Source organism: Oreochromis niloticus, linkage group LG22, assembly GCF_001858045.2.
Source record: "Oreochromis niloticus isolate F11D_XX linkage group LG22, O_niloticus_UMD_NMBU, whole genome shotgun sequence".
Classification (NCBI taxonomy): Eukaryota; Metazoa; Chordata; class Actinopteri; order Cichliformes; family Cichlidae; genus Oreochromis; species Oreochromis niloticus.
Genome location: NC_031985.2, coordinates 12343854 through 12469513, shown reverse-complemented (window position 1 = coordinate 12469513; position 125660 = coordinate 12343854). Strand labels below are relative to the sequence as shown.

Here is a 125660-nt window from a genome sequence, read left to right as displayed (position 1 = left end):
TCAGTTTTTTTCAGTTACTTGGGTTTAGTTTGTTATTGTGCACATCAGAAAGAGCACTTCTCATTCTTTGCTAGCATTTGAAAACGTTTTAGGATATTTATACAAAAACTAAGACAGGTGTCTACAAATTGAAAAAATATTGTCTGCAAATGTCTCTGCGAGCAAAATAACTAAAATTTATATTAATTAAATTGTTTCATTTTCCAAACTGTGCTGGCATTATTCCATTACGTGACTCATCGCATGCAGAACAGTCCATCTGATAGTTCAGATCTGATGAAAACACAGCTGTAAGTCATGAATGTAAGTACTGCAAAACATTTTAGAACAACTGAGGTACAACCATTTGTGAAGATGGTAGAAGCTGCTCATATAAATATTTTGCAAGGGAAAAAGTGGAGGAAGAGAGGAAAAGGAGTCCACCATCAGGCTGGGGTCTTTCTGTGTGGATTTGCATGTTCTCCCTGTGTTTGCATGGGTTCCCTCCGGGTACTCCGGCTTCCTCCCACAGTCCAAAGACATGCAGTTAGTGGGGATAGGTTAATTGGAAACTCTAAATTGCCCCTAGGTGTGAATGTGATTGCGAATGTCTGTGTCTCCTACGACAGGCTGTCCAGGTGTGCCCTGCCTCTCGCCCTAAGACAGCTGGGACAGGCTCCTGCCCCCCCACGACCCTGAAAAGGATAAGCAGCAGAGAATGAATGGATGGATGGATATAGGGAGATGCTAATGGCACAGCCAGAAGCTTCTGGATATGATCCACCAGCTAGCTGGGGTCTTTCTGTGTCCTCCCTGTGCCTGCGTGGGTTGTCTCTGGTTAGGCTTCGTCCTACACTCCAGACACATGTATGTTAGGTTAAATAGGTGCGACTTGTGAGCGTGAATGTCTGTGACAGACCGGCAATCTGTCCACGGTGTACCTTGCCTCTCGCCCTGTGACAGCTGGGATGAGATGTAGAAGAGCAAAGAGTATGGATACAGCATATTGTCTCTTTGTCCACAAATTGAAGCGACAGAAAACCCAGCAACGTCTTTTTATTATGATACAGTACTGCATGTAGTAGACCCATTGTTTGTTTTTCCACAGTGCTTGTTTTTGGTACAGATTGTCCACATAGATTTTTAGCATTTTACCCATTAACTGTAGTTTCCAGTCATGTGTTGGATGTCCCCTCATTCAGAAAGGTCCCAGCCAGATGCTGGATTTGAACAAAGGACCTTCTTGCTGTGTGGATAACCAGCTGCCCACTCTTAAACTCAACATTTAGGTATCCTGTGAAGAATCTATAGTCTGGTACAGTAAAGCAGGGACTGAAAACATGAAGGGAAAGAATGAGACACACAGTTTAAAGTCATTTTAACAAAGTATCCAAAGATTTTGACCACGCTGTGAGAGATTTGTCATTAGATCGCTCTCTTCCACAGCATGTCTTTTGTCCTGTCCTTCTTCTCTCACCCCAACCAGTCGCAGCAGATGTCCGCCCCTCCCTGAGCCTGGTTCTCCTGGAGGTTTCTTCCTGTTAAAAGGAAGTTTTTCCTTCCCACTGTCGCCAAAGTGCTTGCATGAATGTGGGTGTGAATGAGGCATGTTGAATTAGAGCAGAAAAGCACTATGTAAGAACCCGTCCATTTACTGTTTTGGTGGCAATGACTTACTAATTGTCACTAAAAAGAAGTTTCCTGGCAAATAAATGAAAGGTTTGGAGTATGCTAGAACCTTTTGCAGGTATATTTAACTGAATTTAATTAAAATTAAGTGATTGGTATTAATTTTACTCAGTGAATTGACAATACTTCTGTCTGTTGGGGTTTAGAATCAGTCGTATAGCGTACAAACCAAGCATGCATTTTCTGTTTTCAGTCCCTGCAACACTTTGATAGTCAAATATAGTTTACATGCACTCAGTAAACTTTATGTAAAACCCACAGACATGAGAGTTCACACGTGGACTGCAACTTCAACATCCCCGAGCCGTTTTTTGTTTTAGCTGCTGAAACCGCTGCAAGCTCAGATTTAATAGTGTGAGTGCAGAAACACGACAGTGAAGCTGTTACACTGTCGGAGTGGAAGTTAATAATCTAATGTTTCGTCTCTCGTATACAACAAATTGTCTCATGTCATAAAAAAATGACTCCATAACTTAATTTGAAGCCCTCCAGGATGAGACGTTTTCGCAAAACACTTCTTGACCTAACTCGATTTTAGCCAACCCGTAAGTGGAATACAAAACACTTACACAGCAGAAAGTTCAGACGCATGGAGCATTTGTCAAATTAGTACATTTTTTCACATTTTTGCAGCTTTTTTTATTTGCTGGAGGGAGAGCCCTGCCATTATGCCATTATGCTATCTTGTTACTAAGCGGCTAAGTGGCTTCTGTAGCCATATTCCCTCCGACTGGGCTTATTATAAAATTCCACAGCACCCTGTTTGAATTAAGAAACAGCAACGAGCAGAGATAAAGTTACTGTTAATGATATTCCCTGACTTGCTTAATGGGGGAGAAGACTTTAAAGTGCCTTAAGGAAGACGAGACTATTTTTCATTCCAGGGGTCCAACGTTTAATTATTTATCCATACGTTAAAAAATGCATTATTAACTGCTGAAATTACAGAATCTGCATCCTTGCCAGAAAGGCACTCCAGCTTTTCAGATATTGTTTTTTTGGGTGATGCTGGGGATTGCTGGTTCAGTCCCAAGACCAGCAGGAATAATCATTAATAAAGCCACAAACTCCAAAATGCACCCAGCGGAGCAGCTCGTCAGACTTTAGCTGTACCGAGAATCAGTCACTGTATAACTGCCGGACATTGTTTCTAGGAAATTTATATATTTTTTAAAAACAGTCATTTCAGTTCAGTTCAATCAGTTTTATGTATATAGCACCAACAGTCACCTCAATGTGCTTTATATTGTAAGGTAAAGACAGTACTTACAGTATTGGAAAGAAACCCCAAAAATCGCATGACCCTCTATGAACAAGCACTTGGCGATAGTGGGAAGGAAGAACTCCCTTTATAACAGGAAGAACCAGGCTCAAGGAGAGGCAGCCAATCACCAATACGGGTTGGTTGAGAGGCAGGAAAAAAAGAGTGGAAGGAGTCATACAGAGAAAATCTCATCATTAACACTTTAAAGATGATCTGTTATCTCCATATCAGCGCTGTTTTTCTATCTTTGGGCTCTTGGGCTCGATTAGTACACTGGGCCTTAGTGTAGGCTCTCAGACAACTTTCCTTTGATTGGCTGCCCCGTACAAAGAGAAGGTTTAAACAGCATGGCTGCTCATTTACAAAGTCACTGCTCGTTGACATCACTCAGACTCAAGAGTAGAAAAAAAACTGTGCAAAACTGACTTTTTAGATCTGTCTGAGCTTAAAGATTTGACTCACATACGCTCACCTTGTTATGCAAAACTTTAGCCATTGTTTGACATGAGTGTCCAACATTTTAAATTTATGTATGACAGACAATAAGGGAAAGCTCACACATCAGGTGGTATCACACCTCCATACACACACTGTTTTGCTGTTAAATGATGCACTGACATCAGGTGGCATTTCATCTGCGTTCAACCTTCAAACACCAGTTCAAATATTCAGCTGGAATTTCAGCGAAACTCTGAGTTTTCAGATGTCAAGATGTGAGATACACCAGCTGGTGTTTTAACTGTTGTTCACTCCTTAAATACCAACAGTGGTCACGCTGAGTTTGTGCTATTCAAACAGTTTCAGCTCCACCTTAAATTTGAGTTTCTGTCATTATTTGCTGATCAGCTTAAATTTCACGTGATTTATTTCCATCTCTGGCTTCAGCCAACATTTCATCTCTTTCCTCTTCCTCTTCTGTGAATGCCAATTCAGTTTTATTTACATAGTGCCAGTTCATGACAACAGTTCCCATAAGGTCATTTAAAATATAAGGTAAAGATCATACAATAGGCACAAATGCTCCATGCATTCTTCAACTATTTTCATTACTTATATACAAACTGTGAGTGCCAGAACCTGCAGTGTTTAAACTTCACATTGTAATTAATTATATTATTTAAAACCGCTACTAGAGATACTCAAACCCATTTAGAGTTTCATCATCAGCTAGCATTTAAAATGCTTTAACTCTATTTGGGACCTTAAAGAAACAATATCGACTTTATATGCTAGTTTTTGGTGGGAGCAAGTGCAGCATTTCTTCATGTATTTATTGGAGATTCTACGAACAAATTATTACCACCTATATGCACAACTCATTTAATCAAAGGTGCACAACATTTCAGTCAAGCTGAGGTCTGAACTTTGACTCGATCATTGCAACATATTGATTCTTTTCTTTTTCTGCCATTCTGTTGATTTGCTGTTGTGCTTGAGATTATTGACCTGCTGCATGACCAGTTTCAGCTGAGCTTCAGTTCTTGGATAGGTGGTCTCACATTTGAGTTTAAAATACTTTGATGCAAACATTTTCCAAACGTAAGCAGGGTTGCCAGGTTTGTTTTGTTTTTTTAGAGCAAGCCTTTCAAATAAGCCATGCTTGTTCAGTCTTTTTCCAATTGTGTTGTCATGAACTTTAACATTTAACATGCTAACTGCCCCCCTTAGTGTCTGAGATGTAGCTCTCTGGGGTTTTTTTTTTGCAATTTCTCTGAGTGACTTTGGACTGAATTTGCCGGGACATCCGGGAAGATTGGCAGATGTTTTCCACGTGTAAATAATCTTCCTCACTGCAGAATGATGGATGTCAGACTGTTTGGAAATGGCCTTATAATCCTTCCCAGATTGATGGGCAGCAACAAGTACTTCTGTATGATCATTGCTAATGTTATTCCTCCTTGGCACCTGAATGCTCCAGCAAACTGCCAAAACGTCTGCTTTTATAGAGGCGCTCGCACTTGCTGATGATCAGTTAAGTGCATTTGATTAGCAGCACCTGGCTGCTACTTGCCCTCTTAATTCTTATGGAAGCAGTAAGGTCGTACTTAAGTTTTCACTTAGACTTTCTGTGATAATCATAATGAATACAGTATCTACTTTTAATACTTTTTGTACTGCTCCATTTTTTTTTTTCATGTACCGTAAAAATAAAAACTTGTTTCTTGTGATGAGAGCACAGAAATGCGTTGAGGTTGTTGCACTAACTGAAGATTTTGCAGACCACAATCATCCGAGTGCAAACTTCCTCTTGAGCCAATAAGCTTCTTCTCCTTCCCTCCTCGGTTTGTACCACAGTAACAAACTAGTCTGTTGGTAACCACACTCCCCTGCAGTTACACTATCGCCATTCTTCACTTATGTAAATGACCTTCGGACACGGCGTCCCTGCAACCATGACCAGCAGTTAAGAGACAGTAACCTGCTGTGTGCCTCAGGGAGCTGTTGCTCAATCCATGTTGTCCCTGAGCCTCATGCCAGCTCTGGGACCGTTAGAGAGAGAGAGAGAGAATGAACCTCCCGGCCTTCTGCTGCAAACGCTCCCTCAGCTCTGAAAACTCCTCCCTCGCATGTAACTAAGCAACAGGCCTTCAAAACAGGAAACAGAGCAGGGGATTCCGTCACGGCGGTCGAGAAAAAAGGAGAACATTGACGGGAGACAGGAAGTCTGACTGTAAGAAAGAGCAGGCATGGTGGTGGGGTGTGGTGAGGGGTCACCACTCCTCTGACAGGGTGAATGTTTAACCTCCCCCGAGACAAAATAACAAAGTTTTTATGGTCCAAAAACTCCAAAAATGTTTCTTTTTTTACTCCCTTATAGCTCAAGCGGGTGATAATGAGTACAGGGTTCACTCAGTACCAATGATTCAACCAGGTGGGGAGACATCTGGCTTCCAATGCTTCATTCTTAAGCAGTTATAAAGCAGAATTGTTCATAGAGTGTTTTCGTGGTGATATAATACTTTTACACGCTCACATTTTTGTTTGATCTCAGCTCTGAATACCTTTCTTTTCATTGCTCTCGTGTCTTTTCAGGCCACTGTAAAGCTGCGCCAGTACCAGATTACTTCATGTCCCTTGAAACCAGTTTTCTGGTCACAGTCTGAACTCAACTCTTGGTCACAGGGACTATTTTTAATGTTTTATTATTCTACATCAAGAAACACTTTATAAAATAGCAGTTATGAGAGCACATATGGTGACAGGGGTGTGTGAGGAAGCTCAAAAACACAAAGACCTACAGTATTAATTTTTCACTTTCCTTCCAAATTATTTTTCCAAAACAAACAGGTGATTGAGCAGTGGGAAAGCTGGTATTTTGGGCCAGTTGTTTCTCGGTTTATGTATAACTTACAATGCCGCCCAATGTTCCATCATGTTTTTGTTCAGACCCAAATAAAGCCGGGCTCTGGATTTTGAGGGTTAGAACTGTGGAAAGAAAATCCAGTCGAGGTCTTTTCCACCTCGCTGTGTCCAAACCACGTCATACCAGGCAGAGCGCTCGCAAAAATTTGGCAGCGGCCGCACACTGGATGGCAGACGACAAAAATCTGTGGGTTTGTGATAGGAAGACCACCCCCAACCCCCTGATCGGATTTACCCCTCCCTCTTAGACCCTTAAAATGATATACCACATGAAACTCTGGGAAAAGCAGCTCGGCAGCGCTCCCAGCAGGGAACACAGTGAGACGTGGGGTCAAACATGTATTTAAAGGTTTCCTGGACACAAACATGATTTACAGCCTGATTAAATTAGCAATGTGATTGTGTCACTCATTAGCCGAGAGATTGCACCATAAAGAAAATGTTCAGCGCGCTGCTTTGTGTTTGTGTTTGTGCTGTCCAAACGAAGTCACGCTGCTGGCTCACAGCGAAGGTCACACAACCGTGCAGTGCGAAGGCCTCCCTTTAACTGCACTTTAAATCCAGGGATTCAAACCTGCTGCAGTCATGTTGTGATTTCACATGTACGCCACCTTAAGACTTTTAACTGGCTGGATGCTCTTTGGCAAACAACTCAAGTGTGCCACAGGGACTGTTCCCTTGTTACAAGATGTTCATTTGGGATTAAAGAGGCAGTTTGAGCCAGCTGCTTGCTGCCAATCTTTATTGCCCAACAAGTGCCCTGTGTTTTACTGCTCTCAACCCTCAATATGCTACTGTATTGCAAAGTCAATCTTTACATTATATAGCAGCTTAACTGCAGCTGAATATCTGTTTTTAACCCACCTACTGTGTTTTCCTTCCTTCTTATGTTGCTGCAGTCAGTGTCAGTGCATTGTGACACAGCTAATGAGTGTGGTTAATGAAACACCCGTAGACCTTAGATAAATGATGGACACAGACACGATGACATGACCCACTGGTTTCTGACCTCCTGGATTGTAAGATTTTGGCTGTTGGCATGATGTTTTTGTTAGTTTGTTTCTAGCCTGAAGTAACCATGTTTGGTTGTGTGGGTGGATGGTTGATGGGTGGATCCTGAGTTATGCATCCATCGACAGTTTGTTAGTGCAGCAGAGCACACATCAAGACATATCATTGATCAGATAATTACATTTAAAAAAGCTACTAAAGGTAAAGTCAGCAGGTCTAAATTGGTGATTTGAATTCTCTAAGTAGATAATAGGGCAATCCACAAATAGTGTTAATAGGTGTAGTTAGTTTTATGGGTGATTTACAAAAGTTGTGCTGTTTTCTAAACGCAGTTTAGAGCTCAAGTTCATTTCAACATCAAGCGTAAAAAATAAGACGTGCTTTTTTTCCAGCGTTAAATATCGATGTAATTAACAGCAGATTGCGTGTTGGAAGCATTGGTGCATCAACTCCCAGAAATACATATGCAACAGGTTCAGTCGCTCTGAGTTTCCTCCTCTTACATATAATCTTATTGCTGCGCTCTCTTTGTAAACACCAAAAGTGCTCTTTTTCTGGGGTGGCTGTAGCTCAGGTGGCAGAGCAGGTCAGCCACTAATCAGAAGGTCGGTGGTTCGATCCCAGGCTGCATCCTGGCTGCATGCCAAATATCCTTGGGCAAGATACTAACCCCATGTTTGCCTACTGGTGGTGGTCAGAGGGCCCGGTGGCGCCTGTGTCCGGCAGCCTCGCCTCTGTCAGTGCGCCCCAGGGCAGCTGTGGCTACTATGTAGCTTGCTATCGCCAGTGTGTGAATGTGTGTGTGACTGGGTGAATGACTGAATGTAGTGTAAAGCGCTTTGGGGTCCTATGGACTAGAAAAGCGCCATACAAATGCAGGCCATTTACTTTTTACGCCAAAACCCAGTTTGGTCTGCGTTAGCAAATCTGGCCATATGTTGACACCACGGTTATTATAGTTAAAAACTAAATGTGAAAAGAAAAAGTAAAAATAAAAACTAGACTTTTGAAGAAAAATAAAAACTAATTGAAATTAGGAATTATCCTTAATTTTAGAGTTTGTTAGTTTGGTAAAAATATTTTCATCAAAAATTGCTTCATGAGACTTTGATAGATGCATTTATTTAAACCAGTAAGACCTGTACTGATTTTCACAACTGGAATCACAACAACAGTAATAATAACATGAATAATAATAATAATAATAATAATGTGGTTAGATTCCTAATAATTTCACAACAGGTTTTTAACATGGGAGTCTATTGGGACTGACCCTGCTGGAGCTAGCCTCAAGTGGCCATTTGAGGAACTGCACTCATAGGCCCCTCTATGTTGGTTCCATTAATTTTTTTAGCCTGGGGGTTGCTGCTTGGTTCTGCTTTACCAGTAAGGCCTTCACCATTACACTAAACTAACTCATAGTAAAGAAAAAATGTTGGATGAGTATGTCTGCATATCACAGCAATAATCTAAGCATTGCCAATGGCTGCAGAAATGCATGAATCCATACTTAAAAGTAATGTAAGACTTGAGATTTTGACAGTCACAAGGAGCACATCAGCAGATACCCACCTTAAATATAAAATTTTGTCCAAATGCCAGAAAGGAAGCTCTACCTTAAATCAGAGAACTTGAAAAGGGCTTCAGAGGAACAAATGCCTTGTCATAATAAAAAAAAAAACAACTTGCGAGCAGAGATTTTATTTAGAATCAGTTCTTTTTTTACAAATGTTTCAAATCCCAAGATCTGATGTGGACTTTGATGGTGTCTTAACATATTTGAAGCTTAATTCGGAGCCATCCCATAGAGCTAAAACAGCTCTATGGGTCCATCCGGTCAACATATGTTGTGTCACTTTGCATCAATAGTGACAAGTAGCTTTGCTGCTACAAAGCAGTTCTTCTGTTTGCCATGCTCTGCCTACGTTATCAGGGCAGGATGTTACCGTTGTTTCTCATTATCTGCTGTATTCTTTTTTCAGTTGTGGCTTTGGACCCATCCGGTCTTTAGTGGCCTGTTACTAAGGCTGGTCCACAAACCAACAACACGCATCGCTGGAAAAACTACGAGCCCCAGCACCTCACTGACGTAGAAGAGTCCACGAGTCAATCAGCAGCAGAGCTATTTATTAACTGCGGAGTGGTGGAAGTGTTTACTGCAGCACATGTTTCAGTTACACATAGTTGTGGAGTGGCAACCCGGCCCCCCTTTTTTGCCCCAGTTAGCCCCCCCCCAGCCCCACGAGAGCTTTCCATGAGGTCAAAGAAACGAGTGGGGCTCTTTAAATGACTGGAGAGCCACCGAGCCACGTCCCCGTGATGAAACAGACGGCTAGGGTTTCACAAGTGCCGTCACTCCCGCAGATATTCTGGTGAGGAGAGAAAGCTTGGCCAAAATGAGATCCCAGTGGGTGAGGAGGGAATATTGCTTTGGATGTGGGGGCATGCATGCCATGATGTTGCATAATGGAGATAAATGTGGATTAAGAGTTGATTTCTAAAACTGTCTCTCTAACAGCCAGTCGCACAAAGTCCCACAAAGTGCAGGGAAGGAGTCGTGCTGTGAGGAAAATTGTGCATGATGTAGTTTGCACCTTGACACAGATAAAGTAATGAGTGCAGAACACGCACACAGAAGTAGTGGAGTTTGCACCTTCTGCATTTAATTTAGGAAATGAGCTGCTAAATATATTAATTGGCCTATTTTTATTCTAAATATTTCTCTCTGGTGAAATTGAGGCTTTTTACTCCCACTGGTGTTAGTCAGCTCAGTTAGTCCAGACCAACATATCTAAACAGTTGTCAAATAGATTTCTATCGAATGCTCATGTTTCTCACAGGATGAAACCTGTTGACTCTGCTGATCCTCTGACATTTCCCGCAGTACTGTCATGCGATTACCATATCAGAGTTTTTCCTGGCTTAGAGCAGGCCTTTAGACAGGCGGCTGTGTACGCATGTTAGTACAAACAGTCCATGTACAGTAAAGGTAGCAAGTTTGTGTTACCTTGTCTGACAGGAAACTATGCTTTAGTTCTCAACATCGGATAAATAAACTCATTTTAGCAAAAACTAGGGGGGAGTCTTTTTTTTATTTCAGTGGTGGGATTTTCCTTTAGAACAGGCTAAAACCTCCTTTGTGGTTTTGAGTGAAATGTCATGACTACTGTCATGAAATCTGAGTGGTAAATATTCAGACAATGCTTTGGTGAAATCTCTATTCTTTTTAAAAGAGATTTCCACTCTGAGGAGATTCTGCAGGATGGCAATATTTAAATTTTTCATCTTTGCAGTCAGAAAAAGCAAAAAGCAAATATCAAACGAAGTTATCTGATACCAGAGTTGCTACTGGGATCAGTTACAATATCTAACTGTGTATTTAAAATGCTTTGTCTCCCAAATTTTGAAACCAATTGCCTTATTTATGTTAATGCAATATATTTGTGAACAAACTTTTAAAAATGGTGGAAAGTAGCTTGGTTGAGCTGCAGTTTTGCTCTTGCACACAGGACTAAAGGGTAGAATCAGTCTGATAGAACAATGTCTTGAATGCAAAAAGCATTCTACAAAAGTCCCCTTTTCTAGATACCAACATATTAGATGTGTTACTCGTCGTCGCGGTGAGAAATCTTTCAGCAAAGCACACTCCAGGATTACCTGAGAGATGGGTAAAGTGTTCCTGGAAAGATAATACTTCATACACTCGAGTTAAAATGAAAAGATAAGAGTGACCTTTAAATAAAGGTGCACCATAACACGTCCAAACTGAGAGTGGCCTTAGCCTGACACCACCAGTATCACACCAAACAGGGCCTGCTGATATGATTCTGTAAAGTAGCTTCCCACCTCCAGGGATGGACAGACCGTTAGAGAGCCTCATGTGACTGTTGTCATCACAGAAACCTCGGGCCTGCTGCCAGCTGCTGCAAGGTCCAGACCTTCCAAAGATAGCAACAACCCAGCCTGCGAGTGCTGAGGATAGGGAAGCCGAATAAGTCTACCGACCACGGAGCGGCCTGTGGAAAACTCTATGAAGATTCTCAGTTCAGCGTGTCAAATGACTGGGTATAGCACTTGATTTTTATATAGTGCTCCTATGCAAGTCCTATGCAAACACATAATTATATGTGTTTGTGCCCTGCAGACCTGCATTCTGTCAGGGAGGGGGAAATGGAAAAACAATTATTTGCCTTTGCAATAACTTCAAAAACCCACGAGAGGCCTAAACAAGATCTCAAGGAATTCTCATGCTTTATATGTTGGTCATGAAACAGCACGAGGTGGTCACTATATGTTCTTGCATGTACCAGCTCACCTGTTCTGCTGCTTCTGCAGCTGCATCTGAAATTTCACAAGCAGGCAGCCTTTAACTTAACATCCTACGCTAACCAGATGATGAATGGCTCTTTCAGGGTGAAAATGGCAGCAGTTTAATGTAAAATGCTCGTGAGGATTAGACTGCACATAAATCTTGATTTAGGAGATTCCATGTGCGGTGTCTTACAGCAGCGCGCTGATCACTCCTTTGAAAGTGACGCCAAGGGGAACAGATTCAGCAGATAAAGTGGGTGGAAACTGCAGATTAACGCTGTTCATGCTCATTTAATCAGTAATAGATGATGAGGGCACAGTTTGAGTTGCACGTTTTCTTTTAAGATCTGTTACCTTAACAGTTCATAGCGTGTTGTGCTGTGCTGTGTCATTCCAACTCACGTTATTCCACTGTTTATATTCAACAGGATGTTCGCCCTGGCTCATATTGTGCAGGATTAGCTTTTGCATTGGATGTTTTATTCCAATCCCTCGGAGCTCGGCAGTTTGGCGTGGCTTGTTTTACTCTCTCGGATCTTTCGAGGTTCTCTGCCAGCTTCTCTAATTGGCCTCTTTTGCCTCTGGAAACCCCCAGTGAGAGAGAGGATCTCCGCTGGACCCGTGCGGTGGTCGGACGCTCAGATGCGTCAGAGCGAAGGAAGGGCGGCGCGTCGGTGCTGAGGTGATCCCCAGCTTTAAAAGCGCACAAGTTCTCTGTGCGCCGAAGCAGTGCGTCACGGAGACCCAGCAGAGGCAGGATCCCCCAACAAAGAGTCAGATATCTCAGCACAGCGACGAAGATAGCCTTTCTTAGCGCAAACGTCTGCATCCCAGTCATGACCTTATTCCACGTGTTTTAACATTTCGTCGCTTATTTTTCTTCCCCACACTTTGAATGCATTTTCCCCCCTCCTGTATCTGAAAGAATAGAGAACCATCGTTTTTCCCTTCCACCGAAATAATTTGTGATTTCTGATCGTGGTGAAACAGCGAGAGAGGATCCTGAGCAACAGCTGGGGGAATTTATCCGCTCCACTATATGGATAAGGAATCGTATCCGCCTGCAGCTGTACTCAGAGTTTGATCTCAGAAGTTGCTCTGCTCAAAGGGGAAAATGAAATCTGCTGAAGAGGGTGAGTTTGACTTTTTGTCTAGGCTTCCCTATCAGAGTGTTTAGTTTATTTTTTATTTATTTATTTTAATCACAGCGAGGTGCGGCTATTAACGTGGCATATTTTTTTTTAGCTTCTTGTCAGTGCCTGACACTTTACACCCGCATGCGATACATTAAACTGGGATGTGTTGCTGAACAGTGGGTCTTATCTACACTATCTCAGTATATTGTAGTTAATTACAGTATTAAAGCAGCGGTGTAGCTATTTAGTGAGTGCCCCTCCCTGCTGATTTGGACGAGGTGGGCGTGGTTCTGTTGCTGTGAATCTCTCATGACTAAAAAGTGCGCCCAATAATGTTAGTCGTTGAGGACTGACAGGGCATTGTGGGTAACAGTGTGCGAGTGCTTCAGAGGACAGTATTGAGTAGAGTCGTTTGATGGTGCGGCTCACCCCCCCTCAAGGCAAACTGTCAGGATGTCAGCTAATTTTAGAAAACAGACACTTCAGTGCTACTGTATCACTCACCACAAGCAGGATTTTAAATGCAGGCATAATTTTCTTTTATTACAAGGAGTCATATGGTGCTGCATTGATGTCATAGTCTTTATGGCGGGGCCCCTAATTCTCTCTAATTTACAGCAGACAGGAGCTGCGGTGACTGCATATGTCTGTCTGCAGCCGCCGTCTCCATGCGTATCAATGTGCCCTGCTGTGGTCACACTCAGCCGGCTTCATGCACCATATAACCACAACTGCCTTTCCCATGTCAACCCCCCCCCCCAGTCCTCTGCACCTAATTGTGACCTCAGCCATCACCACAGATGGGCAGAGTTTCATGTGTCCCAGCGGGAGCACTGGCACAACACCACGAGCTTCCCCTGGCTGGGTACAGCGTGCACCTTTACGGCATGCAAATAAACGAGTCATGTCCCTCCTGTGTTTATTTTCGATGGCTGCTAGAACATGAAACGGGCCAACAAAAGCATCAGTGTGTTTTCATAATGTTACAGTTTATGGGCACCGTGTGCATTAAGTGGTATAAATCTGGCAAACGTGGAGTGGAAAAAAATTACCTGGTTTTGCCTTTGGTTATTTTTAGACTGGAGTTATTTTTGGCTCCTTTATTCGGGTTTCCCACCCAATTTGTTTTGTACAATTTGGGCCGTTCAGAAAGAGTTTGTATCACTGGCCTCACTGGCATGTTTTGAGATCCCTTTCAGATGAGGCGATACCTTTTCAACTTGCATACCTTCTGCCTCAGGAAATGGTCAAGGCCAGATCCAGTAGGCAAGCTGTTCTTTTGCCATTACAGCCAACGCCTCTGCAACAGCTCTCATAAGACTTAACTTTGGCATCGGTCTCCCTCACAGTGAGTGCAGCCAGTGAATGTGTGTTTGATTATCATGGTAACAAACTCAATCTGTTTGCTTTCCAGATGCATATGGCTACACGCCAAACGTCAGTCTCTCTCTCCCACTGGGCAACCCTTGTCTTTCCTCCCAGTACCACAGCCTGCAGTCCAGCCCTGCCATATCTGTCTCTGTCACCGAGCCTCACAGTTATGACTCCCAGGATGACATGAGAGCGGCCGGCTACTTTTCATCCACAAGCATCCGCCCAAACGGAGCCCCGACCTTGGAGAGCCCTCGTATCGAGATCACAGCGTACGGTCAGTTTCCTGAGGATGAGGTGGAGGAAAGGAACCTTCCTGTTGCTAAGCGAGTCAACTCCATAGTGACACTGACCATCCCTAGTGCAGATGGCTATCGTGACCCCAGCTGCCTGAGTCCGGCCAGCAGCGTCTCATCACGTAGCAACCTGTCCGATGCATCCTCCTATGAGTCAAGCTTCTCCTACAATTACGACAACTCACCCCAGAACTCCCCCTGGCAGTCTCCCTCTGTGTCCCCCAAGGGCTCCACCCTCACCCTCCCCAGCGACGGCTGCGCCTCTGGTGGCTCTCCTCGTCACTCCCCCTCCACGTCCCCTCGCACGAGCATAACGGACGACACCTGGATGGGACAGCGTGGCTCCAGGCCCAATTCCCCTTGTGGTGCAAAGAGGAAGTACAGCTTAAATGGCAGCGGAGCACCACAAAAGCACTTCCCTTGTTCACCCAACCACTCCCCAGGTCTGTCCCCACAGACATCTCCTCGCCTCAGTGTCACAGAGGAGACCTGGCTGCCAAACACCAACCAGTACACCAACTCAGCCATCCTGGCAGCCATCAATGCCTTGACCACAGATGGACTGACTGACCTCGGAGAGGGAATCCCCATGAAGGCCCGAAAAACCAGCCTGGAGCCCAGTCCCACCATCAGCCTGAAGGTGGAGCCTAGAGGTGAGGAGCTGAGCCCTGGGGAGCTGTGTCAGGATGAGCACCCAGCAAATCGCATGTCCCTGAAGAAGGAGGGCTACTGTGGTGGGTTTCTGGATGTACCACAACACCCATATTCCTGGTCAAAGCCAAAACAGTATGTCAGGTAAGGAAGGTGGTTTACTCAAGCATGAAAAAATGCAATTAAATGTAAAATTCTTTTAGTATTTCTGGCATCTGATCAGTTGTGTTGTTCAAAGACCGTTATTCTTTCACTATGCCTGGAACTGGAGTGAATTTTGAGTAAGGATTAGTGTGTTTAAGTATCTTTAAGCTACCGGCTTTGTCACATGCTCTGGCGTATCGCAGTGTCCACATTCTGCACATTCTACCTTGATAAGCCCATCTAAAATAAGCCCTCCACTCCTCTTGTTAAGGTGACATGTTGAACATGTTTTGGTTTTTTTTTCCTCTACAGCCCATCTTTGCCAGCTCTCGACTGGCAGCTGCCATCCAGCTCCGGGCCGTACAGCCTGCAGATCGAAGTGCAGCCCAAGTCCCACCACCGAGCCCATTATGAGACAGAGGGCAGCAGGGGAGCGGTGAAGGCTCTGGCGGGAGGACACCCAGTCATTCAGGTCTGCTAGAACCAGTGCTTCTTATTTGTATTTTGACTTGCAATGACTTTATATGAAGAATAATGTTTTTCCTTTGTGGGACTGTCTCATATGAGCATTTTAATAAGCAACACAATCTAGAATTTCACAAGAAAGGGGCTTAAAAAAACAAAGCGATTCTCATTTATCATCTCATGACTGGGCCCGAAGCTTCGGTTTCCTGCGGTAATCGGAGCAACACATGGTTCGGCCATTAGGCTCATTTTCACTCCGGCTCCTTACCTCGTCACTTCTCACCTCAACACCTCCCTCCTCTTGTCTTTTACCTCATGTGTTAAAAAAGATTAGAGCGACATGTGTTTCATGACCTGCCTCTTATGTTATTTAAAGATGTCACATTTCTGAATGGAATACCATAGGTATGCTATTAGACAGACCAGTCCACTCAGTCAGTCAGTTCCTGTCCAGACGAGGGTGACTCAGATTTTTCCATTGCGTTTTCAAGTGCAACGCAGACAGTTACGAACTAATGTAGCATGGCCAGTAAGAGCTTAGTCATGAGCTTTAACCACAGTAGCTGTGGTGGTCGAGTCCAAGAAGAAAAAATGTGGACATCTGCAGATGTTTTGGTTATAAACCCATCTGGTCCCCCAACCATTACGCCACACCGCTGACCTCAGTGTTTGAATAAATAAAGGGTCTGCAGAGAGGCGTTAGACAAAGCGAGTGGTAAGGAGTTCTGTTGGTTTTATTAACACCTTCTGGCTTTTTATTAACACGTTACAAAAAGTCAACAAATTTACTAGACACTCTTGTGTTTTTCCTTCGCTTTTGCTAAAATATTTTTTTAAACTAAGCAGTTTTCCATGTTTCTTCGGGCATCAGGGAATTCTTGCATTGCTAAAGAGTGATTTTAATGTACCCAGTTTGTGAACTGCTGTTTTGAAGCCCTGACTTTGGTATTTGGGGCATTGTTTTCTTGTTTTTTGTTTGTTTTGTTGTGATGAAGACATGCCCATGTTTAGATTAGTTGTCAGGGAGTGCTAACTACTACCTTGGTTAGCAAGGTGTATCTGTATTTCACTGGGATAGGATTAGATGCTAACTTTGGCATGAAAGTTTACTTCCCTCATAAACTGACTGTGACGCCTTCGTCTGTTTTAATCCAACCAAATACTGAACAAGATGATACCGTGCCCATTACTCAAAGCAGCCTTTACTAACACGTAACACTGATACAATTTAAACTGGTTATAAAAAATCCCCTGGCTCCAAACTTGGGCATTTAATCAAGTAGGTATTAACTCACCAGCCTCAAGTGGTCATTAGAAGAACTGCAGTTTTTGATATTTCAAATTTACTTGGATTTTTCTGCCGCTGTGGTTGCTGCTTGGTTTCATGTCCATGGCACATGTTCATTCTCCACACATTTGGACTTAAGTGCATTAAAGTGAGTGATAATAAAATAAGCTGGACTGGATATAACTATATGATCTAAAGTTTGATTTTGTATCATGAAAGGAAAAGAACCAGCAGCATGCTAGTCAAAGAGCCCTTAAATCTACTCAACAAAGAGCTTATACAACTGTGTATTTATCTGAGAGAGAATTTGGCATTTTTGTTGAGTGCACAAACTGCGCAATAGTGACAAAAAGTCTGTCAACACAAGTTAAAACTCTTGACCTTTGAGTGCGTCACGAATGAGGAGGAGCAGCTCATAGCTGTGGCTAGTGATGGTGAGGATGGAGGAGCACCAGGAAACAAAACACATATACTCAATTTTAGGATGTTTTGTTTTTTTTCCTGTTCCTAATTTTGCAGTTTAAAAAGTTTGCCTGTGATTGATTTCGTGTAACTAATTGCAAACAGCATTCGTCACAGTTGGTATTAAAAATAGGATGTAGTGACATCTTTTTTCCTGGAGTGATCTTACTAAAAGGTTAAAAGTAATAGTGTTTGAATGGAAGTCCTCTGTTTGTTGGACAGAAATATTATATTTGTTTGCAGCATTGGAATAGAAAAATCTGGAAAGCAAAACACGTTGTATTAGCCTTGGTGTCGCAACTACAGCCGCACATCTGTGTGAGGCTCACCATGAGAAGGTGCTAATGATTTAATGACAGGGGTCTGGGTTCACCTCAACTGAAATAGAGAGTGTGTGTTCTCTTTAAACCTCCCCCCCAACTTTTTCTGCCAGCTACCACCCCAACCACACAGACTTCCCTTTGTTTAGGAAAGTTCCTCTCTGTACGGCTGACATCATCGCGCCCTGCGTCCTGCGGAGGCGGCAGCAAGCTAAACCACACACGTTTCTGGCAGGCTGTGATGGAGATATTGGAGGGAGCCTCAGACAAGGCAGCTCCATCTCTGCGACTTCCTGATTACATGGTGCGCGCAGCCTCTGCCGCGGACGCTGGCTGACGAAGCCTCTGCGGCTCGTCCCGTCGCTTTTCTGACTCAAACCCTGCCCAGACTTTACAGAGTTTATTCTGGAAGGTCCTGTTCAGTGTGGTACACGTTTTCTCCACCTCTAGCATCAGCACAGTTAAGCTGGCTGTTTTCTGTTCTTTTTCAATGCCATCACTGCTGCCTGCCTCAACCACACCCGCCCTTGCACCAGCAGCAGACTGAAGTATGCCCCTCTGAAGTGCTGCGTCCAGTCCTCACCGCAGCTTATGCTCAGGGTTTCAAGCTGTACTTTGGTGGAGAGGAAATGCTCTGTATTCATGTCTGTGAGGTCCTCTTTTTCACCCTGTCTGAAGTAAGCTTTTATGATCTGACCAAAAAGTACCCAACATGCTCTTTTGAAGTATGTTTTTGTAGATTTAGATGCTGTTATTTTGGCGTCATGTGCTTTTTCTTGGCCTGTGTAATTAGCAAATGCCGTGTGCGACATACTGGGTTATCTCTCTTTGAAAATAAAGATGGAGGATTCCCTTTTATCACCATTTTAGAGCTGCTGGGGCATCACAGGAATGGAAAGGAAGCGCTGGTCGCCCTCACCCGGCCGGAGTCTCGGCATTCCTCTTGTGGGTGATAATGTGAACTGGGGAGGCTTTGCTGCTTCACCAGCGTCAAACTGCCAGAGTGAAAGAGCAGTGGATTTACATGAAGCTGTATCTCAGTGATTTTAATTGCATCAACAAATCATAACTGTTGTCTGCTTGAATTGCTTTGTAAAAACATATGATTCAGATCACGGAGCAGAAAAACTAAAAGGGAAAGGTTTCTTAATTTCATGATTGCTGCTTGTGTCTTAAAATGATGGATGATGATGCTGACATAAATTACGAGCATTTCTAAATGGATGCTTTGTGAAGGTTTGGAAGCAAAGAAACCCAAAACAGCTGAAAGCAGTCAGATGATATTATCAAGTTTGATTATTTCTATTTGTCTAGACTTTGTTGCTGATAATAATTCAAAGCAGATAATCAGTAATCTGTAAGTAATTACAGTTTGAGAGTAACTAACCTCGCGAGCAGACTACCTCACTTCATCACACTCCTTCCTGCTGCCTGAATAAACAGCATTGCTAGGCAGCAACCCATTTCCTTACACAAATATACGGGGCTTTCGCAGGCTCTTAACCCTGACAGGGATCCTCCTCCAAATCACATGTTATGCCTCCCCAGTCTGAGGCTTTCACTCTCATTGTGGGCGCTGCTCGCCTCGAGTGCTCCCCTTATGTAAGTGAAAAGTGCGGTCTTCATTTCAACATTTCCACACTGATTGTTTCAGCCGACACTCTTTTCCAAAGTGCCTTATAATTAGTCGGGGTTGAGTGTCGGCCTCTATTACGCTTTGACGGGTCTGTGGATGACGATGTGCGCATAGTGCTCGTTTTATAACACTTTGCTCGCAGACTCAGACCAGTTTGACTCTTAGAAGCTCTTAATCAGTCAAGATAAAGTGCTGTTCTGCGTGATAGCATGCAATAAAGTCTACTTAGTTAAACTGTATTTTTGAATACATTTGAATGCTAATAGCCCATAGAGAGAGGGAAAAAAACGTCCCAGTACTTGACCCTGAGTGGCCAACACTAATTCAAACCTGATAACTGGAGGCATTTCAAGTGAAGCAGAATTGCTTAATGTAATTTAAAAGATGGAAAAACTTTAAGACTGTTTAGCCAAACAGGAGCAAGTCCAGCTGGGATGTTTTGGTTAAAGATGGAGGAAATTTAAGAGCCTAAAAAATTACGGATTGGAAAAAAAAGGGCACCTTTTTTTAAAAAGTTCATTTTTATATTAATCCACATGTTGATGTCTGCTGTAACATATTAATCATGGTTTAAAAATAAAAAAATGTTGCTTTTCTCTGTTTAGTTTCCTCAGTTTAAATTGACAGTGGTGTAAAATGTCGTGGCCCACTCATATTTACTTAGATGTAAACATAAAACGAATGTTAAATATTCTGCTGTAATTCTTCTGCCGTCGCACTGTATGGATAACATACATAACTCTCTGACAGGGTGTCAATAGTAGCCGCTGTTCTCAAATTTCAGCCTGCGGGTTTGGGCCTCATGCCTGCACTCTGCAGTCTGGGAGGTTGAGGTCATCCTGGCAGGAGGCCTCTTGTCAGGCAACACCTATGAAGGTCTGGGATTACTTTAGATGCTCTGGGACGAGCCCACCAACTGTAGCAGGCAGCGCTGCCGCGCCGCCTCCGTTACGCCTGCAATCGTTTTGCTGATAAACATCAGAGCAGAGTCAATTCCGAGAGTTTAACTTGACCCTGATTGTCCCTGTTTGGGTCTAAACAGCTCGACCTTGACTTTTCCAAAACACTGCCTCAGTCTTGTCACAAGGCGAGCATGGTGCTCACAACTCACAAAGCTGCAGACTGTAGGTGTATTTCACCGCTCTTTGGCCCCATGAGATTGAGCCACTGTTGGATCAACGTCTTGGCAGACCTGACATGAACTCGTAGAGGAAGTGGACACAGGCTGTTGGTAGTAAATTAAAGATGAAAAGGGTGACGATTACACGGTCCTAAAAGGCTACTTTGTTGGAAAGCCTGACCTCTGAAAAACCTGCGTTTCGTTCTGACAGTTTGTAAGCTTGACCGCACATGTCTGTCGTTTCTTTGTCTCTTAGCTTCACGGCTACATGGAGAGCGAACCCCTGACTTTGCAGCTGTTCATCGGCACAGCTGATGACAGGCTGCTGAGGCCACACGCCTTCTACCAGGTCCACCGCATCACAGGCAAGACGGTGTCCACCCCGAGCCACGAGGCCATGCATAACAACACCAAGGTTCTGGAGATCCCACTGCTACCAGAGAACAACATGCGGGCCATGTGAGTATCGCCAGACTAAAAAAATGGCTCAAGACTTGACTTGGACATCCAGTCTCAAATTGTTTAAGAACTGGCGTGCACTGGAATGACTGTGATTTTCCCTGAAGCACTGGTTTTTAACTGGGATGAATCTGATTGGCAGTGAAACCTTTTAAAGAGTCATTTGAGACAATAGCAATGCCAGTCTCAAGTCATTAACCAAGAAAGCACATTTTGTACAAGCCCATGTCACGTTTGTTCACTGACAGGAAATCCAAGTGAAATCTTCTGTCCCTTGAGAAATGTCCATGTAAAGCTTTAAGTCCTTCAAGAAGAGTCGTGCCATGTTTTGAGTCAGCTGAAACAAGTCCAAGTCAAATCTTTTAATTGTCCACGAGCAAGCTGCAAGTTAAGAGTGGACCATTTCATCAATGTTCCTTCAAAGCTCTCGCAATCAAGTCCTTTGACTTGTTCAATTTTACTTTCAAGTTAAAATTCGACTTGAATATTTTAACGTTTAAATCTTAGATTTTACAGCAAATACACAACGAGTCCAAAAGACTTGAAATAATCATTCTTGCTATGATGGAGTTCAGTGCAGCCAGTAAACACCAGCTGCTGTGGTAGCTGTAAAAATGCATCTTCACTGTTATCATATTGAAGGGATACTAAAATCAAGGGAATTTATTTCAACAGAGGCATCAGTCTGGTCTGGTGAGAGGGGAATTTTACTCCTCTCGGGCTGCTAAAGCCTCATCAAAGCATGTTAGATTGCTGCTTTTGATTTATCTGTGCATGTCTTTGAGCTTGCAAGTCTCCTTTAGGGCTTTCGTTTTGCTCTTGAAGTGTTACTCTCTGCACACAGACGGGTGGCTTTTCCCATTTTATGAGCTTCAGAGATCAGATTACTGGGAAGGCTTGGGGCTGCTAACAGGGGACCCGGGGTCTCTGTCTGTGCTGCAGGTAGTAACATCCTGCTACCATCAGCACTTTCCCTGCTTTTTAATGGATGTAACACATAAGCTCCACTTATACAACGACTTCACCTCGGGGTTTGGTTTCTTCACAGTATTGACAGAGTACACGAAGGGATTTGTGGTGGATTTGACATGTGCTCCAGTCCAGTGTGACGTGTATATGTTTCATAATGCGGTATAGGGTACAGGCGTTATTATATCCCTGGAATAGTTAATCATGATGATTTAGGAGGAAAAGTTTCAAATTAAATTGTTAAGCAACACCAACGCAGATTTGTTTTTTGCTGCTAATGAAGCCACAAGAGTCGAGTTGGTATGAATTCAATTAACTCTTCATAAATTAGTGCCTTAAAAGAAAAAAAGTGTCTTTTTTTGTCCTCTTCTTCTGAAAAAAAAAAGAAAAAAACCCCCAAAACTCACTGATGAGATCCCTCAGTATGTGATTTTTTTTTTTTGCAGTCAGTCTGTTTGTGTAGGCAGAGAGCAGAACAGCTGGGGTCCTTAGCATCAACACCTGATTACTTCACCAGTGAAGCAGACCCTGGTGTCTGCCCAGAAGAATGTAAGGGAGTGTCCGAGTGTGTGTAAAAGTTGACATTAAGTAGGCTTTGAGGAATGCGGCATCAAGTAGCAGAGCGATGGAAAAGCCAGAAACCGTTTGGAAAGGCCTGAGGTACTGAAGTATGAAAAAGTTAGAGGAGTTCAGTGAAGAAGGGGGGGGGGCTTATTAAGTGTCCGATGAAGACTTTGACTCCTCAAAATACATCTTATAGCCAATTCCTGGTGGTGAGATTTGTGCAGGGGTAACAATATTTGGATTATAACAAACAGATTCATGAAAAATTGAATGCTTCCAGGCCTTTTTTCCTGTAGAGCTTCAGTTTTACCCCAGAGCAGGTCCACTGAGGTGTAAAAGCTCTGCTGGGAGTGGTGATGTTAATCTTCTGTTGACAGCCTTCTTCAGGGCTACAGTGATGAAGTCCAGAGTGAAAGTCTTTGCTACATAAATCCTGATTAAGTGTGAGATTATATATGTCATAAACGGACCCAGCAGACTCTTTGTCTTGTGTCTTTGCAAACACAGAATCGACTGCGCGGGAATCTTGAAGCTGCGTAACTCGGACATAGAGCTGAGGAAGGGGGAGACCGACATCGGACGCAAGAACACGCGTGTGCGGATGGTGTTCAGGGTTCACATCAACCAAGCCACGGGGAGAACGGTGTCTTTGCAGGTGGCATCAAACCCCATCGAGTGCTGTAAGTACATCGACTCATATTTGTTCTGCTTTGAAAATGCCAAACATGAACTCATCAGCCTCCTACAGTCGTTTAAAGGGCTCGATTAGCGTGGACACGGGTAAGAGTGTAAGATAGTGTCACTGATCCCAGCAGGGAAACTCATTCTGTGCATTTAACAGACTCTAAGTATTACAAGCAATGAGCATCCACCATGATGCATCACTTCCACTTGTAATTTGCTGAAAAGTCATTTTGTTAATACTGGTTCATTTGAAGACTTTATCCCAACTGAGCACCGAATTCTAACAAAAAGAAGTAAATAAAGAAAATAGACTACAGTCTCCAGAGGTTTCCTTCTAACTGTGACTGGCTACTGGCTCACAGGTATGGTGTAAGAATCTCCTCACATACATGCAGCGCAACAAGACATCTAAACAAGCTTGACCTTCAGAATAAAAGCACTATAAAATCAGTGATTTTTTTTAATTTCTTGAAAAATTATCTGGATTATGTGATAAATATAACGATAACAATTAGACCAGTTATTTGTTTAAGTTCCTTTGATAGGCAAATTCACCTAACAAGTTTGTGATGGCAGGAGAAATCATAGGGAACTCATACAGCCTAGCACCCTTTTACCGCAAGGCACAGTGCTAACCACTGAGCCTTGTGCTGCCTAAATGGCTGTCACACCCCTCTAAAGGGTCAGAAGTATCCACTATATTTAACTTAATCAGTGTGAGACAACTCTTCCATGTGAATGGGTGCTTTGTACCAGACGAATATCTCAACATTTATTGGATAGACAGACACTCACACAGCTGCTGACGGGGACGCAGACAGGCTTGTTTTTGTGAAATACTGTATCGTGTTCCAGTTTTAGGCTTTTAATAATTTCTCAAATCAAATGGAGTGAGATTAGAAAGACAACAAAAGTCCATGTGACTGGTGGTTGTAAGTGGATGCCGCTCGATTTAAAAAGATCACAAGACCGAAGGACTGGGCTGTAGATTAATCAGAAACGATGAGAACTGATTAATCCTTAATTGATTAACCAAATTGACGTAAGCTTCTCAAATCTGAAAAGTTCAGTTTTTTCTTTCCAAATCAAATTTCGTTGTCTGTTTCTCGACCAGATCAAAGAATATTAATAAGCAACATCAAAATTATGAAAGAAGAGAACAGCTGTAGATTCGCTGATAAAGATAAAAGAAAAAGATGCAACCATGTAACGAGAGCCACTGAATGCGGTTCATGTGATAGTGAACTACACTTTAATGTAATAGTATTAACCCTGTAAAAGCTTTTTAAGCCTGGCTCGATAAACCCCATTGACTGTGCTGCACTGGAGTTGACCTTTCAATGGACCGGGCTAAATTCAGGCAGATCAGCCACTTCATGTGGTTCTGGCACCGAGGGCTGCCACACAGATTAAGTCTTATGAGGTAAATGAAAGACAGTAGTTAAACCATGAGCTCAACCCCTTGAAATAGACCATTGTTAGTTTTTGAACGACTGCCACAAAGCAATTGTTTTTGACCAAAATTCGCCTGGTGTGTGAGCGAGGCTGAAAATGACACACAGGCGAAGACAAGCAGAGAGATGTGGGAGAGATTGATCGTTTCCAAAGACAGAGAATTAGAGTTTTATCAAAATCAGAAAACAGCAGCATCAAATTACAAAAAGATGATTCTCATGTGAGGCAAATATTCAGCCTCTGTTTATGTATCCAGGTCAATCAGAATGAAATTACCGGGGCTAAACTTGGCTAAGACATCAGCTTTACATCTAGCTGAAGACAGAACAAGGTTTGCGAGTATTTTGTGGCGTGTGATAGATCGTTTTGGAGGGGGAAAAAATAAAGGCAAGCAAGGAATGAGAAAGACAGGCCAAAAGGTAAGAGTGAGGCGTAAGAAGGATCAGGAGAGGAAATATTTGAGAGGAAACATCCTCTATAATTTAAGGGAAACACAAATAAACACAACATGAAGCCTCTCTATGCTTACTGCCAAACAGGGATCTTAATTTTAACATGGAGAAGTTGAGGTTTACAGCTCTGTGAAAGCTGTCTAGGTAGTGATTCAGTCTCGGTCTGGATGCTCAGGTCTGCATGGGGAGTGGGTGTGTATTAGCAGAGCGATGAGGCCCGGTTTGTTTTTTCCCTCCCACAGCTCAGAGATCAGCCCAAGAGCTGCCGCTGGTGGATAAGCAGAGCCTGGAGACGTGTCCCGCCCCCGGAGGGGAGAGGATGCTCCTCGATGGACACAACTTCCAGCATGACTCCAAGGTGGTGTTCGTGGAAAAGGCTCAAGGTAAAGCCGGAGGAGATTTAGGAGTTTGCGCTGTTTCATCTCGGTGCAGCAGTGTGTGTATGTGAGTGCGTGCGTGTGTGAGTGTGTGTCTCCCTTTCTCTGCTGTTGGAGAAACCCCAGGACTGCTCCTCCCCTCCCAGCTCCTCTTCTCCCCCCGCCGTCAAAATATCCTCCATTCTGCCAGAGTGCCACATGTGGTGCACATTAATGCGCTGTATTTTTAACCCAGCAGATTTACTTTTGCAGAAGTTTCCATTGCCTGTTCAGCAGAGGAATGGATCACAAATGCAGCATGTGTTGCGTATGTGTGTGCGTGCGCATGTAGGTGGGTGGCTGTGCACGTGGTGTGGACACTTTTGTGTGTGTTTGTGTGTGTGTGTGTGCGCGCCTTGCGTCAGTATTTGTTTCTCTTTTTCTTACGTTAAGCCGTTTTGGTTTGGAGGGAGCGGGGACTGCTCCCAGATGTTGATACGACAAGGTTTACAAACAGCAATTTCCTTGATTAGCTTTAGCAAAGCAACGTGAGGTACAGTTTGGGCCAAGGCTGAGCAATGTAAACACGTGTGATCCTATCAGGACGGTGACTCATTCAAAAAAAAAAAGAAAGGAAGCCTTTTCATTGTTCCACCTGTGGAAGAAGGAATTCAAGGCTGCCCGGGCACACAGGCAGCCCGCCTCCAGCACTGTACGATGGAGTAGTGAGATTGTTTATTAACACTAGAAAGAAGAATCTTTTTCCTCTCTGCGCAAACTCTTTGTTTAACTCTAATCTCATGAGGTGAAAAGGGCAGATCAGAGGCAGAACTAATGTCATGTGATGAATTAGAGCTGACACCAGAACCATTTTTTGGAGCACGACATGAAGCTCTGGGCTGAACAGAAATGAAAAATATGCAATATCCACTTTGTAATAAACTAAAGTCAGCCTTGGAGTCTCATAGGAATTGTCCTGACACCTATACTTTTCATGTTATACACGCTTCCCCTGTATAATGTCATTAAAAATAACAGTGGATACGTTTTCATTGTTATGCAGATGATACCTAGCTATATTTATTAATGAGACCTGATAACACAAATAAGTTTGTGCATGTCTTGAAGACATAAAGGTTTGTAATAACCCCAAACAACCTCATAAACATGGTGTCCTACTGTTGTGAAGAACCTAGGACTTGTTTTTCACCACGATATATGTTTCTATGCGGACATTAAACTAATATTTAGGACAGCTTTTTTTCATCTACTAAAATAGAAACATCCTCTGCCATGCTGTCATGTTGAAAAACCAATTCATGCAATTTTCTATTTCTAGACTAAACTGTTGTAATTCATTAATATCAGGCTAACATAAAATTTCCCCAAAAAACCTTCAGTTGATTAAAAGCCTGCAGTTAGAATACTAAGAAGAACTAGAAAATAAAGTTCATAGTGCTCCCATATTAGCTTCTCTTCACTGGCTCATTGTTAAAACCAGAACTGAATTTATGTGCAGTTTGTCGCACAGTGTGTTGCTAGCTAAAGGTCCAGCTCCTGTATTTCACAGGGAGAGAAGGGAAAGAGAGCTAACTTCACTCAGAGATGGAGAAAGAGAAGAGCAGAGCTATCAGTTGACACGTCTTTGAACATCTTGTAGGCACATTTTCTTTAAGCTGCTTAATCCTGCTTCTAGTTGATTCTGCCTCTGCAAGCTGCTTCACAACCCACCTCTTTGTTTCAGTGCTATGCTTGACTGAGTGTCATCCTTGTTATCGCTGATGTCTGTTCTGTTGTGTACCGAGCTTTCACTCCCTGCCTCATGCTTTCCATATATTCACATGGAAAAGATGGATGTCCCCAAATACAATAATACCACAAAATATACATTACTGTAGATGGAAATCATCCTTTGTGTAAAGTGATACTGTCAAACTTTCTTCCTTTATCTCACATTTCAAATTTATAGCCGTCGTGTATTAAATTAATTTAAAAAATATAGCTTGTTGAGTAGTTAGGTAAACCACATTGCACGTAGATATGAAATGTGGTTGAAAGCTTCAGACACAAGTGTGAAAGTGCTGTCAAACTACTGTCTACTACCAAACTGCCTTTTTCATCGACACCAATTATCTCTATAAATGTAACCTTTTTAGCTCTGCCTCCTGGCGTTTCATCCAATCAGTGTGTCCTGCTTAGCAAACCACATATTTTTGACCCTAAATTGAGCAAAGCATTAGTTCGAACAAGCCGTGAAATCAGCCTCAGCTGTAAACTCGCCAGATGAGCTGCTCCACAGTAGCTCATCGTCCAGTTGATATTGAACTGGTATTTAAGATAAACTTCAGAGTGGACTGTTTTATCTGCTTTAACCTGCCTTCAGTTGCTGGACATCTATAAGCAACTTGGCAACCCATCTCCAGCCCAGCTCTTCCTTCCCATGCTGTCTCTGACTCATTAAATGCATGTGTCATCTCTGATGCCTGCTCTGCTTTGAATGGCTGGTTTGCTGCTGTTTCTGCTGCCTCCTGTTTTCCATGTATGAAAGAGCAGGAAGATGCAGTGACCACGCCTTATGCTTTCCACGTATCCCCTCGAAAGGGCGGAGAGGTCCCAGAACAGTACCATGTTGCTGAATATAAATTAATAACAATTTGGCTGAAGCGGATCTGACTGAATTGTGTGTTTCTGTTTGACCCAAACTCTGAGCTCATTGTAAATACATTCATCTGGTTCATTTACAAAGGAAACAAAACAGAAACATCCAACATGTTTGGGTCTTTAGCTGCTCTGGTTCTCCTTGAGCTTTGAATCTGGCCGTCTTTAGGGCCTCGTGGACTGATGCTTATGGGTGTGCTCCCTTGTTTTTGATGAGGGTTTCCCTGCGTCTGGCACCAGCATCAGATTCCTGGGCAATCCTACCATGGAAACACCCTTGAGCCAGGCTTCCACAACACTGCCCCCCCTCCACTTCCCTCCATCCTTCCACCTCCTTATCCAAGCTGCTTCTTTGCCACCAGCTCTCAGTTCATTAACTCTATGAGCTGCGGGCTCCCTGTGGATCAAACTGGCTCTTCTTTACAGCTGCTCTCTTTATAAACACACAGATAAATAGAAACAGTAGACTAGTAGAGACGTCATTACTCTCTGAGGTGAAATGGCATCACCGATATAATAAGATACTAACCAATAAGGCTTATGACTAAAGGCTCAAATCTGCATATTTAAAAAAAATATACAACTCATCTCTGTTTTCAAATCTTCATGTAGAACATGTACGCTCTGGAAAAGTTAGACTTTTATTGTTTTTTTACTCGTGCCAAAGCGGAGCTCTGAGAAACCATTTAACAATCAAACTCATAAATCCGGAGTGGTGGATTTTGTTGCCATAAAGGGCTTAAGCATTTATTTTTACCAATGGACAATTTTCCTGCAAATCTTCCAATAAAGCGCTCTCACAAAATAACTTTCACAAAGCTGCGGTAACAGAACATGCGGACGCTGACAGATGCAAATATTCCTGAGAGTTGTGTATTTGCATCCATCCTGTACTTACAAGTGAATCCGTCTGTGTGTGTGTTTTAGTCAGAGTTTCCCCTGCAATTATAGCCAGGATGAGTGACCCTGCCTTGAGATGCCAACTTGCTAAAAAAAAAAATCAATTTGTTTTGGTTTGTGTTTTAGTGTCCGATGGATTTTTTTCCCTCTTGTGGTAAATAATGAGGTTCTGGGGAAACTTCTGGAGTGTGAACGTGACAAGAGAGGGCGACCTTGAGACCTCGTGTTTTTCATGCATGTGCAGTTTCATATTCATGTTTTTCAGTTTGTTTTTGTTGCTGCCTGTGACTCACGCTCATGAAGGAAATCCCTGTTTCCCATAGAGACCTGCACGCTCTGTCACCTGCTCTTTAACACACAGTCTGAAAACACAAACTGGCTTTGCTTTATCTTACCCGCATGTCCCGCCTTTAGCAGAAATGGCCAAGATAACATCGGTTCAGCTGCCACTCGTGACTGCAGCCAATCAGTCATAAGAGATTACTGTATGGCTTTGGTGCTGCAGACATCAGCCTGTAATCTAAACCTAACTCGATCTCACCTTGCTTTCATTTGCAAAATTACTGCCCAGGAGATGCTTTCTGTGATAAGTCGCAGCCACTCCATGTGGGAAATTAGGCCCTGCTGTCCTCTAGTCACCTCTTTGTTGATTAGTACTGGAAGACTTTATTTGTTGTCAGCAGGAGTATAAACTGTACCATGGTTATTTAAAAAAATAGATATGTACCGATAAAAGTAGACATATTATGTTCCGTATATGCTGTTGTAGTGGTGGATGCTTATGTTAAATGTGGGCAAACGCAGACATATTGGAGTCAGCGTATGTACAAATAATCCCTGTGAAACAAGGCTTCGGGTTTCAGGCTACTCTAAAAGCTTTGGCTCGGACAGATTTTTCTACTCTTGGCTCTGGATGATGTCAAAGAGAGCCGATATCTCTAATGTGGTTTTGTCAGAAGCTCCACCCGCCTGTGCTCAAAACTTCTGTTTGTGAAGGGCTGCTAATCAGAAGATTGGATACCCTTAAAGAAGAAAGCTATCTTTAAGGGCGATGATCTGAGGCTCTGCACCGAAGCCCAGCTAAAGATAAACAAGGATTATTCTGAGCTGTGACTCAAAGAAAATGGAGCTAGAAATGAGCATCGCAGGTCCGATATAAGGTTACAAAATGTGACAAGTTTGTCGTTAAGTTATAAGATGTTTCATAACCTTACCGCATAATCTCATAACCAGCCAGGAACTTTCTCTCTCTCTCTTAAACCTTCATGTTTAATCTCAACCGGTCATTGGAGATACGCCCTTCTGCTGAACATTTCTTCCTCTTAACCCTTTATTGGACAGGGAACCATATATGTTACCTTATTGCATCAGAACAATGAAAAAGAAAATAGAAAAAAGTCATTAAAGTGAAACATAAGTTCTCCACTAGCATGCTAGGGTTGAGTATTTGAATTTGAATGAGAAATGCTGTTGCTGTCTCTTCTCTTTTAATGTTTGGGATCCTGCGATGTGGATACTTACCCCCCTTTATGACCAAGTTCTAAGTTTTGTTGTAGTCTTGTTTTTGTTGTTGCTGTTCTTGTTTTGGTTTTAGAAGCTGGTTTGATTTTATTCTCCCAACTGTTTTTTTAAAAATCTGTTTTAATCATGCTTGGACTATATGACTAACATGATAAACAAACCTCTCAGACCCACTTACTAGTTTCCAGCTGCATCACATGGTTTTCATTTAGTAAATGGTGTTGACTAATGGAGCTAAAAAAGGATCTTCTTGGGGTTTTTTCTGTCTTCAATATTAGATTGTAGCGAGGCCTGCTGCGTCACCTGGATGCTGACATTTTCCACCCAAATTTGATGATAACTGTATAGTTCAGAAAGCGTCCATTTGGAACGATAACAACTGGGCTGTTTCACAACAGTGCAGTTATCTGAAATTAATGCACACCGCTGATTACTTTCACCGGGTCCCTCTTTTTATTTGCTGCAGTATTTTTAATCAAGTGTGGTTCTGCACAGTGTTTCCCTTCAATGATTGATAATAGCGAGAGATCCTGGAGGAAATCCTTTCAGAGGAAAAACCCCAAATGAAAAGAGCACTTTCACATCTGGCCTGGTATTCTGGAGAGCTGCCTGGTCGGCTGCAATCAGCATCGCTGCGAATAACAATTTCCCTGATCCATCAAACCTACAGCTATGTTTTCCTTGAACCATCTTCCTCACTCGTCGCTCTTTCTGTGAGCCGACGAGTTGGAGCTCCGAGCAGGTAGAAAAGCCGAGCTTTCCTTGTCTGACGGGAACACCCAAACAATTTTGTCTAATCGTTCTTGGTCAGAGCAGCAAGTAAGACGAGCTGAAAATTGAACTTGACCGTGCTGCGTTGCTGTGAGATGGTTTCTAAAATTACCAGTAGAAAACAGCAGACAGCCATCCTTCTTTAAACTAATGAGAGCTGTGAGCGAGATGACAGTAGCGTAATGACAGTAATGTGCCAGCGGGGCGAATGAGTTTGTTTTAACTTGCACACTGTGGCGGCTCTGTTAGCTGTGCTATCTTTTGAGCAGTGGTTTGGTTTGGAGGGAGGGTTCCTTTGCTTTGGTGGTACGCATGGTCGGCGCACTTCACTTTCATTACATTAACAGAACAATGGCTCTTCAGTGGTTTGGCTGCTTCGGACACTTTTGAGAACAATGGCTATTTTTCATAAACAAATCAATTACAGTCACATAAACAGATGAGATGATGTTTTCATAAATTATAGGGTATGATTTCTTAAAAAAGAAAGAAAAGCCAGCCTTTTTGAGAAACTCCAGAGATTGATTTCTCTATGAAACGGGTGACGTTGTGTAGTGGCAGGCGCCGCTGTAGCTTTAAGTGGTGCTCTTGAGGGCTGGATGTCAGTATCTGCTGCCATTTATCAGATTTGAGCTCGCCTCAGTGTGCAAGCAGCTTCCAAAATCCAAATGTTTTCAGGGTGGTAAGGAAGAGGTCTCAGTCGTCAGTCAGAGGACAAGGGAACTCTTTCACTGTGCCACATGGACTTGGGTAGAGCATGTGTTTATATTTACTGTACGTTATGAGGGCTTGGGCACATGCCACCCCGCTGTTTCACTCTGGGCACCAAAGTTTTACTCCACCCAGCCTCAATTAAGACACACAAGGAGCTGTTTGAATCTCTTTCTAAACACAACATGACAAATAACTGTATTGTATATTGTTTGATCCCCCTCGGCTGCCATGACTCTGTGCAGCACACCACCGCTGTGTCATTGACTGCTCTGTGTTATGTCTGCTCTGAGAAAGTAATGATTTGTGTAGACCATTGCTAACAAAATGTGAATTGTACGACTTCTGAGAGGCTGGGACGGTGCCAAGGCCGGTGGAGCTTGGGCGTTGTGAGAGCTGGAAGAGGGGTGCTGGGTTTATATGGTCGAGGTGGTTTTAGGCTGAGTTGTTTAACTTAGATAATATTGGATATTATCCAGCACAGTGGGCCAGAGAGTTAGAAACCAAATTGTGCTCGCTGAAATTTGGTGGGAGGGGAGCTGGAGAGAAACTGCTGCTGAAGTTTTTCATTGGATCGGTGCAGGCTTTGCGCAGATGTTGCCCTATAACTCTGGAACATTCTGCGGTTATCAATTACATTCTGTGGTTATCAATTATCCGGTACAGTCTTTTCAAACAAAGGCATCCCACGCATTCAACTTTTCAAAGCTCTTTCTCTCTCTTTTTTTTTTTAGCTCCTGAGAAGTTTCCTGGCAGTAGGTAGCTGGGCACCGAGAACAAATTGCTCAATTCAAATTTTCTATCTCTGTGATGATGTGAAAAATGATGTGCGTGAGTCAGAGAGAGAAGGGCAAAAGCAGACGGGGAGAAACAGACAGAGACGTTGAGGGAGATCTAAAAAACATGTTCATCTCCTGTGAATTGACACTGACTGGAAAGGCTTCTCTTCTGGAGAGCTTCCTGAAGTGAGGAGACAGAGTGGAGTTGAGGAAAGACAGACAAACGTGCAGATTTTAGTGTTAGTCATGTTAACTATTTTTAAAGTTAGTCAGCGCTGCTTACGTAAAGATATTCTTTTCACTGAGAACTTCCTGCATGACAAGCTGTTTTTCTTCTCTTTTCTGTTTATAGGGAGGTTTCTTTGCCATATTGTTTATAAATCTTATGTTTGAATCATAATACCACGCACCAATCTGTGTGTGTGTGTGTGTGTGCACTTCACATAACTCTGCACCTTGCATCTGTACCAGATTATCTTGAAGCTTGCAGAATGCTGCTTACATTTATTATCTCTGAGATTTCAGTTTGTTTTTTAGAATTAAAGTAGAACATTTATGCTTCCCTTCATTTCTCTCATACCTGTATCTTTACAGTGGCCAATGCTCACATTGAACATATCCAAAGTTGAATAATTAACTAACTCTATGTAGAAGTAATCCCCTTGAGGCAAAAGCTAAAGCTTCGTTTCAGACAGTCTTTCTTACTTTTGGATCTTTATGATGTCAGTAACACACAGCTCGGGCTGTGAGCACAGTGGCCCCGCCCACAACTCTTTTGAGGGGCAACCAATCAGAAGAAAGTTATTTTAAAGGGAGATGAGCTAACACGTGTTGTTTCAGACAGAGGATGAGGGGAGGCCCAGTTAGAGATGATTGATGATTATTTTGAACTGTGAATCATGCAAAGCATCTCTAGTAGAGTCCAAGAAGAAAAATGTGGAGCCAGACATGAACATAATGAGCGTCCACTTTAAGACTGAAAAATTTAGGTAATGAAAAATTTATTGTCATAACCTGTCACTTTTTTCTCAGAAGTTTCGTAGTGTTCCTGTCAGTAAGTCATAAATATTTCACGTAGGAGGTTGTCGTATACTCCCCTTCTGTCTTCCTCTCATACCTTCATGTTTCATCTAGACCGGTCACGAGGATGAAGATTTGAATGATGAAGTTTTTTTTTTCGTTTTCGTTACTTATACTAATTATTGTATTGTGGGCTTTCTTTCTATGATAATGTAATATTTACTAGTTTTTAAAGTACTAAAGAGACCTTGTAGGGAAAACTGACTTGAAATTGAATTAAAATATTTTTTTACCAGTGAAAAAAGACAAACATACAACAAGTAATAGCAAGGTTTTATGATATATGTTGAGTTGCATGCGCTGCTAGAAGAGATGTATTAAGTGTCATCTGGAAGACAAGTCGAACCTGTTGATGTATCTGCAGAGTTCACAGGCTGCATTGCATTGCTTCCTTTTTTTCTTTTCTGGTTTGCAGCTTGTCAGAAATGTTCTTTCCATCCCTTTGAAGTCATTTCAACCACTTACATTTACATGTGTATATTGACTGCAGCATAAACATTATGCATTATTAAGCACGGTGTGGCTAATGGCAGCAGAAACCATGTCAGATGTTTGATGTTTAGCAGAAATAAAAAGTGCTCTTTTAAACAGAGCAGGCTTACAAAGAAAACTTTGCTCTAATAGCTCAGCCCGAGTTCCACATTCTTACTTACAGCAGGTGCACTGAAAAATTGACTAAATTAGTACAAGCAGAGCCTGTATTGTAAAAACAGTATTTGAGACGGGCTTCTGATAGTTGAGGAGTTTGAAAATATGTCTCCAGAAGTGACAGCTCAGCTCTCAGTTGAGCCCCTCTCAGGTTTCCCTCGAGTTATTACTAAAGTGACAGCGCGCTCTATCTCAGCCTTTTTTGTTGGTTTTTCTTGGATGATAGTCTGTTTTATATGAAGGAGTTCTGTGGAAACATTAGGTAAAAAAAAGACTTTTATTTTGTGTTTAGAGTTAAAGTTGAAATAATGAGCGTAAACTTGACACTCGAAGATTCAAATCGTCTGAGAGGAATTTGTAGCCCTATTACTCATTCAAAACGAATGTTATCGCTTGTTGCTGGAGAGCAGCAACCCTGAAACTCTAATCCTAAGTGCCAGGCATGTGCAGAAGCTATAAGAAAAATGAAAGTGAGATCAAACAGAGCAGAGGTCTCCGGCTCTCCAGTCAGTGCCAAACTGCACCTCCTCCATCTGTGCCACCTCACAACTCCCGTCTACTCAAACACCGTCCCGTCCGTCTCCACTGAGCTGTCTGCTCCATTCAAACGCTCCACTTGTCAAACTGCAGGCATCATGTTGAGCGATACTGAGTCAATTTTCTTCAACAAATTTGGCCATAGTTGACTTTTTCTTTCTTTTAAAGTGCAGTTTTCAATTTCACAGCCCTTTAATGTCAATTTAGAGCCTTGTTAATGAGTCAGGGGTCTAAAGAAATCACAGTGGTTTCCCTCTGTGTCTAATAAATTGGTTGAAAAATATAGTTTTACTCACACCTCATTGGGCAAAATGACAAATCAAACCCGAGCTTTTTTTAGTAGGCCTGTGTTTCCAGCAGTTCACATGATGCCTCGTTTTATTGCCTGATGGGAAAACCTTTTTTATTGTGGCAACTAAACAGAAGAAAAAGCACATTACCAGAAAAGAAGAGAAAAAAGTACCAGTACCGTTTAACGATCATTATATGGGGACAGCAGAAAGATTCCTATGAGAACAGAAGAAATGAGAGGTTTGAAAGTCGAGGCGAGTTGTCAGTTTCCAGTCGCCGCGCATTAACGAGCCAACCAGCTGCTCGAGCATGTTGGGATTCCACACAGCGATGAAGTCAAGCTTTCTCTCATCCACCAAAGATGTCGCTCATCTCTTTGGTATGACTGCTTTTCTTTTTTTTCAGGATTGCATCAGATTTCTCTCTGTGCGATTTTGCTGTCTCGAAGTCTGTCCCCGGTTTGTTAGACCGAGGATATGAGCTCATGAGCCGTGGGTCAGACAGTGTGACGTTCGTGATATCCTCCGCTCTCCGGAGCTGTTTTATACATCACTGATGTAACCGATAATAATAACAACAGTCATTGCATTTCTTCATTTCTGCTGGGAGCCAAGTAGGTGGGTTATTTTCTGAACCGTCGTTGCTAAGTCTTTCTCTGTTTCCTGTCCTTTCTTTTAGACGGTCACCACATCTGGGAGACTGAGGCCAAGGTTGAGAGAGACGCCTCGAAGCCTGTAAGTGATACATGTGACACAGTGATCGTGACAAAGCTGATCTCATTTCAGGATTAAAGCGCTGTGTAAAGAGCAGCTGTTCCCAATCATTTATCTGAACTCGATGCCAAAATGTTTAGTCTTCGCATCTGAAAAACAAACTAACGTCTAAATTAAGAGAGCCGAGAGCGACTGGAGCCCCACTCAGTGTGATGAGGAACAACCTGCCTTAACAACAGCAACGCATGTGTTTTTTTATTGAATCACAAATCTGCTGTAAATTTATACATAATCAGATGGGAAGCTGAAGAAGACGTTAAAATTTGTAAACTATTCTAGTCATTCATCTACTAGCTTAGCATAAACCTGTAAGGAAAGGCAAAATAACCCAGCTCCTTAGCTAATACTGCAAAAATAATGTGTGTTCATTATTCAGCTGTTATGCTTTTTATATCTGATCTCTTATTTATTTACAAGAAATATTTTACAGTGCTGGAAGAAGTGCTGGAGTGCACTTACCAAACACTTCCTGATGGTTGTACTGGACACACTTTTGCCTTCACAACTGCCTTAATTCCTCAGTTTTTCGTAGTATAGATTCAACAAGGGGCTGAAAACATTCCTCATGCATTCTTGGTCCATATTGGCACGACAGCATCACATTCATGGCATGACTCTGTTGTTCCATCTCGTCCCAAGGGTGCTCTATTGGATTGAGATCTGCTGACTGTGGAGGCCATTTGAGTGCAGTAAACTCAATGTCATGTTCAAGACACCAGTTTGAGATTATTTGAGTTTTGTGACATGGTTTGTTATCCTGCTCAAAGCAGCCATCAGAAGTTGGATACACTGTGGTCGTAAAAAGATTGACATGGCCAGCAACAATGTTCAGGTGTTTATACAACACTCCCAAAGCGTGTCAAGAAAACTTCCCCCACATCATTCCACCAGCCTGATGATTGTTACCAGACAGGGTGGATCCATGCTTTCTTGTTGCTGATGCCAGGTGTGATGAGTCCATGTGAAGTGCAGCCTTGGCTTCCTATTCTTAGCTGACAGGAGTGGCAGCCGGTGTGGTCTTCTTCTGCTGTAGCCCATCTGCTGCAAGGTTTCGATGTGTTTTGCATTCAGAGATGATCTTCTGCTTACTTTGGTTGTAACAAGTGGTTATTTTGCCTTCCTGATATCTCAAAGCAGTCTGGCAATTCTCCTCTGACTTCTGGCATCAACCAGAAGGTATTTTTTCACCCAGAGAACTGCTGCTCATTAGATATTGCCTTGTTTTCAAGCCATTCTCAGCACTAGATGCAGTAGATCAGCAGTTTCTCAAATGGCACCAACAATGATGCGATGTTCAGAGTCACCTAAATCACCTTGTTGATGCTCAGTTTGAACCTCAGCAGATCACCTTGACCATGTCTACACGTCTATTTGAGCTGGTGGCATGTGATTGGCTGATTAACGAGCAGCCAAACAGGTGTACCTAATGAAGTATCAATTCCAGTGTTGCCTTTTGTTGTGAATCACCGAACAAAACAACCCTAATTGCGACTGTAATAACAGCGCTGATTTCCTCAGCCCAGGACAGAAGCTTCAGTGTTGTGTTTGAAATGTGTGGAAAAGGTGTTCAAAAGTTCAGCCCTCCACCTGTGGGAGTTTGAGCCTGGCAGCGTATCCTGTCTTGCGCTCAGACAGCTGAGGGAAAGAGAGAGCCAGAGACGTGGTGGGAGTCTGGGAGATAGACGAGGGGATTAGAGCGTGTATAAATGTGAAGCTCTGCACCTGCTCCCAGTGTCTTCCCTCTGCAAAACACAGACACACACTCACTTAGAGTGACTGCTGGGGCACATCTGTCTGCTTGAATAGACAAAGGGCCTCCCTCTCTCCGTCCCTCCCCTCTCAGCCCAGTCTGCTGGATTGGTCCCATTTCAAACACTGACGCTGCTTTGGCCAAGTTTAATCTCAGACCAAACAACAAATCCAGAATACGTCACCTGAACAGACTGACCTGCCCCAATGAGCACAGATCTGGGAAGACGAGGGATGATTACGTTTTCTTTTTAAGAATTACTTATAATTAGATACAGATTTCTCATATAAACCTAGATAGATGGTCTTGACGCACTCACTTAGAGAGTCCAAAAATGCTCCTCTATGCTCGATTTGTCACATTTTTTCTTCCCACTGTTTGCATGATAGGACCAGTTTTATTATATTAAACCTCCCAGACCTTTGTTGAGATTTTCTTTTGCTTTTTTTGTTTGTTTTAACTTAATTTGCAATTTTATGATGTAACACACAATATGCAGGCATAAAACTTTCAGAAATATCTGAATGACTTCAATTACATGTGACACCAGTGAAATCCTGCAAACACAGCTGCCTAACCGGGACACAGTTTACACAGTCCAAATGAGGAACCCTTTCCTGAAATTTAATTGCTATTTCTCTGAAGGGCAGATGGATTTCAGGGAGTAAGGAAAGTAGAAAAGCCTCATCTGGCTCCACTTAGCTTTACAGTTGTAGTGATTTAATATAACGTGTGTCAGCTCTCACCTGTACATGTCAGGCCCGGCTGTCCTCCGAAGCTCAGTTTTGCAGACGGATGACTTCCTCCCTGACTACTGAGCAGCGCCTCCAACACACTCGGTCATATATATTCCCACACACATGCACAGAAACACACACGTGGGGCTCATGTGTCCACAGGCTGAACCCAGGAGTGTGGTCACTTCTGGCCTTCACTCTCAGCAGGAAGCTCTGCTGGGGAAATAAACTATCTGGACACTCCCAGGTTCAATTTATTCACTTTGACTGAGTTATTCATTGTGCAAACAACCAGAGCTCCCTCTAACCTTACTTCATGGCCTCTTTGTGGCTTTCGGATGACAACCAGATTTTTACATTGTATCTGCCGCCCCTTAAATTTAAGCTACGATATAGTGGAATGGACTGCAGCCTGGATTTGTGTTCCCATTTCCCCCTTCTAATGGCCAACAGGGGGTGACACACATGTTGCCAAAATAATCAGATTGTGTAGAGGTCAGGGTTTACACGTGATTGACAAATTGGCACAGATGGGTATGTAGTGTCCTCAGTTTCTTTGTCACAACTACCTCTTCAAGATGACAAACAAGAGGAGTAAAGCCATAGTGACTACTTCCTCCTTTTATATGTACTAATTAAGAAGTTTAAGTGCAAATCCAAAGCTATAAGCTAATTAAATGGATATTTAAGTAGATGGTGTGTTTTAATGACAGAACTTTTTCTGTGTTGCAGAATTCGCTTCTTGTTGAAATCCCTCCCTACCGAAACCAAAGACTGTCCACTCCTGTCCACGTGAACTTCTACATCTGCAACGGCAAGAGGAAAAGAAGCCAGTACCAGCGCTTCACCTACGTCCCTGCCACTGGTAAACTTTTCTTCATAGTTTGCTATTTACAGGTTTAGTCACCACTGTCCTTAACAAGATGTTAAACTCCTTTCATATGTCTGCTGTTACAGTGAGTCCACAGTGTGGTGGCTTACACATTTGTTTAGCACACAAAAAGTTCTCTGGTTCAGTTATAGGGGGAGCCCCAAATCCCTGTGGGCCTTTAACAGCCAAATCAAGCCACCTACATATGCTCTTACAGTGGGGATGCTCATATAAAAATGGCTAAAGTTCAAAATAGTCTGTCAGTCTATGTTCACTCTTAGCCAAAAGCTTTGTTTCAAGTTGTCTTTTTCTACTCCTGAATCTAGTTGTGAGCACACAAGCCCCACCTACCTGCTGTCAATGTTTAGATGGGCAGCCAATCAGAAGAAAGTCACTTAAAACATTGATCTCAAAGCTTTTCTGGACCCACACCACACTTTTTTTAGTCAATTACTAACAATCAAAAGTGTGAGCACCACAGCATTAGAAAAAATGTTAAGTGTTTTTTTGATTCATTAAACATTTTTTTTGTAGTGGCTCTAGACCTCACAAATGAGATCCAAATCATAAGAACTACCATCTTAAAGGGAGGGGGAAGGGATCTAAAGCAACTCTGGATGAATTTATTTTGAATCAGCAAAATATTCTCTGTGAATGGACATTCGCGTAGTGGATCCACTTTATGTTGTAACTTCTTTTTCAGCAAATTTTGATGTGATAAAACTACAAAAAAGGGAAAATTTAGTGTGAATAAGGTAAAAACTGTCTTCAGATATATGTTAAGCTGGGGGTCAATAGTACCATTCACCATCATGTTTTAATAATTATTTAAAAAAAACAGCTGCTCTCATTATCGTTTAGTGTAGAGTTGAGTTTTTGCTAATTTAACAAAACAGTCCCGTCAGCTTGAAACTCAAATAGTCAAACCATTTTGGTCACAAAGTAAAATAAAATATATATAACCCTCTATTAATCTCCAGCCTTTTGGTTAATTTTTTGTTTTTGACTTTTTTGTCATCATGCCAGCCCCTCACTACTCTGTCTGCTCTTTTCCTTCCACATCCCAGACTAATTAGAAACATTTTCGCTGGGATTTTACTTCTGAAGACGAGAACAAACAGTTTGTATTCCCCCCTTGTCTGGTGGTTTGCTAGGGAGGAACAAAGCAACGCTATTATTCCTCCATTGTAAAAAGAAATCCATAAAATCTGTTCTTTTCCATACCTGTTGCTGCATGAATGCTGAGGCAACTGGACACACGAGGGTGGGGAAAGGGGCATGGGAAAAACATGTTATTTGAATAGAGAGCCTTTTGCCAAGCTAAATATAAACATTGACCCACCAACTGAAATGTAAAAACCACTGCTAATTGCACTCCAGGCTTGGAGTGAAAATCCAGTGGGTGGTTCAAAGCTGCGATTCAGCTGAACTGGCCCGGCCCTGTACGTGGGCGACGGAGTGCCCCGCCGTGAAAGTGGAGCATTGTCCTCGGGCTGCAGAGTGTAAGGGAGTGGACAGACTGTGGGACACCCAATGTGGTCAGTGTCTCCTAGAAGGTGAAAGCTTTAAGGCAACAAGCCAGCAGGCTGAACAATATAATCTGCCAGTCTTCTAGAAAGGGAGAAAATCATTGAGAAAGTTTAAACAAATGGACAGACTGAGTAAAAACACAGCTGGAAAAAATGATCAAGGCCTCAGTTCCTCAATGAGATGTCTGGACAGAATGCAGTCATTTCCCAATCTTTTCAGCTTGATGGTTAATTGAAAATAATACAAAGACAACCTTTCAGATGTTGAGGCTCAAATGTTTTATTGTTTGCTAAAAAAATACTCATTTTGAATTTGATTGCAGCAATTTGTTTAACAAAAGGAGGACCGAGGGAGGTCGTTGCTGGACTTTTGAAAGTAAAAGTTCCCCATTTTTACTAAATATGGGATTTTCGCCTCAGGTGTTTTCTTTGTCATTGTTTTGTGTTTCATAAAGCTCCAAATGCCAAACTGGGACTGGATGACGACCAGTTTAGCACCCGCACTCTTTTGCTATGGAGTTGTGCCATTGTAACGTGAGCAGGCTGACAGTTAAATGATGTAGCATTAATGAAGCCTTCACAGATGTGCGAATAAGATGGACCCCCGATGTCATCACTGATCTTTGAAGGGTGTGGTGTCAGTGATTTCCAAAAACAACTTAAGATTTTGAAGTTTTCCCCTTCATCCAAGTCCATCTAAAAAGAGAAAGCAGCAGCATTTATGGATCTTTTTTATATCTGTTCTTCACATCTGACCTGAATATCACAACCATTCAGTATTTGGCTTTTAGCCTCGTCCTTGACTGAAATCTGGAATTTTTGCAGATTCTCTGGATCATTTGATGTTAATATGAACGTGGATGATGAAAGGTTTAGATTGAGAAACTTATTCTCATGTAGTTTTTCACAGTATCTATTTTTTGAAAACTGTTTTTAGATGTAACTAACCTGTTGTGGGCTGTGTAGAGCTTTTTTTAGCATTACAACGCTTTTCCAGTCTTTTGTCGTCCCCCAACATTTTTAAATGCATTGCTGACGTCAAATTCAAACTTGCGCACCTATTTTCAATCACATTTCTAAATTTGATGCGTTTAAGCTAAATAATCAATTAAAGAAATCTGTAAATCATTTCGTTATGCTTTGATTTACGTTCTACGCGGCGCCTCAGGTTTTTTGCTTCTGTTTTGAAGAAATCACATCTGTACCTTTTTCTCTTTTTTTCATCAACAGCAGGTGTTTCAACAGCTCACACAAAAACAACAGATTTATTTTGGGACACGTAGTACACATGGTTGATCTTCTCACTCCGGAAACCCAAGGGCAGGCTCTCTTTTCTGGCAAAACAAACTATTTGCACTTCTTCTGCACCCTTCTTTGCACATGCATGCATCTACCCTTCACAAGCAGGCAGACACACTTCCTCCAAACAGACCCAAAATAGGGGTGCGTTTGCTATTTTAGTCGTGCGGTTTGTGTAACTATCTCATTGCAGTTCCTCTTTTACAGTTGTTGACAGGCGAGGCTTCACCAGGCATGACACGTCCTAGTTTCACTCCTTTTAATCTAATTAGCCTTTTTATTTAGCTCGGGAACTCCCTCTATGATTAAAAATATCTTTTTAAAGAGACATCCCCGAGAAAGATGCAGAATAACATAAAATCAGCAGACAGTCGGCAAATCAAACAAGTGTGACAAGAATAAGGAGAATAAAGCATGGGTTATTAAGTATTTCAGCTTCTATTTCAAGCACATGCTTCATATTATCATCTAAAATATGCTCGGCAGAAAAAAAGTAGAAGAAATAGATCCAGTTTGGTGATGCAGTGATGCAGTTCAGGGTCAGAGCTGTGCTGTCGTGTGCTTGTAACCGCACTGAAACGCTTGTTATATAAGATTGATGTGGTGTCATTGGCTTCAGCTGATTGATGGCCCGCATTTTGAAACTTGGTGTCCAACATGTTTCGCTGTGAAATCTGGACGGATGGCCAAGATGACAGCGACTGAAAACAAGACGTGGCTCATTTGAACTCAACGTCCTCGCTCACGCTATCGGCGCAATCCTCCGACACCCCAAAGACCCAATTTCATCTGTTTGTGTTCAGTTAAACTCTTGCTTTGTCTCGCTGAGGAGGCAGTCATTTTCTTTGAAATTACTGAACCCTGCTGAGCACGAAGCTGCTGCTGCAGCAACATATTTCATATCGCACATGTACTGTAGTGGATATTAGCACCAGAACAGGATCCAAAGAAAACAGGGCTTTTATTATAGAAGCAGCCAGATTTTTCTCGTGTTGATGACTCATCCCTTTTTTACTGCTTTTTTCTACTTTTGTGAATGTTTTCTGTTGGGTGGGGGAGCTCAGGCCCTAACACAGAGACTCATTGATGAGAGTGTTTGTTTGGCAGTGTGTATCCTAGCCACAAACCCACTCACTAACTCACTCGCTCACTCACACTTGTAGGATGGTTGGAATATGTGTTTACTCATTTAGCTTTTCCTTCTGTTTTCCTTCAGTTCCAACAATAAAGACGGAGCCTCGCGATGACTATGATGCTCCTCTGATGTGCACCCAACATGGCCCTTTACTCCCAAAGCCATACTACCCCTCCCAAGTCATGGCCCCGATGATGACCTCTGACCTCAGGCCATGTGTTGTTGGCGGGCCTTATTCAGCCAGCCAGCAGAAACTTGCAGCCAAGCCCTCCTCCTCCTCACCTCCAAGCACCAGCCCTAAACAGCACGATCTCCCATCCTCACCCTTCTCAAAATGCCTCCCTGCGGGCCCGGCCGTCCAACAGCCGGGCTCACAGTCCCCGATCCCGCACGTCTCCATCATTCAGGAGACACCCGGGCGCTACCAGCCACCCAACCTCTACCCTCCCAGCAGCTGCTCCTCCTCTCCAACCTCGCAGGCCTCCACCCCGACTGACGCCCCCTTTTCTCCAACCCACTGCATGACACCAGCGCAGCCGGTGAGTGGCAGCACAAGCCCAGCCGCTCAGCAGCACCCCAAAGTGCCAGAGAGGGGTCGCTCTTCCCTGCAGGAGGATGGCAGTCCCTCGGCACTGGCTGTCAGCATCAAACAAGAACCACAAGAGCTGGACCAGATGTACCTTGATGATGGTGAGACTTTCTTTACTTTTACAAGACAGAATTTAAATGCTTCTAATCCACTGCATGGAAAAAATTATAGAGCGAAATCCCCATCGAGCCCCCTAATTGATGAAACAATACGGTTTTTATTACCCTCCAGCACAAAATGACCGTAATATATCTCCAGGCGCTGATAGCATTTTTGATTATCATATGACTCACTTATCACTTTTGCCAGGAAATTTTGGGCCATCAAATCACAATTTAAAATTTTTTCCTCTTTTTTTGTGTGGAAATCCTCTGACTCATAGTCATTTAAAAGAACAGTTAGACATTTGTGGAAAATGTTTGTTTGCTTTGTTGCTGAGACTTAAGAGATAAGATTGATCTCATTTGTCTTTGGTAAATACGAAGTCATAGCAAGTGGAGGATTTAGGGTTTTATCATAGTAAGGAGAGGGGAAGAGTGGGAAACTACTAGCCTGGAAACCTGGAAGCACAAAATCCTCCAAGCACATCTAAAGTGCACTGACTACACCTTCTTTGTCTTATAGTTTGTTGAAATAAAACATTTGCGCTTCAGTAATAAAACTTGTAGTGTAGCGCTACACCCAAGATCCAGAATGTGTTTCAAAAAATGAATGGTAGTATCTATGTGTTAATTAGAGCTTTTCAGACTCAGATCTACATGCCTAAGATGTATGCAGTCAAAAATATGTGTAACAACCAGCAATATGTGTGTGTGTGTGTGCTCGTTTAGCTTTGCTTTTATTCTATTAGCTTAAGCTACAGTCACACTAGCAAAAACTGTGGTTGAAACCGCAACGCGATCAAAATTATAGTGACCATGTGCAATCAACTTGTAATGGCCCTGCTTGAAGTGGTCAGGGATGGGGAACTGGTCTGAGATGACTCCCAGTCAGTTTCCCTCTTCAAAGCATCATTGGTGCATCAGAACAGCGATAAAATGGGGATAAATTGGCAATAAGGCGGCGACAGTCTGCTTCAATCAGATTTTTAATTAACAGGGTCAAGTTGGCACTTACGTGCAATCTGTTTGCGATTAACTGTGGTAAATCTCAAAGCTGTTGCAACACTGCCAAGGTGGAAGTTCCCTAATACTTTAAGTGTGGCTGGAGTCTTCACGTCTTCATGTCATCAGATCTTTGTCTTCTCCATGCACCTTGGAAGTAGGTGAAGTTTTGCCAGAAAAATTTGTTGCAGACTGAGGAGAATCCAAATATCAGGCATGACTCTCTCAGCAACAACCTGGGCCTGATCCAAATGAGGCACATTTATAAACTCGTAAACAAACAGATGCTGTAAGTTAATTACATTAATGACCAGCACTCTACCAGCAGCTCACAAATGAGGGAGTGAATGTTGTACTCGCTGTAAGCGCAGGTTTTACTCATGTTTTTCTCTCTGACAAGAGTGAGGCTGAAGAATGAATGTTTATGATATAAGGCTGAAATCTTCTGTTAGAAATAGTTGGAGGCCATGTGAGGTCCTGAGAACTGAGACTCAGGTGGAGATAAAGTGCTTTATTACAAAGCCTTAATATGTTACGCATACATTCGCTGGTTATGCATCTGCTAGTGTAGCTCCTGTCACTGGCCGATGGAGAGGTGCAGCCCCACCCCTGAATGAAAAGCTCAACCCTAACCTCACCGCCGCATCACTCACATTTAGAGCGACTTAAAACCTGTTACAGAGCCGAGTGATTTTCACATATTTGTTAGGTCTAAAAGTCAGAAAGTCTGCTGCTGATTTCAGTAAATGGAACAAGATGCCTCCTTTCCTGTACAGGGTAAACAGAAACAAATCCCTCATCAAAGCAAACCGTTTTCTGAGGAATTTTCTCAGTGTAATATTTCGTAAACTGGCAGCATTTTGTGCTGTTGCATTTTGACATTATTTCAAATTAAATATTTAGGTTAAGTGGCATAGTTCAGCAGTAGACGGGAGGTTTAATTCAGCTTTTAACTTTGAGTTTTTGAAGAGGAAACTGTGAGATTGGGAATATTGTGCATATTAATTTAACTAACTTAGCACACTGTAACATTCAGACAATAATTTAACACAGATCAATTAATAACAGTGTTTTTTCTTACATCTGTAATACCGCCTATCAAGTAAAGTAAGAGAAAGAAACACGAACGCTGCTGTGTGTGCGCACTGCTAAAAAAAAGGCGTGCACGGATCTCAGTGTGGAAACCTCCTCTGTTCAGTATAAAAAGGAAAACCAGATGTGTCCTTGTTCCTGCCTCCTTCCAATGCTCCGTTAAGTTCAGCTCAGTTCTGCTCTATTTCAGTACAATCCCAGCATTAGTGCAGAGCAGGAATACGTGTGCCTCGGCTCTAAACACTCCGAGTCAGCACTGAGTAAAGAGTTTTGGAGCTGCGCTCACAACTTTGAACCATCCAGCCGTGTCAATTACGTCCTTGTTCTGATAACATCTCCCTCTTTTATTCCAAATAAATAACCACCGGTAACTCTCACACACATATCGGGGGCAAATTAAAGCCTGCTTTTCAGTGTTAAATTTAGCACAATTTACAGTAAATTTCCCGCCACTAACCTTAGTAACTTTCATTACCTTGTGTCCTCACTTGGAGAAATAAATGATGGAGCAGAGCAGTTTCTCACAGCCGCAGATTGACTCCGACTGAGTCAGTGAGTTGGCATTTTGTCTGCCGTTTATAGAGTAGATGGCGATTAATTGCAGACCTTTGCCTGCATTTGATTGCAGTCGGAATGAGTCAGAGGGAGACAGGTTGCCTCCCTCCACACAACCTTGCATGCAATCGCCTTGTGACAAAACAGTTGGTCAACCAGAGGACAAGGATGCTGCATGCTTAATCTCTGGGCAACCAGTTTGTCACTGCAGCTATTTCCAATCAGTCCCACATGATTGGAAGCATTTTATTTTATTTATTTTTATTTGTTTATTTTTATTATTTTTATTTTGCTGACCTGTTTTTCCTCTAGTGTGACTGGGGCCTTAGCTTAGCTGCAGAGAAGGTAGAAGTCATACCAGAAAAAGAATGTTTTTGTAGTGAAGTGAAACAGTGTTAAAAATAATGATAATGATCAAAAGCAGAACATTGTTAGTGCTTTTCTTAATCTTTGATGGATTTTTTATGCTTCTTCCTCTTCATGGTTAACTATATTGATCTCTATTTAAGCCAAATCTGCATTTGATGGTCTACACACGGCTGACTGTTAGCCTCTGAGTTGCTTGAATTCCTATAATCCCTTATTTCTCAGCCAAAGAGCTTTGCAACAGACAAAATCAGGACAAAAATCTTGTATTATTAGTTCACATCACAGTAAAAATGCACTTAAGCCTTATCGGCACGTGACCTCTATAACCACGCTTCTGTTACACAAGCTTAATTTTGTAATGTGCTCTGAACTCCGTTGAACTGGAAGTCCCCACTTATCTGGGAGTATATTCAGAGTGACATTCTTACATTCATTTACTTAACCGATTAGCCAACTTTTGGTGGGAGGGGTTTGAGTTTATCACAGCTGACATAGGGTACAACCCAGACAGGTTGTTAGTCCATCACAGGACACGTCTACCCTAGAGGAAATCCATACAGCCACACAGAAAGGCAGTAGAGCTGTCCACTGCAGCAGCGTGGTACTGCATGCAAGCACTGACCTGCACTGACTTCTCACACGGCGTAAAACTGCACTTTGTCAATCCTCAGTACACCCCAAAAATATCCACCAATGGCCCCAAAGATACATTTAGCCAAACCCAGCTATTTTTCTTTGGATAATCAGTACAAAACTGAAGTTTTTATATCCACTACAAAACATCCTGCTTATATGTCTACAAAAAGAAAGGAAATCCAAATTTCAGATCCACGTATCAGTGTCGAAATTATGAGAGAAATATTTAAATTCTCGCTTTGGGCAGTACTTCCACACTGTTACAGCTTGTGTCAGTTACAGCCTGCTGAAGGAGTGGATGGCAGTGGGAGTGACGAGACGGTGTGCCAAGATGTTTATCACTGCTGTTGCAATGCTTTAAAGTGTTTCTTTCTTCGCTGCCTAAGCTCTGGTGGTCTAGAATTTGATGTAATTGACTTTAAACACAGAATAAGATGATTGGGCTCAAACCTCACTGAAAAAATAAATGCCCTTTTTGCATCGCCCTTTATTTATGTCACAGAAGGCAGGATTTTAGTAGCACTAACTCTATGATCTCACTGCTCTGGCCCTCTGTGCTCACCACTGAGGTTTTGGGGGCTTTGTGCGCTGCATTGTGGTGATTGGAAATAAATTGGATAAGTGATCTTCCTCGGGGCAGAAAAAACCCCAGTCTGTGGCTGTGTGTAAGGTCCACGGCGGAAAGAGTTCAGTAGATGAAGAAACACTAACCAGCAGCTATCAGCAGACGGAGCAGCGCAGCTTTGATCCATCACCAGAGCCCCCGCTGAATCGTCTGGCCGAGCTTTGTGATGATGGAGAGTGAGATGCTGTTGTTGGGCCTCAGACTCCGGCACTTAGACTGTTCTCATGCCACTTCCTCCAAACAGTCTGGATAAATACATTAACACTTCTTTACCCTGTCTGCGGTAATATTTGGCAGGCTGGAGCTCCAGATTTGATTTGTTAATGTGCTTTTTTCAGGTTCTAACGTTCCAACCAGGTGTAGTTAATGAAATCAAATAATTTAACTACGCCATCACAACCATAATGGATATTCCTGAAGGGTTGGCATCCTCATTAGACTTGTTTTCGCTGGCAAATTGAGGGAAATTTTGCTAAACATTCCTTCGTTATTGTGGCTTCTCACTTCATTAAACCTTTGGCATGGTTTGATACAGCTTTACGGCCTCGCTCAGGTGTGATGTCGAGCGTGCTTGTTAAACCACAGACATCCATATCTGAGGCTTTTTTGCTCATACAGAGTCCTTTCTGAAATATGATTGCGGGTAGATTTTATTTTTTTAGTATATAACGATCTGCACGTTATTCCCTGAAGCCAACGAGAAATCTTTGCCCAATTTGATTTAATTTCACAGAAATTTAAACACTTATCCTGTTAAACAGCCACAGTATGCTTCATTTTTAACTGAAAGTGGCACAGGTGGTTTTCGTCTCCCTCTTCCAGTGGTACAGTTTTTGTCTTATTATCCGTGTTTGCACAGCCTCTAATATTCATCAGGACCCCCCTCTGCTGCGCATTTTTTCACACCGTCCCCCGAGAGGCCACAAACATGTCTGTTCGTGGAAAGTCTGACTCGCGTAGTCTGGAGCCAGATGTACAGTATAGGCTGCAGGGTGCTGCTGAGGCTGAGGGAGATGGAGGTCTGCCACGCTGCTATAAAACTTGCTGACTGGAGAGGTTTGCATGCTTCCCTTTAGCTCAGAATGAGTCTGGATGAGGTGGCGAAAGCCATACGTTATACTGCACAGTAGTGTGTCCAACACTTTTGTCAGTGGTGAGGTAACACGAGCAAAGCATTTGAGCCCGATGTGAGCCAGCGCATTATGAAATGCTTTTTTATGGCGTGTTGTGGCTTGTTAGATGTCAGAAATGTACAATTGATGACCAGAGATTTAGACTATCAGAGGAAAAGTATTTTGGAATAAATCTGTGAGTCATACCTGACTCTGTTAAATCACTCTGATTTTATACAGTAAAAGGCACTTTTACACATTTTATTATGTTTAGAAGGAATTGTTAGCTTTCTTTTTATTTGTTTGTGCTCTATTCACCAATATTCACATCTGCCATGTGTTACTCATTGCTCATTTACTGGTGCATCATTAAACTCAATAAAAAGCACACACAAAAATATGTTGTAATGCAGTGGAAAAGTCCTAGGTAAAGATTTATCTTAATAAAAATGTAAAGTTTGGTGCAGCGGTTAATACTGTCGCCTGCAAAACTGCACCTTTCGTCGTTGTGTGGAGTGGGTGCCCTGGTGTCCTTCTGCAGTCCGGAAACAGTTTATTAGATTACCACTGACAAAAGTGTTTATTAGATTACTATGCACTGAAGACCTGCCTGAGGTGATGGAGACGAGTGAAAATAGATGGAAAATGTTCAAGTTTTGTAGAGACTACTTTACGAATTTGGTAGTTGTAGTTGAAGAGGCGGTGGTGGCCTTTATGGTCTAAAAAGTTGCTGGGAATCAGTGTGTGTGACAGAAGAAGCATTGAATCTACAGTGTGAAAGACACTGGATTTACATATGTGTCCTTTGGTAAGTGTGGCTTTTAGGTTAAAGCACAGTTTGAATGCAGTCTATTTGCTGCTGTCATTGCTTTTTCTCTCCTTGGCCTAAGTTATAGTGAAAGATGAATCCAACCTTTTTTCCGTCTCAAAGCGTGTGCAGAGACAAACTAACATTTATTGATCGGCACTAAATGCAAAGTGCAGCTGAGGTTTAGAGGAATGTTATTAGTTTTACAGCTACTTGGATTTAGATACCAGACAAACGAATCTTTGTGACTTTGCTGGATCACCTTGTTATTAAAATTCATCTTGATAGCATCCATCTCCTCCTTCCTGAGACATTTTCACTAAAAAACCAAAATATCAACCTCATGGTGACACTAGATAAAAAGTCAGGCCGTCACCGGAGTCTGTTAGACTCATCCTCCGAGGGCCATAACTGCCTGCAAAAAATCTAAAGGCGATCTGTCCAAGAGCTCTTGAGATATTTCAGTCTGGACAGAGCGGCTCTGGCGTCCTCCGAGGCTGCTGCTGGCATGGCTAAAGACGATTCCACATTTGAACTAACAATATTTGGAGAAAATGTCGACAACCAAAATTTGACAAAGGTTATAAATACAGGATCACGGTTTCTTCTCCCTTTCTGTAATTCTATTTTATTTAGACATAAAAAGTTTCCAGTAATCTATTGTTCAGACATTTTTAAATAATACCTGAGTTTAAAAGAAAAACTTGGCTGAATCTGTGGTGAACTACAGAACCGCTCTGTGGGACTGACTTGCAGTAACCCAGTAGGAGCCTCATAATGTGGGCCAAGAACATCTTGTGGCTTGTGGCCTGGATTTGACGTGGCAGTAAACTGGGGGAGGGTTCGTGGTGTTTTCTGCCCCCCAGCTTTTTTCTCTCATTGTATCAGCGCAACTCTCCCAGCTGACGTATTCCCTTCGTTCAGCGAGGCTGCTGGATATCTCGCTGCCGGATCGGCTCGTCTGTAGCCTTGTATTATTACAGGCTGGTTCGTGTTGGCAGCTTCCAGCCTTTAATGAGGCAAACAGCGCTGTCCTGCTAATTGTTTGGGAGTTCCTTGGGGTTTCCTGGTTGGAGAGCCGGGCTATATCAGTCCGATCCAGCTGCAGTCAGCCACCATGGGAGAGGAAACCAGTTCCTGGATTACTTCATATCAAACCCCAGCATCCACGCTCTACAGCAGATGTAACGCTTGACAAAGATTGCCTCAGTACTTTCTGTTAAATCATATTCATATTGATGATTATCTTTCAGTTTGGGTTAGATGCATGAACACGCTGGTAAAAGTATGCATTATTTAAAATAAACTCCTGATCTTTATCAAAAGATTAAGTTGTTGTCATGTGAAAATTAGAAAAATGAAAACTTGAGCAATTCAGTGAACACTGAACCAAAGCAGCATCTGCTGATAATGAACATGTGATAAGACTGAAAGCCTCAGAGCAGCTACTGAACAGAGCTCGTGTTTATTTTAGAGCCCGCTCAAAACTCCAAGTTCTGGCCGATGCTAGTGCCTATATTGATTTTTTTGGAGCCTAAAAATGATCTGTCAATATGTCGGCTGCTATTCTTTTTAGACACTCGAGCTGGGCCTGCTGTTGTCAGTTAGTCAGAGCATGTTTTGGCATTGCACTTTGTTAGGAGCCAGACACTCCTCTCCACAGCTCCTCCTTCAGCTGCGACAGGGAAAATCGAGGCCTTTCAAAGTCAGTTGGCAGACATAATCCGTCCATCGTGTCCTGGATTTGTCTTGGGCTCGTCTCCTAGTTGGAGAATCCCAAAACATCTCACCTAGGAGGCGTCCAGGATTCATCCGAGTCAGATGCTTGAACCACCTCAACTTACTCTGTTAGAGAAAAACCCCTCGTGAATGAATGAAGTCCTTTGTGGGTGACCCTAGTCACTCTTAGTCGCTCATTTCAGCTGCTCCTTAATCACTCTTGGGGTCTAGTCATACACTATTCACAGTTTAAGGGCAAAGGTGAGGGAAGAATAAACACAGATCACCTTTACCACAGTGGTAAAGGTGACCAAACCATCAGTTTGTGTCCCCCCACCTTACAAAGAAAACCCTAAGATACTTGAAATCCTTTCAATGCAGAGCAGCAAATTGACCTTTTCCATCCGAGAAAACTTATAACATATAACCTGCAGTCAATGCACTGATGAGTATATGCCTGTACTGCTACAGGCTATCATTAATAGACCAACATATCAAATATATCAACCGCTATAATGCTTCAATTCAATTTCTTTGATTTCTTCCACAAAAATCTTGTTTAGCAACCTCCCTTTCCAGATTATGGCGTAAAAACAAATTTAGTTCCCTCAAAGTTTTGATCAAAACCACATATTTATTTCCTTTTGTGAAATAAAATAAGGGCAGATGTTACTATGCGTCTCTGTGTGCTTGTGGACTTGTTTGAAGCGTCTCTGTCGCTCAGCTCTCTTAAGCAAATCAATGTGACCCACATGACACAGATGTCACACTAGTGCTGGGCCTATTTTTAGAACTTTGTTGTAAACACACTTAGAGATCGATAGATTGACCTTATTTTTTCTTTCAATTAGACCCTCCACATCAAATGTGACACCACAACGAAAAGTAGGCCATGGTAACAGGCACATAAACAGTACATGCCGTGGCCTCACTGAGGCAAAAGATAAATTTTTACTGCCTTCTCTTCCTTTGTTTCATATCAGAATAAACTGAATTATGTCTTTTTTACCGTTTCAGTCTCATGTGAAAGCCATTGAGCCAGATGTGGCGCATGATGATGCGTAAGAAAAATATCTGCACGGCATAATTCATCCATGATTTGGATAGTTACTGGACAGGTGATGACATGATGTGGAGGCCTGACGATGTCTTGATGTCCTAAATTTACAGCCGGCGGCCTGGCTCGACGTGCGCGTTGAGAAGTCGGTGTAATAACGTGCCCCTGAGGCCTGAACTCGGCTGTTATATCCTTCCACCTCCAGATGCACAGAAGGTCAAAGCCAGATCAAATAGAGGAGAGGAGGTCAGTCGGTTCAGTCGGGCCAGGAGAGCACACATGGCGGTGGAGCGACAGACTGTAGGAGGGCGGAGATGAGGTTTGGGAGTTTATTTCTTCAGGTTCAAGTATGTCTTCTGGTAACACCGGTCTCACATTCGCATGAGTGGTGGCAGTACGCTGTCCTGGTGACGCACGTCAAAAGCGTCTCGCCTTACCATATGCACACGAGAACAGACCGTTCTGATTCTACTGTTACAACAACAGAGTTGAACCTGAAGCTAAATTCTGGAGAGTTTAGATTGCGTGCAGCCAAGTCAAGCCTCCTTCAAGACGATTTCATGGCCTCAGCTGCAAGATGGAGGCCACTGCACAAGAAGTCACTGCCGGTTTGCACTGATGAAGCATTAGAGGCTTTGCAACGAATTTCAAATGAAGCACGAATAAAAGTAGCTGATGATTAGCTGTAGGTTAATTTTCCAGTCTTTTTCCTACTTTTGCTGAGGAGATCAACTTGTCAATGTTGTTTAAGCACCAAAACTGTGCTGCTATTAGTGCACAGTGTTTGGCTTTGTCATTGATTTAAACTGTTCCTGCTGCAGTCATAATTTTCACGATGCCAAGCAGGTCTGACAAATTGTTCAATTTTCAAGGATAAGTAGAAAATCCTTAAATTTGAAAAGTTGTAGCCAGCAATATTCTGAGTGAAGAAAAATGCCTTGATTTATTATTTGAACCTCATCAGGTCATCCTGACCACACGCCTAAATGCACTGAGTTCACTTTCTGTTTGACTGGCTGATTAGTTATTTGTGTTAATGAGCAGCAGAACAGATGTTCTTAATAAAGTGTGTGTATTTTCATTTTTTATGGATCAGCTAATTCATTAACTGGCAAATCATTTCAGCCCCGTTCATCAGCATGCAGCTAAAACCTAAAAGGTTCCTTTGCAGCCTTCTGTTTGTCTGTTTGGTGCAAAAGTGAAAGAATAGATCAAATACCTTAAAGGCAAATGTATCGTTTGGCAGCAAAATATTCATAATAATGAGTAAGAAGAGGAAATGTGAAGCTTTTTACCTCTAATTTTACATTTTAATGCTGCCGGGGGAGGTTTGTCCTCCCTGTTTTGTCGACAGGAAGTGATTTAAAGCACCTGCTGCCTTGCCTCCTTGCCTCCTTGCCTTTCCCCGACTCTGTTTCTTATGAGGACACATTGCTGTGAATCTCAGCCTCATATTTGCATAATAGCTTCAGTGTGTCCATGTGTTTCTGTGGTACGGGCAGGAGTTACCGCTGCTGTACTGTAGATATCAAACATGCCAAACAGATCTCATTGTTCCTTTATTAATCGCAGTCCGTCAGCGAGCCAAGCACATTTACTTCATGTCTAGACGAGCGTAACGTATCTCTCTGTAATTGTAAACAGCTTTGGTGAGAATTTAGATGATTTTGGCATTTTGGTACGAAAGTTTTGCATCCACACATTTAGGTGATTATGACACACTTTTATTATTTTGTTTTTCACCATGACAGCCTCCCACGCATACTGATTCCTTTTTGGTGTGTGTGTGTGTGTGTGTGTGTGTGTGTATGCTGACATTGTGCAACACATGCAACCCATTATATTTTTGCGATAGGAAGTGTGGGGTATTTCTGGTAGGAAGTGTCCGTGCCAGTGCTGGGTCACTGAGGAAAGAGCTGCTCTGTTGCCTGCAATGAAAATAGATGTTTTTAAGAAGGAAAAAAAACATCTTCCATTGTGTGTGTGTGTGTGTGTGTGTGTGTGTGTGTGGGGTGGGGGGGGGGGCCTCAGGTTTCCAGGCTACTCTTCAAGCGACCAGCCAGACAGAGGGAATTCCTCTCTCAGCCCTCTGGCTTGGTTTCTTGAGGCCAGATCCAGGGGTGTTCCCCTTCCCCTCTCACATTTCTCATCATTATGAGAGGGGAGCGGACGGGGGCTTAACCTAGATGCTGGGTTAAACAGTAAACAGCAGACTAATGAGGGAGAAACTGACTTCCAAGTAATAAATGTGTTTACATTCGCAGTTTAAAGAACAGTAAAAATCAAGACAGACGAAAAACAATACAATCAATTATAGTAACCAAAAATGACAGATTTGTGAGTCCCCCCGTTGTTGGTGCATTGATATGTACGTATAGTTTTCTTGTGTAGCAGCTACAGTCAGTCAAACTGTGTAGCTGCTCTTTGAACACGCCACACCATCTGTACACAGCTGATAAAAACAGATAAACAAGTGCACCTGGAGGCAGCAGGATGTTGCATCATCTCTCCTGATAAAAAATGCCTGGGGACCTCCAGTGTAAAGTGATTCTATTAGACTGACTCAGAGGAAATAACAGGTTCTGTATGGCTCAGAGGATTTTTGCTCACACTGGCAGAAATAGCACCTTATAGATGTACTAACAAGTGTATAATAGCCTTGTGCAATGAGAAAAGCAAAGTTTTACTAAGCACATTTACTTTTTCTGGGCTCTCTATTTGTTCTTATAAGGGCATCATTTTTAAAAATGCATATATTTGATAAACCCAACAGCTAACAGGCAAAGTTAGACCAAGACTTTAAAAAACTTTATTAAAACCTTAATTTTTTTCATAAAGCTTATAGATAGGGCTGGAAAAGGTGACCCTGAAGCTTTGCTCGTATAGGCTCAGACTGCTGGAGAGCTTCGTGTTATACTCTGTGATGTACTGAGCATTTCTTCTCCTCTCGCCTCCTCCTCCTTTCGCTCCCCAGGTGTTTATATGTCACTGCTGCATGTGTTTTTCCTGTCTCCCTGTGCTCTTTATTTTCTTCCTAACAGAAAAAAACCTCCTGCAGACCCAGGCTCAGGGAGGTGCCTCTTTGAGCCTGGGAGGCGTCTCCTAGTGCTGCTTAAAGGAGATCGTCTGATTGTAGGGGGTTTTGTCCGTAACTGCGTAGCTTCTTACGTTGCAGTAGAAAGCACCTTTAGGAGGCTGTTGTTGTGATGTGGCACAATATAAATAAATTTGAATTGAACTGAGATGAATGAAAACTCTGTGTGTGTTTGATGTGTGAAGTATCAGCTCAAGTTATAAAATGTCACTGTTTGTTTTTGTGTGATTGCCGAAACTATTTCAGGCTCATCTTATGCAAACTTGCTGCAAGAATTAAATGAACATTAGAAATTGAAAAGTAACAATAAAAATACAAGACGGACACTTGTAATGAAGCCTTAATAAAGTTTTGATTGGCCATGTCTTGGAAGCACAAGCTCAGGTTGGATTTTATTTAAATGTGTCCAAATCCTTACTGGAGCATTAAGATGGAGCCGCACTCTCATTAACGTCACGTGAGGAGGTTTGGCGAGACAATCACGAGGCAATCTTTGGCAGTGATCCTTGATGCACTGGATGTGGCAATATTAGCAGCCAAGAACTAATTTGTGTGTTTTAAAGAGTTTATCAGGTTTATTTGTGAATGTTTATCAGTCGACATTTTTATGCTGAACTTTACTGCACTTTTTTTAACTCTGTTTTTCTTGGTTTTTACTTGCTGGTTAAATCAATGCACTATAACCTCTTTGTTAGATTCAGGTTCAGAATAATTCCCTTCAGGAGCAGTAACCCTGCCAAATTTACACTATGTGGATAAAGGTGACACACTGCCCACTTTGATGAAAACACTCCGAGACAAAACTGTGAAAAAAACATTGCATCAGTGTTTCAAGTTCGGACTGAATAAGAAGTGAAAAGGAGACTTAGAAAGGGCCTTTTTAGGTATTTTGGATGAAACCTGAAATACTGATCGTCCTTTTCTCTCTTTTCCTTTTGCAGTAAACGAGATCATCAGGAACGACCTGTCGAGCATCTCCGTCCACAGCCACGCGTAGTTTCCCGTCACCATCAAAAGTGACAGGAAATTTTCTTAAAAAGGGAAGCGCCAAATGAATTTGACACTATGCTCCACATGTTTGGACTAAGGCATGCAGGAAGCAGCAAAAGGAAACGCAAGGAGAACAATTCTAAATGTATTGTCCAGATGACCAGGGTCCAACGTGTGCCTTGTTTTTCATATATAATAACGTTACATAGAAACTATCCAAGGTATAGATTACATGACTGACATGTAAGTTAAGTATGTAGCAACCAAACCTGCCATTTCCAGCCTTTACAAGAAAGTGTGCTTTTAGAGGACCAAGATTTGCTTTGTTGTTGTTGTTTTCTTTGTTTTTTTGTTGTTTTGGGGTTTTTGTTTGTATGGCTGCGGTTTGTAAATGAGTCGGCGCCCATGAGTTATGTCATTTGTATATAAATTTGGATGTGTAGTGCTCCAGTTTGCATATCTGGCTTTACAGAGAAACCATTTAAAAGACAAGTGCCTTTTTGACTGGAAGCAAAAAGACATGGCCTTGGCTTCACATATTCAACCTCAAAATTTCAAATTAAATATATTTTAGGGGCAACTTAACTTACATTTTCCTGAACAGTGGATACTGTGGGTAAAAGTGACAATTAAGGGATTATGGCGAATGCAAGAAGATAGAGTACTGTAACAGTGTAACTTGCATGTAGTCAGCAAACTATGTTGTCTGTTATACTGTGATGTCTGTCTGGAGTTCAGCCTTTCATTTTGGAAATGGAAAGTTGGGTTTTTCCCCATCATCATACTGTTCAGACATAATTTGCTTGCAGAGAACCAACAACAAGCACTTATCCACTAAACTAGTGGCATTTCCTGTCAATGTTTCATTAATGCAGGGGTGGAGCCAAGGACAGCCAAAGGTGAAGCCAACCAGGACTTTGAAAAACTATAAAAAGATGGCACTAGCGACATAGTCCAGGATGAACTGAAGCCGTATCCCAAAAATGAAAGTTTGTGGGGTAAAAGCTTTTCCTGACAGACTATAGATGTAGTTCAGTTTGTACGCTGTAGTTAAATGCCTTTCTGTGTGTCAGCACCATCTGCAACATTATGGCAACTGCTGTTTTGATTTCAGCCATGAAGCTGGCAGCAGCAGCGTCCTGACTTAAATCCTTAACAGACACCTAGCAAATGGCTAGTGTTTTGGGCAAAATTAGTTTCCTTTCAGAAAAACCTAAAAGCGTGAGTGTCATTTTATTTCAATTTGGGCATACACCTTATGCACAAAAGCACCGGACGACCTACACATTACACTTACAGGAGCGGCTCAGCCATTAAAACCCACATCACGAAACTCCTGGTGCACAGCTCTGCAGTTATACAGTCAGCAGAGCGTTGGCGACTTGTACCCAGAAGGAACGGCAAACCTGCTCTGTAGCTTCGCGTTGTCTGACACACCTCCACTTTGTAGTAATAACACTTATAGTTGATCGTGGAGGGAAGAAAGCAACTGACTTGTTTGTAACAGTGGCATCTCCTTACAGTACCACACTCAAATTCAGTGAGCTCTTTAGAACATCGCATTCATTCACAAATGTTTGCAAAGGCAGACTGCATGGCTAGGTGCTTAATTTTATACACCTGTGGCAATGAGACTGAAAACACCTGAAAGATTGAGAGCTGTGTCCCAATACTTTCATCCATTATCGGTACTGTATCAGTAAAAAGCAAAGTAAAAATGGGGGTTCTGTTTAAAAAGCTTGTATAAATAATTATCTTAGCAGTCCATCGAATCCTAATCATTGATGACTATCAGTTGCAAGCCCGGCTGAAATCCAGTTTTTGTGCAGTAGCATTAATAGGAAGTGGAATGCTTCTCTTTGAATGGCTCTCAGTTCGTTTAAGAGGGATGCAAATGATCACAGAACTGGAGTTACGTTTAGTAACCTCTATTTTTCTAGCAGAACTTTTTTTGTAAACCTTTTGTTACGACCGTGAACATTTTAACAGCTCATCCATCAGTTGACAGTGTAATTATCTTATGAACTTTAGCTTCAATTTAGCAACATAGGACTTTCTAATTGTAACTGAGTGTTAAATGAGCCCCCATAATGTGCTACTACATGCCTGCATAAGCAAATGATAAGTGACACAAAAAAATGCTAAGCTGGAAAAATAAATAGTCATCTGTTTCTTTGGCACCCCTGTGTAAATAATGGTTTCAGCCTGGCCACCCCATAAACTTGTCTGGCTCAGCCACTGCATTAAGTTGACAAGTCATTTCTAAAAAATGTTCAGACGTTCCCCCAACTCAGCCGTTAACTGCTTTTTACACCTTTTTTTAGTCGTTTTTAATAAAAAAGAATACTTACAGACTTGAAAAGTAAGAAATAAACTGTTGGCTGCAGTAATACTGGTTCGACTTTTTAAAAAAATCATCTCAGTTTTGATGAAGCTTGACTTTTATTACTCCCTGGAAGCTATGCAACATGCAGGTAGCATTAAACTCTGAGAGAATGTAAACATTCACCGTCATATCTCTAATCCAAAGATTACTTTGCAGCGGTGAACAGCAATACGAATATACACGTTTTTGTTTTTGTATTTTCATATTTATTCTCTTAGCATGAGCTCAACGTTTATTCGCGTTTATCATACAGCTTGTTTTAGACGGTTACATACTGCATACTGTGGTTTACCTGCTAATTTGTCAGCGCTCGCACACTTGTTCCTAGTTTTATATGTATTTATGAGTCTTAATCTGTGTAACTGAAGAGCATGAGAGAAGCCATACTGAAATGTTTCAGAGGAGGAGGTTACTCTTAGTAACTCGTAACTCTCCTTTGTCATATTTTGTGTACTTGTCAATAAATATGCCTTCATCTCTTTGATCTGCGTTGTCTCAGTTTTACTGTAGGAATGAAATCAGCAGTTTTATATGTACATTCTGTGTGTTGTCACAACAGGAGGTAATTTGTGTCATCGCCTTTGGTTAGAAAAAAGACTAAAAAAAATAATGAATTTACATACTGGTAATATGGTAATGTTAATGGACCAAAAGTTCCCTCTATTCAGAATGTATAACCTATCTGGTATTAATACATTTATTATTAATCCTTAATTAATGTTTCAAAGAGCATGGAGAGTGGGGTTTTTTTAGGTTTCACAGCACACAATATCCTCTCCTCTTTTACCAAAGATATGAAAACATAACAGCCAGCTGTTGGGATTCATTAGATAACTGTGCATAATTATTACAACCATTAAACCATGCCTTGTCAATCTGTGGATTCATAACAGTGGTAGGAAACCTTGAAGTTCTCCACGTGTTTCCCACATTTGTCCCTGTTTTGCTGTATTTTTGCAGAGCAGAAGTTGCATCTCCACCTTTCCTGTCCTCTTATGTTGGCTTCTTTTGTGACTTCTTGATTAAGTCCAGACACGGACCGCTGTGATCCTTTTACCAGTGCCGCTGAAGCTGCTGTAAGAAGGTGGTGTCGCTTTTTGCATGCAAGGAGTCACAAAAGCCTTCAGGATAAATGTCTCGCTTGCTGGCTCGGAGTTATCTACATGGGAGGGGCTGTAATCAGAGTTTCCTTGCTCTGAAACATCCTCTAAATCGTGAGAAGATCATGTTAGGCTCCACTTGTGTTGCTCTCATCACGGTTTGTGCATAAAGATCAACCTCAGCTGATATTTGCTTTAAAGCACTGGGTCGAATGCTGTTGTTGAAGGTAACTAGGTCATGTCAGTCATGTTCCAGGTTACACATCATATACAAATCAGGTTCCAAGAGTGTAGTCGTTTACATATGTTATGAATGAACTGAAATGAATGGAGGGCAAAGGGTGCCTTTTATTATGGTAAAAGTAAAATATGAACTCTAAAGAAAATTGCTCAGTAAAAATATCTGTAAAGAAAAAATTAGACTTCTCAAAGCTTGATACATTGCATGTGTGTTTTTTCTAAGTCAGAATTAAATTTAAGGAGTGAAATAGTGAGTGACAGTGTTTATAAGTTCTTTATACTGAGTCTTACTATAGTTGTCAGTGTGTTTATTTTACGCGTTCGTGATAAACACACACTTATATATAAATTGGGGCGTTCGTGATTCAAACGAGTACTTTTGCCAACTCGCAGTATTTTTTATTGTATTTATTTTAGTTCTAACAACCAAATGCAGTGTTTATTTTACATCCTGAATCCAAAATTCAGGGGGGGAAAGTGTTTGTAGTGTGGGGTGGATGCCCGGATGATTCTAGCCCTCAGTGAGTTAACATTTAGACCTTGGCTTCTTAAGTTATGAGAGTGCCAGTTTAGGAAGCCAACGTATGACTGAGGACCTTTTTTTGTTATTTTACAAGGAAAATGTTCCAGATTAATGTCTGCATCACCGATGTAGTGGTTCATAGCTGTTTAACCATTTTTGCGGTGGCATTTCTTGCCAACAGATGTATTCATCAGTGTTAGGAAGGTTATAAGGACTATAAAGGTCAAGGTGAAAATAAAGAGAAAAGCTCCTTTCTCCTTTGGGCGAACTTTGAGAAACCTGACCATTGACTGTATAAAAAGGTGGATGCTGTGAAGTCATTACTTTGTCCATTTTGAAGTTTGAACTTTAAGTTTATAACTGATGTATCTTCATTTATCTTCATTTTCTTGATCCACAAGTGACCATGACTGTATCTCTGTATCATCTACTTAAGTTACTTCATGTTCACTTGTACGCTATGTACATTATATATGTAATTTGGTGTGTGAAATTCAACACACAAACATATTTGCACCATTTGACTGTGACTGTTGTGCTAGCTGCTGAATTCTTCAACTGTAAAAACCAAAATTCAGTATTCAGTAACTTTAACAACATCACAACACAACTGTGTAGCTTGAACAAGCTCTATAGCTAGCTGCTGCTGACATCATTTACAGTACTAAAGATGAATGGAGCTTTGGTGTCTAAAAGTACCCAAAACCCACATTTTTAATGGCCATCAGGGGCAATCCAATGTGGCTGCAAAAAGACTTATAGTCCTATATATGTCTATGGGAAAACTGCCCACTGCCCTGAGGCCAGCAAGCACTTTCCCGATGAGTTTATGGACTAGCTTCAAGACAGTGAATAAAACAATAAGTCCCTTTTGTGAATTATGGTGATTCTAAGTGTCAACAATGAAGATTATCCACAGCTAACAACCTGTTCATATATGGTTTCACAGTCAATGCCACCTTCACTGATGACATCCAGTTTTGAAATGCAGATACTGATGTTATGGTGGCTGTGACCATCTTTTATGTGTCTTTTGTGATGGCTCAAAATGAACCAGTGCTTCCTTTCTTCCCACTACCTAGCCAAGACGGTGAAATACACAGTGTTCCTCATTTTTTTCACATGTACACAATAAAAGAACAAATCATGTAGTGAATGGAAGTGTGCGAGTGTGGTATTTTTGTGGAGGCAGAAGAGACGCCAGAGAGAAATTACCCCCTAACTTTAGTAAGCTTGGTTAGCGATGCACATTAACAGATACCTGCAAAGTAATGGGGACATAAAATACTAGAATAACCATCCAAACATGATTTCGCCTGATATGGGAACAGCGATGTTAAAATCACAGTGGCTACATCTCTCATATAGGCTACATTTATCACACTAACAGAGAAACGTCATTAATATAAAGTGACATGATATAACCAGAAAAAAGAGGATATCAACAGAGGGAAAGAAAAATATTGATACTTTTTACAACAAATAAATGTTCTTGGAATTATCAGAGCTCTTACATGAAAGCAGAAATCAATCCTGCAACCATTAACTCCCTGACTCGTCCAGTGTTAACCAGTATCTGCTCTTCATTAACAAATGTGTTTGATTGGAGCTAAAAATAAACAAATAAATAACATAACCATTCATTTCCACAGCTGAAACATTTGTGATGCAGCAACATAAAATGTATATTCAGAAAGAAAAATAAAAGTACTGTTCTGAGTCTTGTGTGATAACCTGTGTGCTCCTTATAGTTCTTTCACTGCAGCAGGCGGAGGATTTCTTTCTCAGTTATGGTCCACACTGACGCCTTGTGGTCTGTGGGATTTCTGCTTTGCCTAACACAATACATCTCAGCGCTCAGCTGCTGGTTTCTTTACATTTGTTTTTCCTTTATATTTGAGAATGTCACAGCCTGTAATGTCACAAACATCCTTCACACTCTGCCAGTAGGAAAATCAGGACGTGTTTTGCTTGGCTGCCTTTAACCCACTTGTCGGCTTTTAGGGAAATCAGGTGTCATTTGTACTGTGTGCGCTGTAAAGTCTGTCATTTTTGTTGGCCTTCAAGCAGCAGCTTTACACACCTGGTAAGCACAGACTTTGAGTTTCAGTGTTATTTTGTTGTCTGATTATATTCATAAATGTCATCTCATGTCATGTCTGTTGTCGTCTTCTTATTTAAGCCTTATTTTTAAAGAAAAAGTTAATAATACACAGATTTTTAAGGTCACAGTGTTACACCTGATTCTCAAAAATGCTTGTTTTTTGAAAACTCTGTTAGTACAGTGAAGATTCTCTTTTTTTTTTTTTATCTTTTTGAAGATCAAAGTCAATGAATAAAGTTGCATATGTTTTTTTTAATTTCCTGGTACGACAGCTAAGTTGAAACTGATGATGATTAAAACACATTTTATTGTACAGTAGGCATTTCTGTATTTATATAAAACCCTAGCATTTATATTACAACATATACACTTTTTGGTCTCTTTATTAGGTACATCTGTTTAACTGTTCTTTGACGCAGATATCTAATCAGCCAATCACATGCCAGCAACTTGTCGAAATGATCAAGACCATCCGCTGAAGTTGAGAAGAAAGGTGATTTAAATGACTCTGAATGATGCATGGTTGTTGGTGCCAGACACGCTGGTCTGCTGGTCTTTCCCCATGAACATTTCTGGAATTTACAGAGAATGGTTTGAAAATAATAATAATAATAATAATAATAATAATAAACTTTATTTATAAAGCACACTTAAAACCAAGAGTATGCCAAGGTGCTTAACAAGTAACATAGAGAATAAAAGGAAGATAATAGAAAAAGGACCAAAGCAAGTACTAGGTATGCAAACAGATAGCTCCCACTGATACATAGGAAAGCAGCAGATATAGAACAAACCAGGAATTAAATGAGCATAAAAGTGCATAATACAAATCATAAAAGAAATGTTAACTAGAGGGAAAGGCAAGACTGAATAAGTGGGTTTTTAGTCGTGATTTAAACAGTGCAATAGAATCAGAGGTGCGGATATCAAGAAGGGTATTCCACAGTACCGGGGCAGCCAGAGCAAACGCACGGTCACCCCGAGACTTCAGCCCAGATCTAGGTTGCGTCAGAAGTAGTTGAGTGGCAGATCTAAGTGTTCTAGCAGGAGTATGTGGCTTGAGAAGTTCACTAAGATAACTCGGTGCTAATTTATTAATAGTTTTGAACGTAAGGAGTAATATTGAAAATGAAAAGATATGCCTTGTTATAATAATTAAGGCAGTGCTAAAGGGAAGGAGAAGAGGGAGGAGGTTTCAACTGCATAGTGTGCTTAATAGTGTTTGGTGAGTGGATATGTAAAACATTTGAATCTTTAAACCTCTTTTGGCAGCTTTTCACTGATTTTTCTTCTCTCTGTTTTGAACTACAGTCTGGTAAGATGGAGAATTTATCCAGCAATGCCACGTTCAACTCCAGCAAAGCTGACCAATGTGTTTTTGCACCAACTCACATAGCAATTCTCTCACTGATTGACATCTTTACTTTTATCATCGGGGAAGCAGTGGCAGGAAAACTGCTGTGGATCATCTTCACATCCAAAAAGGCTATAGATATCCTCAATTGTAATTTAGCTCTCTTCCACACTGTGCATTATTTTACATCCTTTGTTCATTTAATTTTCCTGTTTTTGCTGCCACAGTACCAGATAACACTACTCAAGGTTTTGCTTACCTACACACAAACAGGAGGCGCATCAAGTTTGGTTTTCATATGCATGGAGAGATACATTGCTGTGGTTTACCCCACATCTTACCATCTGCTGAATAAATACAAATTCAGGGAGATGTGTGCTCTGACAGTGTGGCTCCTTACTGCAGTTGCTGTTTTCATAAGTAATCTAGTTAATATCCCCTCTCGGACAGATGTGGTATTAAGAACTATCCCACGTTTTCTGATGTTACTCAGTTGCGCAATGATGATCTACTTCAACAGAAACATCTTGATAACGCTCATGAAATCAGCACCAGAAAAAGATGAGCTGCATCCTGCCAAGAAAAGAGCCTTCCTAACCATTCGAGCTACCACATTCATCAACTTGTCATGTTATATTCCAACAACCATATTGCAAATGTTCATCTATCTGCATCAACCTGCATATGAGTGTTCACTAATACCTCTGTGTATGACATTATTGTCTATTGCAAGTCTCGGACATCCATTGTTTTACCTGTCAACCCAAAGGAAGCTGCGTCTCTGCTTAAAGAGAGAAATGAAAGCCAGATGACTGTCTATCAGTCCATTCTGGTCATTTAAACTCAAGTTAAGGGCATTTAGATAGATTGATAGACAGGTAGATGTATGGGAGGGAGATAGGTATAACAGTAAAGATGCAAAGAGCAGAAATAGTGAAAGTAGATACATTTAAATACCTGAGGTCAACCATCCAAAGCAATGGGCACTAGAGGGATGAAGATGGGAGTGCAGGCAGCGTGGAGTGGGTGGAAATGGGTGTTAGATATGAAAGAGGAATCTTTCAAGAGTGAAAGAGGTTTAAAAGATAGATGTCAGACCTGCTATGGTTTGGTTTACAGGAGTAAGCAGAATGGAAAAGATTAATAATTATTTCAGAGGGACAACTCAGTTTGAGTGCTTTGGAGACAATGTTAGAGAGGCTGTTTCCCGGAGGAACCTACCCAAGGGATTAATAAAGATCTATCTATCTATCTATCTATCTATCTATCTATCTATCTATCTATCTATCTATCTATCTACCTAGATTCAGTGCAATGAAAAAGGACATAGAGAAGGCTGTTACAGAGGAGGATGCTAAGGATAGAGTAAGATGAAGGCAGAGGTTACCTAAAGCAAGGCAAGGAGCTGTAAGAAATATTCTCAGCTCCTTATTTAGAAATGTCTTTCTGTTAGCAAATGCAGAGATTTGTTTTCAATAGGAGGCATTCTTTAAACTATTTAATGAACTGTGTGCTGTTTAATTGTTTTTTATATATTAATACACAATACACCGTGTGGGGTAAAATATTTTGTCTGTTAGTAACACAGGATGAATTTCAGAGTTGCTGTTCACCATAAATGTTCTTTTTTTGATTTGATTATGTCACAGCCTGATCTGTACTAATACTCACCTGTGTTGCTGACTTTGACAAGTAGAGAGGGAAAGCTGAATGATCAGATTTCAGTACTCACTATATTCATAAATGACTTTGTTCAGTAGTATAATATTTAATAGAACAGAAGTAATATTGTGCTGTTCCTGTACATTCACATGAAAATGGCCACAAGAAACTGTGTTGAGAGTCCTTCTGCTTTGCTTGCTGTTTTGATAATATCATGTAAATTTAGAGGAGCCGATATTTAAGTGTAGGTTGTCAGAATCATGTTGTATTTATAAGTTGTGTACTAAAATTAAATAAAAATCAGTTCATGTGCAGGTTGCTGAGAAAAGAGGTGAAAGCAAAGTTTTTTTAAAAAAGAAATTGTTGCTTTAATGTAATAATTATATGTTATTTATGTAATATTGTACACGGCATGACTAAAAAATGTTATTAAAAACCAATAAAAATATTACATTGCTTAATCATTACAGTAGTCACTACAATAAAACCACAAACTGAAGCAGTAAATGTGCTTCCATCTCTCTGGGACTAACTTTACTCCGTTAATTACACAGCAGCAGTTCTATTGGCGCTCTGCTCCTGCAAAAAAAACCCTCCTTCATTGTTAAAAGTAGTTTATAACTGGCAAGACTGAATGGTTTACAGCTGTTTGGCTCTGTCCTGTAACTCCTCCCTGTCCTCCTCAGAGCCGAGCCCCACACATTTCTGCTTCATAATAAACGCTGGTATTTTGATGAAACAGAGCAGAACTTCATGTGGAGAGTCAGAGGGGGAAAACAGGAGGATCCCAAACACCTACAATAGATGCATTTTGTTTCAGAGACAGCTAAGTTGGCTTTTACAGCCAGCCAGTGGATTTGCAGTGTTTTTGGTTTTGACCCACAAAAAATCGGTGTACAATAAGAAATTCTCAGTGTTTCTTGTTTCAGCACTTCCCACACATTTTATTTGACTTCTTTCTTGTGTCACAGCGCTCACATGCAAAATTGAAATGTCTCTCGAAATGCTGCTGGTAATAGAGCTGTGTCAGTGTGATAGATTGTCTGTGGGTTACGGTATCTAACAAGTACCTGATCATACGTCATCTGCATGATGTTTCTACACAGCATTCAGATCAGCTGTTACAGTACACACCGACAGGACCACACAGGCCCAGCAGTTTGTAGCAGAAGAGTTCACCGAGATGGTTCAGAGATAAGTAGCTCACACATCAGGTCTGCTGGCTTTTGGCTGCTAATTTGCGCTGCAGTCGGCAAAATAATGGTTATTATTTAAATTAGTGCATGGATCACCTGCTGAACACCCGTACGCACTTCTGTGTGATTGTGGCTAAGTTGCCCCATTTAATATGGCTCAAAGTTTGTTATTATCCCCGCTTTTAAACATCATTTATAGCGCACTGCTCATGCTCCAGAACAGTGAAAATCCCAAAACTGTTATCAGACAGAAGATCAGCCGAACTAACTGAAATAAGATTCTGGCATTCAGACTAACTCAGACTAACTAGCTCTGCTGACCTGTCCCACGTGACCTAAAGCTGTTCAAATTACATAAATGAACATCATACTTATCAATACATGCATACATGTACTCGTTGGATAGCAAAAGCAGGAATATATAAACTGATTTTCCTCATTTCACTCACAAACATGCGAGTCATTACTGAGTCTGTTTCCAGTGTCTTCTTTGTGACTTCATTCAGGAGCATTTTGTGTTGCACGGGTCTCCGGATGAAAAGTAGTCGTACACACTGACCAGAGGAAACATGGTCACAGCTCCCAGCAGAGAGCCCAGCTGCACTACAGCTCCACACCACACGAGGGCGCTGTGGCCTTCATCACGAAGGATCACCCCAATTATCACCTTCACATAAGACAGCGTGAGAATAAAGAGGACCCAGGCCAACACCTGTGGAAGAGAAGTAGGTGAGTGCTGCTGTGTATAAGCTTTTCTGCTTAGCACAAGGTAAAGAAGTGCAACTTGTCTCCCAGCAGGAAACACTGTTAATCGTTTAAGTAACAGAAGTCTACCAGTGCACTCACAATGATAACACCACCTGAAGTATCATTAACCAGCAGTGGGCATGGACTCAGCACTGCCATGATCATTATATAAACTCCAACTCCAGTGCCAATCACTGTGAGGGCTCCCATGAACAGCAGGGATCTGTGAAATGAAACAAATGACAGATGCTCTAAGGTTGATATAATGTGGCACAAACATGTGAAACTGTGGGGGAGGGGCTAAATGAACTATAAAGGAATTTGACATTAGTTGTGCTTAAACAGAGAAAAAGCTAAGTAGCATTAGAAAAATATAAAAGTGTCTCCTGTAAGAGCATTTAAGCAAGTTTTATTCAAACATTTTCTTTTTCCATTATTTTTGCATTAAAAACTATGGAGAATATGAAAGAGTGCTGAAAGTTTATTATCATTTTAGCATTTACCTTGTTAAAATTGCCAATGGCACACTTACCTGATTGGTAAGAACATGGCGATGAAGCACGCCAGAGGGTTGGACAACGCAGCTAAACTGGCCGACAGGTGGTAGGCGTTGTTCCCGTATGGCATGCACGAGTAGGACTGCACCGAGGGAAGAACCGTGTTGCTCAGAGCGTTCACCCAGGCCAGAATCCCAAAGATATAAAACACCTCCATCCAGCTGTAAGAGCCGGTGCCAAAGCTGCTTCTGGGCTTCTGGTTTTCTGGTCTGTAAGGATCCATCATCGGCTTCTGCTCGACCAACTCCCTGTTTTTTGTTTTTTGTTTCACTCCGTTGGTGTATTTGCTGTTTGGCTGCTCCCTGGCCACAGATGGATGGTAGTTCAGGAGCAGGAAAGCCCCCAGGCACACCAGCATCATGGCGCTGAGGAAGAAGAAAAACACCTCAGTCGAGAAGTTTGCAGGCTGATACTGGGCCTGGAGGTCAGAGGTCACTGAACCGTTGGGAATGTTGAGGGTGTAGTTCACAGACTGTGTGCTGTTTATGCAGTGGACGAGCCCTACACCTTGGATCAAAGCCACAAGAGACGGCAGCAGGCCACTCACACCCTCCCCGATGTAGTAGGTGGTCAGATACTGAGACTTGAGACGCATCATGAAGGGCAGGAAGGTGACGGAGGAAGTGCAGTCAACAGCAGCGAGGAAGAAAGTTAAAACAAGGAGAGGCACGCTGCGAGCCACACCTGCTACAACCACAGTCTCCTTCCAGAAGAATCCCAGCAGGAAAGTTGCTACAGTGCCCAGGCCGATGATCACATATATGACAGCTGTCTCGTTCAGAGCGCCTGGTCGGAAACGATGCATCAGAGTGACGAAGAGAGGCCCGATGTTGGCCATCTGGATGATGACTGAGAGGTAGGAGGGCAGGTACCAAGCCTCCGGGATCTGGGGGACAATCAGAGGCAGCTCCACCCACAGACCATTGATGGAGACCCAGGAGCCCATACCGAACAAACATGCCAACAGGTGAGTGAGAAGGGACATGTTGCCAGGTGGGTTTCTAGAATGAGACAAACAAGATGTTTAAAGTAGACCTTACTTATTTTATCTATAATGAAATCTCATATTAAACAATAAAATTTGTTGACACAGAACATTAGCTGTTGTGTTTCATTCTAGCTTATTTAACAAATAGACCTCAAATCTAAACTGCTGCCTTTTCTATCCACGCTCTTAAAGGTTTTCTGGGTTCAGCACCTAGAATTCCGAAATGATGTAAGGATATCTGTAATCACTCATATTATAAATTATATAGATACTATATAATATATGTATAGATGATTTACTCTACACAGGGAACATTATTAATGAAAAAAACATAATAAAATCAGGAAGGAACGTCTCAAAAACTGCATTTACCATAGTGGACACCTCAGCCTAGCTCAGAATTGTCCCCATATACTCTAATGTTAAACTATAGCTCTTATACAGTGTCATGCAGTATTGTGCAAAAGTTGTGCTTGAAAAATGGGCAAAGGTGGACTGATCATCTAATTGCTCTTTGGTACCATAATGCTATTTTGTCTCTGTTGTGTTGTTGATATATTTCATAGATTCAAGTAAAGAAACGAGAACAAATGATGTGTTTTTGCGATAGCCTGCTAGTAACAAAGTGCCTAAAGATACAAGCTAAAAATGGTTCTTTGCTAACTTGGCTGTGTTGCAAAGCCAAATCACTGGTTCATCCTTTGATGTTTGTTTTTTTTAATGCATGAATGCATCATAGGTCTAGGACTGTACTGAAGATTAGTGAAAAACCAGCCAATGTCCAGAGAAAAAAGACCTGCAGAAAATTTGGAGAATTATTGCTCAAGACCACTTTAAAAATTACAAGTCTGACTGCTTGGAAGCAAAATGCAGAGAAATGACCCAAGACTTCTTTTTTTTTTAAGACACAGTGATTTTGGCCTCTGTGGGTTATTTTCCTCTTCATAACAACTATAACAGTGGTGATTTTTTAATAACCTATTTATTTGAATATTGATGAAGTCTGAAACTGGGACCTTTGCTTTCTTGAGTGTATTGCACTCATTGAGCTGGACCCCTTGAATGTGTTTGTGCCTTTTAGAACGTTTTTCATTAAGTTAATATAATATGGACTAATACATGTATGCTTTTTTAGTCTTGTATTTTAGTTTGTTACTTAGCACTAATTAGCAGGCTTCTGTGGCCTGTGATGCACCCTCATGGATAAACCCCTGCCTTACATTTAAAGATGCAAATGCCTCCCTCAGCATAACAGAGTACAATACAGTCTGACTGTAAATGTCATATATTTGCTTTTATTTGTCGCCTGGCTTTGTGAAAAAGAGGTTTTACTGTTTTTCACAGGCAAGCTTTAAGGTGTTGAGGTTCATAAACTAAATGCATTTGAACTCAGTTGTGCAGATGATGTCTAAAACCATCAGAGGCGATTATTAGTTCATTATATGGTGGGGACAAAAAGTTTAACCATAAAGTGTTAAGACTTGGTTTGAGGTTATGATTAGGATCAAACTTGGCAAGCAGTGGTTCCAGTTAAAGTAATTCATGGCCTTTTATGTTTATTTGACTGTTCCGATAGCTCTCATGGAGAAAATACTTGGAAATAAAGAACTGGAAATAATTAAACTGAATAAAACCATAAGATTCCAGATCTGATAATGTGTCACCATCATGAAGCATCCCAGTAAAGGTCCAGCACTTAACTACTGGGCTAATGTTTACTCCTATTTTAAGGATCTTATCTTTTCATTGCTGTGCTATAAGCCATTGTTTTATTCAGACAGTCACTTCTGTGAGATGGAACAAGTTACATGCAAAGTGCAGCGTATAAGAAGATGTTTTAATAGTCTGGCTTAAATCTGAGTCAGATATGAAGCATACAGCAAAGAAAACACGACCACCTACCGCACTGTGATCTATTACATAACCTGAGAAAACATCTGACCAGTGCATTGTTTATTTAAACAGAAACTTCATGCAGTGGAGACACTGATCAAAGAAACTGTAAAATAATAGTTTGAAACCACTGCTAAGTGCTACAACAGACAGTCCTCCAAGTCCCTGAATTTGTTCCTTTACCTCATGAACAGATTTTTTTTTAAGTCAAATAGTCTCAAAATAAACTATTCTGAATAAATGGCTATGTACATAATACAAAATAAATAAATTAAATTAAATTATGTTTTTTAAAACAATTTTTACATACTTTCAACATTAAAATCCGAATATATATCGCTGCAGATACTCACAGGCAGTTTGGTGGAGTTGTTTGAAGAACTCTGCAGACACAAAGAAAAGAAGCCAAAGTCCTGCTCAGTAAACTGTGTGTGTGCGTGTGTGTGCGCCAAAGGATTAAATCCTGCTTGGGGCGAGTGGGTGTGCGAGCACGTAACCAACCATGACACACGTTGGGTTAACTGATCATTGTCCTAAATTTACATATCTTCACTGTCAGGGCTTTTGCATCATCACATGTTAGGATTTTAAGTCACAGCAACTGTTTCTTTTGCCTTGAAGCAATCATTGATTCGGCACTCAAGAATCTACAGAATTCATTAATTCTGCTTAAGGGGATCATGGGAGCAGAGGGGAAAATGGGCGTTTACGCGGCTGAGTTATAAAAACTGCTTGAAAAACGAATGTTGTAACTTTATGTAATAAGGCGGTATTTGCTCATTTTATTCATCAGCTGATTTTCTGATATTAATATAAAGCCAGGGTTCTCAAAGTGGGGCCCACGAGAAAAAGGTGGCCCATGGCAACACTTTATGTGGTCTTTGGGAAAAGCAAGGGAAGAATGCACTCTACTGTACACTCATTTCATTTATCTACAAGTCATGCATTACAAAGGGCTGGAGGATGAGAAGGGAGCCTTTAAACCCTGCTTTAAAGGAACCGCTTTACATTTGCACACACCAACGTGAATGCCTCTCATCCTTCAGCTGTTAAAACCACAATCTGGCTTTTTTAGTAGCTTCAGGTTTATTTCACATTTTGAAATGAAATCATTTCAGTGGTTAGTATTATTACTGTTGTAATTTTTCCCAAGCAGCTGGTGGTGGCATCAACAGGAGTTGAATTAGATAAATTATTAAAGATGGATGGCCAGACGATAGTTAGAAGCTGCGTGTGAATTAAGTGCGTGACAGGTTCATGAATTGACACTGGATGGATGTTATATGTCCAAACCTGGTGGGGAAAAGGGATAATCCCTCCACACCACTGCAGCAGTTTACTGACCAAAGGAGCAAAATGCAACATTGTATAACTGGACACCTGATTTACTGAATTTGACCAACGTACTTTCTTTATTTGGCAAAGTGAATGTGGATAAAAGCTCAAAGCCATCAGCTGTGTGCCTATAAAATATGGAAATAAATTTCAAGTCACTTTAGTATTCTTACATTGTTAAAATAAATGTTTCATTGCAGTTATCCAGTGTTCTACTTTACAGTCTGTTTTGTATTTTTGTTTTCACTGCTGTTCTGTAAGTATCTGCGGACAGGATGGCGGCTTCCACAGGCGAGCGCTGCAAATCTGTAGCAGCCAAAGAGGTTACACACCTTTTTCACACACACACACACACACACACACATTTTTCCCTTGGCAACTGGTGATTGTCTCAAACCCTGTGTGACTGAAGCCTAATGTTAGCTACTGTCTCTACAACTATGCCAGATGTGCAAATTATTTTAGAAATGATGTTTATATATGGCACAAAGACATTTAACATTTTAAAAGTTGACTGCTTCATAGTCACACAACATATGAGTGTAGATGACTTATGTTTAAAAAAAAAAAACCCTTTCCAGAATAAACTGCAAGCTCAAAAATACAAAACACAAAAACCAAACTATCCTCAATACTGATATTTTAAAACAACAAAGAGCAGTTTTACCCATGAACAGTTTTATTCATAACATTGTTATACAAGACAATGTAAAAAGAAGAATAAAACAAGATCCATGAATTACATAAATGGCAAATTCAATCCATTTGAAATTACCAAATAACATTTCATTGGTATTAAAACAAAAGCCCAGAATTACATCGAAATCCTCAAGGCAGCTTAACAGATGTTCTTCCTGTGTAAGCTGAAGAGTTTAATAAAGCTGATGCGGTGTAGCAGCATGGTTAGTAAAATGACATTAACTGCATGTCAAAGACGCAAAATCATTAGTTTAAGGACTTAGAAAAAAAAATTCCTTGTTCACTGATCAGTGACTGTCAGGCATGTATCGTTCCCTTAAGATAACATTATCCCAAATGTCAAGTAAACTTAAATCTAAAGAAAACTTTCCATCCATTTCTTCCACTTATCCAGGGCCAGTTTGCAGAGGCAGCCGCCTAAGCAGAGAAGCCCAGACCTCCCTCTCCCCAGTCGCCGCCTCCAGCCTGCCCAGGAGAACACCAAGGTGTTCCCAGTTCCCAGAGTGGATCTGACTGCAAAAACTTACTTCAATATAAATTCTACCATTTTCATGAGGAGCTTAACAGAAAATCATAATCTGTTTAAAAAAAATCAATTCATGGCATAAAAAGGAGGTAGCAAAACATCTGAATATAAAATAAAAAATGAATGCTGCCTTTCTACAGTGAAAGACTGTAGTTATTGAATCATTCGGTTCAGGATCAGTACATGAGGACGAACAAGTTAGCCGTTGTGTCTGAGTGCAAAAAACCTTTCACATGATACTTGTGATGGGAAAAGTCCATCAGCAGCTCCTCTGCTGCGATAAACAACCTGAACTACAAAGGTTCATTATAAAAAACACAAAGCACTTCAGAGGTTTTACAGCATCATATGCATTTTACGTCCCCCGTGGCCAATCCTGCAACACAATGCTCCCATTATTGGGGAATGTTTTTACTTCCACAGACTTGAGACCTCTGAATCAGGAGAGGTTGCCTCATGTGAGGCATGATCCTCAAGAAGAAGTAGCTGCAAGAAATACACATTACATCTTTCAGGAACCACAAAAACAGAATTCATTTGGCCATTTCCCATGTGGAAGGAACGAGAGGTGTGTGCGCTTACAGAAAAACTGCACTGATTTCACTCCTGCTAACTGCATTCTTGGACACATTCTTGGCCTCTGGTGAACACGTTGTAGATGTTCACCAGAGGAAACATGACGAGAGCTCCTATAAGAGAGCCGGCCTGGATGGAGATGCCACACCACAGCAGGGCGGCGTGACCCGCCTCGTGAAGCAACGTACCGATCACCACCTTCAGATAGGAAAAGGCACCAGTGAAAATAATCCAGGAGATGACCTGTAGGGGGCACAAATGGGCAGGTGAAATCAGTGAAGGATATTAGCAGATTTAAAAACAGAAGAAAACGTGATGGGACTGAGGGAGTGTGGGCCTCTAAAGATCTGTTGTAACTCCTATACACTCCTGTCTACAATTCTGTCTGCTTATAAAGGCATTTGGATTCATTTTCAGAGGTAAAGTTGTACCAATGTACTGTTTTGCTTCATAAATTACACTGACTGAGGAACTGGGTGCATGTGAGTGTAATTTACACTCCTATAATCACCGATCGGCACATCAATAGAACCTGCTCCAAGTATCATTACTGAGCAAGCAACAAGATTTCACTGATTGTGAGGTTTTATGACACTAAAGCAGCTAGCAGGCTATATTTAAAGCTCACTATAAAGATGGGCTATTATTCTCAGGAAGCTGTCATTAGTAGACTTCTTAATTACGACTATTAAAGGTCAGAAAAGTATTCAGTACAAGTTCAGGGGTAAAATTTAAAACAACTTTTATACAAGATGTATCACAGCAAAAAATGCAATGTGATGACTATATATAGGAAAAATGTTTAAATAAATAAAAACATGCAGAAATGTTAAATATGAAGTGAAAAAAATCTCTTGGGATTTTTGATTCTTAAACACAAAGACAACTGATCATTCTGTACTAAATAATGCAGGTCTGCAACCAAAAAACTGCATAAGATTTTTGCCTGTTTCTTATAGATTTTCACTGAAACCAGGAAAAATATCTTTAAAATTCCATCACGTCAGTTTTTTAGTTTAATTATGTGTACAATTTCCCTTTTTAAACTGAAATCTGGTGTCTTATACTTGAGTCAAAAAAACATATCCAATAATGATTTCTTACATTAATTTAATATTTCTAAGCGTGAGACTCAAGAGAAATGCAAGTAGAAAATGTGAGGAATTGAGGGGGGTCAGTAGGAGGGGGAGGGTACGGTGGGTTTGGCGGTGTGAGGAGCTCAGATGATCACGTCCCAACAGGTTTATTTTGTTCATAGCGAAAGGTAAGAAATCTCAGAAAAATTATGCATGGTTAATTTTAATAAAATATTGATTTTTTTCATCGCTGTTGTGCTTTTTTAATGTAAACTCCTCATGTTTTGCAAAACTGTACATGATAGAGGGAAGTGGAGATCATTTTTGGATTCAGCACCATAAAAAAACATAAAATTTAACAAAAATATCCCATGCAGCTGAATTTTTTTATTATTTTTTTTGCAGACCTGCATAATCAAAGGCTCTATGAAGGCACTCTTTAACCTTAATATTTCTAGTTCCTAGTTTGCTCTGATGTAGCGGTTTGTACATTCACCTAAAAAGGAAAAGATCCTCAGGGAGGAGACACAAATCCCTTTGAGGATTGAATCAGAAAGGGCTTGATGACATTCCCTAAAAATACTAGTATAAATGTGGGAATTCGTTTTCTTTCTTTATATAAAATCAGCTTTATTTTTATTTATCATGCCCATTTAGAAATATTTATCCATTGTTTTTATACTATAGATATTAACTAATACAAGATATTTTAGCTTGAAATAAGTGAAAAAATCTGCCAATGAAACAAGTGAAAATTGTCTAGTTTTTTTCTAGTTTTAAGATTTACTGTCTTGAAACAAGTTCCTTTAGCTTACTGAAATGTTGCCCTTTAGCTGATTCTGTCTTATTTTAAGTGTAATGAGATGATTTTGACTAGAAATAAGACAAATACTCTTGGTAAGATTTTGAGTTTTTGCAGTGTAATAAACACAACATCTACTCTTTGTTCAAAGTTGTGTTTGTGGCTGCGTACGACATTTTCAGGATGTGTCTCAGCCTCCTTGACGGGATGTAACACCCCAGCCCAGAAATAAATGAGTCCACTCACCACTAAAGCCACACCAGCATGGCTTCCTAGGAGCGGCGGGCAGGGGCTGAGGGCCGCTAACGCCATGAGATAAGCAGCAAATACGCCACCCACCAAAGCCAAAAATCCCAGAGGTGTAGAGGATCTGCAAGAGACAAGTTTTCATGAGAAGAAGTCTAAATATAACAATGAAATCTCACAAATAAATCTTTATTTCTGTGTTCTCACCTGAGGACAACGAACATGGCCAGAAAACACGCTACGGGATTCGCTATGTTTCCAAGGACCACAGAGAGGTGGAAGGTCATGGTGCCATAGGGCAGGCAGGAGAAGCTCTGCACAGATGGGAGGACTCCATTGGTGAGGGCGTTGGAGATGGCGAGCAGCACAAGCAGGAAGATGTTTCGTGGTGTCCAAAATGTCTGAGCCGGTGGCTGTTCCTCCACCTGCACCTGCTCCTCAGACACTGGCGTCCCTCCGTTGTACAGCCGGTGCGTCTCTTCTTCATCCTTTGCTGCTGCACCACTGTCAGACTCCTGCGGTGGCGGTGGCAGTGAACCCTGCTGTGACTCTGACGGTCTTCGCGTCAAAGCCAGGAAACTCAGAGCAGAGATCGACAGCATCACAAACAAGAACCAGAAGAAATTCTGGGCGGGAAAGTTCTCTTTTAAATACTCTGGTTTCACTGTGCCGTTCACAGTTTTACACTCCAGCTTGCCAACACCTTGTCCCAACGCCACAATACAAGGGAACAAGGCGCTGAAACCCTGACCAATGAAGAAAGTGCGGATATACTGAGGTGGGTACCGGAACATGAAAGGCAGAAAAGTCACGTTGGACGTACAGCAAACAAACGATAACACAAAAGTCAAGACCAGGAACGGTACGGATCTCTGCTCTCCTGCCACCGTGACAGTGTGGCACCAGAAGATGGCCAGAAAAGCGGACGCCACCACTGCCAGTATCTGGATGCAGTGGATGGCGAGGCGTTCGTTTAAGTGCCCAGGGGCACAGTGGTGTGTGATGGTCACTGCTATTGGTCCCAGGTTCCCAAATGCTATAAGCACTGAGAGGTAAGCAGGCAGGTTCCAGCCTAAAAGAGAAGCAAAACAAACAAGTTAAAGTACTAAGATCTCAATAAGAACACATTTTTACAATTTGGTTTAATAAATGTGTTTTGATTCTTTTGAATTCATATTTGCGTTCTTTTAAAAAAAATAAGGACACCACATTATTCTGCTGATCTTAAGGTGCTTTTTAAAAACAATTTTGTGCATGTATGTTTCTATTAAACGATGCTAATCTGTTTTTATTGCATCGAGAGTTATTTTGTTATAGAGTGATACTGTGACCTACTCCCTGAGTACACAGTAAGTTCAATATTGTGAGTTTGCTGCCCTCATCAGGCAGTAAACTCATAATAAAATAACTGGTATTCACTATGCGTTTGTTTGTGGTTTCTTGTTAACGAAAAGGTGTCCTTTGGATAACCACAAAGACATTGAATGCCTATAAACAACAAACCTCTGACCAGTGAAAGTGTAAGTAAGCTGCCAGTCTGACAGAATATTAGCCACTTTCAAACATAACGGCAACACAGGAAATTCGTAGTTTGCGTTTTTTGGTTTGTTTTTTCAGATTGGCCCCAATATGTGTCAAACAGAGGAATGCATTTGTGAAAATTTTACCCAATCAAGATGACACTTAGGCTGTAATAAAGTTTAGTTATAACTAATATGCAGCTGTGTAACATTTATTAAAAACCGCGGTTATGTTCACACCTCAGTTTTGACTTTGAGTGGATGAATAATTAAACAATTTGTTTAAAAAAAACTAAACAAACATAGACCTGGTCTCTTGATCATGACTGGGTCATAAAACTCCTACAAATATGCCATGCACCCACTCAAGTTTTCCTATAAATATCACCCCACGATGAAGCACTTAATTATGACAGTATATCGTTGGGTTAATATACTGATATTATACATTCACCAGTCACTTCACCATGCAAGTACTGGGTTGGATCCCTTACTGCCCTTAGAATTCATGCATGCTGGAAACATTTCTCACAGAGTTTTGGTCCATATTGACATGATAGGATCACACAGCTAATGCAGATTTGTCAGCTGCACATCCTTGACGAGAATCTCCACCACATCCCAGATGGACTCTCTTGCACTGGGATCTGGTGACTGGAGGCCATTAGAGTACAGTGAACTCACTGTCATGTTCAAGTAAACAGTTTGAGATCATTTGAGCACTGTGACATGACGCATGACTCGTCAGAAGATGGGTACACTGTGGTCATAAAGTGATGGACACGGTGAGCAGCAATACTGAGACTGTGGCATTTAAATGATGCTCAGTTGGTACTAAGAGACCCAAACTTTGCCAAGTAAATATCCCCAACCTTATTACACCAGCAGCCTCATTGATGCAAGGCAGAATGGATCCATGCTTTCATGTTTTTACACCTAAGTCGGACCCTATCTTTCAGATGCAGCAGAAATTGAGACCCATCAGATGAAGAAACATTTTCCAATCTTCTGTTGTCCAGTTTTTTTTTTACCCTATGTGAATTGTAGACTATTCCCAGACAACAGGAGTATCATCCAATGTTGTTTTGGCTGCTGTAGCTCACCTGCTTCAAGGTTTAAAGTGTTGTGCAGCTGCTGAGCTACACAGTGGACAGCTTTTCACTTTTGAACCATTCTCTGGAAACTCCAGAGATGTTCATGGGGAGACTTCCAGTAGATAAGCAGTTTCAATTCAGTGACACCAACAAAGGCACTTAAATCATCTTTTTTCCTCCATTCTGATTCTCAGTTTGAACTTCAACATCACTTTTACCATGTTTACATACCTGAATCCAATGAGTTGTTGCTATGTGGCTGGCAGCTGAACAGGTGTACCTAACAAAGTAACCACTGAGTGTACATAGGTAAATGAGTAAATCTATAGGCACCATTTGGTTTGCACCAGGCAATGTGGAAAAATAGTAAAGTATGCAAAATTGCAGTTATAAGTAAACAAACATCTAAATATATACAACGTGGCTTCAGAAAAATAATGGAATAATAAAGCTTACCTTTCAATCTATTACTATTTTATTATTTACCTGACAAACGTATAAAGAAGCAATTTGGTAAAACATAGTTAAAATGTGCAGAGTAATCTCTAAACTTGTAACTGTGCACGGCCACAGCTGTTGTACAGATCATCTGTTATAGTTATTTTTCAATTTTGGTGGTGAAAAGTTCCAAAAAAATCAAATTATAGAGACCATGGAGTAAATGTCGGGCCTCAGAAATAATAGTTTAAATGTATAACACTGAAGCATTTCAATGTTAATGCAGGAGTTATAACTACATAACATTGGATATAACGGCCTATAAAATATACTGGAGATAATGATGACAGGTTTAGCAGTTTAGTATGTGAAGTCTAAACCTGCACATTAACAACAGCTCAGGAACAAATTAAGTAAGAGCGCGATCTCTTAAAACGCTCGAAAACACAACTACATTTGAACGCTACACCTAACCAATTTTGAATGCAAAGACTGATAATGTAACAATTGGGTTGAACTAGCTGTTATTGTTCACCACCGCCTCCAGAGCCTATATAATAAAACCAATGAACTCAAATAACGTGTAAACGCTGTGAGGGATTAGTAGGGGAAAGGTCAGAGCGGGGAAGCGTGGGGTTGTTGGTGGAGCTTCCTACAACCTACCTTCGGGCAGCACGCCGACAATCACCGGGAGCTCGACCCACAGACTGTTGACAGAAATCCAGGAACCCATGGCGAACAGAGCCATGAGCCCGTGGCTCACCGCGGCGCTATTCCACCACCCGCCGGACATGGTCGCGCTTAGTCCGGCTAATTTAACAGAGAAACGCTAGTAAAACGCTCAGCTTGTGTCCAACGTGTTCCTCCATACGTCCCTATCTGGGACTCGAAACAGAGGACGCTTACGCAAAGTTCCTCCCCTTCGGCTGCCTTCGGGGCCGCTCGGAACTTTAATAATCAGTTTAAATTTTTTCATTTCGGCTTTTACGTGTTTCAATTTTGCATTTTTTCAAATTAAGCAAAGCACACATTACACACTAGGTTCGCCGCCAAGTTGTATCGTGAATTGTAAAGGCGGTTTATGACCTCTAAGTCATTTTTAATTACCGCACTCTGGTATGCTGCCATTTCCTACAGCACCGCGTGTTTTCCCTATTCTTACAGTGGTTCTCTGACACATACAAGCTCCTGCTTTTAAAGCAGCGTTTAATATAACACATTTGGAGCGTATTCATACGCGATAAGGAATTCTCTACATTCCGACAACAGTGAAGGCACCATCTTGAACAGCCTTGGAGTTCTCTCGTTTGCGATCCAGCGGGCAACTCACAGACGGCTCATTGTAAACAACTGTTACCTTTAAAATAATTAAAGGGGGGTTACTTGTTTTTTTGTGGCAAGTTAACACTGATTGTTGCTTAAATTGCGACACTATCTCCCTCTACTTTAACAGCTAATTAGATTCATTACAGCCAAACAATGGGCTTTGCTGCTCTTCTCTAGCATTTTAATAATTAAAAAAAAGAGAGAAGATCCCAATACTATGACTTTCGATACAGCAATGCCACTGCCACCCTGTTTTTTTTGTGTGTGTGGTGTTTATTTAGCTTTAAATAATTTAGATTTATTTAACCCTTTATGTTGTTTTGTGTTCTGAGTTTAAGGTTAAAACAATAAATACAATGATTTTGTTTATAGTGAATTCAGAAAATGGATCCAGCAGACCCAAACACCACACAAGGGTTAAAGGACAAGGGGGCGCAAGACTTTATGATCATGAACTCATTGATACTGCTGATTAACTCACTCACACTGAGGCTTGTGATACAACCACAAATGCCCTTCAGATCTGACAAACACAAGGTCATCAACAACAACATCCAGACATTTTGTCGTTTGGTTGATAAGTTAAGTAAAATAACTTGACAGTGGTCAATTTTACATCTTTTATGTGAGGATTAGTTACAAACTGATCCGACATTATCACAAAAAAAAATACTTATAAAAATATCCAGTCTTTCCAACTAATAATAATAATACAATACATAATAATACATTATGTGCTAAGTCTGCTGAAAGGTTGAGGTTAGTGTATGCATTTTTGCTTAGTCCGAAGCCATGCAGTCACATGAGGAAGTCACATGATAAGATTTCATCCTCTTGACCGCTTCTCTACGTGTCATACAGTTAAAGCACTCATGTGCCGCTGCTGCTTTGACTTGGACCGGTCGCAGCTTCCGTCGTGTTCTGGAGCACCGGCTTCTTTTTTGTCTTTCTAGGCGCCAAAACGATAGAGTAGCCAGGCTTTACGCGCGGAAGTGCAAGCTTCAGCTTCAGTGCCATTTGTGTGCTGTTGTGGAAAACCATATCCAGGTGAGAGTTTGCGTTGTTCAGAATCATTTTCTGATACACGATCTCGCAGCGCAGCGCCTCCCGTTTCTCAGCTCGGGATTTTCCATCGAAACGCAGCATCATTTTATCGACATCCTGCTGAGTTTTGCATGGCCCTCCGTTTCTATTCACTTGAGCTATTATGTAATCCCTGTCCATGTTCTCCTCTATCTCCTCATACACCTTTATTGCCTTTTCTATTTTGCTGGCATAACCTTTTCTCATCTGTGGACTGCGGGTTTCTTTTGAGGTGCTCCTTCTAACTTCCAAAATGGAAGAGTCAGAGTCATCAGAGCTCTCGTCAGATGAAGCAGACTGACAGTATTTGTCTTCTTGGGAGCTGCCTGATGACAAGTTCTCGTCTACAGAGTACTTTGATGACTTCTCAGGCCTTTTCCTCTTGTAGGGGTATGTGTGGCCAAAGGGGTACTCCGCCATCAAAACAGAGAACGTGCAACTGACCAACTGCAAGCTCAAATTGGTGGAAGGAATTTGGGAAAATTTTCCTCCTGGCAGAAAATCCTTGAGGTGTTCTTCAGTGACTGAAGCAATCACTTTTATCGTCCTCTTCAAGCAAGCTCTGATCAGATCTCGATTTGTGTGCCACTGACCACAGTAGTGAAACACTCCGTCAAAGGTTTTCTCTTGCAGTGGGTACTGCAGAAAGACATCCGTGGCCTCCTCTGGTTCCAGCAGAGTTGAAGGATCTTTGGACCAATCGAGAAACTTTTGGTAGAGATAGAGTAAGTACTGGCTGTAGAGTGCGTACTCTCCTCCACTCTTCAGAAGCTGCCAGTAAGGGCCGAGGATTTTGCAGTACACAATTCCCAGAACACATACGAGGTTCTGAATCACAGGGTCGTTCGCATCTGCGGCAACACTCTCCAGAATAATGTTCGGGCATTTATCGTTGTTCAGCGACAGCAAATCTGAGAAGAAGAGAGCGATCTCTTTGTGATGGTGAATAAGACCCGCAGCAGCTTCAAAGTAGGTATTGAATCTGTTTGACTGATTTACCGCAAGTCTGGAGGGATTATTCTTTTCCTCACAGAAAGCCACCCAGTACTTCCTGTAGTTTTTCTTCTCAGGGGTGCGAGGGCTTAGGATATCACAAGCCATGTGAATGTAGCGTGAGGTGGCGCTTTCTGGAAAATTGACAAAGTTCTTGAATTTAGGGAGTTTATCACGGCCCAGTTTCTCTCCCGCTGACTCAATGATCTCCTTTTCAAAGTCAAATATGTGCTGTTCAACTACATCGTGCACATCAACGAGGAAATTGGCGTTGTAGTTTAGAAACATGACAGGAGAGACAAGGGAAATGTGTTCATGCATTGCCTCAAGCTTCTTCTCAAACATTGCCATAGCTGGATTGTCTTTGAATGTCAGAGCGTACTGATTTTTAAGGAGATCCAGGGAAACCTGCTTGCACACTTCTGTTTTCCCGCTGTACACACTTGACAGTTTATGGACAGTCAGCATTGCGATGTCAAGCACAGTCATAGACTCTGCTGTGTTACCCGAGGTTTCGTCTCCACTGTTGGAAACATCCATATCCTCATAATTTCTATGTACAGCAGCATGATCGTTTTGTCCTCTTATTTCATCTCTGTCCATCTCAGGCCCCTCACTTTCCATGATTTCAAAAATCTCGACTTCCTCTTTGATTATAACTTTTTCATAATCTATGCTCTCATCTCTTCTCATGCGTTTCTTTACAATAAGCTTTGGCTCTTTTATCTGAACCAGTTCAAACGGACTTTGAAGCATACTTTCAACCAATGCATTCCTCCTGTTACTTCTTGTTTCTGAATTGCAGCAAAACGCCTTTAACTTTTTTATTTTGGCTTTGAGGACTTGATATGCCTTTTGAACATTGCCATTCTTACAGTACTGTGAGTTGAAGTTTCTAAGCCAGCTTACTAGAACAATTGGGGAAATTTTCTCCCTGCTCACAAAGTTGCTCAGTTCAAGAATCAAGCCGTTTGTGACTTCGATCGATTTTGCCCGATCTGAAAAATCCCTCATTTCCAAAAGATCTTGCCGCTCGACTCCAATGCTATCACATATTGGTCCAACAAAATTAAAATTGACATCTGATTCCAGGAAGACCAGCCTTGCATCATATCCAAGACTCAGTGTTGTGGCAATGCCTCTTTCAATCAAACGGCGAAAATCTGCTGACTGATGTGCGGGGAAGATCCTCTTGAGCCAATCCACAATGGCGATCCACGGAAAATTATTGTCCTCTCTCAGAAGTCCTACTTGGATCATAAGTCTGTTCTTGCAGGGGCCCTTTTCAAGCTCTAATTCTTCTCCTGATTGAGGACCAATGAAGTCTGCAACGAGCTTCCAGTAGTACTCATCTCCTGAAAAATAGAAATCAAAGTAATTACAAACGTAATCCTTTACGAAGAGGTAAGCCTTTTTAAATGAACTGGTATTAGGCACAGTCACTATGTGAAGGTTTATCAGCAAAAGTGACAAGTAAGTAGCTGTTTACTTGCAATGCATTCAGACTTACTTAGATTGGCTTCAGTCACAGCTGCTTTCCCACAAAGAGAAAAATCTTGACCCTCCTCCATTGTGTGCTGTTTTAAAAGAGACAGAGATGAAATTCTTCAGTCCTCAGCCTACAGAAGACAAAAACTGGATGGATAATGTGTGACAAATCAGCATGATTAAGATCTGACAGACCAAACAAAACAACAGTGGGCGGGAACTTTTCAGTGCTTTTACAATGACAAATTTGTCCTAAATTTGTATGAAGATGAACGGGTGAAACTAAACAGTTAAAGCTGTAGCTATTATTTCAAAATGTTATGATCTTAATAATAATTTTTGCTGTTTTTCTTGCACATTTTTTATCTTCCCCTACTAAAACTCATAAAGAGTAATAGTACTAATACATCACAGTGAGAAAAAGTGCATCATGGCACAAACAACAAGTAACAACCATTTCCTTATCGCGTCATGTCATTTTATTTTATTATTTTATTTTCATAAAATGTTTTGGATCCTGACCACTTCTAATTTCTCTGAAAAAAATCACATTAGGGTTAAAAATTTCAGGTCCCTACTGTCATTAGTTTTCATCTTTTCAGAGGGAATTTGAAATTTCACTATCTGGAAAACTACTTGAGCACGGTCCATTAAACAATTAGGGTACTATGGCTCAACACCACTACCTTCATCCATTAAAATACTTTTTTCAGAAAACAATTTTTTCAGAAGGGACCTGAAATTTGACATAACTCTCATAAAGATGAAAATATTTGGCCTGAGTTTTTTCAGACAAATGTGAGACTTTGCTTTAAACATCTGCAAAGAAACAACACTGACACTCTGTATTCCCTAAAAAAGAAAACAAGTTGTTTATATTTTATTCTCATTATAATAAAATTTCATGTTACTAAATTGAATCTTTTCAGTTAATCAATCAGACTAATTACTAACAATCTGACTTTCAAACAAAACACATTAAATTTTTTGTTTTTACAAAATTACATTTTCACACAGAGAAACAGTTTACTTTTCACTTGTAAGAGTTGCATATATCAGCAACTACATTTCTAATATGTCTGTATTTTGTCAAGCATATGCACAGTTCATGTGTTCATCTGTGATTCAATCCCCCACCCTCCCATCTCTTTGTATGTTGTCTCAGCCAGACTTTCCTGTAATTTTTAAAGTGGTTTTCAACACTACCAGGCTTTCTGAAGCTCTCTCAAAGTGTTTCTTTGGACACTGGGAGCGTTTTCATCCATTTCTGTACCACTTTCAGAGTATTTTTGTTTGTGGAGTTTTTAAGCCATTTAGCTTAATTATTGAATTATTTGAGTATAAAAACAAACCTAAGTCAAGTGATGACAGCATTGTGTTTATACACATCAGACTACTTATTAGCAGCCTGTCACAAAACACATTATGTGTTGTCATTTAGTTTTAGTTTGTTTGAGCTTATGAAAAATGCCAATGATAGGACAGTCTGATAGATATATAATAGTATTTTTGAATGAACAAGGTGATTCCCAAAGACCTGTTGTCCAAACATATATGCTGAGATATAGTAAATGTCAGCATGGTGTGCGGTGTGTCTTTAATAAATCTGAGGAAGCTGGATCTTGTCAAAATGATAGAATGCACACAGATTTTTACCACAATGCAATACAATTTGGAAAGCATCTGATTTACTACAACTTCATTTTTCAGCATGACAATGATCCCAATGATCCCTGTCAATGTAGTAAAAGCACACCTGGATAGAAAAGCACACAACTGAACACTATCAATCACAGGCTGACCTCAACATCGCTGAAGCAGTGTGGGATGATATTGGCAGAGAACGGAACAAAGAGCAAGCAACTTCCAAAGAAAAGCTTTGAATGCCCTTCAAGAAGCTTGGAGAAGATTTCTTAAAGAAATGACAATAAAGCATGTCTAAAACAATCAAGGCTGCATTGAAGAATATAGATGGTCCTATCAAACATTGACTTTCAAACTTGTTAGAATTGTAGAAACTCAGTTTTTACCTTGTATATTACATTTCCACATATGTTTACATATGTTACAGTGATTTGTTGTATCCATTACCCATTTTTCTATATATAGCTGGTACTAGTAAAAAAATGTAATGTTACAAAAGTGTGTGACATATATTCTAACTAGTCAAACTTCCAAAAAGACATATTCATAGTTTAATTTTTAGTTCTCAAATAACATTTAATGATCTACAGTAAACACTGTTTTCAGGAGCAACTTAAGTGATCATCATAATTATTTTTAACTGATTAAAACTGAATTAAAGAGAACTACAACTAGTCTAAAGTAGGTAACAAACATGTAAATTATAAAACAAAAATATTAAATCTAAATGCCTGCAATGGTGTTTGAATAGAAGTCAGTTATAAGTTTTTGAATAGCTATTAAACTTATGCAAAGACAAACTTATTAATAACATGTTGACAAATTTTTTAAAAAAGATCTCTGGGTATCTAATTATAGATGTTACTTATCAAAGTGAATTTCTAAAAAGTTGGTCTGTAATTATAACTAGTCAAAAAATAGATGAATAAATAAAATTACGATATCTATGGCTGTGAAATACTACAGGGGTGCATGTCATAGCAGATCAAAAGTACAAAACAACAACTAAACATTCTGCAGAAATAATATATTTAAGTACACTTGTATGACAAAAATGTACATCACATACTAATTTATCTTGTGAGAGGGGCTAAGCTATGTAAAGAATCCTGATTGGATACTATGTGTGTTTTATTATCAGTAAACATGCATAATTAATTCCTAACATGTATAAATACATCGAAATATGTGACTATTCCTGTGATTTAATGGCATTATAAGCAGGTTTTTCAGAAAAAAAAGGATTGTAGCTACATCTCTAAGTGAATGCTAATGCTGGACTAAATCTACATGCTAATGCTAGCCTTCTGAGCAACATGCTACTATTAGCACCTACTTTACTAGCACAAAACTAAACATGCAAAAGTGCAATAATCCGTGATTAATACCTGAGCAGAAAAGATGTGCTGGGTTCTGTAGCGTTCCCAAATAATTTGAAGTGTATGCGCTGTAAATTTATGATTTAGTAGTACAAGTTCTTACCCAGAAACAAAAACACCAGGCGCCTGGGACACGCTCCCTCTCAGAATACACCATGAAGGGGTGGAGACCGTGCGCTGCAACGATTGGCTGGTTTTACAGAAGGCGGGCATTTGTCGAGGTCTCAACGAATCATTGCTGCGAAACGGCCGTGAAGCCCCACAGAAGAAGAAACTGGGAACGACAGATTTTCAACTTTAACTGTGTTGTTGGTTAACGTGTTATCCTATAGGATGTTAGTTTTTATCGAAAAGACTGCACTTTTATATATTTATTGTTAAATTGCGTGTTTCTATGCAAATGAATGATTTTCATTTTTTTCATTTTTTCATAATGAGTAGGTGGATTTTTTAAATGCTCTCAGTTTTGTGAGAAATGCAACTCTAAAAGTAAATAAATGATTTAAAGTTTTTAAAAATATATATATATTTATATTTAGTCTGCGTGGAATTGCAGCTGAATGTATTATAACGACGGTAATATTTTGTTACTTGAAGACATCTAATAAAGTTTTTTGTTAAAAAAAAAAAAACCAACAATGCGAAGTGCATTATGGGTCCACTTACTGCAGTTGTCTTCGTGATCTAGCGGCAGGTAATGTAAAACACCAATTTATAAATGTATTGTTTTAAAAAGCATTTCTGTTAATAACATTTGTTTAATTATCGACAGGCTCTGATAATGTTTACTGCCGCCGTCGCAACGATTTCCATGCCGTATTTTGTCATATTATGCTCCAGGGCGATTTGTGGGAAGTAGCTCAGTTAACTGGTGCCAGGTAGCGTTAGCTAACTCTCTAAACAATGGCCAGGTAGGTAAGAGCTTAGTAATAATAAAATGTTAATATATTGCGTTTGTAAAGTATTTGATCGTCATTTCTCGTACTTCACATAAAGTCGTTGGTAGAGCCGTCTTCTGTTTGCAAACAATGAACATGCGCGCGCAGCTTTGAAATGGAAAACGGCTTGTTAGCAAACGTGGACAACAAATTTTTGTTAATATGGCTCATATCTTTACATAAAGGGAATCAACAAAACTACAAATGCATTCAGTAAAATCCACAACAGCCTCTTTCAGGATGCAGTTGCTGTACTCCACATTGAAACCCCAAACAATAGAAAACAGGGACAAATTAAATAAATTACAGTTCTGCAGCGAAATATTGGATCCTTGGCTTCATGTGGCTGTAACAACTCGGCATTGTTATAGATGTGGTCATGCAGAAGTCTCCGTGGACTGTGATATTTGCAGAGGACAATGTGAGATGTAGTGAAGGTAGGGTAGGTAGGTAGAAGGTGTAAGTGAGTTTGGAGAGGTGGAGGTATGCTCTTAAGAGAAGAAAAATGAAAGTCAGTAGAAGCGAGACATATCCACGTTTGTGAATGAGATGGAGACTGGTGTGATAGAGAAGCTGCAAGGCATAGAGTTAGTGATAGTTTAAATACCTGGGGTCAATCATCCGAAGGACAGTGCACAAGAGAGATGAAGAAGATGGAGTGGGTGGAGACGGGGTAATTTGTGACAGAAGCACAGCAGCAAGACTTAAATGGAAGGTTTACAAGATGGTAGTGAGACCTGCTAGGATTTATGGTTTGAAGATATTGGAGCTGAAGGTGTTAGAGTTGAAGATTTTCTTTGGAAGGGACTAGGATGGATATCAGAGGGACAGTCATTTGGAGAACACGTTTGATAGGCAAAGCTAAAAATGGTTTGGGCATGTGCAGCGGAGGGATAGTGAATATATTTTACAAGGGATGCTGAATATGGAAATGCCAGACAGGAGGAAGACTGCAGAGGAGATCGATGGATGTAGTGAAGGAGGACATACAGAAGGGTGGGTGTGACGGACGATGGTAGGGAGAGGGTGAGATGGAGGCAGATGGAAGCAGGTAAAGAAGGTGACTAACAAAAATAGCAACTTTCTAGATGTTTGGTCATACCACAGTAGATTTTTGTATTTATATGTTATCCCAGCTCTAACTATCATATATTGGCTTTGAATATTTCAGCTGGTGTAGAATTAATTAAAAAATCAGAAAAAAAAGCCTCTTAATGTTCACTCTTCACAATACCACGTTTTGACTTACGGGCCTGTATAACAAACTTTCACTGGCCTCTACAATATTTTTAATGACCCAAAAAAGCCAATTTAATTGTTTTCAATACTGGAAGCTCTGTCTTTAATAATGTAGTATAAAATAATAGTAGACTTATATTTTATAAAGTTACATCTCCCAAATAAATGGTAGCTAAAGCTGTAAAATAATTGTCATGTATAACATTATCTACCCCTCTTTCCCTGCAGGAACCACACCTGTTAGCCTTCGGCTATAAAATCTGCCTTTTTTAATGATCATTTCAAACTGAATAAACAGACTGCATACAGACAGCTCTGCTTTATTTAGTCACGCTTTGCAAATACTACCTGCATGAAAAAATACTAATTTGTGGGTTCATTTTGGCCAGTGAATTGATACATGGAAACTGGCCCCAGTGGGCCACTAGTTATTTTGAACCCTGCAACTGTAATTTACTTACCCTTTGTAATCAAAATACATCAAATGTCTTGGTTTAAAAACAGATGTCTGTAGTCTGTCTAAATAAAGTTTGCAGATGGAGCAGTATGTCACAAAAATGTATCCTCTGCAGAGGAAAACGACACATTTTCACACCAAATCTCTTTCCCAATCTACTGACATTCCCAAGCTCTTCAAGAAAGACTTTTATCAACACACCTGTTCAACTCTGAGCATGCCAACTGTGTAGTTATTCTAACTTTTACTTTAGTGAGATTACCTATTGTGAATAGTTACAAATGTTCTATATAAGGAACAATTTTCCCTTTTAATTTCTGTGTATAAAAACTCCTCATTACTTATTTGCAGATAAAGACGTGGTGCAGGATGTTTTGCATCTGTACAACTGAGTGTGAATTTTGTGCCTAAATATTGGGAGTTATGAATAATCAATTCTTAAGTAATCTGTATATTTATGTGCAGTCTACAATATGCAAATAGGAATGTCAATTTAAAGTCATGTTGCTACATCCTCGTTTACTTTATCTAACCATAATTTAGACGTGACTTTTACAGTTTTGTTTTTATGACCACTTTGCTCACTTTGCTATGTGCATTTTATTTTATCCCCAGTGGAGATCAGATTACTCTCACAGACTTATCTTGATCTGCTTCTCATTCCAGACATTACCACCTATGAGGCTACCATGCTGATATTTAGTTTTCCTGGATTTAATCTCACTGTAAATTCAAGATAGCAGCAACTATGGATGCATCTGAAGCAGAAGCCTCAACACAGAATCAGGGAAAAGAGGAAGGTGCATCATCAGGTCAAGGAGATGCTGGAGCAAAACCAAAAAAGGCATCTTTGAAAAGAGCTGCAGATGCGAAAGCAAAAAAGAAGCACAAAAAGGCTCGAGTGTCCAGACCTGCCCGGCCTGGTTATACTGTCCATCAAGGGGAAGATATGCTTCTCGTTATATCGAGTTCCACCTCTCAGTATGACGGGTCAGTGTGGACTCTTAAAAAAAAGAAGGGAAGCAAAAAGAAGAAGTTGGCAAAAGGAAAAGGAAAAGCCAGTCAGGTTAAGAAAAAGAAGACAGTCAATGCCAAGCCCAAACTGGAAAGTAAACCAGTTATTGAAAAAGAAGAAAAAGTCGCAAATTTGTTTCTAACTCAGGAAGAAGACGACCACAGATGGGGCCAAAGCCTGCCTGAGGAGGTGCTAATTAATATTTTTCAGATTGTGGTCATTCAAGAGGGAGCAGTGCCCTTTTTATGCAGGTATTGTGTCGTACATGTGATTTATTTTTAAATAAACTTATGAGATTAAGACTGAAATATTGCATACACTATTTTAATCAAAACCATTTCAAGCAAGTTAATCATCTTTCACTTACTTCAATACCTTGGAAATCAATCTCATAACTTGAAGTCTGAATCTCTGTACATAACCTTTATTATTATTATTATTATTATCATTAAGACTTTAAACTATTTAATTTTATGTATAACATTTAGGAAAACTGAAAAAACTCCCTTCACAGAAATTTCTTTACATATGTGATTGAACAGTTTAAAGCATTCACAAGCAGGTACTCATATTTAAAAAGCTGAGTTGACTAAACTGAAGCTGTGTTGGATATGCATTTTTTCAGCTCTACTCAGGGAAGTAAAAGTCAAAGAATCCATCTTCTTCCATTTAATTCAATTCACAAATGACAGGGTGAGAGGCAGGGCATACCCTAGAAGTGTCAATAGTGTGTCACTGGGCTAACATATAGAGACGTTCAGTGTGAGGAAGCCAGCATACCGACTCAGAGAACCCAGAAAGGAGCTTCTCAAATTGAAGTGACAGTCCTAAGTACCGCACCGCTTAATTCTTCCTGGTGTGTTTTCGGTGTAGGGTGGGGAGAGTTTGTCGTCTGTGGAACGCCGCTGCCTCCAGTCCGATCCTGTGGCGCAGAGTGACTGTCGGTCACTGCTGGATTGCACCAGGGAGGAGCCAGCTACCAAAAACTGAGAAGAAGATTAAGGACACTTTGGACTGGCTGGCACAGAGCAGGTTTGTACTTTATTTAGTTTTTTGCTTAAGTCTTAAGCATGTAAATGAATTCTAAACTGTGTTGTTTTCTAGATTCTCTCAGCTGCAAGACTTTTCTCTGTGTCACTGGACAAAGAACGTTGACTATGCATTAGAGGTAAGTCATCGAGAATTAAACATTATTTGCAAGATCTTCTCATCTGAAATGATTAGTACATTCATACACATACAAATCCACAAACAAGCTCTCCTCACACAAGTTCAAAGAAAAGATACAAGTTTTCTTGGCAACTGTTTTGATAATCATTGATTATTTTTCTTTACTTAGTAATTGCTGGTTTCAGCCTCTCAAGCTTAGAGAGTGTAAAGTTAAAGAATATTTCTGGTGTCTGTTGGAGGCAATTTGAAGTTACTCCCTTTGGCTTTTATATTTTATAGTGAACATAATGATGAAAACCTGTAGTTAAAAATGAACTAAAAGATCCATCATTAAATATAATGTGATCCCATAAGCCCCATATCCCAAGAGGACAAATTTCTATTTCATTTTTTTTTGTCCAGAGAGTATTTTTGATTTTCCAGCATATTGATCTGGTACATTAAAAAATTACACCGGTTGCGAATATTTTCTTCCCAGCCTGACAAGACCAGGCAAAATTTAACAAGCCTGAATACAAAATAAGTCTTAACCTGAAAACTCACCTCATCGCACTGGTGTTTGTTCATTTTGGATCCTGCTCATACATAAATTACAGTTCACTTAAAAACAATACATAAATATTTGAATTAAATTTTGGTTTATGTAATACTTAATATGTGACTTTTTTTGAAATCATCATCAGGTTGTTTCGCAGTACTGCCTTCATCTTTGCTCCCTCAAGCTTTCTCAGTGCACAGGAGTGACAGCGGCGGCCTTCCGCAGCCTCGGTCTGCACAGCCGCTCCCTGCACAGCTTAAATCTCCAGCATTCAGAGGTACGTGGACCTGTGTAGAGATTTTCTAATAGAAGCCATGCAAAGATCTTTTGCTTTATTTGAGTTTCACTGTGTAATGAGGTTACACAGTGCAATGAATGTGCAGTGTTTTACAGTACAGGGAAAGTTTCTCTATGCTTGCTCTAAATTTAAAGTGTAACTTATGAAAGTAATTCATATAATATTAGTTACATAATTAGATTTTTCAGTGAAGGATGTTCAGTTAAGCACTTTAGGATAAACAGATATCAACGATGAAAAATATGTTGACTGTTTTTACTTGTCTTGTATTTATCTGTATGATCTTTAATGAATATTTCCTCGTTTTTCATCCACTTTAGTTTTTTACAAAAAGCCTTTATATTGACAATAGAAACACTTAGAATTTGGTGATATATCACCTGTAGCCAGCATTTAAAAGAGGACTTTTTTCATCCAGGCATGACTGCATGTAGAGAATTTGCAGGATAACTTGCTTTTGCTGTAGTTCCAGGTTGAAGGACTCCTTGAGTATCTTGAAAACCATGGGAGCCAGATCAGGCAAATATTGTTCACTCATGGACTAAAGAATGACAGACTTCTGGCTGCAATCACTGTAAGACTTTTGTCTTCTTGTTTGTGAAACACATGGTACACAAAGTCAGTGCTGCTGGACAAATGAACTTAACAAATGCAGAGCATTGCTGTTTGTTTTTCCAGCGGGGATGCTGTCCCGATTTGGAGATGCTGGAGGTCAACACCAAGCTTGACAGTAAAGACTGTGAACTTCCTGTTTGCATCCAAGCACTACAGGTGGCATGCCCTAAACTCAAGGTAAAACAAAGATCTTCTTTGTTTCAAAGTGATTACATTAGCTTTTTGATATAGCTGCTGAAAATGTATACATTAAAGTTGAAACTCTTAATCAAGAAGATCAAGGAAAGCAGACGTTTTATTGATTATTGTTTGATTGTTTAATGTTAATATTAGGGGTGCAACAATACATGTATCGATATTGAACCGTTCGATACAGTGCTTTTGGTTCGGTACGCATATGTATCGAACAATACAAAAATTTTTATTTATTTTATCAACTTTTCTTTTGACGATGCTGTCTGTGTTGAGCACTCAGTGGATCTGCATTCGACTACTCCGCCTAGGCTGCACTGTCGAGTGCAAATCCACTGAACGCAGCGCAAGCTAGCAAGACAGAAGCTAAGCTCGTTGCAACATGGCAACTGCCTCAACGCTACCCGAAATTGAACCTCTTTCAGATCTGGCCTTTGGAACTATTTTGGTTTTCATGTGAAGCATGACCCTGATGGTAACCGCGTCATGGGCAAAAATTAAAACAGTATGTCGGATGTGCCACGCAATGCTCAATTGGTGGGAACTAGTGCGTTAGCGCAGTTAGCTTGTTAACGTCTTGACGCCGTCCAGCTCCACGCACGGGGCGATCCGCGGTAACTTGTTAACGGAGATTTGCCGCGTTATGTTGTTAACGGAGATTTGTCTCGTTATGGCGTTAATGTCATTTTAACGAGATTAACGCTGACAGCACTAGTGGGAACACAACGAATATGACTGCACATTTACGCTGACATCATCCTAGTGCAAAGACAAGTGGAAGCAGACAAAAACAACAAGCACGAATGCTACAAACTTTACCTGAGTCATTTAGACAGCCGTTAGCACATGATTGTCCTTATGTGACCTGATATGTTTAATGTGCTGCTGAGAATATACCCCAGAAGAAGCGTATAGTATAGCTTTTATTTTGGAAAGAGCCATTTCTCTGTAATAAACTCTCTTTTCCAAAGATGAGTGATTTCTCGATCAGATAGATTTATTTTTCTCAATTTATTTTTTTTATTATTTTGTTGTTTCAGCAACATTAAATTTAAAAACTGTACTTTTGAGTTAAAATATATATTTATAATTTTAATAAATGACAAATTAAAAAGGCATGAACATTTTTTTTGTATCGAAAAAATATCGAACCGTGACACCAAAGTATCGAACCGAACCGAACCGTGGATTTTGTGTATCGTTGCACCCCTAGTTAATATTTAAATTCCAGCTTTTCAAAGACTTTTTGGATCTCTTGGTTCTTGACTGCTGGTTGAAAAAACAAAAACAAGATGTTTGAAAATGTTATCACGAACCCTGGTTGTATAAAATTAGATTTTTTTTGTATTTTTTGAAATGCTACAGAACAGTTACTTAAGTGAACATGTTCTGTGGAATTCCTGCTCCACCTTTTATTCTTGGACTCTACTAGAATGACTTTATGTCATTGACAGTCTAAAGTAATTCTTATTCCTCTTATACTTGGCTACTGTGCAGCATTTATGTGACAGAAAATAAGGAAAAGCCCAAGTAGCACTAAAGCCAGTAGCTGTAGCTTCTTATCTACTGATACAGTTTGCACTTTGCTATGCATTACTTGTTCAGACCTTCCGGATGCTCAACGTCCGACCTCTTCATAAGACAATGCGTACCGGTGTCGACTCAACATCGGGCTTCCCACTACTGGAGGAGCTTTGTATCGCAACCACATCTTTTTCCTACTTGACCGACAGGGATTTGAGGGACATTCTCTTCGATTCCACCAAACTGCGAGTGCTGGACCTGCGAGGCTGTTCTCGAATCACAGCGTCTGGTCTTGCAGCTTTACCCTGTCTTGGTATGTTCGTCAGAAAATTAATGCTTTTTGCTTTATGTCACCAATACTGAGAAGCTCAGTTTGGCCTTTTCAGAATTAATCCATGATGACCTGGAAGTCGGAGTCAGGAAAATGTTTAGACTGTACACAAAATGTATCAGAATTATTTGAAGAATTCACATTTTAAAACCATTTCAAACATTAATTTGCTTTATGTTACTATCTTGTATTTGGCAGAGCTTGAGTGTTTGTTCTGGGGACAATATTTCAGCAGCCATGTTGGGTTGTCATCGCTTAAGAAAGGACTTCACACGTTGACCCAAAAATGGAGTCGAACTTTGCAACAGCTGGACATTGCATATCAGCTCTTCACTGAGGAAGACTTGGAGTTAGCAATGAGTTACCTTTGTCAAGCTGAGGCAGACACACTGCGCTCACTAAACTTGAGTGGGACCAGAATTACACCACGTGCACTCAGGTAGGTAGTTTGTAGTTTCCTCAATAGCTCTACCAATCCTAAATAACTTCTTTATGAGACAAAGTGCAAGCAAAAAGAACCAAGAATTAGTCAGCCGTTCCCATTCACATCTGTGCTTTGTTTTGCAGGCCAGTCATTGGACAAATGACTGCTCTAGACTACCTCAACCTTTCGTCCTGCCGCTATCTTCCAAGAGGAGTGAAGAGGATTTATCGTGGCCAAGAAGACATCCGCCAGCTGCTGGACAAACTGGAGTAGCTCTCACATTCATGTAGTTCCAGAAATCAGAAACCAAATTTACAAGGCAGACTTGAATATCTTAATGCAGACCTCTTTGTGGATTATATTGTCTAATTGATGTGGATATTTTGCCCTCAGGATTTTTTGGTAGACATTTTTTCTGTCTGTTACCATGTTTGAATGCAAAAAGCAGTAGTTTGGAAAAAGAAAAGAAAAACTACTGTATTAATGTCAGGTGGGTTGTTTTTTGTTTGTTTTAAACAATGACCAACTCACACTATGTGTGACACCTAGTACTGTAAATAGATCATCCTATTTGTAAAACTAAATATTCATTTCTGTTATTCCTGCCTCTTTTTGTACACTTTTTTAACAATCATAACAATCGTGTCAAAAAATAAAATCGCTTTTTGATCAAAAATAAATGTTCAACATGTCACGATAAAATTAGGGTTGTATTTGTCTTTATTTCCACTAGAGAGTGCTGTCCTCTCAAGATAAATTTTATCTACTGGGACTGGTCATACTGGATTCATACCTTGCTTGTAGCAACATGTTTAAATATAGCAAATACATGTAAACGAATGAATGGATATAAGTGCGTATATGATTGTTCCAAAAATGTAAACATGTTCCAACAAGAGTGTTTGATAATAAAAGACACAATATAGTGTTCATAACTCACTTGTTTATTGGTTCAAATGGCAAAGTAAGCAAAAAACTGAGAAAAAAAGACAGCAAAAGTATATTACATGTACCCACATTCAACCTTTGCCCAAATGTGAAACAGCACTGCCCATTTAGGTAAATTAAGACTGAGTCTGGCTCAGCTAAAACTACTTACAAGAGCGTAAAAAAGAGAAACTCAAATCTCCAACAGAAACAGGAAAAACGTTAAACCATAGAAACAACATTAAAAATCCAAAATGTTAAAAAAACAAAGACATGGGGGAACTTCTGGCAACATTTGCTATGTGTTTTGATGTATATAAAACAGAGGGTTTTAAATGATTTTTCACCTTTATTAAGTGCAAATTTAATATAAATGCTGACATTAGGTTATATTTGGTTTTCAGTGGTTTTTGACACATTTTTCGGTTTATATCTTTGGAATAAAAATGTATACATTCCAGCTGAGTATGTCAATACTATGACCTCATTCTACAATAAAACCAATTCTTAAATTTTCTTTAGTAATGAACTAGGTTTTCAACAAAACAAACCTTCCAACATTGTACAATAAAAGCAATTAAGCAAAGGTGTTGTGTAATCAATCTAATGGCTTGTTTTTTAGTTATGATAAGATTACAGTATGTTTTCTCCACATATCTTTCAGTAGAACTTGCAAAGTATTTTGTGATCAAGAATGAAGTTATTATTTTATGTTGTACTCAGTTAATACAGTAAAATTGAAATAGCGTTCACTTCTTCAGTGGGAGTAAACTGAGGCCTGTGACGGGATCTGTAATGCACCTCTCAACCAACTGGAGATATGTGAGGTTCTCTTGAGTGTTGGGGTCAAAGAAGCCCTTAGTGTCATCATCAGGATCAGATAAAATCTGGTTCATTTCTTCATCAAAGTAACCTCTTTCGTATGCTACCTGTACAGGCACTCTGTGACTGTACACCGGGTCAATTATGCCTCCAGTTGCAATTTGAGCTTCAAGCAGACGAATTCCATGATCTTTCACAATTAGATCTTTTTTCAAGGCCTGGAACAAAGAAATTGTTTGTCCAGTATAAGGATCTTTGTACCCTGTCACTGCCCTTTCTGCTGAGATCAGTTTGTTTTTCCACGCTTTGCCAATAACTCCTTGAGCCACAGCTTCCTCTACAGAAAGCTTTTTGTTCTTGATTGGGTCAATGATAAAGCCTGTGGCAGCTTGGGCCTCCAGCAGAACCAGAGAGGTACCAGGAGCGAGCAGACCTTTGCTTTTTGCTTCATAGATACTCATTGTCTTTTTGGTGGACTGGAGATACACTCCTGCAATGCTGTTGGTCCCCTCAAGGTACTTGCGCACTGAGTCCATTTCACTTACTTCTGTTACTGTAACTTTTCCAGCACTAAGATCCTTGTAGAGTTTCTCATCAATAATTTTGGACTGAAGCAGCTCAGTAGCAGAGACATCCTTTCTGATTCCATGGAACTTTTCAACTTCAGTAGTCTCTGTGATTGTTGTGGTGATGGTACTTTCTGTTGTGCTACTGTCCACTTTAGTTTCTGGTGGTTGGGACATGACGATTGATGAAGATGATGAAGTTGTGTCTTGTGTATGCTGCCCAATGATTGTCAGGATGATTTCCAAAAGGCGCTCTATTGTGATTGAGCCAGCCTTGTACTGTTGGACAAGGTCTCTCCGCTTCTCCTCAGTGATATATTTGGAGTACAGCAGATCCCACAGAGACACTGTTTGTCCTCTGTATTTTCCTCCAGCTTTGGTTGTTATTGTAGACTTCAGAATAAGTTTAGTTGCTTCATCGACAAAGAAGTAATACTCTCCTTTCTTGACAATGACAAGTAAACTGAGGCCTGTGATGGGATCTGTAATACACCTCTCAACCAACTGGAGATATGTGAGGTTCTCCTGAGTGTTGGGGTCAAAGAAGCCCTTGGTGTCATCATCAGGATCAGATAAAATCTGGTTCATTTCTTCATCGAAGTAACCTCTTTCATATGCTACCTGTACAGGCACTCTGTGACTGTGCACCGGGTCAATTATGCCTCCAGTTGCAATTTGAGCTTCAAGCAGACGAATTCCATGCTCTTTCACAATTAGATCTTTTTTCAAGGCCTGGAACAAAGAAATTGTTTGTCCAGTATAAGGATCTTTGTACCCTGTCACTGCCCTTTCTGCCGAGATCAGTTTGTTTTTCCACTCTTTGCCAATAACTCCTTGAGCCACAGCTTCCTCTACAGAAAGTTTGTTCTTGTTGATTGGGTCAATTACAAAGCCTGTGGCAGCTTGGGCCTCCAGCAGAACCAGAGAGGTACCAGGAGTCAACAGACCTTTGCTTTTTGCTTCATAGATAGTCAAGGTCTCTTGAGTGGACTGAAGATAAACTCCTGCAATGCTGTTGGTCCCCTCAAGGTACTTGCGCACTGAGTCCATTTCACTTACTTCTGTTACTGTAACTTTTCCAGCACTAAGATCCTTGTAGAGTTTCTCATCAATAATTTTGGACTGAAGCAGCTCAGTAGCAGAGACATCCTTTCTGATTCCATGGAACTTTTCAACTTCAGTAGTCTCTGTGATTGTTGTGGTGATGGTGGTAGTTTCTGTTGTGCTACTGTCCACTTTAGTTTCTGGTGGTTGGGACATGACGATTGTTGAAGATGATGAAGTTGTGTCTTGTGTATGCTGCTCAATGATTGTCAGGATGATTTCCAAAAAGCGCTCCATTGTGATTGTGCCAGCCTTGTACTGTTGGACAAGGTCTCTCCGCTTCTCCTCAGTGATATATTTGGAGTACAGCAGATCCCACAGAGACACTGTTTGTCCTCTGTATTTTCCTCCAGCTCTGGTTGTTGTTTTAGACTTCAGAATAAGTTTAGTTGCCTCATCCACAAAGAAGTAAAACTCTCCCTTTTTGACAATGACAAGTAAACTGAGACCTGTGATGGGATCTGTAATACACCTCTCAACCAACTGGAGATATGTGAGGTTCTCCTGAGTGTTGGGGTCAAAGAAGCCCTTGGTGTCATCATCAGGATCAGATAAAATCTGGTTCATTTCTTCATCAAAGTAACCTCTTTCATATGCTACCTGTACAGGTACTCTGTGACTGTACACCGGGTCAATTATGCCTCCAGTTGCAATTTGAGCTTCAAGCAGACGAATTCCATGATCTTTCACAATTAGATCTTTTTTCAAGGCCTGGAACAAAGAAATTGTTTGCCCAGTGTATGGATCTTTGTACCCTGTCACTGCCCTTTCTGCCGAGATCAGTTTGTTTTTCCACTCTTTCCCAACCACTCCTTCATCCACAGCTTCCTCTACAGAAAGCTTTTTGTTTTTTACTGGGTCAATGACAAAGCCTGTGGCAGCTTGGGCCTCCAGCAGAACCAGAGAGGTACCAGGAGTGAGCAGACCTTTGCTTTTTGCTTCATAGATGCTCATTGTCTTTTTGGTGGACTGGAGATACACTCCTGCAATGCTGTTGGTCCCCTCAAGGTACTTGCGCACTGAGTCCATTTCACTTACTTCTGTTACTGTAACTTTTCCAGCACTAAGATCCTTGTAGAGTTTCTCATCAATGATTTTGGACTCAAGCAGCTCAGTTACAGAGACATCCTTTCTGATTCCATGGAACTTTTCAACTTCAGTAGTCTCTGTGATTGTTGTGGTGATGGTACTTTCTGTTGTGCTACTGTCCACTTTAGTTTCTGGTGGTTGGGACATGACGATTGATGAAGATGATGAAGTTGTGTCTTGTGTATGCTGCTCAATGATTGTCAGGATGATTTCCAAAAAGCGCTCTATTGTGATTGAGCCAGCCTTGTACTGTTGGACAAGGTTTCTCCGCTTCTCCTCAGTGATATATTTGGAGTACAGCAGATCCCACAGAGACACTGTTTGTCCTCTGTATTTTCCTCCAGCTTTGGTTGTTATTGTAGACTTCAGAATTAGTTTAGTTGCTTCATCGACAAAGAAGTAATACTCTCCTTTCTTGACAATGACAAGTAAACTGAGGCCTGTGATGGGATCTGTAATACACCTCTCAACCAACTGGAGATATGTGAGGTTCTCCTGAGTGTTGGGGTCAAAGAAGCCCTTGGTGTCATCATCAGGATCAGATAAAATCTGGTTCATTTCTTCATCAAAGTAACCTCTTTCATATGCTACCTGTACAGGCACTCTGTGACTGTGCACCGGGTCAATTATGCCTCCAGTTGCAATTTGAGCTTCAAGCAGACGAATTCCATGATCTTTCACAATTAAATCTTTTTTCAAGGCCTGGAACAAAGAAATTGTTTGTCCAGTATAAGGATCTTTGTACCCTGTCACTGCCCTTTCTGCTGAGATCAGTTTGTTTTTCCACTCTTTCCCAATAACTCCTAGAGCCACAGCTTCCTCTACAGAAAGCTTTTTGTTCTTGATTGGGTCAATGATAAAGCCTGTGGCAGCTTGGGCTTCCAACAGAACCAGAGAGGTACCAGGAGTGAGCAGACCTTTGCTTTTAGCTTCATAGATGCTCATTGTCTTTTTGGTGGACTGGAGATACACTCCTGCAATGCTGTTGGTCCCCTCAAGGTACTTGCGCACTGAGTCCATTTCACTTACTTCTGTCACTGTAACTTTTCCAGCACTAAGTTCCTTGTAGAGTTTCTCATCAATGATTTTGGACTCAAGCAGCTCAGTTACAGAGACATCCTTTCTGATTCCATGGAACTTTTCAACTTCAGTAGTCTCTGTGATTGTTGTGGTGATGGTACTTTCTGTTGTGCTACTGTCCACTTTAGTTTCTGGTGGTTGGGACATGACGATTGATGAAGATGATGAAGTTGTGTCTTGTGTATGCTGCTCAATGATTGTCAGGATGATTTCCAAAAGGCGCTCTAGTGTGATTGAGCCAGCCTTGTACTGTTGAACAAGGGCTCTCCGCTTCTCCTCAGTGATATATTTGGAGTACAGCAGATCCCACAGAGACACTGTTTGTCCTCTGTATTTTCCTCCAGCTTTGGTTGTTATTGTAGACTTCAGAATTAGTTTAGTTGCTTCATCGACAAAGAAGTAATACTCTCCTTTCTTGACAATGACAAGTAAACTGAGGCCTGTGATGGGATCTGTAATACACCTCTCAACCAACTGGAGATATGTGAGGTTCTCCTGAGTGTTGGGGTCAAAGAAGCCCTTGGTGTCATCATCAGGATCAGATAAAATCTGGTTCATTTCTTCATCAAAGTAACCTCTTTCATATGCTACCTGTACAGGCACTCTGTGACTGTGCACCGGGTCAATTATGCCTCCAGTTGCAATTTGAGCTTCAAGCAGACGAATTCCATGATCTTTCACAATTAGATCTTTTTTCAAGGCCTGGAACAAAGAAATTGTTTGTCCAGTATAAGGATCTTTGTACCCTGTCACTGCCCTTTCTGCTGAAATTAATTTTTTTTCCCAGTCTTTGCCTATAACTCCTTGGGCCACAGCTTCCTCTACAGAAAGCTTTTTGTTGTTGATTGGGTCAATGATAAAGCCTGTGGCAGCTTGGGCCTCCAGCAGAACCAGAGAGGTACCAGGAGTCAACAGACCTTTGCTTTTTGCTTCATAGATAGTCAAGGTCTCTTGAGTGGACTGAAGATAAACTCCTGCAATGCTGTTGGTGCCCTCAAGGTACTTGCGCACTGAGTCCATTTCACTTACTTCTGTTACTGTAACTTTTCCAGCACTAAGATCTTTGTAGAGTTTCTCATCAATGATTTTGGACTCAAGCAGCTCAGTTACAGAGACATCCTTTCTGATTCCATGGAACTTTTCAACTTCAGTAGTCTCTGTGATTGTTGTGGTGATGGTACTTTCTGTTGTGCTACTGTCCACTTTAGTTTCTGGTGGTTGGGACATGACGATTGATGAAGATGATGAAGTTGTGTCTTGTGTATGCTGCTCAATGATTGTCAGGATGATTTCCAAAAAGCGCTCTATTGTGATTGAGCCAGCCTTGTACTGTTGGACAAGGTCTCTCCGCTTCTCCTCAGTGATATATTTGGAGTACAGCAGATCCCACAGAGACACTGTTTGTCCTCTGTATTTTCCTCCAGCTTTGGTTGTTATTGTAGACTTCAGAATAAGTTTAGTTGCTTCATCGACAAAGAAGTAATACTCTCCTTTCTTGACAATGACAAGTAAACTGAGGCCTGTAATGGGATCTGTAATACACCTCTCAACCAACTGGAGATATGTGAGGTTCTCCTGAGTGTTGGGGTCAAAGAAGCCCTTGGTGTCATCATCAGGATCAGATAAAATCTGGTTCATTTCTTCATCAAAGTAACCTCTTTCATATGCTACCTGTACAGGCACTCTGTGACTGTGCACCGGGTCAATTATACCTCCAGTTGCAATTTGAGCTTCAAGCAGACGAATTCCATGATCTTTCACAATTAGATCTTTTTTCAAGGCCTGGAACAAAGAAATTGTTTGTCCAGTATAAGGATCTTTGTACCCTGTCACTGCCCTTTCTGCCGAGATCAGTTTGTTTTTCCACTCTTTGCCAATAACTCCTAGAGCCACAGCTTCCTCTACAGAAAGCTTTTTGTTGTTGATTGGGTCAATTACAAAGCCTGTGGCAGCTTGGGCTTCCAACAGAACCAGAGAGGTACCAGGAGTGAGCAGACCTTTGCTTTTTGCTTCATAGATACTCATTGTCTTTTTGGTGGACTGGAGATACACTCCTGCAATGCTGTTGGTCCCCTCAAGGTATTTGCGCACTGAGTCCATTTCACTTACTTCTGTTACTGTAACTTTTCCAGCACTAAGATCCTTGTAGAGTTTCTCATCAATGATTTTGGACTCAAGCAGCTCAGTTACAGAGACATCCTTTCTGATTCCATGGAACTTTTCAACTTCAGTAGTCTCTGTGATTGTTGTGGTGATGGTACTTTCTGTTGTGCTACTGTCCACTTTAGTTTCTGGTGGTTGGGACATGACGATTGATGAAGATGATGAAGTTGTGTCTTGTGTATGCTGCTCAATGATTGTCAGGATGATTTCCAAAAGGCGCTCTAGTGTGATTGAGCCAGCCTTGTACTGTTGAACTAGGGCTCTCCGCTTCTCCTCAGTGATATATTTGGAGTACAGCAGATCCCACAGAGACACTGTTTGTCCTCTGTATTTTCCTCCAGCTTTGGTTGTTATTGTAGACTTCAGAATTAGTTTAGTTGCTTCATCGACAAAGAAGTAATACTCTCCTTTCTTGACAATGACAAGTAAACTGAGGCCTGTGATGGGATCTGTAATACACCTCTCAACCAACTGGAGATATGTGAGGTTCTCCTGAGTGTTGGGGTCAAAGAAGCCCTTGGTGTCATCATCAGGATCAGATAAAATCTGGTTCATTTCTTCATCAAAGTAACCTCTTTCATATGCTACCTGTACAGGCACTCTGTGACTGTACACCGGGTCAATTATGCCTCCAGTTGCAATTTGAGCTTCAAGCAGACGAATTCCATGATCTTTCACAATTAGATCTTTTTTCAAGGCCTGGAACAAAGAAATTGTTTGTCCAGTATAAGGATCTTTGTACCCTGTCACTGCCCTTTCTGCTGAAATTAATTTTTTTTCCCAGTCTTTGCCTATAACTCCTTGAGCCACAGCTTCCTCTACAGAAAGCTTTTTGTTGTTGATTGGGTCAATGATAAAGCCTGTGGCAGCTTGGGCCTCCAGCAGAACCAGAGAGGTACCAGGAGTCAACAGACCTTTGCTTTTTGCTTCATAGATAGTCAAGGTCTCTTGAGTGGACTGAAGATAAACTCCTGCAATGCTGTTGGTCCCCTCAAGGTACTTGCGCACTGAGTCCATTTCACTTACTTCTGTTACTGTAACTTTTCCAGCACTAAGATCTTTGTAGAGTTTCTCATCAATGATTTTGGACTCAAGCAGCTCAGTTACAGAGACATCCTTTCTGATTCCATGGAACTTTTCAACTTCAGTAGTCTCTGTGATTGTTGTGGTGATGGTACTTTCTGTTGTGCTACTGTCCACTTTAGTTTCTGGTGGTTGGGACATGACGATTGATGAAGATGATGAAGTTGTGTCTTGTGTATGCTGCTCAATGATTGTCAGGATGATTTCCAAAAAGCGCTCTATTGTGATTGAGCCAGCCTTGTACTGTTGGACAAGGTCTCTCCGCTTCTCCTCAGTGATATATTTGGAGTACAGCAGATCCCACAGAGACACAGTTTGTCCTCTGTATTTTCCTCCAGCTCTGGTTGTTATTGTAGACTTCAGAATTAGTTTAGTTGCCTCATCAACAAAGAAATAATACTCTCCTTTCTTGACAATAGACAGAAAGTTTAGCTCTGTATTTGGATCTCTGAAGCACCTCTCAATCAGCTGGAGATATGTGAGGTTCTCTTGAGTGTTGGGGTCAAAGAAGCCCTTGGTGTCATCATCAGGATCAGATAAAATCTGGTTCATTTCTTCATCAAAGTAACCTCTCTGATATGCCACCTGTATGGGTACTCGATGGCTATGGACTGGATCAATTATGCCTCCAGTTGCAATCTGAGCTTCAAGGAGACGGATGCCATGATCTTTCACAATTAGATCTTTTTTCAAGGCCTGGAACAGAGAAATTGTTTCTCCAGTGTAAGGATCTTTGTACCCTGTCACTGCTCTTTCTGCTGAAAGCAGTTTTCTTTCCCACTCTTTGCCAACCACCCCTTGAGCCACAGCTTCCTCTACAGAAAGCTTTTTGTTGTTGATTGGGTCAATTACAAAGCCTGTGGCAGCTTGGGCTTCCAACAGAACCAGAGAGGTACCAGGAGTGAGCAGACCTTTGCTTTTTGCTTCATAGATGCTCATCACCTTTTTTGTGGACTCAACTCTTACACCTGCTATACAGTTTGTAGCTCCAAGATACTTTTGAATTGATTCCATTTTGACAACATTTTCTTCAGTTACTTCACCTTGTATAATTTGGGTGAAAAGGTCCTTTGAGATAATCTTTGACTCAAATAATTCACTGGCTGAGACTTGTTTTCGTAATCCTTTGAACTTTCTTTCCTTGGATGATACCTCTGTAATTATAATTGTGAGTATTTCAATCATCTCCTCAATTTTGGTCACTCCTGTCCGGTATTGCTGTATAAGCTGCTCCCTTTTTTGTTCTGATATGTATTCAGATAACAGTACTTCCCACAGTGTGACCGTTTTGTTTTTAAATTTTCCTACATTCAAGGTCATCTTTTTGTTTTTCAGTGCAAGTTCAATTTGCTCATCTGTGTGAAACTCTTTTTCTTCATGCAGCGGTAGGAGAAGTAGCCCAGTTTTAGCATCTTTCTCACATTTATTCATCAACTGACCATATGACAGCTTTTCATTGGTATTTGGGTCAAAGAATCCTTTTGCATCATCTTTGGGGTTCAACAGAATTTTGTGAGTTTCTTCATCCAGACATCCCTTTTTGATAGCAATATGAATTGGCAGTCTGTGACTTTGATTTGGGTCAATAATTCCTCCTGTTGCTATCTGCACATCAAGAATCCGAAGGCCATAGCTTCTTTCTCTCAGCTTTTTTTGCATGGCTTCAAACAGTGATATTGTCACATCTGTATATGGATCTTTATACCCAGTGACAGCTCTTTCAGCTGAAAGAAGTTGCTCACGTACATCTGGCCCAATCACTCTCTCTTTTACAGCCTCTTCCACAGCATAGAACTCATTTTTGAGGGGATCAGTGATCCATCCTGTTGCAGCTTGAGCTTCAAGTAGTAGAAGTGCAATGCCAGGTGTCAAGAGGCCTTCATTTTTTGCTTCATATATGCTCATCACTTTCTGGGATGGATAAACCTTAACTCCAGCAATGCTTCCAGTTCCTTTCAGGTATCTTCTCACGGGTTCACCTTGTGTTATTGTTTCTAAGGTGAGGTTTCCTTCTTTCACCTGTTTGAATGTTTCTGCATCAATGATTTCAGAATCCAGTAGTTGTTTTGCAGTGACATGCTTTCTCAGACCCATTATCATTTGGGGAGTTTCAGTCTTCTCCAGTTTTTCTATTGTGGTAATCACTAATGTGATTATGGTTTGGACACTAATCTGCCTTGTTCTGTATTTTTCAATCAATTCAAGTCGCTGATCCTCAGTGAAGTAGCCAGAGTGAATCAGGTCCCACAGTGTAACTGATTTTCCAGAATAGTGTCCTACAGATATGCTGACACTTGTCTTTTCAAAGTCTTCCTTAATCTCCGTGTCAGTATAAATCTTTTGCTTTGTTGCTGTAGCTTTTGGTGTGTCATTCAGTGGCAGGAGAAACAGTCCAGTTTCCTTATCTTTCACACATCTGCCCAACATCTCCATGTATGTCAGATTTTCTTTTGTCTTTGGGTCAAAAAAGCCCTTTGTGTCATCACTTGGGTCTGTTAGGATTTGATTAAGTTCTTCATCAAAATATCCCTTCTTGTATGCAACTTCAAGGGGTAAGTGGAGACACTTTAAGGGATCGATGATACCACCTGTAGCAATCTGGGCCTCAAGTAAACGAATGCCATGCTGCTTGACAATAAGATCTTTTTTCAATGCTTGGAAGAGAGAGATCTTCTGACCTGTGTATGGATCTTTGTAACCAGTGACAGCTCTCTCTGCAGACAAAAGTTTTTCATACATTTGTGGACTAATCAACTTTTCTTTGAGAGCTTGTTCAACTGTAAGTTTTTTGTTATTCAAAGGATCAACAACAAATCCTGTAGCTGCTTGTGCTTCGAGGAGGCAAAGGGCAGTGCCAGGTGCAAGAATCCCAATTCTCTGTGCCTCATGAATGCTTATTTTTTTATTTGAGGGTTGCAGTATCAACCCAGCTACACAACTTTTTCCTTGTAGGTAGGCTCTCACACTGTCCATTTTCATCACATCAGTGCTGTTCATGTTTCCAGCAAGCAAACTGTTGTAGGTGTTTTCATCCACAATTTCTAGATCCAAAAGGTCCACAGCAGAGACTTCTCCTCTGAGACCTTCAAACTTCAGTCCTTCTTGCTGTCGTATCTCCTTACTCTCAATGATCTCTACAATGGTCTCAGTAAGTTGCTGAATTGTGATTTTCCTTGACCTGAAGAGCTTGAAAAACTCCTGTCGTTTGTCTTCAGAAAGATATTCTGAGTTGATAAGATCCCACAGTGTTGTGTGTTTGCCCTTGAACCTACCGTACTTGACAGTAACTATTGTTGTTTTGAACAATTCTCTGATGTTGTCATCTATCTTTATTTTGTTGCTCTTGCCTTTGAGAGGTAAGAGGCACAGGCCTGTACTAGGATCTGTTACACATCTGGCCATGAGCTGCAAGTATGTCAGGTTCTCGTGGGTGTTGGGGTCAAAGAATCCCTTGGTGTCATCACTTGGATCATCCAGGATCTGATTCATTTCTTCATTAAAGTACCCCTTCTTATAGGCCACATGGACAGGTATGCGATGGCTGTTCACTGGGTCGATGATCCCACCAGTGGCAATCTGTGCCTCCAGGAGCCTAATGCCATGGTCTTTTAGGATCAGGTCTTTTTGCATTGCTTGGAACAAAGAAATTATTTCTCCAGTGTATGGATCTTTGTATCCAGTAACTGCTTTCTCTGCCGATCGCAGCTTTTGACACACATCAGGCCCCACAATCTTTGCTTTGACAGCTTCATCCACTGAAAACTTTCTATTTCCAATAGGGTCAATAATGAACCCTGTTGCTGCCTGTGCCTCCAGTAGAATCAGAGCAGTTCCTGGCATCAGCTTTCCTTTCTGTTTGGCCTGGTAGATGGTCATGATTTGAGAATCAGGAAGCATAATACCTGCAATGCTGTCTTTCCCTTTTAAGTACACATTTACATTTTCATCTTCAATGACTTCCTGCACAGATTTCTTTCCCTTCTTGAGGTCCTCTAAGACCTCCTGACTAATGATATCTGCTTCCACAAGCTGCTTGGCTGTAACAGTGTCTCTGATGCCTTCAAAGACGACGTCAGTTGTTTTCACTGACTTTTCTATCACTTCCAGGACTGTTGTAATGATCATCTTGATGGTAATCTTCCCCTCTCTGTATTTTTTAAAGATGTCTTCCCTCTGGTTTTCATCAAAGTATTCTGACATCAGCAGTTCCCACAGAGATACTGTCATTCCCGCATATTTGCCATATGTCACTTTCACTTTCTCTGCCTTGAAAGCCGTTTTAGTTTGGTAGTCAATGAAACTGAAATTTACCCTGTCTGATTTATCACGTAAAGGGAGGAGGCACAGTCCAGTAGTAGGATCGGTGACACACCTTTCCATCAACTGAAGATAGGTTAGATTTTCTTCTGTGTTTGGATCAAAAAAGCCTTTTGTGTCATCTCCTGAATCCTCCAATATGGCATTCATTTGTTCATCAAAATAACCTCTCTTGAAGGCCACTTCTGTAGGAAGTCTGTGACTGTTGATTGGATCAATTATTCCACCTGTAGCAATTTGTGCTTCAAGCAGGCGGATTCCATGTTCTTTGACAATGAGGTCTTTTGAGAGTGCTTGAAACAGGGAGATAGTTTCACTGGTGTATGGGTCTTTGTATCCGGTCACTGCTCGCTCAGCAGAACGCAGCTTTGCGTGATATTCTGGGCCAACAAGTTTGTTTTTGACAGCTTCATCCACAGTGTACTTCTTATTTTCTACAGGATCAATCATGAATCCAGTAGCAGCTTGTGCCTCCAGGAGAACAAGCGATGTCCCAGGCATCAGTATGCCTTGCTTCATGGCTTTATAAATGCTCATTCTCTGATTGGTTGAGAGTATAGCAATGCCTGCAATGCTGCCTTTGCCTTCCAGGTATTCTTTCACTGTTTCAATCAACATCACATCCTGTGTTGTGGTTTTCCCCTTCTGCAGGTCATCATATGTTTCTTTGTCAATGATCTTTGATTCAAGGAGCTGGGTGGAGGAAATGCCTTTGCGCAGACCTTTGAAGGTGATGCAGACAGGAAGAAGCAACAGGCCTGTATTGGGCTCCACAATGCATTGCTCTTGGAGGCTTCTGTAGTTAAGATTTTGTTGCAAAGTTGGATGATAGAACACTTTGAGCTCTGACATCTGGTCCTTCAGCAAATCTTTTTGATAGTACCCCTTCTGAATTGCAGAGTCAACTGAAATATATGTCTTATCGACAGGATCAAACAGGCCTTTTGTGGCTATCTGTGCTTCCAGCAGCCTCAATCCATAATCTCTTGGAACTAAATCTTTTTGCATAGCTTGGAATACAGATATCATTTGGTTGGTGTAGGGGTCTACATACCCAGTGATTGCTTTCCCTGCTTTAAGGAGTTTCTCTTTCATCTCTGATCCAACTATTCCCTCTTTAACAGCATCCTCTACAGAAAGCTTTCGGTTGTTTATTGGGTCTACAATACCTACTGTGGCAGCTTGTGCTTCAAGCAGAGCCAGTGCTGTTCCTGGCTTAAGCATACGCTTCTTCATGGCTTCATATATGGTTATCTTTGTCTTTGTCTTTTCCAGAAATATACCAGCCACAGGTTCATGGACTTTTGTGTAGCCATTTTGCTTCGCATCGCCATCCTTAAGGTTGGAGTCCATCTTGACCTAAAGGGCTGTGTTAACACAGAAACAGTTACAGAGCTTGTTTTGTATGTGGTATCTTATGATTCATAAGTAATAGTAAAGCACAGATCTGAGACACATTTGGACACACTGCAGTTAAACTAGATTATGCTGGCCTGATTATAAAATACACATGCATTGATTTGGATGGACAAAATAACTTGGCAGGTTTTTATACAGTTATTTCTCATACACAAATTATTCAGACTGAATAGACATTGCAGATTGCAATGACAAATTGTATTTAAGTCTGGCTCCTAGAGGGGTTTTTTTAAGAAAGTAAAATAAACACATTATAGTATCCAGCATAACTCTGACTCCTTAAATAACTTAATAACTAGTCTGGAGCAATTGAAATAGAAATACATGGTAATTGATTTTGTTTCCATTAATTGTACTGTAAGTTTTGGAATTTATTATCTTCCAACTGTAATATCAAACCTTTCAATTTCCTTTTTGAGTACGTGGACAGCTTCCTGTTGTTCCAAAATCCAAGATCCAACGCCAGTGGCTTCCTGATTTTTATGATCTCAGAGCTTTGAAACTCCGTCCCTGGAGAGATAAGATGGTTGTAATAAGTTTGAGCTTAAATTTTATTTGTTTATGATTTGATATTGAAACTATTTTATGCCATTTCGCATGAAGTTTCTAAATCACATATGGGTAAAATACACACCATTTCATCACTGACCTAGAATGTAGGTAAAATGTTAAAATGTCCATACAGCATTTAGAGGTTTTTTTTTCTACCATGTTATTAACACTTGCTGTTACCATGACAATTATCAAAGTCTGTATGGCTCCTTTACAAACAGCTACTTTTCTTCACAGATGTCCCAGATGCCGATGTGGGCAAGTTTGTACTGCAGAAATACTGTTTTGGTTTTGTTTTTTCTAATAGTTTTTCTTATCATTTCATCATGCCCTGCACAGATTCAAGAACAAAAAAACTATTAATTACGTGTCAGTGTCTGAGCACTTTTCACACACATCCCCCATTTGCTTTTGGCAGTAATAGCAGTGTGTCAAACTGGAACAGCCACATGCCCTGTTTTGTAATAACATGCAAGGGAAAAAACAACAACTGCAAATACAAGAGTTCATGTCTATTGCAATCCTGTGCACCAAAGTCTAAATTTGCAGAACTTTATAAACTTGTGGCTGAGTTTTGTTTGCTTGTTAGACCCTCATTTTTTATGTCTAGCCATAAAAAGTCACAAAAGAGCTAAATTCACGACGGCATTAAAATATCAGCTTCAAGAAAAAAAAATATTTGACTTTTTAAAAAATTTAATCAATTTGCACTCCAATCCAATATGATTTAAAGCTTATGAAGAGCTTTTTGTTTAGAAATTCTACAACTTAACCCAAATTTATACACATCCACTTGTACTTAAGGTACTAAATTTAACATCTAAAAACAGGGAATAATAAAAGCAAATGCATAATCTTTAAGCATATTCTTTATATGGTGCATGAGAAGTTACTGTACTGAAAAGGCTTTGCAAAGATCACATCTCAGTTAATTATTGTTACAGTTAGTAATTACTATCACAAAAAAATGTAGTGATTTCACAATTTTCTGAGAACCAGTGGGTCTTTCAACCTTGTGGGGGTTGGTAACTGTCACAAATGATGTCATGACACTTGTAGGAGTCAACACAATAAGGCTCAGAAAAACAGGGTGTGAACTGAAACTCAGCCAAGCTACTCAGAAACATGTTAAGTGTTAAGTCACAGATAGAGCTCTACTGTGTGCATGATTGTTTTCATATGTTTACTGTGATAAACTTTAACAGACGTTTAGGCTGTGTGAGCTGCACTACCTGAGATGTGTATTAAGCAGCTGTTATTGATAATGTCAGTGGCAGAAAGATGCTTAGATAAGCAAAGTAACACAAACAGATGTGGATGTGAAGTCCGCATAACTTTCTATTTGTATAAGAGCAGCAGGTCTGTGGCAGTTCAGTATCTCTACCTGCAAGTGCTCAATTTACATCTCGTGTTTGTCACCCACTTTGTAAATATTTGAATGTTTTTGAAGCTTTCAAGCATTCACTTTACATTTATGGCACCATGTGAATTTGCTTGTCATATCATAAAGGCAAATACACTTCCTGCACAAAGTTAAAGAGTTACCCAACTGTGCTAACACCGCTTCACTGTTTAACGGACAGGGAAGCACTGTCCATTATATGCAGGAGCAAATATACAAAAAATTTATTTTAAAAACTACATTTTGCTTCCATTTTCACCTTTACAAGATCTCTAAGCATAACTAACTGTATATTCAGTGGCCTCTTTATTAGGTATCATCTGTCACATATGTGCATTTACTCATAAAGTTACATTTTTAGTGAACTTCATGTGTAATAAAATTATCCACTACTCTTAGTTACAGTTTATCTTACTCAGACTTGGTGTGCAGAGGTGTGTCTGGGCTATATTGAGGCCACCAGCATACATGACACACCCCTGAACATAACCGAGTCCAGCAAACAACTCTATAACCTCAGTGCTAAAACACATAATTGACTTCACAGTTGTGTGATGGTGTTAAGGAGAACTGATTAGAGGCATCAAAAATGTAGACCTAAAGTCAAAAGAGCATTCGGTTACATTAGATTATCTAGTAGTACTGTATAAAAGGAACCACTTTTGGGGCTCTGATTAAAATATAATGTTGTATTGATGTTGTTTATTCTTCTTGGTCCATTAAAAATCAGAGAACAGTAAAAAGGGTCTTTGTATCACTAAATGATGTCTTTTTTTAAATCTTATTTTGTCAGATTAACAGTTCAAAACTGTTATTTGGAGTTAAATTGGTCACTTGCGAATCTCTTATATTAGAGGAGCAAAAACAGTCGAGTAATAACTGATATAAAATAGCACCAGTTTAGTAAGAAAGTGGACCAAAGATTTCCCAAGGAATACATACATATATATATAATCACATGACATGAATGAGTTATGATGTTTCTAACTGTAAATCTTTAGGTTGAGCCAAGGATCTGTCTGAATGACAAGATGTTGGCATTGATAACCAGCAAACTTCAGAATCAGTCAAGCAGTTTTAAGATTGACACCTAACTGGAAATTACTCACAACTTTCTCTCACTTGTGGGCTACATATTCTGTAGCAACAAGCCCAGTTACATCATATGTACACTTCAGCCTTTGTTGTGCATTTTTGATGCCACCCCAGCAATAAAATACAAGTTATTGGCTAGGAATGAATGAGACAATATAGTATCACTGATGCAGGTGTTGCACAACAGTTTTTGGAGCTGTAACTGCGGAAAATCCTGGAGTCATTGTGTAAATAGATCCAAGGGTGATGTCAGCACAGTGTTTAGACTTGTTGAAAGCCTCATTAGCAACGTACGGGCATATTTATTTTACCAGCGGCGGTCAAAGGTGATCAGTGAGGAATGTGCGCATTCCCTTTTTATCTCAGGGTGTTGGCTAACAGCACAGGATAGAGACACTTTCTGTTTCCTCTCATTTTGCTTTGGCAACACAGTCTCACTCCCACTTTCTGAGGAAACGACTGTCTATATATGGTTCTAGTTTTATCTAAATGCCAGTCAAAGAAAAGTTTTTTTCTTTAGAAAAAAACAACCAAAGAAACTACTGTTTTACACAACCAAACTAAAAAAAGATTTTAAATAAAATTGCTCTTACCCAAGTGTGCTTGGATGATGTCCCAGCTCTGTACTGGCGAGCTTTCAGCTTCAGCTGGTATGAAAGACACCACAACCCTGAAGTGCTCCCAGCATCTCAGAAGTGTTCACTCCTCACTGGTCAGATATAAGGCAGGCCCAGCTAAGCCCCTCCCCTATTGCGGTTCAGCCCCCTCGCCTCGGGCTGTGAGAGTGAGACAGCCGGAGATCCTTTGCACTGAGCTCAGGATGCCAGGAATTCCTGCAGACTTCCTTGGAGCATGTCTATTGTGCTCTAAAACAATAAGGGCAAGCAAATTGATTCTTCCTAACTGTACAAAAGGTAGGGAGATTTATTAAAGTTATGCATAAGATAAAGTAAGCTTTGTTGACTGTACAAATTCTTAAGTGTTGTGAAGGTTCTTCACAAGGGTCTCATTCACTTTTTTTGTCCTTTACTAATGTATAGTCAATATTTTTTACTTTTCACAATGTGTAAACTTGACTGGGTGCGAATCTTCCTTATCAAGCCAGCCAGGTTGTGACATGCAGAGCCGGATGCCCTCTGATTACACCGAGCTTTGTCCTTGTATTACAGCTTCCCTCAGGTTTGGCAGGTTTTCAAGTGTGGAAAGCAGAAACCCGACAGGCGTGATTGGCTTTTCTGTCTTACTAACAAAAAAAAGTGTGTCACAAAACAGACTGTACGGAAAACACCTGTTGTTTGTTGTAAACCAGATGCAAAGACATTAGTCACATAAAAATGATAACGTCAATATCTTATGACTAACACGTTTGTGGAAACTGTCTGAAAACCTTGTGATAAATCAAATTCCACAAATGTATGTAAGAACATGTTATGGGTAAGTAAATGGGTTTGTTTGACAATTTTTATAAACAAGCTCCAAAATGATTTCATAAATTAGGAAACTCCATGTCCCGTTTTATGGGCATTTTAATACAGTGTTGGCCTGTTTATACTTTAACCATATCTATATCCTAAAAAAAAATCCCAAATACACACAGCTTAGCTTCTACACGAGAAAATATTGCATATCATTTAAAGGGACGGAACATTGTGTGCAAAGTTTCACATGTAGTTACCAATTAATGTCAGATGAGTATACAAGGAAGCTGTATGGATTTTCCAGGCCAACAAAAACCTGACAAACAGACAACAAAGATTAAAATGAAATGTTTTCAGTGTTGTCACATTTATCACTGTCCTTGTCGAGTGGCAAAAGTCAGGTGTGGCGGGGTCAAGTTTCTCAAGATCAAGATGTGTCAAAAATATGCAAGATTACAGACTCCCTCTGCGTGACTTGAAATCTCAAACACTGACACTGTCGTAGAACAAATTGGAATTTCTGCCGTAGGCTAAGAGAGAGATCAGTACATAATAATAGCTTTGCTTTGCTGACATGTAGATTGGCAAAGAATCACAGTTATATCAACAAGACCGTGCATGAAACTTGGTTTGTGAGCCAGGGACACCCAATTATTAAAATGTCATTCATAATTAGTCAGGACAATTTACTGAAATTACAAAACAGATTTATTTAACTTTGTTCAAGCAACATAATGTTTGTAAAAGATTCAAAGCAAATACAAATTAGTGAATAACATATCTGAAAAAAAAAAAACACAGTGAGTTTCTTAGGATGCACCTTTTAAATATTTTCTGTCACAGACCAAAATAGACACTCGCTGGCCGCTTTATTAGGAACACCTTTGCTAGTACCATATATGATTTGAATTTGAATTTTCTATGCTCTCCGCGCTGACCTCCGGCTCTGGCTGAGCAGATGGGTGAGCTGTTGGTGGACCCAGTGGTTGCTCCGTGGCCCTCCTGTGGGGAGCAGGAACAGGCGCAGGCCCCAGCCGGGTACCAGCCGGTCCGACCCAAGGAGTGGAGATGGGTGCGGTGGCAGGCTGCGTCCTGGCTGGTCACAACCTGGGGGCCGGAACGGTCCGGATATCGGCCACTCCCATGCATTCGAGGAATGCCGGTGGGGGCGGCGGCGATGTTCGCCAGGACTGGATCTAAGCCGCCAGTCTTGCGATCCTCTACGTCCGGTGTTCTGACAAACCATCCTACTTTGGCAAAACGTCCTACCGTAAGTAGTTTATGCACATTTCTGCTGTCACAGAGTAATTCTAGCACAAATTTAAGTAGGTATGACGGTTTGCCACTTAACTTTGCCCATCAGAGTATGCTTGTAGCTCATATTCATGAAGGCAGGATGGTTTGCCACTTCATTTTACCCGTTAAAGTATGGTTGTAGGTGACATTCACAAAGGTAGGATGGTTTGGCACTGAATTTTACCCGTCAGAGTATTTTTCTAGCTAATATTCACAAAGGTAGGACGGTTTGCCACTTAATTTCATGTTGCGCGCATGCGCAGAAACAACGGGTAGGATGGCTTGTCAGGTAGGATAGATTCCCAGAACAGCGGCGCTTAACTAGGCCCTCCAGTTGTTCCTGCCGGTGCCGCAACACTGCCGCCTGCTCCTGCTGTGTGGCCACCATCTCGGCCACCGTTTGGGTCAGCTCCTTCCCCGGCTGGCCCAGTCGCAGGTCTGCTGTGTCCCCATCCTGGGTTTCGGCACCACTGTAACAAACCCACAGCAGACCAGGGTGCACGTTCATGCTTTGCAGCATCTCTTTATTAATGGTTGCTTGTTCACACACTGTTGGCTGCAGCTCTCTCTCACCGCCAGCCACACACACTGACAACAACCCCCTACTGCAGGACCCAGTACCATGTTTAAGTCGGCGGGGCATGATTGTGAATGCCTTCCCTGCACGGCACCGCAAGCCACGCCCCGCCACAGCCATATATTCCTCACACTATTACACCAAAACCAGCAGCCTGAAGGAAAACCTACAAAGTGAGAAATGCACAGACAGAGAATGCCAAATAAACAAGGATTTAAAGACCAAAACCAAAGAAGACAGGGTCCAACACATGGGAGGGACAATGAGAGGTAAATAAGGTTAAACAATGTGGAGCATTAAGCGATAAAGAGATATGTATCCCTCAGACATTTAATAAGTCATAACAAGCAACCAAAATGACATAAAAGAGTAAATCTTGAGCTGGTGAGGAGAAACAATCCAATTTTAGTTCCAGAGTTGATTTGTGTCAGGTGAATGTGTGAGTAGGCAACTATTTAAAAAAACGTTTATCTTTATATATAAAATTATGTCAGTGTTGTTTTAACAGCTTATTTCTGTCATCTCGGCCTTCAGAGTAATATGTCATTTATGTTGCATGATTATGAAATGATTAGAAACATCTGCATAATAAATGGACTGACATTTATATAGAACTTTTCTACTCTAACTAAGCACTCAATGTACTACTCCAACTCTCTTTAACCCTTTTTAACCCATTTATACAAGCATACGTCTCACAGTATACCTTGTCTAACAGTCACACTGCAATGGAAACATCGGGGGCAACTCAGGGTTCAGTATCTTACCCCAAAATACTTTGACATGAAGACTGGAGCAGTTGGGAAGCAAACCACCAAACTTCTGATAGCCAGATGGTTCACTTATTCTAACCCTAAGCCACCGCCGCCCCATGCCCATATGTTTTCATAAAGATTATTTTTTTCACAGCTCTGTGGAAGGGCTGACTTTCACTTTTATTGTTAACCTGCTAAAATCCTTCAAGCATTCCACTTAATTGCAAAGCACGGGTCTAGGCATGTTGCTAGAAAGCCAACCAGGTATTACTAGAGAAAACTGGTGAGTGCCTCCCATCTGATCACCTCAAGATCTGAGGTTATTGAGGCGATCTGACTCTGCCGTCTCAAACTGGCCGATAACTAAAAAAGTATTAAAAGTAAGTATGCAATCTGGCCTTTTACTGTAATATATCATATATATTACACGATCGTTACTGCTGCTATTATTCAGTGATTCAGCAGTGATTTTAGCTACTTAGTCTACTGTTGTGCATTTAATCTGTAACAGTTACTTGTGTAAGATTATTTAAAGTGTTGATGGGAAATTTCTCATCCATAAGATGTGCGATAAGAATAAATGCGTGTTCCTCTTCTATTATCAGAAAATGCACAAAAGGCTTCAACACTGTATTTACTGTGCTTATGAATACTTAGCAATACAATCTACAAGTGTAAACATATTGACAGATGCATGATGTTTCCCACACTAACCGTTTAAAGATGTGCATAATTTTCAGCATTTCAGGAGTGAGGAAAACTCAGCTTTCTAACAAGAAAAAAAATCACCTATTAAACTTTACATGTGCCTTTATAAAGTTCGGATGAGCAACACTGCAACTGGAGAACCTTGTCACAAGTATATGTTACATACTTCCTCAGAATTTTACTGATAGAGATTCTAAATTCTGTAGGTCAGATTCAGGCTGCTGGATTAGCGTCAATTCAATATGTGGCTGAGGTCCATAGTGTTGTGGACAGTAAGGCGGGATTAACAAACAAAAGATAGCTGAAAACATCTTGCAATATTACAGGGAGAACCACCAGGAAAATGGGAATAATGTGACGGGGTTACTTCAGGAAAACGGTAAAACACAAAGGGCAAAAACAGGACATAAACACTGACCACAGACAAGGAAGAGAAAAGACTATACAGGAAACCATGACGCATACACTGATTGACCTTCTGGATAACTGGATAATGGTAACTGACATTGCTTTCTCAGCAAGATTACCACAGCCAGTCATTGTTATTTAAAAAAACTACCTACCTTGTTCTTACTCCATATCCTCTTTGACCTCACTGACTGGAAGGTCACTGACCTCTGAATCTAAATCAGTAATTTTCCAGTTTCACTTTTCCTTTTTTCATTAAAAAATTGCCTCAAATTTACACATGGAACCAGGTGTCATGTGGATAAAGTGACAATTTATCTTATTACTTTGCCTCATGTGAAATGTTTGGGTATTTTTGATGTCCAAGCATGCAGAGGAACACATCTTCCTAAATAGCTGTACTTTTTTTTTTTCAAACAATCCAAAGGTTGATGGTTCAAATTCTGCCCCTGCTTTATGTTGCCTGGTCATCCTGCTGATGCTGTGAGAAATCTGCATGTCCATCTGTTTTGTTCTTCATCATCTCAATAACCACTCCATAAAACGATTCTTTGAAGTATTGGAAAGATTTTGGTTGTAAAATATTAACAGCCATCTCTAGCATGGTTTAAAGATATTAATGGATCAAGCTTTAAATTATACTTATATATATGCACTTATATAGCACTTTCCTACTCAAAGCACTATTAAAAGCCTCATTCATCCAAGCATGCGCACACATTCACATTAGCACTTTTTATTATTTAAAGCACCCTGCCTAACATTCACACTCACAGTCCGATGGATGCATCGGGGGAAGGCTAGTGGTTCATTATCTTGCCCAAGGATAGTCTGACATGCAGACGGAGTAGCGGGAAGCAACCCCACAAAATGTCTCTTTGGCAAATGACCCACTCCCCCTCATCAGCCAAAGCCACCTATAGGCAAAAGGTTTTCATGATGATTGATTTTTTTACAGCTCTGTAAATTTGACAACAGAGGAATTTAATTTTTATTGATTACCTGGTAAAATCCTGCAAGCTTTCACGTAATGCAGGCGGATTATTCCAGAGAAAATTGCTTCCACCTCCCACCAGATCAGTTGCAAGGGAGCAAATGTTTTTATTACATAATCACAACTGTAATAGCTTTAGCATATTTAATGAAGATAAAAAATTTTGCATTATAATATGAAAGTGGTGTGGGTTACAGACCCCCGTGTTTATGGGGTGGGGTGTTTTAAGGTGTCTAATCTTTTTTCATACATGTTTAAGCTTGGGGAAGTTCCTAAATACAGGAGCCAGATTTTAAGCAACAATAAAATGGGATCTATCGTACTTTTTAAATCTTCAGCAGTTTAGTGCAGGAGTGTCAAACCTATGGCCCGCAGGCTGGATATAATTGTATGAGAGATCATTTCATCTCCCATACATCATATCAGTTATTAATGGCATGCGGGCATGTTGGAGCTAAATCTTCAGCCCTTCTGAGAATCCATGCAGGCAGGGGTGGGACTTTATTTTGATAGGCACACCATGAAAAGGAAGGAAGGGGGCAGATCTTCCAAAGACAGCAGGTGTGTGGTACAGGCAGGTACACAGAGAGACGGGGAGTCGGATTTAAATGCAAGTGTGTTGGGAAAAATTGAGAAAAAGCATAAAATGAGCAGCATCACTTTCAATGATATTGAAGTGCTGAGTGAAGAATTTATGAAATTAGGAGCTGGCTAAAGTGATACCTGTTTTTATTTTCAGCAGTTTACCGTTGTGGAGGATAAAAGGTTTTAATTTTGTCCAGGCCTTAAACCTCACATGTGTTCTCAATTGATAAAGAATAAAAATAAGGCTGAATCTGAGTATCATCAGTTTAACTTCAAATTCATCTCCACTACACTGATGTAGCCTAACTCTGACCATGAAACCACAGCCACTGTGCAGAAATCACACACTCTTTTTATTTAAATCCATCACAGTACAGCAAACTAACCTGTTTATCCTGCACTAACCTGCAGAGGATTTTCACGCAACCTTTAAATAACACAGTTAGCGTTTCACAACATGAAAAAACATAATGTCACATGTAGAGACCCAATATCTGATTTAAAACCTGAGGACTTACATGTGAGGTTTAAATTTCCAGTTTATCAAACAACACTAAACAGCCCTTACCTTTAAATCTACCCGCTCCTCTTCCTCTCCTGTCCTGTTTCTTATGTTTCTCCATCTCTGAGTGAAGTTAGCTCTCTTTCTTTTCTCTCCCTGTGAAATACGACAGGGCTAGCAACACACTGTGAGACAGACTGTAGACACAAACGGTTTGTGTGTTTGCTGATGTTTGTTGAGCTCATAGAAACGTTGCATTTGAAATTAAACAACTGGAGCTTTCAGTGCTTGTTTGAGAATCAGTGTTAAATCCCTTCGGTGTCAGTTTGTACTGTTGGCCTGTTTGTGAAAAACACTGATGATTCATAATCTTAATATCCAACTCTTATCTCCTTATCAGGAAAATAATTGTCCAGGAACCTTCAGGAAGCCTAGATGGATATCTTTTTACTCCCATCTGAAACTACTGTAAGGTACCATGTAATCTCATAGATGGTGACTGCCAATTTTCAACAAAACTCTGATTGTTGTGGATTCCTGGGACTACCTGGATGGATTGAAAAAATGTTCCACTAACGTTGCTCTGTTGCAATCAGAATCACTGGCTGAAATATATCAGATGTTGACTCTTCTTACTTGCATCTTTTTATAGGAATCAGACAGTCCAGAGCGGGCCTTGGTATATAGTATTTGGTACATGCCTTTGGTATGTGAGTCATTTGTTCAACCACAAGCGCTATACGGGAACGCCGCACACATATTTTTAATGGTTAATACGAGGCTTTATTTCTACCTGGTTTATTTCCAGTTACAGGATTTAGTGATTAATGAAGTGTAATTAAGATTATGCAATGAATGAATATTTCAAAGATTACATTTTGCCGATGTTTAAGTAAATGACTCTCCAACATTAAATATCGTTACCACATGTTTTGTTCCATTTTAGCTAGTTTTAAAACACCGATCTGAGCTGCAAATTGGAAGCATCAATTAGCATTCTGTTTTGCTGAACCTAGAGGATCCTCTCCATGTTTTACTTTGGAGCTAATCACATAATCCAAAGATCAGTCCAGCCCATGCTTTTGTGGCAGCTAAAGTGACTTGCTCTCCTGTGCCAAATGTGCATTTTTTACACTTATCAACCGTTATCATCATGTTCAGTGTTGCGTGGTAAAACCTGGGTGTGGTGATCACACACCTCTGAAGATAGGATGTGTGAAAATGAGCATGAAAAAGGAACTTTGGTTTACGTACGGGAACACAGCTTTGTATGAAAAGAGATTAGACTGATTCATCCTTAAAACATCACATGGACAGGGTTTGACATTAATCGAACTATAGTCAGCATCTAATCTGAAACATTAGGAGACGTGGGCAAGCTGAAACTGAGCTGGCATAACGAGCCAGTGAGGCAATGAAGGAACAGTTGAGATAGAAATGTCAACTAAGTTTTATTTGAATTAGTCACTAAAGTTACAAAATAGCCTCACCTAACTAATGACTTTAACTGCAACTTTATGCAAGACGTGCATAAAATGAATAGTTAGGTGTGGTGTCTTAAAAAATAATCCTGCATAGTGAGAACATTTGAAAGAAGAGGGCGTCATTTATTTTACAAAAATGTTGGCTGGATGAAAGAATCTGGACAACCTGCGTGAGGTGGAGGTGTGCAGGAGCAAAATTGAAGACCAGTTGATGGAACTTAAAAAACTGGGACTAAGGGCTGATTGGCTAGGAGAACAAGGGGCAGGTAAAATACTGCAGACAAACAAACACAAACAAGAGATTTTGGATGAGGCATGTATGTGTATGTATATAGATGTAAGCGTGTATGTGGAAATATGTGTGTGTATGTATGTACGGATGCATATATGTATATATACATATATGTATGTATGTGCATGTATGTTTGCAGGTGTATGTATGACTTTTACATATCTTTCTTGTGTAAATGTAAATTTGTCTGTTATTGTGTAAATACTTACGCTATTGTGTACTCCACACACATGGAGAGATGCCAAACTGCCTTTCATTGTTCTTCTAACAGTGACAATAAAAAGCTATTCTATTCTATTCTATTCTATACTTTCAATAAATTAAAACCACATGCACACAATGTGATGCTACAATACACATACCACTATACCCACCATAGCGCGCCACCTAGACCAAAAATGCCTGTGGCCTAAGATTTTGACAAGTCTCTACATGTCAGGTTTTGTCAAATAATTAGAGGTTTCGATTTTGACACATTAAATTCCTGTTTGTCCACAGAGGAAGTAATAATCTGGCACTAATATTTCATAACTCCATAAAAGGTGTGTGTTTCACATGTGCTGTACTATGACCAACTGTTTTAAAGAAACCAATAAAGAACAAAACTTTCAAGTTGTAAACAAAGTGTCTTTATCTAAATGTATATCGTTTCATGTCAGTCACTTTATGTTACACCAGTACAGCTTTGTTTTTAAATTGCAAATGGTTTTTATCTTGCCAAACCCCGAGACACACTTCTACTGAATTGTAAAACACAAATCTGGGCATGTCGGATGGTCTTGAACCAAAATGAATACACCTGTCTAGATACTAACAAAGCAAAATGTCGCTGTTGTTCAACTAAAAGCCATTCTCTCTATTCTGAACACAGTTCTACACATACTTCACTACTAAAGATATGTGGTACTTTGTTCTGGCTGTGTGGGAAAATCCCAGTACGTCAGCAGTGTCTGGAATAATCACACCAGCCCCTCTGACATCAACAAACCTGTCACATTCAGTCATCTTTCTTCCTTGATTCTGATTTTCTGTTTAAACTACACATTAGTTGGTGCTATGTCCACAGATTATATATATTTTCTTTCTTTCTTTTCTGGTGCACATTTGATTTGACTGACTATGTGTTGATAAATGTGGGAAAAAGTCCTGATTGTCAGAGTGTATTTTGCACAGGTGAGTGTGTGTTGTGAAAACTGCCCTAACTGTTTTGAGAACTGAATCAAGAGTAGTGAAAAGGATTTTTCTGCTGTGAGAATTAGGAAAATGTGACCGTTACTGGGAGTATTTTTTGGCGTCCAGTTTCACTTACTGTTGCTCACATAAGGCAGTAAAGTTTATCTTAAAACTAACAGCACTAATATGCCCATTAATCACACTTAACAGAGTTATGGAAGTCTTTTGAAGTCTCTAAATGCAACTATAATTATCAGCTAAAATCATATTATTCTGTGCTACACTTGATGTAACCTAACTCTGACCATGAAACCACAGCCTTTGTGCACCAGTCACAGTGTGTGACTGACACACTTTGTGACTGACACTTTGTGACCAACAAAAAAAACATTTAAAGAATAAACAAAATATTTTTTGTGTCTATTTCTAAATCCATCACAATACAGCAAAGCAACCTGTTTATCCTGCACTAAACCACAAAGTATTTTCATACAACCTTTAAATAACACGGTTGCTATACCTCGGTTTCATTTGCTGCATGTTTCACAATTTGAACAAACATAATGTCATGTGAGCAAAAACATGAGGACTTACATGTGAGCTTTAAATTTTCAGTTTATTGAATACCACTTAGCCGTACTTACCTTTAAATATTCTTCCAATGTAGTTGAAATGGAAATTTGAATGAGCAGCTGACAAAGCTGAACAAACTGTGTGGTGCTTTTATGTCGTAACATACCGTGGCTCAGGGGATTGGGAAGCTCATCTGTAAGCGGAAGGTTGCCGGTTCGATCCCCCTGCTCTTTCTGTCCTGGTCGTTGTGTCCTTGGGCAAGACACTTTACCCTACCGCCTACTGGTGTTGGCCAGAGGGGCCGATGGCGTGATATGGCAGCTTCTGTCAGTCTGCCCCAGGGCAGCTGTGGCTACAACTGTAGCTTGCCTCCACC

General features: G+C 40.7%; 6 protein-coding genes and 1 long non-coding RNA gene across 13 annotated transcripts; 2 read left to right on the top strand and 5 right to left on the bottom strand.

Moving 5' to 3' along the window:
- The first annotated feature begins 12261 nt into the window (after positions 1-12261).
- nfatc1 (nuclear factor of activated T cells 1) lies at positions 12262-60052 on the top strand. Its single transcript, XM_003447265.5, has 10 exons — positions 12262-12750; positions 14168-15215; positions 15528-15687; positions 20763-20965; positions 23006-23178; positions 25332-25472; positions 36020-36075; positions 39334-39466; positions 43517-44125; positions 57136-60052. Exons 1-10 carry the CDS (start codon positions 12732-12734, stop codon positions 57189-57191), a joined length of 2598 nt encoding a protein of 865 aa, XP_003447313.1. The 5' UTR covers positions 12262-12731; the 3' UTR covers positions 57192-60052.
- On the bottom strand, positions 34051-37468 carry LOC109196668 (uncharacterized). Its single transcript, XR_002058075.2, has 2 exons — positions 36574-37468; positions 34051-36073 (listed from the first exon to the last, which is right to left on the bottom strand). It is a non-coding gene; the product is annotated as an uncharacterized LOC109196668 (long non-coding RNA).
- Positions 60053-66896: 6844 nt separating the features above from the next.
- Positions 66897-72401, bottom strand: slc52a3-2a (solute carrier family 52 member 3-2a). The gene is made up of 4 exons (XM_003447201.3): positions 72288-72401; positions 69029-70054; positions 68596-68719; positions 66897-68461 (listed from the first exon to the last, which is right to left on the bottom strand). The coding sequence occupies exons 2-4, from the start codon at positions 70036-70038 to the stop codon at positions 68252-68254; spliced, it is 1344 nt and encodes a 447-aa protein (XP_003447249.1). The 5' UTR covers positions 70039-70054; positions 72288-72401; the 3' UTR covers positions 66897-68251.
- A 1739-nt stretch (positions 72402-74140) lies between these two features.
- Positions 74141-81152, bottom strand: LOC100711573 (solute carrier family 52, riboflavin transporter, member 2). 2 transcript variants are annotated; one of them, XM_005452819.3, is made up of 5 exons: positions 80910-81152; positions 77402-78266; positions 77195-77318; positions 75077-75313; positions 74141-74980 (listed from the first exon to the last, which is right to left on the bottom strand). In XM_005452819.3, the coding sequence occupies exons 1-4, from the start codon at positions 81037-81039 to the stop codon at positions 75104-75106; spliced, it is 1329 nt and encodes a 442-aa protein (XP_005452876.1). In that variant the 5' UTR covers positions 81040-81152; the 3' UTR covers positions 74141-74980; positions 75077-75103. The 2 variants fall into 2 exon arrangements, with proteins under 2 accessions (XP_005452876.1, XP_003447314.1); XM_003447266.4 differs by having other exon boundaries at positions 74187-75313.
- Positions 81153-82178: 1026 nt separating this feature from the next.
- Positions 82179-88418, bottom strand: LOC100711840 (uncharacterized). 4 transcript variants are annotated; one of them, XM_003447267.5, is made up of 3 exons: positions 88263-88418; positions 85159-85225; positions 82179-85003 (listed from the first exon to the last, which is right to left on the bottom strand). In XM_003447267.5, the coding sequence occupies exons 1-3, from the start codon at positions 88314-88316 to the stop codon at positions 82443-82445; spliced, it is 2682 nt and encodes an 893-aa protein (XP_003447315.1). In that variant the 5' UTR covers positions 88317-88418; the 3' UTR covers positions 82179-82442. The 4 variants fall into 4 exon arrangements, with proteins under 4 accessions (XP_003447315.1, XP_013127995.1, XP_025757859.1 ...); XM_013272541.3 differs by having other exon boundaries at positions 85159-85267; positions 88263-88336; XM_025902074.1 differs by having other exon boundaries at positions 85159-85283; positions 88263-88316.
- Positions 88419-88750: 332 nt separating this feature from the next.
- fbxl6 (F-box and leucine-rich repeat protein 6) lies at positions 88751-97602 on the top strand. 2 transcript variants are annotated; one of them, XM_005452821.3, is made up of 11 exons: positions 88751-88853; positions 88932-89070; positions 91460-92059; positions 92682-92840; positions 92913-92976; positions 93662-93793; positions 94281-94388; positions 94493-94606; positions 96227-96458; positions 96675-96915; positions 97044-97602. In XM_005452821.3, exons 3-11 carry the CDS (start codon positions 91542-91544, stop codon positions 97171-97173), a joined length of 1698 nt encoding a protein of 565 aa, XP_005452878.1. In that variant the 5' UTR covers positions 88751-88853; positions 88932-89070; positions 91460-91541; the 3' UTR covers positions 97174-97602. The 2 variants fall into 2 exon arrangements, with proteins under 2 accessions (XP_005452878.1, XP_005452877.1); XM_005452820.4 differs by lacking the exon at positions 88932-89070.
- Positions 97603-97823: 221 nt separating this feature from the next.
- On the bottom strand, positions 97824-115220 carry eppk1 (epiplakin 1). Of its 2 annotated transcripts, XM_019350489.2 has the most exons (4): positions 115113-115220; positions 111870-111980; positions 104543-111418; positions 97824-103462 (listed from the first exon to the last, which is right to left on the bottom strand). In XM_019350489.2, the coding sequence occupies exons 3-4, from the start codon at positions 111402-111404 to the stop codon at positions 98577-98579; spliced, it is 11748 nt and encodes a 3915-aa protein (XP_019206034.1). In that variant the 5' UTR covers positions 111405-111418; positions 111870-111980; positions 115113-115220; the 3' UTR covers positions 97824-98576. The 2 variants fall into 2 exon arrangements, with proteins under 2 accessions (XP_019206034.1, XP_013128013.2); XM_013272559.3 differs by having other exon boundaries at positions 97824-111418.
- Positions 115221-125660: the final 10440 nt, after the last annotated feature.

What these genes read in the sequence shown, in the direction of transcription:
- fbxl6 (XM_005452820.4), top strand. Translation starts at nt 91,542, where the DNA reads ATGGATGCATCTGAAGCAGAAGCCTCAACACAGAATCAGGGAAAAGAG. An exon ending in TGCAGCTTTACCCTGTCTTG is followed by an intron (nt 96,459 to 96,674) that starts GTATGTTCGTCA and finishes TGTATTTGGCAG; the next exon opens with AGCTTGAGTGTTTGTTCTGG. An exon ending in ATTACACCACGTGCACTCAG is followed by an intron (nt 96,916 to 97,043) that starts GTAGGTAGTTTG and finishes TTTGTTTTGCAG; the next exon opens with GCCAGTCATTGGACAAATGA.
- LOC100711840 (XM_003447267.5), bottom strand. Translation starts at nt 88,316, where the DNA reads ATGGTGTATTCTGAGAGGGAGCGTGTCCCAGGCGCCTGGTGTTTTTGT. An exon ending in CCTGGTGTTTTTGTTTCTGG is followed by an intron (nt 85,226 to 88,262) that starts GTAAGAACTTGT and finishes CTTTTAAAACAG; the next exon opens with CACACAATGGAGGAGGGTCA. An exon ending in TGTGACTGAAGCCAATCTAA is followed by an intron (nt 85,004 to 85,158) that starts GTAAGTCTGAAT and finishes TCTATTTTTCAG; the next exon opens with GAGATGAGTACTACTGGAAG.
- nfatc1 (XM_003447265.5), top strand. An exon ending in GAGAACAACATGCGGGCCAT is followed by an intron (nt 20,966 to 23,005) that starts GTGAGTATCGCC and finishes TTGCAAACACAG; the next exon opens with AATCGACTGCGCGGGAATCT. An exon ending in AGAGAGACGCCTCGAAGCCT is followed by an intron (nt 36,076 to 39,333) that starts GTAAGTGATACA and finishes TCTGTGTTGCAG; the next exon opens with AATTCGCTTCTTGTTGAAAT.
- eppk1 (XM_013272559.3), bottom strand. Translation starts at nt 111,404, where the DNA reads ATGGACTCCAACCTTAAGGATGGCGATGCGAAGCAAAATGGCTACACA.
- LOC100711573 (XM_005452819.3), bottom strand. Translation starts at nt 81,039, where the DNA reads ATGTCCGGCGGGTGGTGGAATAGCGCCGCGGTGAGCCACGGGCTCATG. An exon ending in TGTCGGCGTGCTGCCCGAAG is followed by an intron (nt 78,267 to 80,909) that starts GTAGGTTGTAGG and finishes CTTCTCTTTTAG; the next exon opens with GCTGGAACCTGCCTGCTTAC. An exon ending in ATGCTGGTGTGGCTTTAGTG is followed by an intron (nt 75,314 to 77,194) that starts GTGAGTGGACTC and finishes TGCCCCCTACAG; the next exon opens with GTCATCTCCTGGATTATTTT.
- slc52a3-2a (XM_003447201.3), bottom strand. Translation starts at nt 70,038, where the DNA reads ATGTCCCTTCTCACTCACCTGTTGGCATGTTTGTTCGGTATGGGCTCC. An exon ending in GCCATGTTCTTACCAATCAG is followed by an intron (nt 68,720 to 69,028) that starts GTAAGTGTGCCA and finishes TTCATTTCACAG; the next exon opens with ATCCCTGCTGTTCATGGGAG. An exon ending in CTTCAGGTGGTGTTATCATT is followed by an intron (nt 68,462 to 68,595) that starts GTGAGTGCACTG and finishes TCTCTTCCACAG; the next exon opens with GTGTTGGCCTGGGTCCTCTT.